This window comes from Amblyomma americanum, chromosome 6 (assembly GCF_052857255.1).
Source record: "Amblyomma americanum isolate KBUSLIRL-KWMA chromosome 6, ASM5285725v1, whole genome shotgun sequence".
Taxonomy (NCBI): Eukaryota; Metazoa; Arthropoda; class Arachnida; order Ixodida; family Ixodidae; genus Amblyomma; species Amblyomma americanum.
The window spans coordinates 55933713-56077891 of NC_135502.1; the positions used below are offsets into that span (position 1 = coordinate 55933713).

A 144179-nucleotide genomic window follows, 5' to 3' on the forward strand; every position below is an offset into this window, starting at 1 on the left:
AATGTTCGTTAAAGCAAAAGTTCATGCTGCTGTTATCGCATCATACTGTTTTAACGATGCGGGTTAACTATATTCAGAGCCTGTGTATAAAAGCTGCACATAGCCATGAAGGCAAGGCTTAATGTTAGTTCTTTCTGACACATGATGGTAGCAGGTCCGAGTTTGCTAGGAGTAGACCCTCTGCCTTAGTTCCGGGACTAACAGAGGGCTTCTGCAAAAACTTAACGAATAAGTGCTGCCACCGCTATCGAGGGAAGGTTGGATAGGGCTGTTACCTTTACCTGCGTCGTTCTTGTCCCCATTCCCAGATGTGCCAGAGTTCCTGCGAAAAAGCAAAATTGAAAATAGAGTTTCAGAGATAAATGACTGCTGAAGTAGTTTTTTTTAAGCGCTTCATTCCACTGTGTGCTGTGCGAATGCTGGCTTCGTTGAGAACAGGTTTTCCCTTTTTGTGCGTAGTGTTGATAACACTAGCGGCCGCATACCATCAGCTTTATTTATGGCCACTGCGGTCAGTATGCTGGCTGGATCACTGAGCGTTTACGCTCAGAACGCAATATATGTAATACAGAACAGTACGATCCAAACAACATTTTTTGCAAATGTAGCCTATATTTGGTGCTTCCGCCGTTTCTAGTGCATGCGCCGCTGAGGACAATTCCATTAATAATAATAATTGGTTTTTGGGGAAAGGAAATGGCGCAGTATCTGTCTCATATATCGGCGGACACCTGAACCGCGCCGCAAGGGAAGGGATAAAGGAGGGAGTGAAAGAAGAAAGGAAGAATTAGAGGTGCCGTAGTGGAGAGCTCCGGAATAATTTCGACCACCTGGGGATCTTTAACGTGCACTGACATCGCACAGAACACGGGCGCCTTAGCGTTTTTCCTCCATAAAAACGCAGCCGCCGCGGTCGGGTTCGAACCCGGGAACTCCGGATCAGTAGCCGAGCACCCTAATTACTGAGCCACCACGGCGGGTGACAATTCCATTAAACATCGTTTTCAGTGAGAGTTGTCTCTGTGATTAGAACGCGGTACCCTATCGATACAAAGCAAGTTCTATTTGTCCTCAGTGTCCTCTAAGGTCCTTACTTGGGGAATTAAAAAGATAAATCAAATTGTATATTCTTTATCTCGAGCATCACCTGAACCACAAGAAGGCACTGTCAACTGATATTGCCATTGTGCACACTGGACACTTTTACAAGCATAATCAGCCCATCAAGTTGAATAACGAAGCCTTCTGATACAGTGAAGGTCCCGTCATCGCTATTAATGCTGTTCGTCTCACATGTTTGCGTGGGAACTGACCAGTCCAGTTTTCCTCGGAGCCCCTTGTTTGCTTTTGGTGGCTCCCACGGAAAGTAGAGGGCGGAATCAAGGAACTAGCTTCCTAATATAAATGAATAAGGCACCAAGTAAAAATATTGAAATTAGTGCTTGGTTGTCAGAAACGCACACTAAGTGGAGCGCGGGCGCAGCCTGCTACCTTTTGCACTGGGCGCATTGTGAAAACGAGACACACACGAATAAAACAGTAATATAACAAGTTGACAGGAGCATGCACGCCGTTTCGTAGATGCTGTGCCCCTTGTGTGAAGAAATGCATGCCCCTGCTCCCCTCTCCCCCCTCCCCCCCCCCCCCCCCGCCCCCCCCCAAAAAATGCGGCTGCTATAGTCGTATGCAACTCAAGAATAGAGACAGATGCCCTCAAAAAAGGTCCTCCAACCAATGGCATGGACCGATTTTCAAGACGCCGCGCTTAATCCTATTAAGTCTTAGTTATACACCCTTTCTCTGCCACCCCCTGTGATTTCAACTAGCAGGTCCAAAAGCGTGGGTCAAGAAGGCGAGGGTGAGAATCGGTCAAGCGGGAGACTCCGTCGACGCCATTGGCTAGAGGGGCTCCTTTGAAGGGCATTTGCCACTCGTTCTTGGATTGTATCCGACTATAGTCGCGACAAAAATAAAACACTAATCGCAATACGCGAGTATAGTGGAATGATTATGGCGGATTACAATACCCCATGCGTTAGATGCGGCTCTCGGTAGCTGTACTAAATATTGTTGAATCGGGGAATTTGAATTAACGCTCTCGAGCAGAAATTCGCAGTGATTTGCGCTCAACTGCCAGAAGACCACATTTCTACTTCTGTATCCTCTCTATTGAAACGCGGGCCGTTAAGTTAGAAGTACAATCCCTCAGTAGTAATTCACACTCACTGGGTCAGCGGCGACAGGTCTCAAATTTTGTGTGAGGGCTGATCATATGGGTTAAAATATTTGGACACTCTCTCTCTGAAAACCTTGTATTGCATTCGGAGGCGAATTCAAACACTTGAATATAAAACATTATTTGGAAGGTAATATTGTGCGAGTGCCATGACACTCCGTATACCGTGACTGTGTGCAACGTAACTCTAAGGGATCGCCTTATTGACTAACCATCGACATAGTGTCACGGCCGTAGGCCTGTAGATAGATGCCGAAGTGACCATCAGGCTGAACATTGCTTGCCCTAGCAGCCGCTTCGTATTTTCGCAGCCTGATTACGTAAGGCGCAATTTGTGTAGACTTACCCGCTCTTGCTTTCTGCGCAGATACCAGATGAAAAACTCTTGCTGAAGAGGAGAAGCAGGAGCAGTGCTTTCATTCTGGCAATAAATCACACAAAAAAATTGACACCCGGTTACGACAGTCGGTAATGCGAAATTCGAGCGCAATTCTTTACACGCCACCTATCACCACTGACAGGTGCGTGTTGCGCTGCTGGCCACACCCCGGGATCCTCCCGAGGCAGCCACTTTACAACTGCCCATTCCTCCGGGCAGCGGCGGCGCCTGTCACCTTCCCTGTGGCGTTTAGCTCCACTACCTGGACAACCGGTTACGCCGACAACGTCGACGACGATGACGCGGAACTCAGGAACACGCTATTTATATTTCTCAAACAACAACAACAACAACAACAACAACAACAACAACAACAACAACAACAACAACAACAACAACAACAACAACAACAACAACAACAACAACAACAACAACAACAACAACAACAACAACAACAACAACAACAACAACAACAACAACAACAACAACAACAACAACAACAACAACAACAACAACAACAACAACAACAACAACAACAACAACAACAACGGGCCCCTAAGAGCTGAGCTCTAAAAATGATTTGACAAGGGATCCGCTGACTCATTAATGCCATGCTATACTCATTTAAGATTACTCTAAGATCCCTTAAAGGTAACATGAACTCTCGTCCCACGGATGCTAACATAGCCACTCTGAAGTACCTAAAACCAACCTCCCTGCTCTGTAAACCTTTTACAAAGGCTGTATTCAGCGTATTTAGTTGTGTATAGGAACGACAGACGAGTATGGTGAAGGAGCGCATCCCGCTAGGGGCGTTCAATCTGTCACTTCTTATGAGCCCGTTTGCTGCCGATGATGGGAACCGACCGAAGAATAATTCCGGCTTTTGGTGACATCAAAAAAGTGATGGAATTGAAATGTTAGGGAATCATTATGTTATCCTGGTCTTTTCTCCTCCCCCCACCCACTAAGGCTACTACTTAGAATACCACTCTATACCCATTACACTTCTCTAAGTACTCTTTTTCGTTTACGGCGAGCGCCGTTATGCTAACACCCGAGCCGTCTTGTGGATGAAGCCCGTCCAAGGTCGCCGATCGAAGCGGCCAGGGGAGAAAGATGAGATAATCAATCGAGAGGCAGCAATGGGAGATATAAGAGAAGAAGGGGGAGTAAATGGGGGGACCCTATTGCCAACACAGAGATTGAAAGACAGAAAGAAACCATCCAGAAAAAAAGGAAGCAGAGAGAGAGAAAAAAAAACAAGGTCAGCTAAGAGAGAAAGAAAAAGAAAGGTAAGAAGAGAAGAAGGGGAAGGAAACGAATGGACGCTGTTGAGGAGAGAGAAATAGAAAGACCTCAATCTCAAGCGTGCGCAGCTATGCCGCCCGCCGCTCGCTATCGGAGCCGGTCTGATCGGTTCTGTGGTTCTCTCTTCCTTCGAGCGCCTACAGCTCGGAAGCAGTGCCCTCAGTGATAGGAAGGTCAGAGAAGATTCCCTCCGTGTGCATCCATCCGGAGAAAAAAAACTGAATTGAAAAACCAGCGTCCGCGGACTGCGCAGCTCCTGCCATGCCGCACTGCTATAGGTGATGCGAAGGACGGTCATCGCGCTCACGAGGCCTACCGTCGACAAGACCCAGCGAGAAGCCAATCGGCTGCGTAGCCACACCGAGGAAAGGCGATCGACGAAGACCTCGCAGGACCGAGAGAGGCGCCGTAGACAATGCGTAGAGGGCGAACCTTCAACTTCCGGAACTGCTGTCTCGGAAAAAGTTCGTGCTAGTAGGGCCGCGCCGGAAAGAAAGCGTAGGAAGCTTCAACACGAAGCAGCCACCTCTGCCTCCACGTAGGCGCCGGCTTACGCCGATTGTTCAACTGGGCCAGTACTGCCTAGTTTAGCCAACTTTTCCCGTTTGTTTTCACGGTAAAAACAGAAGAATGGCTGGTAAACGTGTTAGGAGATTTTGTGCTGAGGGCAAGGTAAACCAAAGCCAAAAACAAAAACAAAGAAACATTTCACACGGTCCGAACCTATCTCGGCTTCACGCCGAGGCGAAGGCAGCATGATGATACACATAAGCGGCCCACATCAGCAATGTGGGACAAGGATAAGCTTTGCAGTGCGTTGCACCCAGTAGGCGCCGGTACTGCCAGCCGGCGATTATCCGCTGACGCACTGCAGAGCAAGCCCAGAAAGAATGCGAACATCTGCTGCCCCGGCCAGCACAGCGCAGCCACATCACAGCAGAGCAACAGCACACAGTGCAGAGCACACGGCACACACTCTGCAGCACACACCACAGAGCACAGTACAATATAGCACAACAGGGAAGACATAGTGGCAGAGTTCGAGCAGCATCATAATAGAATTTAATGTGTAATTGTTCCTCATTTTTTTTCTCAGCCTACTTTTTCTAGCAGTAAACGGAGGCGCTTTCATGCCTTGATGCATGAATAACAGATGTCCTGCATTCAGGAACGCAACACCAATGCTATAAACAGCGCTAGTTTTGGGGCCAACTAGTATTTGTAAGGTTAGAAGTATTCGCTCGTTCCTGAAGATAAACAAATCGACGCAAACGGGCAATTATAAAAAGAACCTACTTGCATTACATGAATCTGTGGATAACTTTTAGAAGGCATCCGAACCGGCTTGTGGGCGTCAACGTTGAAAGGGCAAAAAAGCATGGTACTAAGGGTTTCGCATGGTTAATGTGGGTTATACAGTCGCAGCAGCGATATCTTGATACAGCTGTCATAGAGTGCGCATTTTTTTTTCAGCAGTTAGTAAATTTATGAGTTGAGGGACAAAGCTATAAATTAATTGTGTGGTGTAATTTGGGAAGAAGCTCGCAAACTGCTAATACAAGCAAGCGTCAACGACAAAACGTGCGCTGTTATAGTGCTTCTTCCAAGGAAGGCTGTTGTGCATAGGTAGACACCTTTGAAGGTCTGTAATTCTAGATATCTGGTGTCTGTAAATCACATCCTTACGCCCCTCACAAATACCATTTCATCATCATCATCATCATCATCATCATCATCATCATAATCATCATCATCATCATCATCATCATAATCATCATCATCAGCCTTACTATACCCACTGCAGGTCAAGGGCCTCTCCCATGTCTCTACTATTAACCCTGTCCTTTGCCAGCTGCATCCACTCTTTGCCTGCAAACTTCTTAATCTCATCCCCCCCTGCTACGCTTACTTTCTCTTGGAATCCACTCCGTTACCCTTAAGGACCAGCGGTTATCTTGCCTTCGCATTACATGCCCTGCCCAAGCCCATTTCTTTCTCTTGATATCGACTAGGATGTCATTAACCCGCGTTTGTTCCCTCACCCACTCAGCCCGCTTCCGGTCTCTTAACTTTACACCTACCATTTTTCTTTCCATGGCTCGCTGCGTTGTTCTTAACTTAAGCTGAACTCTTTCCGTTAGCCTCCACGTTTCTGCCCCTTAGGTGAGTAGCGGTAAGATACAGCTGTTGTACACTTTTCTCTTGAGGGAAATAGGTAGACTGCCACTCATGATCTGGGAGAACCTGCCATATGCGCTCCACCCCATTCTTATCCTTCTAGTTATTTCCCTCTCATGATTCGGATCAGCTGTCACTACCTGCCCTAAGTAGACGTATTCCTGTACAACTTCCAGGCTCTCGCTGCCAATTGTGAACTGCTGTTCCCTTGCTAGACTGTTGAACATTACCTTGGTTTTATGCATGTTAATTTTTAGACCCAACGATCTGCTCTGCCTGTCTAACTCCTTGATCATGATTTGCAGTTCACCTCCTGAGTGACTCAGCAAGAAAATGTCATCAGGGAATCGCAGATTATTTAGGTATCCTCCATTTACTCTTATTCCCAGCTGTTCCCAATTCATGCCACGGAATACCTCCTGTAAACAGGCGGTGAATAGCATTGGCGAGATCGTGTCTCCTTGCCTGACGCCCTTCCTTATTGGAATTTTATTGCCGATTTTATGGAGGACTATAGTAACTGTGCAGTTGCTATATATATCTTCCAGTATTTTGACATAAGGCTCTTCTACCCCCTGATTTCGAAATTCCTGTATGACTGCTGAGGTTTTCACTGAGTCGAATGCTTTCTCGTAATCAATGAAGGCTATATATAGAGGTTGGTTATATTCTGCGCATTTCTCTATCACCTGATTGATAGTGTGAATATGATCTATTGTGGAATATCCTTTACGAAAGCCTGCCTGTTCATTTGGCTGATTAAAGTGTAAGGTTGCCCTGACTCTGTTAGCGATTACCTTAGTAAATACTTTGTAGGCAACAGATAGCAAGCTGATCGGTCTGTAATTTTTCAAGTCCTTGGCGTCTCCCTTCTTATGAATTAATATAATGTTTGCATTCTTCCAAGCTTCTGGTACGGTCGAGGTCATGAGGCATTACGTATAGAGGGTGGCTAGTTTTTCTAGCACGATGTCCACTCCATCCTTCAACAGATCTGCTGTTACCTGATCCTCCCCAGCCACTTTCCCCTTTCCATTGCTCCTAAGGCTTTCTTTACTTCCTCTTTCGTTACTGGCGGGATGACGCATTGCTTTGCAGTGCTGTCTTTCTCACTAACGCTCTTATTACATTGGCTACTGTACAGATTTGTGTATAAGTCGTCGGCTACGTTAACTATCTTATCCATATTGCTAATGACATTGCCCCTCTTGTCTCTTAACGCATACATCTGGTTTTTACCTATGCCTAGTTTCCTCTTCACCGATTTTAGGCTACCTCCATTCTTTAGAGCATGCTTGATTCTCTCCATATTAAACTTTCTTATGTCGGCTACCTTGCGCTTATTTATTAACTTCGATAGCTCTGTCAGTTCTATTCTGTCGGTTGGGTTAGACGCCATCATGCTTTGGCGTTTCTTAATGAGGTGTTTCGTCGCCTGAGATAGCTTTACGGTATCCTGTCGAACTCTCCTACCACCTAATTCTACTGCGCACTCCGTAATGGTTGCTGTCACATTATCGTGCATTGAATGAACATCAAGATCGTCTTCATCAGTTAAAGCCGAATATCTGTTTTGCAGCGCTATCCTAAACTCCTGTGCTTGCCCTCTTACGGCTAACTCGTTAATGGTCTTCCTCTTCACTAGCTTCTTCCATTCCCTCTTCAAGTCTAAGCTAATTCGAGACCTTACCATTCTGTGTTCGCTACAGCGCACCTTTCCGAGGACGGCCACATCCTGAACGATGCCAGGTTGAGCGCGTAGTATGAAGTCGATTTCATTTTTAGATTCGCCATTGGGGCTCTTCCAGGTCCACTTCCTGTTTTGTTGTTTGCGGAAGAAGGTATTCATGATCCGCAGATTATTTCTATCTGCGAATTCGACTAATAACTCTCCCCTGCTATTTCTAGAGCCTATCCCATAGTCGCCTACCGCGTGGTCGTCAGCCTGCTTCTTGCCCACCTTCGCATTGAAGTCGCCCATCATTATGTGCACTGTGATTTTACTTAATTCATTGCCGATTCCACGTCTTCATAGAAACTTTCAACGGTCTGGTCATCATGGCTGGATGTGGGTGCGTAGGCCTGCACCACTTTCAGCTTGTACGTCCTATTCAGCCTAATTGCAATAGCTGCTACCCTCTCGTTAATACTATAGAGCTCCTCTACGTTGGCAGCTATATCCTGATTAATGAAAAATTCCACATTTAGTTCTCGTCTATCCTTTAATCCGCGATAGCACAGTATGCGTCCGTCCTTTAGTGCTGCATACGCCTCCCCTGTCCTCCCAACTTCGCTAAGCCCTATTACATCCCATTTAATTCCCGCTAGTTCCTCGAACAGCACTGCTAGGCTAGCCTCACTAGATAAAGTTCTAGCGTTAAACGTTGCCAGGTTCAGATGCCAATGGCGGCCTGTCCGGAGCCAGAAATTCTTAGGTCTGACCGCCGCCGTGGTCAGTTGCTCCGCAGCCGCTGGGGACTGAGGGCCGAGGGTGAATTGATTTGTTCATCGAAGGTTTTGGCCAAGTACTGCACCAGGGTGGCCAAATCCTGTTCTGGTGAGGGAGTGCGCTCTCGGTTCTTGTCACCGAGATCAGGCCGCACCCCAGGCCTCGTTATGCAATTCCATCGTGAGGCGGTTATTATTTTTTAACCCGGTGGAGAACTGCGCGGCACCAGGATATGAACCCCGGTCCTCTTGCACGCGAGGCGGACGCTCTACCCCTACGCCATCGCTGCAGGGTAAATTTATTGACAGCCAAAAACCCATGCAATGGACTATTTGCCCACAATTACACCATTCCTTAAAAGGGCGTTTTAACGTATCGGCACCATTGAAGCAGGGTACGCCAAGTAACATGGCACTAGTTTCCATGAGTGCTTGCCACTCCCATGCATGCTATTGTCACGTTGTAATTACACTGGTACAGGAAAACTGCTCTCTCACCTTCCACGAAGTCCACCTCATCCGCGACCTTCAGCAATATATGTATAGAACACCAAGCCAGAACAACGCAGGGGATGTTACGTAACTCCGACGCACAAAGGTGCTTTGTATATCGGACGTGGAACCACGAGTGTCCAAATGCAAATACACATGCAGGTACCTAAAGCGTGGAGCATGCATGAATGTGAGCACCGGAACGGTCCGTACATATTGCACAGGGAATATAGAGACCATATATTCTACCTCGCTGTTAGCTGTGATCTGATGTGCAAAAGGTACTTCATTTAGCAATAAACCTCTCACGGTGCAAAAGATAAATGCAGCTGTGAGCTTCAGGCTGAAAATATCTTTTATCAAAATGGCAATAAGAATTCGCGCCCTATTATATGAAGCTATATGATGAGTTCCGAAGAAAACCCCAATACCGCTTGCACCCCAGCAATCTCCAGGCCGTTTGTCTGCTGGGCTGAAGTGATTGGCACTGAATCCTGGCCGCGGCGGCACATTTTGATGGAGGCGAAATGCAAAAGTGCCCGTCTGCTGTTTGATGTCAGTCGATTTAAATTAATGCCAGGATCAACGGCGGTCTGAAATTAATACGAAACCCTAGCTCTAATACAACAGCCATCTATTAGTCCATGTGCAGATTCAGAACATTAATTCCCACGTCTTCCATCTTCCCTTAACTAGGCGCATTAACTAATTCCATGTCGACTTGTATTGATGCTAGAAGTTGAGGTCCTACATACGTTTCGGTACATCTTTTGAGTCGAAAGCCTTAAATGGTCCATTAGCAACGAAACTCAGCGTAGGCGTCGACTTCCGGGAGAAGTCCAGAAAACGCCCAGTGATGTTTATTAGCAAAGAAAAAAAATTTTGCTCTGAAGGTGCGGGGAATTGAACCAAGGGCCTTCAGATTGAGAACCGAGCACGCAGTCTATGGGCCAGAAAATCGTCTCCTTGTGGCGAATAAAGGTGAACCTAGAGTATGGGTTGCCTTACGACTGTATGCTAATGAGTGGACGTGTCCTTAGAAAGAAACGAAAAATATAAATTATAAAATTATTTTCTGGCCTTCAAAGTACGTAGGAATTCTTAAGTGCCCCCCGTAATTTTTCTTAACAGTTTGATTTTGTAAAAACTGCTGATAACTGCTGAAACTAGAAACTTGGGTGGCTGGCCTCGCGTCATGCTTCAAATCGAAAATGTGCTCGGTGCGGCCCGTGAAAGCTTGATTTCCGGCAGTTGTTATTTCAGTACTGCTATGACGCACACGCTTTCCATTTCCTGCGTCCCTCGAAGGCCTTCGCTTTAATACACGTCGAGAGATTTCGTTCTAAACGCAAATGACACAAATAGGCCGCAAGAAAACCACCATTGCATGGTCCTCCGGATATTTTTTTGCTTCTGAGTTAAATTCACTGCCATTTTCTTGCTGATGTCTGACACACGCACACGCACATACACACGCACAGGCACATGCACTCACACACGCACGCTCGCACGCACACACGCACGCATAAACGCGAAAAAAGAAAGAATCGTGTCCAAAATACTGTAGAATATAACATGTACGACAGCTTTTTCTTCAGTATTGTAATATTGTCCCGCAGTACTGTACTATTTTTCTGTAGTTCTGTCTCTACGACAAGGACAAGTTTTAAAGGATCACGAGAAACTCCCAGAAGCTTGAATTCTTAAGAAGAATCTTTTCTCTTTATCTTTTTTCCCGCGCGCGTATTGAGTAAGCACGGTGAAGTCCTGAAGCTTTGTCAGCAACACTGGCTCCGCTAGCTTGCACACTCCAGTTCAGCGCCCAGTATGTATAAACCATCAGGGTTTCAAATGCGGAGCTCATGCCATAAAAATTTTGGCAGTGAATCTATTGTTCGGGCTGCTAGTGAAGCTGCCGGGGCAGTTCAGTTTGCGTCTTCGGAGCATGGCAGCATGGTTAAGGCTGCTTGGCAGTATGCTCGGTGTGTATGACGGTATCAAGGCGTAAAAGACAGCGCAACATTTAGAAAAGGACGAAGAATAGAGGAGACACTACCGCGATGGACGTCGAAGTCCCGTTACAGGGTCATGCTTTGAAAAAAGATAGCGTAAAACAGTTGCATTTGACCACAAGGCGGCCATCATCAACACCTCCGATTTTCTATACGAGTTCTCCACGGGGACATATTTGCCTTACGGACGAGTGTTCTCGCCTGCTTGCTCGTGAGCTCTGCGGCAAAGCCGACCCAAATTGGCACTCGCGAAAAAATTGTCGCTGCGCGCTCTCTTTTACAACGGCTCGTATAAGCTTCAACATTCTTAAAACGGCACAAAATCTTATTAATTATTTTATTATTGCCCCCTACGACATGAGTTCTCCAATACGCGTTTTCTAGGCGCTGAACCCCATGCGGGCCGCGGAAGAAGCGGGCGCGCGCTGGCAAGGCTGACGTATTAGGTTGGCGTGCCACCGGCCGCGTGGTACGAGTACCCCGTAATGCATATTTGGGGCACACTAACATGATACCCTCGACATAAATGTGGCAGGTAATCCCGTTGGCATTCGGCAGTTGAAACCAAGGTGGCGGACAGCTAGAAAGAGGAAACGGTTATAAGAAATTGCTAGACTTCTTCCACTTCGTTATAACAAGTTTCGACTGTAACTCGAATTCTGCCCTACACAAAGGTTTGAGTGATTTAAACTCCACAGCGAAATTCGCCTTGGCAACTTCTAAATGTCATTAAACGACGTCCTTGTGCTCCGTCAAGAGTGAGCGCAAAAATTAATAACAGGAAAGCAGTCCGCAGCCGTCCTTGTTTCCAATATCCGGCGGCGAGACGGATGTAAGGGGTCATTGTCGCAGAACAGCTGAACCTGAGCGTAGTATCCACTAAATCAGAAAGGCTGCGTGGAAGCAGACGACACGGGTTCTCCGCCGGAGCAGCAGCGCTCACGCCCGGCCATGGCCAGCCAAGCGGTGACGTAGAGTCACGTGAGAGCAGCGAGGGACCTAGGATGCTAAAACTTTCCAACATAGCTCTTCCCGCCGGTCGCTACAAAATTTTGCAGCTGTGACCAATGAGCCGGCGGGCGGGTTTTTTCTTACTGAAGAGCTCTATATTAGAGAAAAGAACGACAACTCACTCTAGTACGTGGCCCAGAGTTGTAGAAGCCGCCTGCGCTCAGCACCGCGGTTGTGTGATGAGGGAAAGCAAGGAGCGCTCGTCACGATGCTTCTTCACACTATGCGATTGTTAGCTGTCATAAATTAATATATAGTCACTGACGACCGAAGGCAGTTCTGGCGAATGGAAACTCTCCAACCGACGTTCGTTGAAGCAGGTGGCCAAAATGCGGCTGCGACAAGTGCGCTGACTGAGCGAGAGCTTTACTCGGTGGATTCGAGCAATAAAAAGAAATAATAAAAGGCGCTGGCATACACATACTCCTAGAAAATCAACGCTGGATGTTCCCTAGTTTTGTTTGCAGTGTTGCAGGCCTTGAAACGTGGAGGCCTGCGATGTGTAGTCTCTTCCCACTAGAGCGGTGTGTGCGACGCAAAATAAAGCTGTATCTTTCTCTCTCCGATGTGCATATCCGGCGACACTCATCGAGCGAAGTTGAAGGAAAGCTCAATTATCGCGTGCGCTTTCCGCGCCATATCCAACAATAGTGTATAAAAAGTTTTGAAAATTCAATAACTGTAAGATAATTGTATAAAATTAGTGAAGGTAATGGTCCATTCTTCTGATATGTGACAAAATATTCTTTTATAGTGTTTACATCGCTTGCATCGAGTAGTTAAGGCTGCTATAGTAAACCTATAGAGAAAACTTTTGACAAAATAGCAAAAAAAATGCAAGCCTGCTGACTGGACATCTGCGGATATATCGATTGTTATAGTGAAAGCTTAGAATATATGAAAAATTGCGCCCATAAACTTTTTCCAGTTCTAAAATGCTCTTGTCCGGAATGGTTGGGTATGTGCCACTAGGGTGCCTCGCGTCACGCACACAACACATAGTAAGCCGCCGTCGTGGCTCAGGGGTTATGGCGCTCGGCTGCTGACCCGAAATATGCGTGTTCGATCCAGGCCGCGGTGGTCGCATTTCGATGGAGGCGAAACGTTAAAGGTCCGTGTGCTGTGCAATGTCGGTGAAATGACTCCAGGTGGTCGAAATTATCCGGAGGCCTTCAATTCTGTGCCTCTCATAATCTGAGAAACCTGGGGTCGTTAAACTCTATAAAGTCAAATAAAACCAAACCACATATATAGTACTGGCCTTGTGGAGCCTTCCTAGTTCCGACCTTCATCAGTAAGCAGGAGTCACCTCTTGCTGCCAAACGAATTAAAACACTTCGCGCCCCACTGGAGCTTCACATACAGTCCGCCTAAAATTCGAGTGATGCATCAGGTGATCGAAATATCTCCTCAGAGAGAAGGTGAATCTTAGGGAAAATATTAGGGACCTGCGACGCGCTATGTGGCGCGCTTTTCAAGGATAGCTGAAGGAACTTTTTTGGACCCGCTTTGCTAACTGTTGTAGAATGTGCTTCGGAACCGCCTTGGTACTCTCGTGGGAACTCTTGCGGGGAGTACTTTGGTAACGGTTGCCGAGGCATTAGGTTTGGGGCACGCTTAGCTTTACGATGCTGTCGACGGTTACGAGGAATACAAGAAAAGAGTGGTAGCTGTCTCGATAAGAGCTCCACCCACCTCTCTTCCCTCGATGGTGACCGCTATGGGCGCCGTGGTTTTGCTACCGATTGTCCGACACGAAGTCGTAAGCGCAGCTCATGGAGCTTTCGTTACAGTAAAACAACATGCTGCCAAACTGCCGAAAGTAGGCGTTGCTTTGAAGTACTTGGGTAGCTCAGTGGGTAACGGATAATGAGCAGCGTCTTTAAAACTGCTTAAGGCTGGTTCCAGTAAGCTCGCGTTCTTTTTTTTTCCAAAACTTGTTTTCTTTTCTGAACGTCGGTAGTTCAGGGCATCGAACTACCGAAGATCCACCCAATTTTGTTCAAGATAGCCTAAAGTCAGAATGATATGTAATCAATCATTTGTCTTGTTTTCGCGATTTTTGACGCCCATAATCCTGAGCAGCCATTTAGTAATTTACCGCGCAAATGCTCAAGCTCACGCGCTCTCAATTATCTCAGGAGATCAAGCCTGTAGAAATTCTAGCACAGGTAGCATTTGCTTGTGGAGGGACAGGGCAAAATTTTGTAAAAAGCGTGTTCGACGGTTTCGCTTAACCAGTTGCACTTGCATGAGGTGAGCCATGGGGCTGGGAACACTTGCTCTTATAACACTGAGTTCTTAGCGTGCTGTGTCTTCAGTAAGCACAGCACTGCCTTTTGAGTCACCGTGAAGTGTTCTCTTCCCGATTCCGTGCTTCCTCCTTTCGATACAGATCTGTCGCCACCTTCCGTTCCTCAGCATAGTTTTCAGTATCCAGCTACTCTATGTCACTTGGCCTTTAACTTCCCATTGCGTGTTGCCTAGCTCCATCTGGTGCTAAGGAAGCAAACCGGATCCGCTTTCAGTTTCATTCGGTCCCACCGCTGTTGCTGGTAGAGAGACTCGAATGCGAATCAGATATAAGCCTGAAGACTGCGCGAAGTGAAGTGCGACTGAACATGGGAGGCTAAACATCCACATTGTAAAATTATAACGCAACAAATCTTGCCACTTCTTATAAATAGCAAATGATTCATTAAATTACTTTGTTATTAACCAAGGCACACGGCTTATAAGTATAATGTTTTGTTTTAGCATGTTTCAATGCGACTTGCATTTCGTGCCATCTTTAAACTTCGACTTGCTGAATTAATGTATAAATTCAACTCGCGTGTGATAAAATATGTTTACTGCGAAGATTTACTCATGCGTTCTAGTTGCTTCAGTGTCACTGCCACTTGGCAGCTTTTTTTCTTTGTGCGCTCCATTCCGGCTCGAGTTTGTTTTCTGTCGCGGTTTCCCGCTCAAAGGCGTCCCAGATAATCAGCAATTATAAAACTCCGTGAAGAAGACAGGACGAGAGGAGGCAAAAAGACGCACACACATGCGATTTGTGTGTGCATCTTTGTGCCTCTTCTCGTCCTGCATTCTTCGCGGAGTTCTACTTCTGCTGAATCTACGATTCGACTACCCAACATCATGCCTTATACCCAGCTAAGGCTGGATGCGGTTGGATCCATTCGCAAATGGTGTCGGTGCGGCCGTGCCTGCACTTATTCTGGACAAGCTGATACAGCTGAGAGAGCATTAAGGTGGCGTCCGTTGAAAGGCGAAAGTCTACGGAAGCACGCCTCGGGTTGCGAACTTGGTAGCTAACCGGAAATTATATTCCATGATCAGCACCAAATACTGCATGTGTTCGTGGCATCACTTTTTTTTCCCGATGGTTTCAGCAAAAATGTTTAGCCGTCCATCTACCAGGGGCCCCTGATAGGTCCCAATAAGCCGCCGTGTTTTAGAGGCACGGGCTTCTATGGAAGTTATGTTACCATTCCGCACATACCTTGGTTAACACTGCGGCCGCTGGGACAGGGAGCTTCGTCAGTCGCGCCGAATAGAAACGTCACACGATGTTACTCGGCACATTTACAGTAAGTAACGGTGTATTCGTTTTCGGTCTGGAACATTTTCCTTCGCCGACAGAGTGCAAGCTATAATTTACGGATTTTTTTAGAAAGGGTTAGGACTGTGCAACGTATGACCGGCTGTCAGGACCGGCTGCCATAAAGGAGAGAGGGGGACAGAGAGGTCAACTTGAGTTATGAGTCTGTGACCCGAAGGAGGAGGAGAAGGAGGAGAGGGGAAGAGAGGTATGATTGGTGACGGTGTGGACGGAAGAGGCATGTAACCATTGCTCGAGATCGCAGCCGTGAGTTTAAACTTGCGCTGCGTACAAATCGGAGGGAGACGCCAACTGCATGGATAGATTTCGAAGCTTCTGGTCAAGTGCCCACTAGGGCGGCTATCGACGATGGCTCCTTGTGAGGTTAAGTACTTGAGTTTTCGTTTACTAAGTAGCGCAGTTGCCTCCATCTAGCCGCCAGGCACGCTTAACTAAATGTATGGTTGCAAATATCTGTATGCAGTGGCTACAGGACCGTTACGGGAATCTACTGAAAACTCCAAAACATGACATGAAAACGCTTTAATGGTATAGTGTTACCGTCTGTATCTCGAGCAACGTTGAGCATTTTTATGACCCAAATTATTTATTGCGTTGTTTTCCTGCCCATGCTTTTCCGATAGAAAGAAGAGAGATAGAAGGAATTCTTCACAACACAAAACAAACTAAACAAGGGTCGGGAGGGTAGCCTCAGTCTGCTAGCTGACGTTTCGGCAAGAGGACTTGTCTTCGTCTTTTGCAATGCGTTGTTATTGACAGGGGTCAAATAGGGCCTTCTCTTCAAGGAGGAAGAGCAAGTGAACAGGGTGAGGCCGAGGAGGGGATAGGACGGCGGACGTGAACTTGAAAAGGCTCTTGTCAACGCATGAGCAGCTGCAACTGGTGGCATGGTAAATTGTAATTCGCGTTGACCTGAAAAATATGAGATAAAAAAACAGCAGCACAGCAAGGCCAAATACTGGGAGGGCAGAAAGAGAAAAATAAAGCGAAGAGAAGAGGTAACGAACGGCACAATAAATCGTGTTTCCTGTCAGTGAATACCAGAAAAACGAAAAGGTAAAAGTGTGTGTGAGCGTGTTGGGAGGGGGGGGGGGGGGGAGTGCGGAGGGGAAGGGTCACTGCTGAAAAGCGATAGCAGAAAGTACATACCTGAAGATAGAAGCAGGTAAGGCAGAGGTGATATAATGTCTGAGAAGCCAGGTGTAATGCATTTTTCTCTTGTCGTGTTTCTTTTCCTTTTAATTACGTAGCCAGGTGCAAGGCATTGTCAAAAGACCACGCCAGCGATGGAATATTCCCGAGAGATTCTACGTTTTCTTTGGAGACAATTGTCGCTGTTGATTATAATGTTTTAAATTTGTGGATTAGGAATGCCCTTCTGTATTTGCTATCTCTTGCAGAATTGCCTTTTTTAGTTGATATTGTGATTGTAGCAGAGATTATAACAGGAAGGGCTACGAAAGGTACATTAATACACACAAGGTGAGCATACAAGCTCCACAACAACTGAAGGGATCTGGTATGTTACATAAGCTGATAACGATTTTATACAAGTTGAACAAATATAGAACAAAGAGCAAATGACGAAAATAGTTACAGTTACAGAATCAATTACAGGAATCAGTTACGGGGTCACTATTGAGGTACTATGTAACATTCCAACCAAAATCAAGGTAGCGAAACATACAAAATAAAAGCAAATCCACTACAATCATTGCAGAAATTTCAATCAAGGCACAAACAAGAGAGTAAAACAACATAGTGGAACAAGAGAGAATAAGAAAAATGAGAAGAATACTTACTGTAATGCATATAGTTGATCTACAATAAAAGCATAAAACGTATGTAAGGGTGAGCTGTTACTGATACCTGCGTTTAGTCTGTTCCATTAGCGTGTCGCCCGTGGAAAGAATAAGTATTTGAAATGTCAGTATGGAACGGAAATTTGTTTATGGTGTGTGGAGATTATAGAGGGTTAATCTATTCGGGAACGTCAATATGTTTTTGCAATGGGCAGTTTTAATTGACTGTGTATTAGCTGATACATGATTTTAAGTCTTGCAAGATTGGCTCTGTTTTCCAGGGGGTTAGGAGTTCGGCGCGTTTGAGTAATTTTCTAAAGTGGAGTGTTTATTATATATGCACTTTAATGCCTTTCTATGTACCCCTTCACGTTTTGTAAGGAACGTTTTAGTGAAAGGAAACCAAGCGGTATCGGCGTACTGTATAATCGGTCTGATAAGTGTCTAATAGGCAAGTAGCTTTGTTTCAGATGGTGCTTGTTTAAGGAGCCTGTTCATGAAGAATAGCAGTTATATTGCGGCTGACGTGGTATTGTTAATTTGATAATCTTATCTGAAGTCAGACGGTAGTGGGATACCAAGTAGTACTTGTGCTCATGGAGAGACGAAAGAGGAATGATGTCGAGGATGTACTGAGGGTGTTTTTCCTGGTTATACACAAAAGTACAGACTTACATAAATTGATGTGAGTGCGAAAGTATTATTCCGAAGGGTAAACTCCGAGCAAGATCTGGCGATGTTTGTGCGTTTGTGCCAAGTGAAAGAAAGATATAAAAGTGAATCAAATAAATACCAGCGACTGAGATTTGAACCCGCGGCACTGCGAACAGATCAGCTTCGCTGCTCACTGCTCGAGCGCACTGCACGCAATCGCCGTAGCCGAACACGCCTCGTGTTATTGTTGTTGTTGTTGTTGACCACCTCCAACACACTCTCGCGCTATGCATTGCACATCGTCTTCTTCATCAACTGATACTACTATCAAAGTAATAATCACGCTTTGATCTATGTGGCGGTGGTAACAGAGAGATGTGCGCTGCATGCTTTGGTGTGGACGACGTTAGGGCAGAAACACTGCATTAGAGCAATACGCGTTGGCGTTGGCAGCATTGATCGGAAACGCAGCACTGGAGATAGGCCGCCGGCGTACATTATATAAATGTTCATTATCAACGATTTCAAATAAAAACTTCATGGAAACGAACAATGACATATTAACATTCTCAAAAAAGAAACTGCGTGTCATGTTTGTATGATAATGTAGTCTGTCTTTGTATTTTCGCTTGCTCTGTGTTCCTTTTTGTTTTATCTCTGGCGTAATGAAGCTTAGCCTACATATGTGTCGATATGTGTACCACCTTCGTCGCACGCTGTTGTGCTGCTCTGTGTGCAAGGAGGTCAGGGCTCGTCAAGCTTTTCTTACAGCATTTTTACCTGGCCTCCTCGCAACATTCTTTTGGTACGAAATAAATTTTAATTTCCATTTGAAATTGGCATTGACGAGGTAAAAATTTGAAGACGCGCATGGCTGGCACCCTGGGTCAGTGGACACCTCAACTATGCTTTCAGGTACCTGTATGTGGCGTACACGTGCAAAAAACTGCTTTCGCACAATATCTTGAGCTTATGAATGCTAAACCACTATCACTTTTTTACTATCTGCCAGTCCTGGCACCATTGCGACACTGTTGTTAAGGCGTTATTTACAGCTTTGTGGTCATCAAAGGCAGTTGATTTCCTGATAAATAACGCAGTCATATGCAAAAGTTATAATAATATGTGAAGCACAAGCTGATAGGTCGTTTATAAAAATTAAGAATAATACTGAGGCTAGGACACTTCCTTGGGGTACTTCTGATATAGCATTAGCTGTCGCAGATTTCTCGTTAATTTTAACAAAATGCGTGCGATTACTAAGATAGTCTTTGATACAGTATAGAATAGGGCCAGTTCCCAAAGTTAGTTCAAGTTCTGCAAGAAGTTTAGCGTGTGATACGCGGTCAAATGTTTTCGAGAAGTCTAAAAATATGAGTGGAACGGGTTCTTGAGTTACCTACAGGCCTCTGTTTTGTATTTTTTGATGTAAGGGTGAGTATGCTACCACCTTTATCCGCTAGCTTAACGCCTGTATCGGTTCTAGAAGCTAAGTGGTTTAGTAGTGCCTGCTCTATCGAAGAAAGCTTGCCTTGTTTTTTTCTCTGTAATTGCATTTGAAACAGATTAAATGTACAGGTATAGTTCAAGGTACTTGCCACGTCCGGAGACCACGTGCTGGAAGCTCTGCGACACGTGGTGGACAGTTTGGTGGACACGTGTTGACAACGTGTTGGAGACTGTGGGTAAACTAGGATTCGAGGAAACAAGTTTTTACCCAGGAAAATATTTTTGACAGCAAACGCAAGAAGAACATTTTAATCAACGTGGTCGTAACTTCGATGAACGTAAGCTACCAATTCGAAAATCAGGCAATCAGGCTGACACAAGCAGAACGTTTTGATCAACGTGCTCAAAACTTCGACGAACTTAACCTATCAATTTTACAATCAGGCTTCAACTCTGCAAGAGAGGAAATGGAGAGAGGCATCCCGAAAACAACAACTTCAAAACATTACAGCTAACAGGGATAAAGCATTTCCAAAGAAAACTAAGAATCACTCAGGATTATTCCGCCGCAGATGTACTCCATTAACGAAGTATTGCACCTGGCCAGTGTCAGAGTAAAGTGAATACGACAAAGAAAAACGTGCTACACATGTCTTCCCCGAATTTCATATCGCCTTTTTCTCGATTCTCTCATTTTTCAGTTTGTATTTTTATCTGCTTTTGCCTTCAGGTGTGAACCTTCTGCTATCATATTTCAGTGACCGTTCTCGTTATACATTTTTTGTTTTGCTTTTTCTTGCATTCTCTGACACGAAACACATTTTTATGTGCCGTTCTCTCCCTAAATTCTTTCTCCTTCTATTTTTTCGTAACTTAGCCGTATTTGGTTTTGCTGTGATGCTGTGTCTATTCCGTTTTTTAGGCCAACCCAACATCTTCTTTACGACGCCACCTGTCGCAGTTCCACATATCAGGACAGCAGCCTTTGTGGTTTACGCACTCTACAAACCGCCTTTCAGTGCAAAAAAGAAAAAGAAATCCCAGTGCATGAGCCAGCTTCAGTGCTTTAAAAAAACTGTTATTCGGTGGCGCCACAGTGCGCTGCTTCTGTCGCCTCATCAGAGAAAACTATTTACTTAAGCAACTAGCAGGTCAGCGGGCGTTATACATTTCTTTCAAAATCTGTTCGCTACATTCTACTGTAGTTGACGCCCTCTCTAACACGTCTTTTTATGTAGAAAAGGTTCTTTCTATCGCCAGTCAATGTGCTTTGTTTAGTTGTTATTAGATGGCGCTACATTAAGCGTCAATAAAGTTGAAAACAGCTCCAAAACGCGCACGAGGGAAAGGACGATGTCATGTTAATGTCACTTTTGGTGTTAAAGGAACTTTCTGTTCGTTTAACAGGGCCACCGATGAAGTTTTGTGCCTCTTGTGCTTAACACTTTTTCCGTCGTTCTAGCAGCTCAAGAAGTGACTTACGCAACTGATGGGTATCATTTGCAGAATACTGTGCGACAAGATTGGCGTGAGTGGCCCAATAAAGCGTCAAGGTATCCGCGCCGCAAGGCAGTGAAACGGAGTGCGGTCATTGGGTTCAATGTTGAGCTTTCCGACTCGCCCTCCTTGGCTTCAGTTTCTGCGTTGAATGTGCAAGTGCGCTCGAGGTGACTAGTTGGACATATTATGCTTCATTGTTTTTTTTACGCTGACAAAAACAATACGCATTCGAGCTGCAACACCAACTCTAATTTTCAATAAAAGTTTTTTTTTTCATCTAGGTTCGTACAGGCGGCCACAAACGCACGAGAAAGGCTGATTACGTACTATTTTACCATCTCGTGTGCAGTGCCGTTAGCTTGACTGAAATGTCTACACACGAATGCGTTTCAAATGAGCTTGGCGCTTTACGTAACCGAAAGGGCCACTCGCAACATCAGATGGCGCGCATGTAGCTCAGACTCGATTTGGCTTCTTGCAAAGCCTAAATCTACCTATCTTTAAATGCAAATCAGACTCGGTAACGTTACCGTCCAAAATACTACGCTCAGTGCCGTTTATGACATATTCGGTTCCGAGGACGTTGCTTCGTCGTCGGTGAAAGGCAAGTCGAAGATAAATCTCGTCATCATGTCCAGGCTCACTTCAGGCTGGTCGAACGGCGCGAAGTGTCCCGCGTTGCGTATCGTGACCTCCCTGAACTTTTCCACACGCCGCGTATAGCCGTACACGATGCGCTTAGACTCTGAGTCGTTGGACCCCGGCCCAAACGGCGGCCGCCAAATTTTGCGTGGCGCCGCAGCGAGGGCCTCTGCTCCGGACCAAGAGATTTTAGAGAGGAACTTCGCCGTGGCTGGGTACGGCACCACGAGGTCCAGATGTCCGGTGTATACGAGTACCTTGTAGTTCTCCATCAGCACTGACATGTAGGGCTTGGCCGATTTAAGTATGTCGTCTATCATATGGGTCACGACCTCTTCCCGGCCGTTGAAGCAGTTTCCGCCCACGTGGAGGGCTCGGCGAACCTGTGCTTGCTGTACGAAATCCTCGTACAGGGTGTTGGTTTCCGGAGGGTCCTCTATCAGGAGCACGTTGTAGTAACTTTCGTAGCCGGTAACGTTGTTGTAGTACGTCGAAGTAGGGTTATAAAATTTGTTGGGCATTTTGAAGATGAGCTCGTTGATGACGAAGAATGCCTCGGTGTAGCGGTCATCATCAATGAGGCTGAGTACAACGTCTCTCTGTTGGTTGAAGTGGGCGGCCTGCTTCTCGTCTACAAGGCCCAGCTGGAAAAAGTGGTCTCCGTAGTCGATCATGTTGGGTGGGTCGGTTACTCCGTTGCCGAACGCGATGCCTTTGAGGTTGATCTTGACTCGCAGCGAACCATACGCTTCGTGTATGGCGAAAGCTGTGGCCGGCACGAACTTCCCTGCGGAGGGCGCCGAAATGAGCGTAGTGTTAGAAAAGAAAAGCTACGCTCTCAATAGTAATGTACGGTTTTCTGCGGGAAGAAGACAAGAAAAAAAGAAGCAAGTTTGTTTAGCATCTGATGTTCACGACAACCGATTATCCACCTTTGTAGCTCTGCAGTTTCAATCTCATTTAGTGAAAAAAATATAACACGCTATAAAGCTGAATTGACAAAATGCCGCCATGAGTTCTAGCTATTTCTTTTGCAAAGATAAAAAAACGCTAAAAGAGTGTAGACACACTGCGAGCGCTGAGGCCCGTCATTACTTAGCGGTGACGCTCGCGTATTTTTGACCTCTTCTTTCGCCGCAACTATTTCCTACTTAAGATGAGGTTGTGTGCATGGACCTGTACTTGGGTTCCAATCTCAGTAGACCTGGACGTGTAGCCGCTTCCGCTATTTTACAGCGATAGCTGTTAGGTGCCCGTCCCTGACTTGCGCGTCGTTGTCGACGCCGTCGGCGTAACTTGTGGGTGCGCTATCGGGTGGATGTCATTAACACACCAACCGGTCATTAACGCTCCCACCTTATATCACGGTCAACCTGGGTCGCATAACCTTACGGGTGGCTCTGTTTAGAACAGCCGCCAATGAGTGCAGGGGTGCATCACTTGACCACTACACTAGATATCGCTGAATATCGCGTTACACAGTCGTAACCATCCTGTGAGGTTTTTTTACACACCAAGAGCAATGTTCGCTCGATGATAAATTATGCAATAATTGTATGTTTATGGTGGTCGAAAAGGTGTTTCTCTTGCAGAGGTCTCGGCTCACTTTGGAAAATAGGTAAAATTATTTACTAGTCCCAAATAAGGAACAGCGCTTTTATACATCACGGTGGGGAAAGACTCTAGAATGATGTTTCAGTTCGAATGCAGTTTGGTTGCGTTTTCACTGCATTGGTTTCAATTCACTCCAGTTGCTATGAAGGCGTTCTCGCGCCTTCGGAGAGTTCACTGTGGACCCAAACCAAACCCAGCCACGGAATACAATTTTTTAATACCATTACTGCTTTTGCGTCGCGAGTACAACGAAAGGCCGACAATACGCGCAATGTGGGACAAGGAATACACGAGAGTATTGGAGCGTAGGAAGCTAAGTACGCTTAAAAAGGCTGCCAGATAGTTCTGTACTCCGTTAAGTTTGAAGAAAGTTGCCATTTTGTGTAGTGACTGGGCACTATCTAACTCTTCTATCGTGGCTCACTTTGGAAAATAGGTAAAATTATTTACTAGTCCCAAATAAGGAACAGCGCTTTTATACATCACGGTGGGGAAAGACCCTAGAATGGTGTTTCAGTTCGAATGCAGTTTGGTTGCGTTTTCACTGCATTGGTTTCAGTTCACTCCAGTTGCTATGAAAGCGTTCTCGCGCCTTCGGAGAGTTCCCTATGGGCCGAAACCCAGCCAGGCAGCGCCTGTGGCCACCGCGCAGAAACCTTTACTTGTGGACGGAATCGAATCGTCGGGAAGCGCTGATATGTTTCGTTCCTAGTAGCATACACTTTGAGCTATTTTTTTCTGCTGCCACAAGACCTCACCCGCAGAATTGCGGCGGATCCATGGTTCCTTGGCACGGAATACAATTTTTAAATACCAATACTGGTTTTGCGTCGCGAGTACGATGAAAGGCCGACGATACGCGCGATGTGGGACAAGAAATACACGAGAGTATTGGAGAGTAGGAAGCTAAGTACGCTTAAAAAGGCTGCCAGATAGATCTGTACTCCGTTCAGTTTGAAGAAAGTTGCCATTTTGTGTAGTGACTGGGCACTATCTAACTCTTCTATCGTGGCGAAACTTGTTTCACATAACGAAAAAATTTCCGCCAGGCTATTCGAAACTCTGGGTTTAAGAAATTGACCTCAAAGCCTGCCGACCAAGTGACCAAACTAATCTCATAAAATGTTCAGAATACTTGCACATCATTTAAATTGCATATTAAGCCGATCAGTGTAAGCAGTAGCTCGCTGGTTTTGCAAACAGCTCCCGCATTGCATAACAGTAGCACTTTGTCGTCTCAAGAGATCACACAAATTTCAGAACATCCCTGTATGTCTTCCGTACAGCAAATGCCACGCGCTATTTGAGCCAAGTCAGCAGTATACTCACCGCCGAATGATTCCCCTGCCACGTAAAAGTCCCTCTCGGCGTAGTCAGCGAAGAGTGTGAAGAACTGTTGTAGGAACTCGACCATGTCCCGGCCCAACTCGGTCAGGTTGCGAACGTAACCCAAGTCGGAACGTGTGAAGCTGAAGCCGGTGCCCACCGGCTCGTCGACGTAGATCATCGAGAAACGCTGGACCCAATTCGAGGGGCGTCGAACAGCCACGGGCGGGTCGGTGTTGGTGAGGGCGTACGGACCGTTTTCGGCGAAGGCGCCCAATAGAGAAGAGGCACCCGGACCTCCCTGCAGCCACACCAGCACAGGCGCTTCGCTCTCCCGCTCCTGCGTGTGCAGCAAGATGGCGCCGAAAAGATGTGTAGCTACACTAAAAATACAGCTCTCGTTCATGTTCCGTATGCTAGGCGACCGTTTTACTTTGAAGACTCGAAATTCCACTAGAATTCCAGCGGAAAAAGCAGCTCTTTTTCGTTATCTAAACTTAAGGGTATACTACTGCAAGAGACAGACACTGAAAGGCAAATTCAATGTCCTCACGCACTGTTCTTTTCAACAGCGCAGAAGCATACTCTAATCTATTGGCGTCGGTAAATGCTGTCCTTCCCTGCACAAGAAGAAAGAAATAAGCTTCAGATTGACATGATAAATCAAGAATTTCGGCTCTCACTTCAACACCTGTTTCCGCAAGTTCGCAGTGTGGCGGACAACAAGATAGTTGGCTCTATGAATACGCTGGTTGCAAGGATTTAGGCGCACTTAGGCTCAAGCCAGTGGACAAATATATACCGGGTGATTTTTTCAAAGTTTGCACTTTTTTATTTAAAAAAGCTCTAAGAGATACGTCGGCTTAATTTGTTCAGGTGGATTATACAGCAAGGCTGACAGTATGTACGTGACGTAGCTGAATATTTAGGCAATTATTTAACTAAAATTAACCAATAAAATTTTCATTCCAGATTTTAGGAGGCAAGATTATATTGCTAAAATTCATGAACGTCAATACCGAATGCGAGCCCTGTTTTGCAATTATCTCAACCGGCAACGTTGCTTGAAATATGGAACGTCAAAATTACGGATTTGAATGCCCATTGAGTTGGCTTTCTCGTATTGCATATTTATAAAATGGCATTTTGCCGCTGCTGCTCTTGGACATATTCAATGCAGTGATGATAAACCTGTGGATAACAGCCAGAGACAATACGGGATGCCGGATATCGAATATTCATAGGCAGGAAGGCAATTTATACGCTTACGAATTTTCGCATGAATGTCCACCACATTTAGCTCAGCCAGCGCCTGGTTAAGGGGGTGGCCGGCATCCTGTCCTGTCAAGTGAAAACAATAGCTGCAGGTCTCCACTGATCGAAAAGGAGGCTTGCGAGACTCAACTATCACTAAAGGGCTTCCAGTCGGGCTGGGGCGATTCAAGCAGGAATATATGAAAAGCTAAAAGTGGATGGAAAGCAGCTTGCGAGATGTGCGTGATGCCATGAAGAGCTGGCGCCAAATAAGCTATTCCTCAATCGTTTTCAAGCATCCCTTGGTTAAAAAAGTTTCATGATGCAATAACCTCATATAGGCTTCTCATACAAATGTCACGCAATTACTCTACAAGTATCATACAAATGTCCTACAGTTTTCCAAAATCGTACATTTGTCGTGCAAATGTCACTGAATATCATACAAACTGTCCGCCATTTGTATACGACAAAGCCTGTATGAGGGTATTGCATCATACAGCTTTTTTCACTAGGGAATTCTCTTTTGTCTTTGTGGAAACAATGATCCTCAGCGTTGTTAAAACCAATGTCTTATTTTCACAACTCCCTTTGCCATCATTATTTCGGCGTGTTCTGTTAATGTAGCCGGATCTCACAAAGAATCTGGCTGCGGTATCTGCAAATACGTGCTTGTTAGTAACAAGAAAACCCGCTATGCACTTTACTGGACTCTCTCGACGAAAAGTATTTGCGCTATTCCCACGCTCATTCATTATTCCTGGATTTATACTCGATAATGTCTACGACTTCGTCTTCGTCTACGCCATTCTCGTTCTCAGGCTGGGCTTGAAGGGAAAATTCGCATAATTCTTTGCACGGTGTTTTCTGGATGTAGTAGGCGCCTTACACTTAAGGAGTTCAATCGTCTACTACTCCACGCAATCATCCTCTCACCAATGCTTCGGAATCGCATTCTATTTTATTCCAACATGACAGATGGCGCGGATGTTTCACCCACGGTTTTCTTCTTTTTTTCTCAGCCTATGAATTCGAAGGTGAATATGCTGTCAGCTATGTCAGTGGACACAATAAATGGAGCGGCGTAATACTTGACTCGAAAATGTTTCTGCAAGAAAAATTAAGCATACAAAAGCAATGAGAACGAAATAAATGAATAGAGAACACAACACTTTTAAAGTTTTCAAATCTTCGTTCGCGGACGTGTTCATCGCAATCGTGATCATCATCGCAAGCTACGCGCATCTAATTTGCGCTCCTGTAAACTGCAACCTCCAGCTTTGCGACCGCGCTACAGAACATCGCTGCGATGAAGACCGGCCCCTGAAGCTCGATCGCAAGCCTCCAAGCCACCAAAGAAGGTCCGTGTTCAGCCGAGGTGAAGCCCCTATCATCGCTGACGTGCCACGTTTTGCGCAGGTGGAACTCAGCTGCCACCACACTGCCTCTGTTTTATGCCTTCCCGGAGCACCATTGCCATGCCGTTCATCCTGTCTTTGTATTCAGCCAACGGTCCCGACGTTCGCCGATTCGTGAGGATGACCTTCATGATTGTGATTTTTGTGATAATGCTTCGCTTCTTTGACATCCACAACGAAACTGGCATGTGCCCGGCACGATGATGACTCTCACGCACGACCGTCGTACCACATACCGTCAAGCTTCGTGTCATCGCCAGCATCGGCGAAGATTCCCTTTAGTCACCTGCTGTCGATTACGCGCGCCCTCTGCGTGTTTGTTGTTATTAGGACAGTTGCTGACGTGACTTGTAAGGGAAAATAACTCGACGGAGCCTGTACTCTGTCATGATGCCTAACGTTTCTGCGAACTCGTCTCTCAATTTGTGGAACATATCGCTTGCGTTTGGGTGATCCCTTCGATTACTCTCTGAGTCACACTCGTTCTTTCGGCATGCGGGACTGTGCTCACCAGTGCGGGAAAAAACCAGAAGAAGAGGTTGCTGTCGAACGTTTTGTTGACGGTGATGTATCCCGAGTAGCTGTCCACCTGCTGCAGCGTACTTCCGCCAATGTGACCCGTCCTGCTGAGGTTTCGCGCTTCGCCCAAGCGGCCAGCTTCAATGAGGGGCGTCAGGTAGAGCGCACCACTTGGCTCGTCTCCAGCGCCGCAGCTGCCCCCATCGGCGGTCAGAGCAGTTCGACACAGTTGTGAAAGCAGCAGGCTGGGCAGAGCGTATCCAAAGAGCGCCTTCATCGTAGCTCTTTCGTTTTGCCTGCAAAAAAAAAAAAAGTCATTCCCGTCACGATGGAGCCCTGCGCGCCGGACATTGTGCATACCTCACAGATAGAGATTCGCAGTGCGCGCAACCTTAATCTATTGTGCTAATGCCACCGCTCGTGGGGCAACCCTCCGCCTAGAATTGTCTGGATACTACAGAGATAAGGCAAAACGTAGGGCACAGAACTATATGTCGTATTAGTGCCTCCGTATGTGGAGCACGTCTCAATGCAGAGTCTCAGCTGTGCTTGAAAATAGATCATTTGGAAGGCGGGAGTTTGATGCTCACCCACGCAGTACGACGGGTCATGGAAACGAAAGCGTGGCATGTGCGAGAGGTAGATTTTAGCAACAGCTGCAATTCAAACAGGAACGCTTTCACGCAGCCGCCACCCTCATTACTGTATCGCTCGACATAATTGAGCCGGAGGAATTTTTGTACCTGAAAATAACGAGTCACTTATTTTTACAGTTTACTGAAAGCTGAGCCTATGCGACCAGCTGGGAACGCATTCTTGTCAGAGGTGCTGTGTTCTTAATTTTTTACCGGAATCAGTCCTGATATGTCCAGTGGTCAACATATTCTGCGTCGTGCTTCTTTCATTTTATTTATTTATCACATATGCCTATTTCGAAACTTCTATTTATGAGGTCTTGTATATTATGTGTGCGCTAAGACCTCAGGGGCAGTAGCCAGCGACAGCGTTGCATTTTGCGCATAACCTCAACAACTAACTTTTAGCTGTTTCAAAGTTTCTTTGTTGAGCCGGTTTTAGGCTAAGAAACACGATATTTCAATTAACGTACAGATTCAAACACATGCTTTCAGGATCGCGATACTACTGAAAAATGTTGCACCTGCAAGAAATGGCCGCTGGCAATGCTAAAGGGGAGACATTTGTTCAGTTGGCGTTTATTACCAGCAACAGCTGCCATTGCCAGGTTTCGCACTGTCCTAAATGGTTTAGAACCGCTATACGGAGATCGCAAGACATAAATCTCGAGTGTCCTAGTTGCAGAAATTTCCTGCTGTAAGGTGGCAGCTGACTGCAAGTAGTGTTCTTTTTAAAACCTAGACAAGACAGTAGTACTGTGCAAGAAGAAGAATTCATTAGGCTCTAAGAAGCAAGTCTGCATGTTAATACGACCACAAGGCTGCTTTCAGGGGGACGTGTAGAAAGTTATTTTGGTCTTGCTGACCTTCAGCAATTTAATATCTCACTTCGAGTTCAAATTTATATCTCAACGTATATCTAACTGCCGTTTAACAGGTATAACTCACGCAGTTGAAACGCACGCTCGAGTGCATAAAACAACGAAACTGAGCAGGCTACGGAACAAGGCTACGCAAACATCCTAATTTGGTTAGACTACAAATAACTCCTCTTCATTACTAACGTACTATCGGGGATTCGGGGATATAAGTAACCCCCCCCCCCCCCCCCCTATCCAAGTTCTGAACCATGTCGTACTCACATGCGGGAGCCACCATGCGATGCCTGGGGTCGAGAGCGGCGCATGCACTGCGGAACTGTTCGGAACTTGGAAAGGGGCGGGGGGGCAGTTACTTTTTTTGCCGATAATAGTCAGGCCGGAATGAAGCGCGAACAGCGCCTGTGAAGAAAACAAATTATTTACCTGTATACAACTAACCTGATTCATGTTTCTCGGTGAAAAGCCCGCCGAAGAACATATTCACAAACCGACTATAACGGAACACCTCGCTGCAAATTAGAAAAGTGCGAAATGTGCATGTTCGTATTTCGGTCCGTCCTGACTGCACGTTGGTGCGGTATCTGGCAATTTAAAGTCCCCTTGAGAAGCGTGTTCCAGTTATGAGTGGTATTGCATACCATTTCGGGAAGCTCCTTATGCGCCCCGCAGCAAACATCATCGGCGGGTACCGCAGGTGGCCCTGAACTCATCAACTAAGTGGCCAATGTTTTCTACATTTCCTGCAGCCACTTGTGATCTACGTCTACTTTCCGATATAGCTTGTGATGTCACAAACTACGCTGCCAGTATTGGCGGCCATTCTGGCAGTCGGGAAAAAGCAAGGAAAAAATTTCTGCCACATTGCAAGGAGCACGAGAAAAAATTAACCGCTGATTTTTTTCGTCAAACTAAATGCTCCGTGGATGCGCGGGCAAAATATGTGTGCACCCTTAAAATAGGTTACTTATGACTGTTTTACAGAACATTGAAGCTGCAGCTGGCGCTATGCTGTTTCTGCCTTTCCACTTGGCTGCAGCTGTGGCCGCGAAACCATGGAGTTCGCCTCCTTTCCATTAGACGCTCCCGCGGTGGCTCATTGGTTATGACGCTCGGCTGCTGGCCCGTAAGAAGCGGGTTCGATCCCGAAGGCGGCGGTCGAATTTCGATGGAGGCGAAATTCCAGAGGCCCATGTACTGTGCGATGTCATTGCACGTTAAAGATCCCAAGAGGTCTAAATTATCCACAGCCCTCCACTACGGCGTGCCTCATAGCCTGAGTCGCTTTGGGACGTTAAACCCCCGTAAAACCATAAACAACAACCCTTTCCGTTTGGCTGCATCCGGCGCACTACCCTCTATTACATTTGGCCGCAATTGGCGTGCGCGTGTTTCATCCTTTCCACGTGTCTTCAGCTAATAATAATAATAATAATTGGTTTTTGGGGGAAAGGAAATGGCGCTGTATCTGTCTCATATATCCTTGGACACCTGAACCGCGCCGTAAGGAAAGGGATAAAGAAGGGAGTGAAAGCAGAAAGGAAGCAAGAGGTACCGTAGTGGAGGGCTCCGGAATAATTTCGACCACCTGGGGATCTTTAACGTGCACTGACATCGCACAGCACACGGGCGCCTTAGCGTTTTTCCTCCATAAAAACGCAGCCGCCGCGGTCGGGTTCGAACCCGGGAACTCCGGATCAGTAGTCGAGCGCCCTAACCACTGAGCCACCGCGGCGGGGTCTTCAGCTACCGCGAAACCGGTTTTCCTCATTAACGCACACGCCGCGTTGGCTAAGTGGTTAGGCTCTCGGCTACTGATCCGGAGTACCCGGGTTCGAACCCGACCGCGGCGGCTGCGTTTTTATGGAGGAAAAACGCTAAGGCGCCCGTGTGCTGTGCGATGTCAGTGCACGTTAAAGATCCACAGGTGGTCGAAATTATTCCGGAGCCCTCCACTACGGCACCTCTTCTTCCTTTCTTCTTTCACTCCCTCGTTTATCCCTTCCCTTACGGCGCGGTTCAGGTGTCCAACGGTATATGAGACAGATACTGCGCCATTTCCTTTCCCCCCCAAAAAACCAATTATTATTATTACTCAGTCGTGAGGACACCACCAGGCTTCACCACGACACATAATGGCTTTTTCTCTAGTGACCCACACAGTACTAGCGCACGAAAAGAAAAGGGGGAAAGGAAAGCCGGCGCGTCCTGGACACCCCTGTCCTCGATAGTTACGGGAACCTGCGCTGCCAAGGTGGCACCGCAATTGTTCCATTCGGTGACTAAAAACTGCTTTTGTGAGCCGCTTGGGCCGCTGAAAACGCGAGAAGACATTCTGCGCGATTAAGTACCCGCGTTAGGCTGACAGCATTCATTGCCTAGCTTCTCTCGGCGTATAGCTCAGATAGCTGACGCACGGCACGTGCCCCTTCGACAGAGCGCGGAGGCTCACGCCAATAAGCGCCTGAAGGTGGAGCGGAAAAGTAATGTGTACTACCCAAAACTGCTTGCGCTTCTCGCTAGGCAGTGTGTTATGGCGCCGCAATCGGCACCGGAAACTTCTTCAGTTCTTTATTCACTCAAGAGATGGCACGCACTAGCTTCTATCACTGGCATCTGCAATCTGTGCGATGGACGATAACAAGTAAGTACAGTGGAAGAATAGGATAGGACGTCAAATTACAGCTGCCCAGCCGCCCTGTTCCTCAACATTTTATTTGGTTTAATTTTGTTGGGGCGTCGATTGCGACGAAAACAGGAGGAGGAGGGAAAACAAGCGACCAATCACAGCCAAGGCCGGTTTTGTGCGGCGCCGCCGATTGTCAACCTTCTTGCTGCTTACGCATCCAGTCCGGTAGTGTCACAGGGTGACCATGCATCGCCCATGAGTCACACAACAACCGCAGAATTTCTTTCTCAAAGCGGAGGTAGCCCCTATAAACCCCACCAGGGCATGCCAAACATGCCATGTCCTGACAACCGCGGGTGGCGGCGCCGATACGCGAGGGAGGCACAAGCATGGGGCGCGTTTATGAAAGTGGCATCATGGGCGGTGGCTCTGTGGTTAAGGCGATCGTCTACTGAGACAGAGTACCCGGGTTCGAACCCGGCCGCTGCGGCCGCGTTTCGATGGAGGCGAAACGTAAAAGGCGCCCGTGTGCTGTGCGATGTCAATGCAGGTTACGGATCCCCCAGGTGCTCTAAATTACTCCGGAGCCGCCCACTATACGGCGCCCTCGTAGCCTGAGTGGCTTTGGGAAGTTAAACCCCCATACCCCCCCCCCCCCCCAACACACACACACGCACACACACATGCACACACACGCACACATGGGTTTTCGCTCAATGGGGCAAGTAAAGCTCACGCTTTAAAAATACTCAACCAAAAAGAGATGCCGCCACCGTCTGGAAGACGTTGAATTAACGAGTGTTAGCTGTTGGGTTTACTATAGAATTGATATGAATGAGATTAAAGTGAGGTACACCAATGGAAATACGAATTTGACATCTTGCATTTATAAGTGACGTCATCAATAAATCACAAATTGGATATATGAATGACGTCACTAATCAATCAAAAATTGGATATATCAATGACGTAACCAATCAATCACCAATTGGGCTGCTACACCGATTTACTATGGGGGTCACCATCTTGAATTCCTCGGACTTAAAAATTGAACGCCGAAGGGAGGTGGAAGCAGACTCCAAGAAATCGAGAAACATGATGAATAATAGCTAACGCTCTTAATATTTGCTGTCCATACTCCTTTAAGGTTCATTCTACAGGGGTCACCCTCTCTTTGGACGGCATGGGAACGCGGAATGCGACATAAATCGCCGGCGCTTACTGCGATGTGGTATATCGCTTAGAAACTGCGGCACACAGTTAATGCCGCAAAACTCTTAAACGTTTCCGAAACCGCCCACCGGCCACGCTCAAAATTGGTTATGCGCCTGCAGCGCTGCTTCAGCGGTCGGGCATACGGCAAAGTCTACCCAATTCTACTAAAACCTTTCTGTAGCGATATACTTTCCCGCACAGTCATGTTTTTTTTTCAGAGAAAAGAACGCGCAGTCCTAAATACGAGAACAATTTGATAATGGTTACGTACCTGATCGATCAGGAATCCGTTTCAGTCAGAGCAGCGTTGGCTTGCTAGTGATTGGTTCACTAATGCGTCGATAGTGCACCGACAGTATTTATTCTCACCGTTAATGTACTAGAGGAAATAGATAATGCACCACGTGCACCTGTGCAGTGTTGTTTGCGCGCCTGCTAAAATGAGTCATTAATTTTTTTCTTGTGTGTCTTCCGCCCAAAGCAGAGGAACATGTGGCCCTGGACGTCAGTAGTGTTTTTCTAGTAAGCTTTTGCTGTCTTTTTTTGTTTCACATTGCTCGACGAAGACCACAGAGGCACGTAGCACAAGCGTGACGTAAGAGCCATGCTTTTTATTTCCTTTGTTTTGTAAGCTATAGAGGTTTCGCACCGGATATTTGTCTTCGCGCCAAGCAACGCTTTAGAACGCCTATTCATGCTGTTATTTTTCTCACCAGCTGTGCCCTTCCACGTCGGTCGCACTCCATTTTTTAGCAACCAATACACGTGTGATTTGTAGGTTGCACTTCGAAAATCGTAGTACGATATCCGACGTGCCTGTGGCACATCGAAAATTATGGTAAGCACATTGCAGAAAAATTCAGCTAGAATTGATAGCCTCTAGCCTCGCACGGCATGAGCGGAACGACATGGCGCTGAAGAACACTTTTGTCTTGGGATTGGATTAATGTCCATGATGGGAAAGCATCCCTAAGGGAATTACTGTTCACGGCTGTTACATTTCGATCACTTGGAGTCCTCAGAGCCACCATGTGCAGAAAAAAACTTGATACCAAATACTACTCAATATTATTGAAGGCTGCGCTGCCTAAACCATTCGTTTAAAAAATTGCATCCGATGCAGCTGTGGGTCTATTACCCCGGTAAATGACACCAGGCACACACACCCCTTGCGCAGAAGTGCGCCTGTAAAAGCGAACACACATATGCCGATACAATTTTATGACGGACTCAACTGCAACCTTTAGCATGAAAGGCTTTTAGCCTCCATTCCCGCCAAAGCCTGTCCAACATCCGCCCGAAATGGCGGTGATCGAAGCTGACGCTGAAAAGAACGCGAACAACTGTCTGAAAAGTAGTCGTATACACGGAAAAAGATTCCGTAGAGGCCGAGGTGGACTCGCACCGACGACGTCGCAAACCCAGCAGATTAATTACTCGACCGGCGCCTGAGACAATTCGGTGATCAGCGCAAGAATGAGAACAGTGCTTCTAACAGGTGTATGTACACATGAACAGGACTTTCCATACTGAATAGCGTCAAATAGACTGCGACACTCGGAGGGGAGTATGTCGTCGCATTGATGAAACGTGGAGATATTTTAAGGGCGCTGGTAGTGAATGTGTGAAAGAACGGGTCATGACGAGCACGAAAGCAATGCAGAGAAGGACAGAATTCATTAACATGGTCATATGCCACCCTTCAGATCTGGTATGGTCACGTGCGCATCCATATGTCCACGTGCTCGGCGGCAGTAGTGGGGCTTAATGAACCAAGATCAATCAAGCGCATTTGAAATATTGGACCCAACAGGGGTTCGACATCGCCGTACAGAAGTTTTAGACCGACCGACAACGACCGACAACGGCGGCTTCATGCGAGCGCAAGCAGACGCGAGAAGGAAGCTTAACACGTTAAGCTTCCTTCTCGCGTCGCTAACGTAAAAACAGAAAAGTGGACGAACGCCGCCCTAAACACCGATATAACCTAACCGAGGCAGATTCAAGTTTGGGAGCATTGGTTAGCAGCATATATGGCCCATCCTAAAATCTGCTACGCGAGTACTGCAAATTCCTTCATGCTGGTACCTAAGCTCACGATGACGGGGCAGAGCACGATTGGTTTTAAATATGCTAATATTTTGCTTCCATTTACGTAACCGTTTCTTCTCTCAGTCCTCGGAATCCTTCCTCATCATCCTGTCGTCATCATCATCATCATTCTTGTAAAATTATCTTGCTTCTCCTGCCTCCCTACCTGTGTAAAGAACACCAGGCTGGGCTTAGGTGGGCACTTTTGGATTCCCAGCTGATAAATTATATTGTCGCCCCGTTAGCGGAACGCACTGTGACACATTTTATGGCAATCCCCAAACACCCCGCGCATTCTGGGTTTTTTGCGCAAAAGACACGACACAAAAGAAACGAGGTAGACAGGACAAGCGCGTCTTTTGTGTCGTTTCTTTTGTGTCGTGTCTTTTGGGCAAAAAACCCAGAATGCTTAGGCACCAACTAGCCTGCAAAAACATACCCCGCGCAGAGCGGTGAGAACTCAACTCTGGAAAGTGCGTAGTCTAATGGCTTTGGGATGAAATTCTGCCCCTGAATGACGTCATCAGAGAACGACGGAAGTACAGCAAACTTAAACTACGGAACATTAACCTCTCTGAGAGTACGCGCAGTTTAGGGCATAATGTGCTCTGCGTTGATTGTGGGAAGCGGTAGAGCAGAATTCTAGGTCGTAATTTTGTGATTTCAACGGCCGGCTGCATTCCGAAAAGTAAAATTCAGTTGTAAGCACGCTTGCTTTGTGCTTATTTGGTGTTTGCTTGCGACCTTAATCAAGGTGTAACAATGATTTCCGATATTAAGATTATTTATGACGCGTGTAATAATTAACCGAACAAATGCAGTGCGTCTTTATGACGTTTCTGCTCACTAACAGTATTGTTGTGCTGGAGCAGGGTCTTCACTTCAAAGACAGGCCCGCCGTGCTAGCGTTGATGGTCGTACGTTACTTTAGGGGTTTGACTTTTCTTTTTTAATTTCTTGAATATTGGGCCGACATTTTCTCTGTTTATTTTAGGGCACAGTTTTTGAAGGGTTTTTGCCTTTTATGATAGAAAGAGCGTTGATACATGTACAGTCTTGGTCAAAAGTCTTAAGCCCACAGCGTTCAGCTGCAGCGAAATGAATCTTCGTAGAATGCTCCGTATAGCGGATCATTCAAAATACAAGTCAAGCAGGAAGCTTCTATACCGCAAGAAGAAACCTCCTGCTAGCATTTCAAGGTCATTCGGTCTTTAATAGTGCCGTAGTGCCTCTGTTATGCGGTTGAAGCAAAAAGCCTTTGGCCTTAAGACTTTTGACCAAGACTCTACCTGTATTATTAACGCAGGAATGGTGGTGTACAAAACAACGGTTGCGATATCAGCGTTATCGCTGCAAGAAAAAGTAGCTGTGCAGACGTAAAGTTATCGAACGTTGGGGCAAAAATATATGTAGACGTTCATGTCTAAAACTTGGTTGCGCAAAAATCGAATCAATTAAAAAGAAATTGGATGGTACAGTCAAGCTTCGCCTTCAGGGTATGACGCGATACCATGCACAATGGGTCAATTCCCATATATGCAGAAGGTCACTCTCTTTGCATTCGTAGATCCTTGGGAGTCCGCATGCCACTGCCGGCGCAGTGGTGCAGCGGTTAAGCGATGCACCACTACCCTGCGATGGCAGATGCTCCCCGCGGTGGGCCTTGTGCGGCCCAGGTTGTTTTTCCTGAGCGACCAATCATTAATTGCCGCCTGCCACGGTGGGCAGTTTACTCTCTATCCGGTGGGCAGGTTGTGATGACACCGCAAGGCCACGTGACCTAGTTGGCCCACCTGCCCTCCTAGTTTGCTCTCTGGGGACCACCTGTCAGAGCCATGCCCGTGATTTTCCGCTCACAACGCAGACGCCAACAACGCCGACGCCGGACTTTCTGGGTAATGGGGACTTTAATGCTATCGCGTTAAAAGAAGCGAAAGCACAGGTAGAGCAACACGCATGCGGCCGCCTGGCTTAGACAAGTGGAAACAGGCCTTTCTGTCTAGTCGCCTTCATGTTGGAATAAGCATTTGTTGGGGGATGGCGGGGCAGGGGACGGGATAAATGCAATTTTACTCGTATTTCTTCCCTGCTGCACACTGACCCACTCATTCACACACGGAACTGTGAAAGAAGCAAACGCTTAACAAGAACAAAGAACCATACTCGAAAGAAAGAAAAAGTTACAGCAGCAGAAATCTAGCAGCAGCCAGATGACTGAGGACCACGTAGTCCGCACGAAGACGAAGACAGCAGCGATGAAAGTGCCGCCGAACCGTCGCAGAAGCCATAACTATGAGCATGACTGTTTCTGGAGACGCTTGTGCATGGTTTCGCGTCGACAGTGGCTTACACGGTTTGGAAACGTTTTCAGTGTCCTTATATACCCTGAGATACTCTTCTAAATCAAACAACGGCTCTTATAAAGTGACGACAGTTTTTGACCAAAAGGTGCTACGCTAGTATGCGAACCTGACAAGGTGGTACAGCCTCTCGGCTTGCGCCCGGCATGTGACTAAATTATCGGAGCAATGTTTCAAAACGTTTAACTGCACTGCTTAATTCAACGATCCTGTTGTGTGACCGCCCTCGTGGCTTCCACACTTTGGATGTCTTTCTCTTGTGGCGGCAACTCTTGCCCAGTAGCCATCAAGCTCTGACGCACATCTCGATAATACTGACCTGTTTTCTGTTGTATGCATGTCGGGTTTTATTTTTCGTTTTAAACAGATAACTCCGACTCCTAGTTACAGTGCAATATAACTTTATTTACAGCATTACATGATGCATGGAGCCTGTAGAAAAGCTGCCGATTGACAACCTTGACGGGGCCGCAGGCTCCCTCATTGGCCGTTTTCAAAAATGTAAGCAGCCGATGTGAGAGCCTCGTGATAAGAGAAAAAAAAAACACACACACAGTGAAGTTTATGAATAATGCCAGGCAGACTACGTGAGAAAGAACGAACGTTCAATTGAGTAAACTGCTAGATTAGACTTGTGAAACAAACGCAAACACAAGTTTCCAATTCGAACAAACAAGCAAAGAACCAAATAAGGAGGAGAAGTGCTACAATTCGAAAAGGTAGCGTAGTGTCTTGAACATGCTGTTCTCAAGCTGAACGTGGCAAGCGTGTGAAGTTCTCAGCGCCCCGAGGTGTCTATTTTGTTTCATTTGTAGACCGTGTTGCTCTAGTTGCTTTCACGTTCCATGGCTCAAATTGACGCGTCTTGTAAGATTGAACGTTATATTTTAATTAAGATATTTTCGTAATAAAACTGTTTCTGCACTTATTCTTGTTTACACAAGTTGCAAGGGTGGTAGTCACAACATTTCGTTGCTGGAATAACAAATAACTAAGACATGATCGAACAACAAATACACAAAATAAAGGAAAAATAAAAGAGGGCGCATATACCCGTGTACTGGTTCACTGCTTTTTCCTGAGGTATGCGTCAACAATGGCAGCTTTGAGATGGCTTTTTGCTCTTGATGTGGAGGTCAAGCTGCAGTCATGAGTATCGGGAATGGGCAACCACATGTTGCTCTGGCTCAGTTGTTACGACATTCGGCAACCGAAGCTGTCTGCGAGTTTGACCCTGCTTAAGCGGCGACATTTAAGAGGATGAAAAATGCAGAAGTACCCTTCAGCTCACACCTTTTGTGCGCAGTGGCAAACCTCTGGCCAGCGAAATTAATACAGAGCCCTCAACCATGATGTGGCTCACACTGTCGGTTCGGAACATGAACCAAATTAAACAAAAACGATGCTAATATTGACTAATGTAGTTAACATACTTCTCATCTAGCCTTTGTATGTACCGGACAGCACGTATACCTCCAAGGTGGCTATCTATAGCCAACCAATAATAATCAGAGGATAACAGTCTTGCTAGCCTTTCTTAAGTGCGTCTCAGCGCGAAAAAGAGTGAACATGATTGACTGCGAGCGAGGCTGCAGAAATGCTGGCAACAGCCCCGCTTATAATCGAGCTACTGTATCTGCTATTGGTTTAAATGGCATGCTCTCACCTTATAACGACAGACACGCTGAGGGGCCTTTAGGCATAGCAGCAGAAATAGTTCATATGAAGTTCTGCAAACGCACTGGTTTGTTGCCTTACGGCGAAAGATGGCTGCGACTGATCCGTAGAAATTTCCAGAATTCTCCTTATAGCGCATTTTCGCAGCGCTGGGACAGGTGCGACTCTCTGAACAGTTTGACTCTTATGCCGCCTTGTTTATACAGCTGGATCGACAGCGCAGCGATTTTGTGTTTTTCCACTAGCTTGAACAGTCCACATATCCGGTGAGATGGCAGGCTGCAATGTCAAATCTGTTGTTCTAGCGTCATATGCAAATCAGGACGAGCTAAAGAAGTAAGGTACGTAACATTTAGCAAAAACGCTAATACGAAAACATAGAGGATAACTCTTGCCCTCACTAAAATCAATCAATGAATATTTCATTCACCGCAGTTAGCCTTCGTGATTACTGGAAACTTTGAGGCCATCGTATTTCTGAGTTATTCTATTTAGCGAAATTTATACATGTAATCCAAGATTGCTCCTGCAAATTCACAACTCAGTTCGCGCATTTACGCATAAAGAAGGTAGATCATTGTTTCACGTGGCGTTTGGTGGGCTAATGGACAAAGAGTGACTCGACTGGTTTGTATACCTAAAATACATGGTCTTTTCACCTGTGTGCTGCAAAGCAACGGTGCCTTATTATTTGCAGTAGGTTCTCAGCGGAGCTTGTGCTGAATAAAGTAAAAAAAGTAATAAAGTAAGAATAGTGACGTAGAATGCCTGAAAGCAACAGTACGATAAAAAGCAATGGTTTAAATATCTATTCTAAAAGCTCTTGAGGCAAACGGACGCTTACTTCATACTGTTCCTTTCACTGAAATGAAAGAAAATCGTTCACTTTTACAAACAGGAGGGCTTCACAGTTGGAAGAGCATTACCGTCAACGCAAGATGTCGCAGTAAACAGGGATGTAGTAGAAGAAAACAAAACACCTCGCACTGCATGCATTATAAGGCAAACAGCATGTACCCTAGCTGCTGCTCATTAAGCAGGTTTGCGCATGTAGCTTAAAAGCTGAAGCCTTAGCTCTTGAAAAACGGAGTTGAAAACTTATCCTGTACAATAAAGAGGTATTGTTGATAGTAAAAAGTCACAAACGCTGTTCAAGGTAAGTCGTCATTGAACGTAAATGAAGGTCAATAAATGCACTGAAAGTACTTGGGTATAAGGGTCAGAGCGAACATTATGCCGACGCCTATCCTATATAACAACGCTGACGTTTCGGAATAACACAAGAAACGGGAACAATGCGTGCGCTTCACAAGTTCAGCACAAGTCTTCACCCCATGCCAGTTCGCACGCTCACTTCGAACATCTAATGCCAGTGTTTAACGTTTCTCCAGGTGAAATTCGTCACGAGTCTGTTGTTGGGGCCGCACTTGAAGATCCTCAGGAAATTTGGTACAGCTGGTATAGCAACATTGCAGTACGCCCTCTGAAAAAAGACAAAACAAACCAAGTAAACCAAATATGCTATCACGCTTGTGGACTACATGGTTCTTCATTCCTGTTTCACAATTAAGTAGTATTCAACCCCGAATAGGATAAGATGATAAGCGACCTAAAGTAGTTGCCGCATTCCAGCTGAACACTCCGACATCGAGCTCGAAGATAAATGGTGGAGGTCAGTGTGTAAAATAACAAAGGATATTGCATTTTTTTTCTCGATTTTTTTCATTAAATTCTAACGAAACACACGAGGAGAGTCGCCTTCAAGTCACCGTAACTATGAGTTCTGTAAAGAGATCTTAAAAACTCTCCAGGACGCTTAGCGCCTGACCAGGCAAACCCTAAGCAGTTTCGGAGAAAGGTTGACTGCAATCATGGCTTTCGCTACGTTTTCTTGGTGAACAAAACAGTCTGTCTCGCTATCCAGAGCATTAAAATCACTGGGAGCTCAATAGCGACCATACTAACGAACGTTCCGGTCACTGCAAATACAACGTGAAGCGTGAAGATAGCAGGACTTGCGGGACAAGGTCACGTTCAGAATGACGCCTTATCTTGTTGTGGATAATTTGTTAAGAGGGCCTTGTGCACCTCTCTGTCAAAGAGGAGAAGTGCCTTGGTGGCAATTTGTAGCTTATTACTGGCAAAGCCGTCTCGAGAGAATTTTCTATAAACTTGTGACAAAGTTCGGCAAATTACAGGTACGCTTTTAGCTCTCTCAGTTTTAGCTGGCATATCTCTGCTTTGCGGGCCACGATTTGTAAATACACAGATGAACACGACCTTGATGCGTATTTTATGGGCTAGCTACCAAGAACTAAGTCACTATGAGGAGTGGCATGATATAGAACTTTGCGCCTTGTTATTGGTTTGGTTCAAGGGGGTTTAACGTCCCAAAGCTACTCAGGACAAGAGGGACGCCGTGCACTGACATTTAACGTGCACTGACAACGCACAGAACACGGGCCTCTAGCATTTCGACTTCATCGAAATGCGACCGCCGCGGATGGGAATGAACCCGCGCCTTTCGGGTAAGCAGTCGAGCACCATAACCATTAACAAAACTAATGACCGGTTACTCCCACTCTGTAACGCGAGTTCATAGCTATTCGAGAGAAAGCACTGTCGTACAGCAAAAAATTGGCGGTGGTTTAGCTCCGGTTAAACATTGAGTGACGCTATAGCTACAACTGGCCGACTGGAACTTGCTCAGTTGAATTGCGAAGCCAGTCTTTCGCCGCTCCGTTTCGCTGGGCGTTCCTTCTTCATCTCCGTCCCACTTGACACGGCGCATGCGCACAGATGTGGCAACTCTGTTTCGCCGGCGCGCCGCGCTGCCGGCAGCAGCAGCTGCTCCGCACCACGTGGCTGGTCACGTGACCAACCACGTGATCAGCCACGGCACCGCACCGCCGGCAGCTGCTCTGCACCACGTGACCAACCACGTGACACTGCCACGGCGCCGCCACGCCGAAGGCTCGGAATGCTACCGTAATGTAGCTATCACTACAAAACACTACGGTAACTACGGTAACTATGACAATACGGCAGCTGCGGCTAGGCAAGCGAGGCAACGCTTTACCGTACTGACTGTACTAGCCGTACGGCTGTGCTGAACTGTGCCTGCGTTGCTGAAAGAGCCGTCTGCTGTCTAATCGCGTGGCTCCCCAAGTAAGCAGAGGTACGAACGGCGCAAGCACTACTTCACGCCGCTGCGCACAGAGGACGCCACATATTCGTAGTGCGACAGGCGGTTCCACCCTCCTCTGCTCCTTGTGTCTCCTTCAGGTTACGCCAACGACCCCTCAGAAACTGGGGAAGGAGTCCTCAACAGCCGTAGCTGTAAAACAGCAGCGTGTTTCGAATTTCATGCCTTGAGCAGCTGGGTGCGGCCGGTATCACCGCACTCCATGAAGCACGCCAGGAGGAAGAATAGCCGGCTGGCAGGTATCCCCGGAAAAGAGGGATCCTTCGGCTTCCAGGCGGCCTGCGCTAGCTGTCTCTCGAGGCGCTCAAGTGAGTGCGCGGCCGCCAGCGTTGCCAGGCTGCGATGCACCAGTTCCTGCCTCCGGCCCCATCCAAGATCGCGCGCCGCGGTCGTGGAGGCCGCGCTGCCGTTCAGGATGCCCGCGAAACTCTCCACGTCGTCTAAGAACGGCCCGAGAATAGTGCTCAGCTGCGTCCTATTGTGGGCCTGCGATGAGTTCCAAACGTTTCGCGTGCGGTGTTCTCAGCGAACTAAGCTTCCCCGTAGCATGTATGACTTAGCAGTGAGCTATACTAGTAGCAAAAAAAAAAGAGAGAAATAAGTTCGCATGATCGTCGTGACTTGTTTGTTGTGGCTTGGGAATGATGTAGGGCAGTTCGTAATGAGAGACCCAGTGTTAAGTGATTAGCAAGCATGAGGTGTCCCGTGTGTATTAATAGAACAATGACATGTGGGATTTGGCATAGAAGACGTTAGCGTTTTTGTCAGATAGGTAACTTATGAATTCTCCAGCATTAGGTGTATGTGAGGGTTTTTCTCGAGCAATCGGCGTCGTCATCAGTGCTACCGTCCCTGTGCCCAAACCGAAAACGCCCGCATCCACCTGTTGGCTAGTGGGGATGTTTTCTTGGTTTACCTGGGCCAAAAGAGCCAAGCGAAGTTCCAAGAGGTCACCCGTAGGCCTTGAAAAAGGTCATTTAGTGGCCTACGGGCACCAGCGCGCTGAGTTAATAATTACAAACGATTTTGTAGCGGCAGTTTCAGTCTCGGTCTGCGCCAGCACTGAAATGCACCTTGACGTCATGGTCGATCGGCCAACGTGGTCTACCACAATACTGGTGACGTCGGCGTCGCCTGCAAGTACTGGTTGTTCCTGAGAACAACCACTGGTTTCTGTGACGTCACAATAACTTGCGAAAGCGCACCTTGACATCACTTGATGGGGGTGGAAATGCCGAGCGGCTCCTCGGACAAAGTTAAAGTCATATTAAATTATGCTCTTCTCAATGCCTCCAAATGAAAACTGCTCGAAGGCATCACCTTATGCCTCTGAAAGAGGTCAACTCGTTTGTTTGAGTTCGTAGTTTTGTATGTACCCCTGAACGCTCTATGCGTATTTGAACAATACGCGTTTCTACCGGAAGCAGTCCGGCTTTTCTCCACAAAGACTCGCGGCGGTGCCTGATTGGCTACGGCATTCTCTGGCTAAGCGCAAATTAGAGCCATATATATCTGCTCAAGGATGTCGAATTGTGATGGTGCATAATATGAAAGTTGTGAGGTCATTTATAAGATCGTGTAATGCGGCAGCGTTGGGTAACTGCACAGTTTTTGAAGAATCGTTACGTGGTTAGTGCACTGCTGTTGCGATTGTGTTACACTGGTGAGCGTGGGACGTCCTCATCTGGAGGCTGCTCAGCTAGGATACTGTTCCGGTACTCCCCGGCGGGTTACCGAATATAAAGGTGGCAGAAGTAGTGAGTTGAGCGTTACGCATGTTGTGCCTGAGACTACTTCGCTATGTGAGAATCTCCTCGACGCAGCTCACTACACAGACGATGACCTTTCGGAGAACCATGGAGTGGAATGCAGCTGTCGACGTCATTAGTATAGGAGATGGTTTCAGGAGCGGCGACGTGACGCGGAGACGCGATGTATTGAAATGACATTCCGCCAGCGCTGCCAATAACGAGAGTAGCGTTAACAAGTGTCGCTGATTATCAGCAATCTCTCCCTGCGCCGGATGAGAGCGAGAGGGCGCGGAAATTCGCGTGGGGACGTTTATAAAGCATAAACTGCACATCATTACTTTTCGTCTCACCACGAACTGGTCGCTGTAGAAGAGCATGAAGTACAGCAGCGCGAGGATGTAGCAAGCCATCGGCAGTCCGACGACGGTGATGGGCACGGCAAGAGGGTGGCCCGGTTGCGACAGTGGCGGCACCAGGTGGGCATGCGTCACCGGAACCTCCCGGGTCACGAGCAGTCGGTAGACGGGCTCCCTCGACACGGTCGGCATGTGGTAGACGTTCTGGCGTGGAGCGCGCAGCGACTGCTTGTACACCAGCGCCGCCGCGCGGGCCGCGCGCCTGTAGCGGCCGAAGTAGCTGCCATTGATCGTTTCGACAGGCACAAAATCGTAGATTTTGTCCAGCATCGGCCACGTCGAACTCATGTTGAGCGAGTTGATCTTCAGGTGCCCCGTTAAAGCGACGGCGGCAGCGGACAGCGAGTCGCTGTACCTGGCCAGGACATCGATGAGGGAATACGTGACTGCGTGAAGAATGCCCCACGCGAAGTGAACGTCGTGAAGCATCTGTGCCTGCAACTTCCAGCTCACGAGCGGCATCACGTGGTCGACGGTCTCTAAGCAGTCGCGGGCTTTGCGCGCTAGAGATGAACCCTGACGGCCCATCTCGTCAAGCATGGCGCTGTCCAGGTGGCTGGACAAGAACGGGGAAAGAGCCCAGACCAGGTAGGCGCCGAGGAACAGCTTGAAGCGCTCCTGGTTTTTGTCGACCTTCAGGTAAGTGTCGTCGAGGGCGTCGAAGATGCCGGGCTGCAGGTCGACGATTGAGTCGTCAGCCCACAGCTGGGAGTCGTCCGGGAGGTGACCGTCGACGGCACGCCGCAGCTCGGGGTCGCTGAGGTTGACATACCGCGGCGCGTTGTAGGGACTCCAGAAAGACTGCGTGATAACGCCCACGGGTAGACGTTTCTTCACTGAGTACCGAATGTTTGTTGTCCCATGTGGGCTGATGCCGAAAGGAGAAAGTTTTGTTTCGAAATATAGGCTTACGAAGCCGCTCCGCAATTTTTGATAGTTTAAATGTTGGAGAGCAAAGCGATCACAAACATCCAAGTAATGGGAAAATCTCGCGCATCTCCACACACAAACTAGGCGGGGTAACGCCAGCTTCGTAATGCAAACCCAACATTGCAGCTTCGTAATGCAAACCCAACATTGTATGTATACAAGGCCACGTTAAGTACAACTTTCTCTCACACAAACGCACAAGCGCACGTACTGCATTATCGAGACCACCTTGATGAAATCGGCACAGTGCGAAATGAAAGTTACTTTGCGTCGAACTTTGTTTTAAGGTATGCTTGAAAAGTGTGCCCTTAATGAACGGCCAACGTTTTTCCTTTCGCTTTCCTACCGAAAACCAATTTCTGTTGCACAGCCATTTGAGAGCAGGTAGCGTATAGCGTATTCGCAGTTACGTGCGGCGCAGTGATTTTGTTGAATTTGTGTACACACAATTTGTCAGGATGAAAGCTAAAGCTAACTCTGCGTCGAATGCCACTTGGCTGGAAGGGTACACACTGAGAAAGGCTTTCGCAAAATCACAAACATGTCAACCTCAGCGACCCCGAGCTGCGGCGTGCCGTCGACGGTCACCTCCCGGGGCACCTCCAGAGCTTAGAAGTCTGTAGGAAGCGGAGGCTGGACGGCCTTCTCAAGAAACCAAAGTGCTAGCGGGGCAGAAACATACTACTGTTTTTTCTACTTCGTTCTGGGAAATGCACTTCGAGGTAGCCCGTGAAATGTCCTCGAAATAATTGGCCATGTTTACGAAGTATGAAGACACTAAACACAGCGGACACAGGGCGAGGACACCGACTGTTTTGTTAAGGTAAAATAATATCTCCTTGCAAGTTGTTTTCTGGAGTAGTTGTGATGTGTTATTAGAAACACTATACATGCATGACGAGCGCACACACAAGCGCAGTCGTCATACCATCGCTTCGTTAATTAACTACGAGTACATGCGCCAACTGGCAAATCGTGTCGTCGCGGCTTTCAGTATACGAACAGGATGCTTTGTAGCGATAGCTACATTACGGTAGCATTTCGAGCCTTCAACGTGGCGGCGCCGTGGCGGTGGCGCCGCCGCCACCCTGTGGCTGCGCCGCCACGCTGTCACCTGGTTGGTCACGTGGTGTGGAGCGGCTGCCGGCAGCGCGGCGCCGTGGCTGATCACGTGGTTCGTCAATCAATCAATGAACATTTATCAATCAATGAGCATCTATTTCACCAACAGAGCGTACAGGTGGTTAAAAAGGGCGTCACGTGGTTGGTCACGTGACCAAGTTCCACTCGGCCAGCTGTAGCTGTCGTGACCTTCCAGGTTTAGCCAAAGCTAAACAACCGCCAATTTTTTTCGCTTCGTGGACACGGGTGCGTAAGCGCTATTACTTCCAATTGTGACTTTTAAATGGATGGTTCATAAGTTATCGGAGCTTTTAAGAACTTCCTCGTAGCGGTCAAGCAGTATATTCACTCAACTTTTACCGGCTAGAATATGTTCACCGAACGAGCGCAGCAGCAGCGTGGCCACTCATTTTTCCTCGATAAATTGCACCCTGACTGCTTGAATGCTTTCAAGAACATTTGCTACATCTCCAGGTGCGCTTTCCAAAGCGTTGTAGCTGTGTATCATTCACATTCGCTACCTTATTCCCGAAAACATAGGTGTGTCTTCCGAATGGGCCACTTAACATGTTATTTTGAAGTGACACACTTACCACAACTTTGTCAGTTAATCAAAGAGGAAAGACCTTTAAAATGTGTCTCGATGTGTTCGATGTAAACGTCTTCAAAGTCCAGTTGAGCAGCTGGGAATGAACGACTGTTTCATTACGTTTCAAGAACCTCGTTGGCGTTAACATACTAAGAATGGAATAATGATTGCAAGCAAAACAAACAGTTGCCGGTATCATGATCGCACGTTTAGCATTTGCCCGAGCTGAGCCACAGAATGCAGTCGTTACTGGGGCGTCCTTGGTGAAACACGGGGCGGATATGTCCCGACTTCGTTGTCGCGAGTACTAGGTCAGGCGTTCACACATACCTGCACTATGGACCACAAGTCCACGTGAGTGGCCATCACGTCGTCGATCATGCTGCTGTAAGACCCGCCCAAGCCACCAACGACCTCGGCGCATCGGCGCAGGTAGCGGCGGAGCACTCCGCGGCTGTGCAGCCTCTCCACGTCGAGGCACCACAAGTGGTAGCGGTGGTCCAGCGACATGTACAGCGCGTTCTCCGTGGGTCGCGACAGGTGGCGGCCCACGACGAAGCTCCAAAGAGTCGGCATGCCCGCGTCCAGCGACAGCGTCACCAGCGAGTCCAGCAGCTGCCCTCGATTGGTCGCGCTCTTTTGCGGCCACGAAAGTCCCACCTGCCGGAGGAAGCTCCTGAGCACGTCACCTCCCTCGGATCCGGACTGCGTTCCAGGTAAGAACATCGGTGTCCAGAATAAGCTCGGTTATGTCTTTTCATCGGGAACACTATGAACTCAGAATAGAGAGTTTTAAGCCTGTTTCGCATGCAAGCGAACCGCTCTCGAATTCCGCCGCCGCGGCGAATACACCCTCGCAGGAAGCTCCAGCGGCTGGAGCGGCGAGGTTCGGGCAAGTTAGAAATTTTCGCGGCGGCGACGCGGCAGCACCGCATCTCAATCAATGACGGTCCGGCATTGCCACGCGTGTTTGTACGCCGCACGTACGAACTTTTGTTTAAAAAAGCAATTGTATAAAGTGCTGTTCAATGCTCGAAACGCAAGAATTATATTTATTTAAATAAACTGTGAAAAGAAATAACAAAATATTGTTTATATATTACGCTCGTTTCTGTTTACAGGCCACCAGAACCGGTTGCAAGCGCATATCTTTTGCCAGCAACATAGGTCTTCGCAGCGGTGGGAAGCGCGCAGCGGCGATGCATGTGAAACGAAAGCTCGCGAACCGCTTCGCAGCGCCAAGCCGCTGTTCGCTCTGTTCGCCAATTCGCTTGCATGTGAACCGCCCTTTGGGGCAGCGCAATGCTCGACGCGCCAAAACAGGCAACCAGCAGCGCCTACGCAGTGGCTGGTGTTCGTTCGCACCTGTTGCCTTGAATGCGAAGAAAAATCGCGAACATTGTTTCAAAGCTCTGTGAGAAACGCAGCGATAAAGAATAGTTGTAGCGTCGTCGAATGTGATTTAGGTAAATGGAAACGTTTAATCAAGAAAACTAATGCTCTTACAAACTTCAAACTTCAATAAAACTCCAGCTATCACCCAAAGACAAGACTAGCCGTTTGAGCCTGCATTCTTGCTATCGAATAAGGAAGAATATGTAGTGCTCGATCGCTCATGGAGTCAGCGTATATGAAAAGATCTCTGATCTCGCGGTGGTGAAAGAGCTCTGAACCAGGGAAATAAGAGGATTTGAGCCAATGGCATTTCGTTTTATGCTTTCCGCATTTCATTATTGGTTTTATCAACGCCAAAGCCAAATTTCTCGTTGGACGTGGACTTGCTTCTGCCAGTATAATGGAGCGCGAAAATAAAAATGATTAGATGGATTCGGAACTGAATTTTCATGTAATTCCTTGCCTAGATTACTCCAAATGGTTCTGTTATTAACTAGTATTGAAGCGCTAAGCAGACATGGCGCTAAGACCGACACTGCAAAGCGGTGCGCTGTGTGTGTCTTTATGTCGTCTCTGCTTGGAGCATTAGGAGTAGGTATGAATGACCAACTAGCCCACATTAGTATGATGGTACACTAGCAACCTCTTCACCTGGAATTTCAACTGCGTGCTCCTCCGGGCCATATAGAAGGCAGGAATAGAAGCATAGGTTTGCAGTGACAGAGAATATGAACGGGATCAATTCAAGAATTAACTATTCGTATAAAGTGCTTTACAGCAGTTATTTTGGGAAAACAGTTATGAAGAAACTACGCGAGCGTAGCTGGGCGCGACTGGTTCCTTTATCCTTCAAAATCCCTGTTATTGGAGGGCAAGCGATCATGAAAACAAGAAAGGTTTATTGATCTTGTCTGGCCGACGAGAAACCGGTCTGCTTCATATTGATTGCAACTGTCCAGTTAAGGGGACGCACCTCTTTGACGCAGTGCAGCAACATTGAGGCCGCCTTGTCGAGCGCCCTCTTGGCCCTCCGAGGAACGGTGCGCTGCAGCAGGTCCCACAGCAACAGCTTGTGAAACAACCTTTCGTACCTGGACGCAGGCGGCTCCCGCATGGCTGAGAAACGGTTGTCCCAGCGACTGCACACATGCCTGTGCAAGAAGCCCGCGATAGGTGCCGTTGGTTTTCACGAAGGCTCACACACATCGTTAGAATGTCTGACAGGAACTGTACTTTGCTTCCGCACGGTGGTGCACCTATGTGTTTTGTGTGAGGGGTTTAACGTCCTCAAGCAACATATGGGCATGAGAGCCCAGTAGTGGCTCCGCAATTATTTCAGCGATGTGGGGTTTTTTAACGTGCACAGACATCGGACTGTACACTAGTGCCTTGGGTCGAAACGACGCGACAGCTGCGGTTTTGTTTTTAATTCGGGGGAGGGAAAACAGAACAGCCAGCTCCACAGAAACACTGACACCCCCCCCCCCCCCCCCTTCCTGGTATTGAAGAGATGGTACAGGTCCGAAATAGCAAGTTAGGAAATATGGACAGGTTATTCCTCGGAAACCCTGCCAACATTTCTACGAAAATCGGAAATGAAAATCCCGAAACATTTTCGCATTCAAATCGATCTCGAAATTTGCTCGCCTCAACTTGTCTTTTATGACGTAGGTGTGTCTCCGGCTCTCTGGTGAAGCAGAGCCAGAATACCAAAATCGCGTCATGTGACGTGACGCCTTCCTCGTCTCGCGACTTCAGCAGTGTCAGCTGGTAGATTTAAATATTAATCACGGGTTGCATGTCGCAGCAAATGAAATTTAAGGTTTGACGAAATCTCGTCTGGTCGGGTAGATTCATATGTCGAAAGAAAGGAATAACTCCGACCAATAAAAGTTGTTAAACGATGTTGCAGCAAGTGTCGATGCTCCCACTTTCAGTGAGCTTCCGTGGTCAGGCGCAATCCATCGAGAATGTCGGTTTTGTCATCGATGAATTATGTCCCTTGCACATGTGCGCGTAACCAGGCTGGTATTTTAGGCAACGAAAATTCCAAAGCAAGCCCGCGGAGCGATTTGGCGAAGACCTATTTCCGCGTCAAGGGAAACCAGGGGCTCCCTCTTCTGCACTGTTTTTTTTTTCCGTCGTCGAGCATGTCTCGCCGACAGCGCGGACGTTGAGACCGACGAATTAGTGAGCCGTGCGTCTTTGGAAGATTGTTGCTGTTTTTAGCAAGTGAGATCGTACAGCGAGCGAGTGAAGTGATTTTTTGGACCTGATTTCTAATCGAGCCAAGGCACCTCAGCATTCGTGCGCGTCAGTGGTTGTTAGTCAAGGGCAGAAGTGGAGAACGTGTCTTGGTGCAGAACGTGCATCTCTAGGGCGGATGCCACTTCCATGGTCAGGCAAGTAATATTCGTGAAATAAAAGTAGGTGACAGGACGAAAAAACCACGAACTGTCGTCTTCCGTCCGTTTGCCCCAGCTCGCGTCTCACGCATTGCTTTTCAGTAATGCACGAAAACAAGCTCGAAAAGTTACGAATTTTTGAATGTTATGTATATACCCCGTTCGAGTGAATATGGCGACTCGCTTGTCGTTTCGAAAACAAGCTGAGATTATTTACAAACATACAACATGGTGCAAGAAGCATACACCTTGCTTTTTCGTTAGTCGCGGTGGTCGGGAAGTTCGTGCACTATTGCGGAATATTTAAGAACGTTTCGTTCTCCTGTGGCCGCCGGGGTGCCTCAGTGGTTATGGCGTTCGGCTGCCGACCCGAAAGGCGCGGGTGCGATCCCGGACGCGGCGGTCGAATTTCAATGGAGGCGAAATTCTAGAGGCCCGTGTACTGTGCGATGTCAGTGCACGTTAAAGAACCCCAGGTGGTCGAAATTTCCGGAGCTCTTCACTACGGCGTCCCTCATAGCCTGAGTCGCTCTGGGACGTTAAACCCCCATAAACCAACGTTTCGTTCTCCTGAAGTGTCAAACGTGAAAAAACTTCACTGCTGCTTGTATTTCGTTTGACGTGCATTCATTAGTGTTTATTATCCTGGTCAAGTTGACGGTGGCTTATCTTTGGTTACTCTTTCTTTTGATCATGCTGACTTTCTTCTAACCACTGTGCATATGAATGACTAGGCAGTGACACAAAGCTCTTCCTTTAGATGCTGCCAGGACTCCGTTGCGGTAATATTTTATCGCGACTGTCACCCTGAGCCCGTTTCTTCGGGATATCAGATTCTTCCCCCCCCCCCCCTAAAAAAAAAGCACGTTTTAATCGTGGCGTAATTCAGTATTTCTGGAGTAGTATTTCTGTAGGACGCAGTGGGTGTGTCTAAATTCCCTGAGAAGCAGTATCTTGGAACGTGCTTCCTCATCTGCAAGCAAAAAAGAAATATTCAAGCGCACTGCCAACAACACAATAAGACATGGAACCTGCCCACTGCCGTCGACATAGCACTCTACAATAAAGCAATGAAGCAGTTGGGGCCAGAAGAATAACTACATCACCAGGTGCAGTTGCAATAATCCGCGAGGGGTGCCCCCACGTGTACCTTATCTTGACGCAAATTGTGGCTCGCGCGACGCTAGGCTTGGAGTATTCAAATTTACCTTCCCTTTAAAGGACAGCAACTAGCGCTGAATCAGTATTCGCAAATGCGGTACACACGACAGCTGTCGCTTTCCGACAGTCCTTCGCTCCAGCAGGAACTGCGGCTTGGTTCTGATCTCCTTCAGATCAATTGCCGGACACGCACAGGTTGGCCTTCACTTGTCGCTAGCGTTCGCCAGATCATGCTCTGGTCATTCAATACGGCTTTTTCATCCAATAGTTTACTCTGCGTGAGAAGGAGTATACATCAATTACAAAAAAGGAAACGTCGAGTGATAGCAGCAAAGATTGCTCAAGCAGTTTGCCTTCTGCGCTGTGATACCTATTTTTACATCCATCAATATTGTTTTCAGTCTCCTGCTAGATGGTTTCAAGTACTGTCGCTGGCAACGACCGAAAGCTGTACTAACGAAAGCTTATACGGATCAAAACGTAATCACATACGAAACAGTTAAAAGGCAAACATTAAGGTTTATGCTTAACAAATACGAAATAACTGATTTACAAACTGATGCGATACATAAACTGGAAGGAGTGACCTCCACTGTAATACATAACATCGTTAGCGGCATTGCCATGTCGCATCGCTTTTTGTTACTGTCGTCATCAAGGCGTCCCAACGGAAAAATTCAAAAGTGCAGAAATAACCTAGTGCCTCTCACCCGTAGAAGTCGTCGCACGGGGGCACGCTGTTGTCGATGGACGCCAGCAGGTCTCGTTCGAGCGAGTAACAGCCCCCGATGCTCCGGCAGGGCACGACGCGAGCGATAAGGACGGCCGGTACTGCGACCAGCGTCAGCGAGGCCACGGTGGCCATGCACAGCACGAACAGGGCGTAGCGCGGCACGGACTTGGCGCCGGACGTGTCGTAGTGCAACTGCGAGCCGACGGAACGGGACAGCGCCTGTCGCAGTCGGCTGAGACGCGGAGGAGGCCGCCGGCATGGGGGAGCTCCTCCTATCTTGACCTGCTGCATCGCACGATAGGGTGTTCTTCTTCCTTTAGAGGCTAGTCATGCTCCACGAGACTTGCTCGCTCCAGAGGTGCATGTTAAAAAGGCAGAAAGTGGCGGTGTAGTTTTGTGCCGAATACAGTACAAAGCATGAATTGCGTGGATACGCGATCGAAGCGAACAAATGGCAAACGATGAGCTGGGCTCCTCTAGATAGCACTGAATTTTACGTAATAATTTCCCACGGCTCAGGTTGGATCCCCCTCACTCACACTGGAATTGGATCGACGCTCTGAAACCACTTACTACGAGCACTTATACCAACCGTAATTGAATTGCTTCAATTGAAATGTGACGCGAGAAATTAACACATGCGCTGGCCAAAGTTGAAAACTGCGCAGCGTGCGTTTTAAGAGGGCAAAAAAATATTGCAGTGCATTACAATGCATTCTAGGGCGGCTCATTGTTGGCGGTAACCGCACTAGGGTACTAGAGAGATCCTCTGGCGGCTAAACGTGTGCCCCCAGCTTCGTACCTTTCTGTTCTTTGCGCCGGGAAGCACGCTTCGTCTCCATGACTGCCTTCCCGGTTTGAAGCGTCGCTGTCATTAACCGCTTTTTTTTTTTTAACGGGACTACAGGACGGCGCGCTCTGCTTCCCTCGTCGCATTTGGTGCTTTACGTGAGTCGCATTTAGCCGCTCCTTTTTTTGTGTGCTGAGCAGGGAGCTCAATCTCTCATTCCTTGACGCGCCATATCGCCCGCCTTCTCATCTTCGGCCCTGGCGACGTGTTGGGCAGCCTTCTCCCCTTCGTGTGCACCTACATAAGGCTGCAGTCGGCGACATAGGCGAGCCTCCCCTTATAAAAATGGTCTATAGACATCACATAGGCTTGTTATAGACTCTATAGCCGTCCTTTAGACTTTTTCCTTTTGTCTATAGACAGTCTGTAGACCATATATAGACTAAAATCTATAACAGATTTAATTTCCTTTGGTTTATACACAGTCTACAGACCATATATAGACTAAAGTCTATAAGAACCTTCAGTTTCTTTGTCTATAGACGGCCCATAGACTATCCATAGACGAAAGTCTATAACAACCTTAATTTTCCTTTGTAGACAGTCTACAGACCATCTAGAGACTAAAGTATATAACCGCCCTAATTTCCTTTTGTCTAAAGGTAGTCGATGGACTTACTGTAGGTTGAGGTCGATAGAAGACCACGCCTGCACCACTAATGTACCACGTAAGTCTAGTTTCTTTTGTCTATAGACGCTCTAGAGACCATGTATAGAGTAAAGTCTATAACTGTCTTAATTTCCTTTCGTATATTGATAGTCTAAAGACTATCTATAGACAGAAGTGTATAACAGCCTTGATTTTTCTTTGCCTCTAGACTGTCTATAAAATATCTATAGACTAAAGTACCTAACCGCCTTAATTTCCTCTTCTCTGTAGACAGTCTATAGTCTACCTCTAGCATAACTATATGACCACCTTAATTTGCTTTTGCCTATAGACAGTTATAGACTATCTATAGACTAAGTCTATAAGAGCCTTAATTTCTTCTCGTCTATAGATGGTCTATAGACTATCTATGAACTAAAGTTTATAAAAGCCTTAATTTGCTTGTTTATAGACACAATGCCAAATTGTTTTTGTCCGACAATCTATGCACTGCCTTTCGAATAAGGCTATAACAATGTCAATTTCTTTTTCGACTACATGCCGAGGGGAACTGCAGCGGGTGGCCGCAACGATGGCTGGAGTGCTCGACCTACTTCACTATTTCGTGAATTAAAAAGTATTGCGTGAAGAAAATGCAACGCCCTCCTGCATATTGTTGTTAGAAACCTTGAAAAGCTTCGTTTCGTTATACCATGACGTATGCTGTAAACAAAATTCAGGAATACTTAATGCTAACAAGTGAAGCGAGAAAAGGCAGCCGTTCCTGAAGTAAGGGTGCTCGCAAACTGTACTACATCGTCGCTTGAGACCGTTCCCTTCCATCGTTCGATCGTTACTGTCCAACGCGCTGAACTCAGAAACTTTTCATCAGCGATTCCACATTTCTCTTTAAAACGTCCTGAAAACAAAGTGGGAAAGACGGGAGTGAGAATTCAAGGGTGTGTCATTGAGAGGGGTGCATTGCTGGTTTCGCGTACACGCTCGCTCGTTGCTCGTCGTGGACAGCGACGCTTCACCAAAGACGTTTTGTAACACTATGGACTGGAGCACAGTACGTTTGTCAAAGTTGTAGAGAAGCGACGCTGGAGGAATGCTTATAGTGTGTTGTTCGAATAAAAGTCGTTGCCGGCGCGAATGGCCAACGTGTATAAACACCGCGAAGAACCTACGAGCTGCATCCCGTCACCCCTTTCGTTGCACACGTATGTATTCATCCATCCCTGTTATCTGAGCCGTAGGCCGCCGCCGCCACTGGCCTGCTCGCCCTTCATTTTGAAAGCTGAGTAAAGGTCGCCTCGACGAGAGACGGCTTACATTTCGTTTCGAGAGGCTCGTTCATGAACACCGCTCACGCGTGCACAAATTTTTCCAGTAGCATTTGTGCGAGAGGCAGAGTATGCGTTCCTGATCTCAGACTGCTACATTACGAAAACTTTGGAATGTAACTTGGCGCTTATTTGCGCAAACGAATAAACTCAGCTTGCGCTGTTATTATGGCTGCGCCTGCTGATGAAGACGTTAATTTTTTCATTGACAAAGTTCCTACTTTGAGCGGGTACTTTGCTTTCGGTGATTTTTCTAGCAGCGTTAGGTTACCTGTATGCAAGAACCACCTCTTTACTACTCTACTGCTCTGTTCGGGTTGCACTTGAAGGAAAAAACTAAGTGAATTTGGTGCGGTATTTCATCGCTACAATAATGCGTATGTTGTTTCAAGCTAAAGTCAGCTTTTGAAACGGCGCAGCTGCAGCCATTATGTGCTGTTCGAGTTTTTCTGGATAATGCGTTCGGCATGGAAGCGCTGCCACCCGCTTGTTTCCAAGCGCGCGCTGATGTATGACGATACTGTTCCGTCTTTGTGCTTCAAGTTATGGGCGCAAAACTGTGATGGTCTGGTTCGCAGTCTGCCCGGTAGGTTTTGCATGGCTTGTGCCCGTTTGAGCATCGGTGTACGTACCAGGCTTCACACAGGATATTTGAAGCGCTTGTTAAATAGCTGGTGTAAGGATAAATTTTGCAATATTCTCCTGGGTTCGTGTGTTAGGAGCATTGAATGTACATTTTATCAGCTCGTGGTAAGTCAATGCTGATGTGTGGCACAATCCCCCGAAGTCTTCTGTTCCAATTAATGCACAGAAATGTCTTGCAGGGATCAGTTTTGACTGTAGGTATTCAGTGTAGAGAGAGAGAGTGCTCCAAGGATTATGGTTCTTTGTTACAATGTTTTATGAAAACCATTTAGAATTTGTCATGCGTGTTTACTGTAATCACGAAGCCGGGGTGATGGCTGAGTGGTTATCGTGTTCGTCTGGTGACCTGAAAGATGCATTTGGAGCCCGCGGCCTCGGCGGTCGCATTTTGATAGAGGCGAAGTGCTAAATGTCCGTGTAATTTGCGATGTCAGTGCACGATAAAGGACCGCAGGCGGTCGAAATTATCCGCTGTCCTTCACTACAGCGTACCTCATAGCCTGAGTCAGCTGGCTCTTTGAACCCCATCAAACCAAACCAAAAAATCAAGATTACCATTCTAAAATGGGATAGCCAAGATATGCCTGGTGTTGTAAAGTACGTGTGTAGATAGAGAGTAGACATTTTTTTCAGTTGCCCATATATTATTTATCCTTTGCGCGACACAGGTCAGCATGCCCGGATGATTGACTGCAGACAATAGACCGCAAGAATGCCTCTGAGGAAACTAGCCGGACCGTTACTTTCAACGTTTATTTGTATAATGTGGTGCATTCTTATGGTGCACATTCCCGGTCTGGATAGCTTGGAAATAAGCTAAATTTATATGTATATTGATCGCCACGTCATTTGTGAGGACCGTGTGGTGACATTTTTCAACGATTGCAGACTGCCTGTCTATAGACCGTCTATAGACAATGGCCTACTAAAGGTTCTGTAGACAGGTCTATAGACTGTCTACACAAATTTCTAGCACTGCCATGTTATAAATCTATGAAACGTCTACAGACCTCTGTCTACTGGACCAGCAGACTTTTGTTATGGATGGTCTATAGACAGTAGTCTACAGGAAATGTGTGCCCATAAATCTATAGATACTGTATAGACTGTCTGTAGACCTGTGTATTAAACTTTCAATAGACGTCTGTCTATAAACAGAAATCTACAGGAAGTGTATGGTCTATAGAGGCATGTGTCTGTTAGGCTTTCAGTAGACATTTGTCTATAGACAACTCAACTAACAGTATATGACCATAAATCTGCAGATTGTCTATAGACTATATAGGCGATACTCGCGCAGACCATTGGAAAGCGCAAAACGAATGCTTGGAAGATAGCGATAATCTAGCCGCTATAGCATGGTGCTGGGAAGCTGAATCACTAGAGCGTTACATACTCTTATGCCGTTGTTCACACTTAATTCAGATGAGAACTTATACAAGTATCTCCCTTCTCAAGTTTACGGCTCACTATGTCCTTTCTGGTGGTTTTCTCTTTCGACCCGAGAGCGAGGGGTTTTGCGCTGAATAGAGTTTGTGCCAGATAAGCGTTTCTTCCAACTGCCCTAAGAAAGCCCCGTTTTCACATGGTTGACCAGTTTCCGCGGCAGAATGATCACTTCTGCGGCAGAAGTTCACTTCATTCCAATCCTTCCTGGAATGTTCTCATAGACCACATTGCTAAGAAGCTGTCAGGAACCTTGCTACGGTATGACGCCATTTACACCGAACAAACTGTCACACAAGATATCAAGCTTACATTTAATCGATTAGACCATCCCTAGAATATTCTTATATTATACTGCATCCTCTCCAGGAAGTCCTTTCCAGCCTTCTAGAATCTGTAGAGAAAAAAAAAACAGCAAGGGTCAATTCATAATCATTCTTAAAGGGGCTGTGAAAGGGGGTCTCATCAAAGATTCGATGTGCCTAGGATGCTAAAGGGCGCCGCTTCACAAATATCCTCCAACAAAATTTTTATTTCGTAGAAGCTGAGTTATCTGTTGCTAAAATTTGAATTTCCGCGTCCTCGCGCCTTTTCCTCTCTCGCCACTTTTTGCATGCTGAAATGTCGGCGCTCCTCCGCCGGCCCCTCGCACTCGCCCCTCCGCCGGCTGCCGACGGGCGCGAACCAATGCTAGCAGTCCGCTGCTGACGTAACGAGCGCGGATACTGACGTAACGAGTGCGGATTCGGGCGAAAGCCCAGAACGGCAGGCCGCTGCTAGGCGCGGAAGCGGGAGTTTTAAAAATTGTATTGTAAATTATCGGTTCGCTTTCCAGGTCTTGTAGGCGGCATGAACGCTCGTTGGCCTGTACTGTACATAATGCGAGCACTTTATAGCCAACCTCAAACACCATTTTCAGGGACCCTTTTAGACATCAAATCGTATCATTATTTATAGAAAATCTCGCGCATTCAAGAGAAAATTAGCCCGATTATAGCTTTTTCTCAGCTTATAGCAATTTGGAATTTGCCGCTTCCCCATCTTCGTCCCGTTTCTCGCGTCTCATCTCGCCTCAGTCATGCAAACTAATTCGGCCAAATTTTCGTGGGTACAAAAATACCAAAATTAACCGCTGATATTAACGGTAACCGAATGGGATGAGTTGCCGCGTAACACTGCCATTTTGACAGAGTTACTATTGCTCCAAGTAGCACTTTTACACTTTCTGGACGTCTTTTAATTAGACTTTCCAGATTTCTTGTGCACTGTGCAGCCTTTTTTTTTCTTTTTGTCTGGCTGTATGTTTCTAATTTGATGCGATCGCAACGTTTTTCCTTTTTATTGTGTAGTTCGTGAGTTGCTGTTTTTTAATTATGCGCATTCATATTTCGTTTTCTTTCAAGTCTTTTGTTCGTTCTCTTAAGCTGTCATGCGCTACGCACTTGATTTTCGAACTATCCTTCTGACACCACTTGCTTCTGTGTTATAGCAATTCTGTGATCCAGTTCAAATAATAACGTAATAGCATCAAAAGCGTCACCAGGGAAAAAAAAATGTCGGTCGTAATATTTTTCAATTGGTGGAAGGGAAGTTACCTCACTAGGCAGGATAATTCTCATTGGTCGGTGGGAAGAGACTTCGCCAGAGCAGACTTTAGTCGAAAAAAAACGACAGAATTGTGTAAAAAATACGATAAATATTTTGTAGTCCTGTCATAACGACAGAATATTCTGTTGTTTTGTGGTAATTTTCTGCAGTACTTTTCTGTAGTCTGTAGTTCTGTAATACATTCTGTTGCAACTGCACAAAATTTTGTTGTTACTACAACTGTTTGGCCGAAAACATTACAGAAAAGTTTTTGTGGCCACAGAAATTTTTCCTGTGTGTTTTCCGACTGTGACGTGATATCACTATGCCGAAAGTCACGTTAGGTGCTCCCTCTGCAATTACCCAGAGGAGACAGCCCAGCACCTCCTGTGTGGTTGCCTTGCCATTGTGTGTGCAAGGACTATCATGGAGGCGGGCTACCGCTCCTTGGGCCTCCCCTGCACCTCAGCGGACCACCTTCGGTTTCCCGGCGGCCACCATCCTGCCAAGGCCTTCCGCACCTCCTCTCCTTCCTGGAGGCCACCGGCCTCTCTGGCCGCCTATAGGCCTCAGGGGGCAGCACATGTCACCTGACATGATCATTGCGGCTGCGCGCCTACCCTCTCCTTTCACTCTTTTTCCCCTCCCCCTCCTCCTTCTACGACACGCCGGCAGTGGGCGTGGAGGCTAGCCCTCCAGTAGACAAGCCCTTGCCTTCCCACTTTTCGTCCTTCCTACAACCACAGAAGAAGAACTTGCTGTAAAGGAATCAACAGGTTCAAACACTGTCGCACTGCCAACAGATAATGCAATTGAGTGTCCTTAATAATTTTCTTGTTTTCCTGTATTTCTAAATTTTATATTAGGTTATTTTTGTTATTTCTTTTGCCTTACCTATCGCGTAACAACATATTTTTCCTTGTTCGTTGTTTTGACTTTCTTTTGCTTTCATTTTCGCCCTCTGTGTTATGACCTGCTTCACTTTGCTTGGCAGTTCTTTTACAGCGTTTGCAGGGACATAGCTTGTAAATCAGCCTCGGTTTTTACCGTCTTGAGAACACGAAGCAACGCGAAAAACGGGGACGAAAAAGACACACATACGACAGGACGACATCGTCCTGTCGTAAAAACGGGGACGAAAAAACGGGGGCGAAAAAGACACACATACGACAGGACGAATGCAGCGAAAAAACGGGGACGAAAAAGACACACATACGACAGGACGAATGCAGCGAAAAAACGGGGACGAAAAAGACACACATACGACAGGACGACATCGTATACGACAGGACGACATCGTCCTGTCGTATGTGTGTCTTTTTCGTCCCCGTTTTTTCGTGCTGCTTCGTGTTCTCAAGATGGATCAATACCAACTGGCCCAAACTTCGGTGCTTTTGCCGCAACTTTAAAGAGAAGTTTTTTCCCACAAGGCGGGACAGCAGAAGGATTAGCTGATGACTCCTAGCAACACATCACACTAAAAAACTCACAGTCGCTCCTGGAAGCGCTGCACGACATACGAAAGTGCCCCTCGCCTACCGTCGGACGACTCCATAACGATAACAAGCTAGGAAAAGTGCTGTCTGACTCTGGACACTGCCTTTCTTTCTTTCTTTCTTTCTTTCTTTCTTTCTTTCTTTCTTTCTTTCTTTCTTTCTTTCTTTCTTTCTTTCTTTCTTTCTTTCTTTCTTTCTTTCTTTCTTTCTTTTTTTTCTTTCTTTCTTTCTTTCTTTCCTTCTTTCAGAAGCGCCGTAGGTTTTATTTTTAAGCACAAGCTCAGTCGTTCATTAGTTTTAACTCCAGCGCGTTTTCAACACCTCAGTCTGCAGCAATGGCACGAGCCATCAGCGGAAGAAAAAGAAGCTGGAACGTTCCGCTGCTTGCCGCACGCAGGCCAGCTCGCGTTCTGAACGTGCCTTCACATGAAATGGTCGGAGACGAAGCGGCGAACCCTCCCGGGCCTCGTTGTCTCTCCGCGGCGTTGATGCTTCTGGCGACGCTGTGTCTTTCTGGTCTGGCGGCGCTACTGTGGGCCCTGGTTCACGCCGCTATCGACGACGCCACGACGCTCCCCGAAGTCCCTTCGTTCTGCTGCCCCGACGCCATCGAGACGATCACCGCGCTGGCCAACCTGACCATCAATCCTTGCACCGACTTTCTCAACTACGCCTGCTACAAGAAGAATGAGCTGGACCAGAAGGCGATCGCGGTCGGTGTTCTGACGTCGACCGTGCTTCATCCGACCCTTCACGGCAAGCTGCGATCGCCAGTGGGTGACCTGCTGCGGATGCACCACAGAAGCTGCCTCGTCTCTGCCATCAATAACTTATTCAGCCCCGAGAATGCCGTTGGGGCCATCATCGACATCTTCCGCCGCTGGTCGGGAAGCACGGAATACACGATAGACCTGGTGAGGCTCGTCGGACTGCTTCACTTCAGGTACAGCATTTTCAGCGTCCTGAAATGGGATCGCGATGTACTGCGAGGAACTAATTTTACCGGTCCCGTCATCAGCTTTCTGTACGCACCACAGATACTTAGTCCCCTAGCGGCGAGTTCGATTCAGGTCGAAGACAGCATGTTTACAGCCGCTCAGAGACACATTGGCCGAAACATTCCTCGTGCAGCCATGTCAAGCCTGATTGCTAGATTCCGCGCCGCGAAAATAATTTTTGAGGAAAATATCTTCGTCGGCAAGTTGTCTTTGTTGGACAAGTCCATTCCAAACGCCAACATGTCTTCATGGAAGGATGCTCTGAGCTCTTTTGCCCTGATTGGCTTGGAAGATCCACCTAATATTGAGCGCGTCGTTCACGTATTGATCGACAAGGACATTTTGGTCCAGGAAGCAGCACTCATCTATTTCTCCGTACACGCGGCTTCGTTGCTGTTCTACGAAGAGGTCAGTAAAGAGCATCATACGCTAAGCCTAACAGCGCGGGCGTCGTTCTGCGATGACCAGATAGTGAAAATCTATCCCCTGTGGGACATGGTGTCGACGCAGCAGATGACCAGCCCCGAGAGAGATGCCGTCGTCCTGGCGCTATTCGACACCGTCGCAGCCGCTGTGCTTGCGGAGGCGGAGGCCGCCTTTTCTGTCATCGTGGACATCAACCAGATGCGGAATCTGCTGGAAGACGTTCGCATCGTGCTGGCCGCGAACTTGACCGCCCCCTACGGACGTCTGCTGCCAAGCTTGAGCGAGAACTATTTCGAGAACAAGTTTGAGCTCCGGGAGTTTCATTATCAGGTTGGTCGTGTAGTATAAGCTCGTACCAATGTACGTAAGAACCTAGTGAGCACACTCTGAATGTTGCTCGTCTTGCGTACGGTCGTTTCGAATTTTGGTAGTTCTGTGTGGTGGACAACAAAACTGTCGTCACGCCGCGTATTCTGATCTATCTGTTTCTGTCCAATTGAAATGGAAGACTACTAAAAAAGTTAAGACACTGGCCAATCACTAGTTGGCACAACCTAAGTGGATGAAGGTACTACTTTGTGAATGTATTTACAAGTTCTGTTTTTTGTTCCCGATTCTAGATTGTTCAGTGTTCCAGCCATATCTGATTGGAAGCCTTGCAAGAAATTTAAAGTGAAATGCCAGAGGAAACAAGTAGTAGCTACACTAAACTCACATATTTGCCTTCATAGATACTGTAGCATTTTTTTTTCTGTTCCAATAGATTACAGCGTTGTTGAGACAATCGTGAACGAAGTCTCCCATTTCCGTCCTGCGTTCCTACTTTAGGCAAGTGTTGGAGGTGCTAAGTCATTTTTTTTTGTCTCGTATACCTTGGAGCTTTTCGGCGAATCAGAAAAAAAGACAAAAATTAAACCACTTGGCACTGCGATAACACGGCCCTTTGTTAAAATACATAACAGAGCGCCGCACCAAGGGGTCTACACGAAACACAATTTGCCGCCCTTAATGCTACAAAGCAGTCTTATCGAGGCATTCCGGCATCAAAAGTTCGTAAACAGCCCGAATAACCGTGGAAGCTTGTGCTTGGCTTACGCTACTGAAGCTGTCGCATACGGGAGACTCGCGCAAGCCGACTGTCGGAGCTCTATTGTCGTTCCAATACGAGGCAAGAATTGGGATTAATTGCATGACGTCCAAATAGGTTCATGAAGCACCTGTTTGGTAAGAGTAGTAGTACGGGAGGGTACCCACCGTATGCAGGCCATGAACATGCACGGCGCGGCTGAATGCTGCTGGTTGAAAAATGATGAGGGTGTGTATTTCACACAAAAAATGACATAGCTGAATAGCGTTTGTTTTGTATTCTTCTCAAATGCTGTTTTAAGGGGTACTCCATGCGAAGCTAGCGAATAATCTTGGTGTTATCACTGCCTCAGTGACCATGATCATAAATAAGTGTGCACACACTGACTCTGTTCCTTCCCTTATGTACTGACTAAGTGGCTATGTGTGCGACTCAGAGGCAGTAGATGCTAATATCAGATCATCCTGTTCTGTATCCTATGAAGCTATGAAGGAATGAACGGTGCATTTCCACGCAGACTCCTGTCTCCCTGCCAACATTCCATGTTCACGTACTCTCCCTTGTAATTATACTCTCGCAGTATTGCCGCTAAACGTCTTGCAAGCGTCTCGCTCCTGCTTCTAGCGCTTGTTCGACAACCGGATGATTTTTACAGGTGAAAAGCGTCAACGATGCGAGGCGCCTGCCGGGACTGTACAGGTTCCGGTCCAACCTGTTCCAGGCGTTCGTCGACAGAGCCGGTGCGCAGATTGTCATCTCAGCCAGTGTCTACTCGCTCCTCAGCTTCAATAACGGCAGCAGCGGTGGCGGCAGCGTAGATGGCGGCGACACCAGCATCTCCATTGTCAACGCCGCTGTGCTTGGTGTCATGATAGCCGACGTGCTATGGGAGGTGCTCCTGGTGGCCACAAACTGGCCTTCCCATACGCGCCACGACCTGTTCCAGCATATGCGCTGCCTGCACAACTTCACCGGAGGCGTGTTGACCACCAGTCTGAGGTTCCCCGTGCTCTCGTTGCGTGCCACGCTTCGCGTTGTTTCGACGCCTCGCTGGCATCACCGGGCGACCACATTCGGCTTCCACAGCTTGTCGGCCAGTCAGGTCTTCTTCATGCTATTCCTGGTCCACCACTCGTGCCACTCTCTTGCCACGGGCTCCGGCAAACCGGGAATGAAGGTTTCGACGTTCTTGCGGCACTTTGAGGAGTTCTGCGAAGCTTTTGGCTGCGACCAAATTACGGGCGCCGAGAGGAGTGCCTGCAAAAACGGACGTGGCTAAATGGCGGAGCTCACGGTACACCTTGTGGGTATCCTTGGAATGATCGCTCAGAGTTAACTTGGTGATTCGGCCGGCGAGCTGCCTGCTTTTTACCACCGCGGAACACACCCGGCACTTCGCAGGCTACTCATTGAACCTTTGATTCACACATCCTCTACGCGGTGCCTCGGCAGGGGGTGTTTGTACATATAGTGTGGATATATGTCGCTGTTTTAAGTTTAATTGTGCTTATAATACTCAGGAACACTCTGTAGTTTTCAAGCTTTGTCGGATTTCTTTTGTACTTGGCTTTATTCCTGAACTGCTCTCAATCATTGTTTGTTCTTGAATTTCAGCGTCGCTTTTCTGGTTTAGGTCTGTGCAAATAGTGATACTGCTTTAGGTTCCCATTTAGTCATTCTTCTTTCTATTGGATTCTCACCTTTCTAGATAACTTTATGTTTTCTTATTTGGTCAAGATATTTGCTGTTAGGGAAGCTGTTTCCGCGAGTATGGCACGCCTAGAAGTTTACTTGATTAATTTTGTTGCGAACATAGGACTGTTCAAGGACCTGCGCCTCTTATTAGCAAACCTGAACTTTCCTTTGACGCCCTTTGCGTATTGCGGACACTGCGATACCTACCGCGCTTAGCAAAGCCTTTTTCAGTTCGAGTAGCATTTGTTTGTACTGACAGAATCTGGTCGCTCTGCATATTTTTTTTTTTTTGGGGGGGGGGGGGGTGGGGGGTGGAGGGGGGGGGGGGGGGTCTTCTGAGCTGCAAAAATGCTGTAACGCGGCGGCGGGATGAGGATTTTCGCAACTCCGATTACGGCCAGCATTATAGCGCCGTCGTCCAGTGCAGAAGTTTGTGGAATAACGTTCCGATTAACGCTGAGAAATTCTATATGTTCTACTTTGAAATGGCTGGTGTAACTGGGCGCCAGTGTTCCGGCGGCGTATCTGATTACACGACAAGTGAACGATAATCTGTATACTGAACTGTGGGGAACTCTGCACTGGGCGCGGAAAATTGGAAGCTGGGACCCGGGGTAGTGGACCGGACAGTAACCTTTCATGTATTTTCACGATTGTAGACTCCAAATATATAGTGTAAATAGAATAAAACGCTTAGCAAAACATCGAAACTTGTATAACAGAAATAGTTGGCATAATTTCATTGTTAAAACTGGTGTCAGTGCTGCCCAGTGATGGCCGCAGAACCTCGCTTTGTCCAGTGAATGTTAGTTGTACATTATTAGCGGATCTGTAAAGTAAAAGAATAACTACGCCATAAAATGTTTCGAGCATGGCTATGGATACGGATACGACTTTCAGAGTTCATGAGAGGGAGCCCGAATGGAAGTTTTCATTCAATTTTTAAGTAAAACAAATACCTGCAGTTTGCTAACAAGCCTCTAAGAATTTAACGATAATTTTTTTAGTAATACACGCTTTAGTCGGCTGGGCCTACCGGCGTCTAGTGACATAAGATCCTGCTTTGTCCTGGCATGGCATAAAACGACCAGTCCGGTTTAAATGCGGCCGACAGCCAGGCGTAATAGTGTCACTGAGGCCACATCTTGTTACACAGTGTTACCAACCAGAGTCTAGCGCGGCCCAGTGTACTCCCGGCGCAACTCCCACCTTAAAATTTCTCCCCGCTTCCTCTCAACTATCATCTAACTGGGAATGCTGGTCATAATGATGCATTGCTCATAACCACCTTCACACAATGAAAAAAAAAAACACATAATTCATGCTTGTGTTTCCTTTTCCATTTCTACTATACTCAGAGGACGCTTGAGAAGTTGCGTACAAATCATTTTAATACCGCACTCACTTAAACTTATATTAAATGCTCGTGGACACCTGGAGTTGCCTCAGCAACGCTGGTGTCTTCACGTGACGACGTTGGCATTTCTTCGGAGTCTTGTGCTCGGGGATGCGGAACTTCTGGTGTTGAAGGCTGCGAATACGAGCAAGAGCAAAAGGTTTATCCCATAAGATTAACATGATAATGGTGCCGGATTATAATTTCGATGAAAGGATTTCGCTAAAGTGTCTTAACTTATTTGTGTTCTCGGATGCAGAAATGGTGGTAATCAGGTAGGCGCAAGCACGAAACAAGCCGAACGTGGAGAGCAAAAGTGTGTAATTCTAGCGTTCAAAGTCTCTTGGTAGGATTAGTAAGTGTGGCAATTCATTTGTTTAAGTACCACTGCCAATAGCTAAACGGTGTTCTCTTAGACAAGTGGCCCTCGCAACTTCCTTAGAATGAACGATTTCTCTTTTCCAAACCCGCAATTAACAATCGTAAAATAATTACTTGAATGCTACAAGATGTACCAGTTGCAGTAACAATGCTATGGTGAAATACGTAAGGCCGCGCTCTTATCTCTGTGGAGTAGAGGCGTTCTCTTTCTGAAGAAAAGGCTAGAAACAAAAGATCGAAGCGTCTCAGAGAATGATTCCTTTCTTTGTCTATTGAAGGCTTATCTCTTCCTCCCAAACAAAGGTGCGAATATTTAATACGCATTTCTGCCATTCTTTTGGCGATAAGCATTTCGGCGGGGTATATAGGAAGGAGGAAAATGCTCGTCAAAAAAGGTGGACACGTGTTCGAGTGCAGTGGCTGTTTTTGCGTGAATTAATGCAGATAAAAAAGCGCCAGAGTTATGTGCATCCAGGAACGCACAGGTGAGTGCAAGTGTGCCTCCAGTAAACGAGTTCACAAGCGCTTAGGGAAAATGTATGAGACAATTGAATGAGGAATATTCGGAGGACCGAACACGATTAAGCAACCGTATTGGCTTGCTACCGAGCAACAAGAAACGGGTAGACATGATTGCTTTTTTTATACATAGACTGAAATCACTGAAGACCGAGTGCTATTGAATATATTTGAGAGGAACAACCGCCCACTACCCTACATGCAGATTTCCCTGTGCGGTCAGTTCATCTATTTTTGCTTTCTGCACTGTTTCATTTTATTATTATTTTGCTTTCTCCTTGCCTAAAGAACAATAATTGTCGCGATTGTTACGCACTAAGAAAGCTTTCGAAACACTAGATGAATGCGTTCTAATGGCGGCTGCATGAATGATGCAGTTCGCTAATTCTTCTCATATGCACAGGCCACAACGATAATTTGAGGCATCCAGTTTCACTTTCTTGTCCTCTTTGTGATTAGTAAAGGACTGGACGGGTTTTTTGCTAGTCTTTTTTCCTCTAGAAGCGGGACCCGGCCTCTTTGCAATGAGACTGCCCTCTTTCTTGATCTCTCTCGATTGGTCTCACGTTGATTCCCCGTTATTTCTGACACCAGCATGATAGACATTTATTCACTTCGGCGAAGACACCGGGAGCTGACAACCGCGGCTTATTAGCCGTCTCTTATCGAGAAGTATGTCATAATTGTCTATTTTATATTTTCCGATATGCCTTCCTCAAAACGATCAGTCTGCTTTTCATTCAGTTCGTTCACGAAAGAAACCACGGTATTTAGCTTAAGGCGCCATATTGATAATCATTAAACGAATACATTTGGTGAGAAGTAGCATAGCACAGCCCTTGTCAAAAATACGCAGCCCAAAAGGTTTACTTATAAGTCGTGCAGTGAGACACTTGTTGCGCTAGTGGAGTGCTAAACTTTGGAGGTGGAGGACGAGCGTTCTTGTCGCCTTCAATCGGTTTGTAAGACTGGCGATGCAAAGAGAGCCACACTGTACGGCCTAGAAGCAAACTTCTTTAGGCCGTATACTTTTAACAAAAACTGTACTTGGCCTCAAGCCTTGATTTCTGACCAAAAAAAAAAACGAAAATGTATGCATTATTTAAAAATTTTCATGTTTCTTTTTAGTCTATGACAGCGGTTATCGTCTCTTATTTGGACTAAGGAGTTCTCTCAGGAAGGCTGTTGACTTTAGTTTGAAATGATGTTCTGTCTGTATCTAAGTTGGTTGATACCAACGTCTGAAGCCGTCTTTGTTGTTTTTTCTCTTGTTTAACGCAATAAAAAAAAACTGAGCTTGCCGATAAGCATGATCTCGTTTGTTTTTGAGTGCAAGGAATTTGAGGTGGCGTGGTGATGTCTGCATCGTGCTCAAACAGTTTGCGGACACAGACACACAGACACGTGTCGTGCTCTTTGTGCTTCCACGTACGACAAAGACCTACCCTTGACTTTTGAGTTCGGAGCAGGTGGTTGAGCGGACAATAAAGACGAACGGCCATCGAGAAAAGGGAGATAGTAAAAGAAAGAAAAGTGGATGAGCGACGAGTCCCTAAGACGTTCTAACGGGAGGCTGCAACAAGAGAAGTAGCAGTGGCTGTAGGACATGTCCCGCTGGACACGGGCGCGTCTTTGCATTCACTCAGAGAAGCCCGATTTAGTCTGGGTTGGTCCATGATGAAAAGTGTGCCTTGTTTTCAAAGAGTAAAAACGTGTATCAGCAAAGCCTGTTAGTCACAGTTAGGTGTAGTGCTTCATTTCGCTAAGTGATCGCGTTTTTGTACAAAGAAAAAAGTTCAAGATTGGCGCCCTGAATAACTCTTGCTTTCCAGAGGTTCAGCTCGACACGTGCAGACTACGAAAGTAATGTGTCACTCTCGTTCGACTTCCGAACGTTTTGCAGGTGCAGTTTTCCAATGCCTGTAAAGTTCTCAGCCACTTCAATGGAAACGCTGTTATTACGAGAAAACGTAGTAACTGAAGTAGCAGTAGCCTTTAGTATCAGCACTTTAGGATTAAACATCACTGCGGACCGTTGCATGATTGGACAAGGAAAACCTGCCTCGTAAAACTCTTCAAAAATTTCACTTTCAACTGCAGTATTTATTCGAAAGGTTCGTTTTAATTAAACTAGAAATGACCACAACAATTACCATTCATCTAAAACTTGATTTAACGCATTACAATTTAAGGGGCTTGTGCGAATGGTCTAGAATTTCTCTATCGCTGCACACGGCAATGCTGCGAGATAGATATGTGATCCAGAACTTTAGCGTACCTGCCTCAAAAAGATATCAGCCTTTTTAGCTTTCAAAAGTTTTTTACAAACATTCCCTTACTAACGAACGTCTTTATCTCACTATCTCCGGGCAACTGCAAAAGCACGCTGATACAAAGGACGCAGTGCCCGCACAAGCAAATACCATAAACATTACCATTGCTACCTGTCAGTAGAGCTTAACTCGCACGCGTTTGATGACTAAAAGTTCATTTTAAATTGCGTTTATAAATCGAATACTCACCATGCTTCCTCCTGCATGGCCATTCAAGTGATCAAGCATATGCGTCACGCTCAACTGGTTCGGGTAGCTTTTCTGCAAGAAGAAGAGGAACAGAGGGCGCGCTCATTCCATATGGGACAAGAACAAAATGTGCAGCGCATAGCTGTCTTCTTATTTCCTCGGAGTCAATTTATTGCTGTGTGCTGTCTTTAACCGCCTTCATGGTTGAAGAGAAACCTATGCTTTTTTTTTTCTAGATTTGGGGATGGGATTCTCTGGAGACTGAAATCATTTTAGCAGAACGATGCCCAAAAGTAATTAGCGGAGTTACCATGCTAGAAACCAGACCCAAAGTGCGTAGTACAGCTGTATAAGTTCCAGAAATTGATGGCAGGGTGCGGTGGGTCCAATAAACGGAAATCATGGCTCGCTTATTTATCAACACCGATTTCTGCTCGCAATGTAAGCGCTAACACAAAAAAGCCGGCGTGTATGTACCGATTACCATCATCATCAGCCTGACTACGCTAACTGCAGGACAAGGGCCTCTCCTATACCTCTGCAATTAACCCTGTCCTATGCCAGCTGCGGCCACCTTATCCGCGCAAACCGCACCGATTTTACTTTCTTTTGGATTAAAAAAAAACAAACAAAAACATTGCACCTAAGCCAGCAAGGCTTACAGTCCGTACTGTGCTGTAATTTAATAAAATAAAATAAACGGTGAATCGAGCATCACGAAATTATCCCTAAATGTTTATTAATAGCAGTGATAAAATAAAAAAAAGACGCAGTAACAACCTTACTATTGATAGGCACCCCACCCGAGAGTAGGAGTAAGGCATACAGGAGGCAGAGAGGAAGAGAAACGCCACCCTCAAATCACAGTCGCCTAGGCTCCTATATTCCGTAGGCTTCACGCCAGCACCCTTCTCGCTTCAGCCCGCCTGCAGCTGTTTCGCATGCGGTCTAACTTCTCCTGCCCCAACAGCCAAAACCTTATGCCAGTCTGATGCACTGTCTCTTTCAGTGCCCAGTAGCCTTCTGAACTCCCTACTTTCCCTCGCACTTCCTCCTAACTTGAGCACATGTCTGGTTGATTTTGGTTTCATAGGGTATAACGTCCCAAAGCGACTCAGGCTATGAGGCACGCCGTAGTGAAGGGCTCCGGATAATTTCGACCGCCTGGGGTCCTTTAAAGTGCACTGACATCGCACAGTACACGGGCCTCCAGAATTTCGTCTCCATCAAAATGCAAACTCCGCGGCAGTGATCGAGCACGCGTATTTCGGGTAAGTAGCCGAACACTGTAACCACTGAGCCACCGCAGCGGCCAGTACCTGTAGGATCAACTGGACGACCAGCGCGCTCTGGTGCCCCATGCTGAGTGTGTTTTGAGCACGTAATGTGTGGCTCTTTGATACAGTGATTATCTCCCTCTCTTTCATCGTGATGAAGGGTTACGAAGTGATTTTGGCTATCTGAGGGTTCCTACCGTGCCCTAGCTGAGATCGCACAGCCGAAGGGCATTTCCGCATTTAGCCTTCCATCGCAATGCAAACATCATGGCAGGGATTCGACCCCACCACTACGTGCTCGACAATCGAACCGAAATTTCACTTAAATCGAAATATCTCTATTTGTGGCCCTATTATTTCCTGCAGCGTTTTGAAGAATTGACCACTTCGAAAAAAAAACGAGATTATCTTGATTCTGAAATATTTCTGAAATCCTATAAAGATTCCCTTCTGGGTAAATTTTGCGCCAAAAATTTTACTTAGAAACAAAATTGCCCAATTGAATGATAGATTTAAATGGCGCAAGGGCATCTGTGGCCAAAGAGTGCCATTGCACAGGTTATTTTTTCTTCTACTCAAGGTGGGATCAGAGACCCATTTTCAAGCATTTCACACCAAATAAGCCGGGCACCAGGCCAGGAAAGAGCTTGTACCCATTGTATCACCGGTGGGTAACCGGCGGCACTGGGGATCGAACCCCGCACCTCACGTATGCGAGGCGGAGGCTCAACCCCTTGGCCACCGCTGCTTTTATTTTCTTTATTGCCTGACTTTGGCATTGCACAAGAACGACTAGAACAAAATTACAGGGCACAATGAACACATGCTATTGATACAGTCATCCTGCCACGGGATGGTTTCGTCACATTAAAATTCTTTTAGGGCCATTAAAGGCTCTACCCTTGACAACCACTCGGGACTTGGCCACCGCTGCGGTATACTCGAATTGAACATAACTGTTTAGAGTGCTTTGTTCTGTACGGTCAGCTCTGTTGACTGAAGGTTCTCTCTTTCTCTCTTCTCTGATTCTATTCTATGCTTGTTGGAAATAGTTCTGTGCAGCGCGTGCAACTGTCTCTCTCTATTTAGAGAAAAGGTTCTCGACTAGGCACGCAACCACGGCTGCTTACCAACTGCTGCCAGTTGTTGTTCTCGTGCTCTGGTCTGCCACCACCGCCGAAGAGGGTGGCGTAGTCGACCGCGGCCATAGCGACAGCAGGGGCCGTCGGCTCCACAACAATGGACTCCGTGGGCGCGTACGCGTGGTGCGGGAACCGGTCGATGTAGTTATCGGAGATGACGCCGATCGTCGGGTGCTGCACAACGTCCACCTGAGGGGGAACACAACCAAACGGAGGTTGCGCGACCTCGTTGAGGGCGCCAGGTACCGCTGGAATGCCGCTTATGCTTACCAGGTTGTTGACTGCTAGGGACGGTTTTACAAAGCATTCCTGTTTTATTTAGGATCACGTTTTTTATAGCTGCCAACAATCCCAGCATTTAGCTTATGTTCTATTGAAATATCCCTTCCAGGAGATGCGGTAGAGACAAAAGTCAGTGTAGCTGAACTGCATTTATATGTCCCTTTTTTGGGTGTAACTTTCGTGGCTCTAAAAACGAAGACCTGATATATCGGGTAGTTGAGGTTCGTGCTATTGTAATGTGCCATGTAAGACTATTGTACGGACTCTTGAAGGAGACATACTCGAGTAGATTTTGCCCAAATTCAATAACTTTCTTCTTGGGACAGGTCATCTTGAAGGGGAGAGATTCTCACTGACTGGTACGATCACTGAATAAGCACTATCATCACCTTTGATCTGGACTCTAGTTTTCTGTTTCCCTCCTTTCGCGGAGCAGAAGTCTAGGTTCACGTTTTCTACAGCCGACCTTTCCACCTTTTCTGACATAAAAGTTCTATGTGTAAAGAACGATGAACCTATGGGATCCTGTCAGGTGATGGAGCGTACATCCTCTACTAAAGTGGGCACTAAGGTCACGCGTAAGACATGTGCATATATCGCCATTTTTAAGTTTTACGTGCTATGAATACTCATATTTCTTTCCTCGTCTCTTCCTAAGCCCGCCAGCACTGTGAAGAAGAGAGTCAAATTTTGGATTATTGTACTGACCTTGCAACTTTTGCGTAATAAAGCCAGCTGCTTCGTTCTAGTAAGTGGGACATTGCCGTGAAAAAATAAAAAATAAACAAATAAATTAATTCCATATTCACAGTGACAATTCATGGGCTCGTGAACTTAACGGCCTGGACTTGCAGGCAAGCTAACCATTTGACATTGAAAGAGGTGTTGTATGGGGTTTAATGTCCTTAATCAAAACATGGGCCACGTGGGACACCGTACTTGAGGGCTCCGGATTTAATCTAGACCAGCTGGTGTTCTTTGACGTGCACATGTCGACGCGCAGCGCACGGGCGTTTTTGCATTTCGCCTCCATCGAAATGCTGCCGCCGCTGACAGGGTTCGATCCAACAACCTTGTAATCATCAGCCAAATGCTGTGGCCACTGAGCCACCTGGATGGGTGAACACTTATACGAAAACCCGAGGTAAGCATAAGTGGCAGATGACAAAGGCGCTCATACCTGCGTCGTTCTCACGTGAAAAGGAAAATTCTTGTTCGCTTTGGATGGTCTCGTCAAGACCTGAATGAAGAATGAAAAATAAGCAGGCGGGAGGGGAATGCCACATTAGTGCATGTTCACAAGTATAATCATTAGTATATGTGATACTTAGTATAGATATATCATATTTATCACTCATGCGGTGACGAAAACGCGGAACAAAAGGTGTTATTGCTTCGCAAGAATAAATTCAGCTTCCTGAAAAATCTCAGGCAATATATATTATATCAAAGGAGAACTGTTGTATTACTTCAGGCGCCCTGTTTACAAAGCCGTACGTAGGTCTCGCTATGTAAGATCGGTTAGAGATCAGCAGACACATTGGGTATATAGTAAATTATGCGGTATTTAATGTTCCATAGCTGCGTATGGGGTGTTCGAGATGGATATCAGAGGTCCCGTTGGGTTCTTGAACGTTCACTGGCATTGAACAGCATGTGGGCGGTTTTGTAATTCACCTCTATTGAAATGCAACCGCCGCTGCCGGATTCGAATCCATACCCTTTGGCTCAGAAGCCGAATGCAATAGCCATATTTCCCGGTTGGCTTTAAAAATCGAAAAGTGCAAAACACACTAATGACACCCACTTTCGTTGTCATAAAGTTAGATATCAGGATAGGGTTAATTGGAGTGAATGGGAGAGGCCTTTGCACTGCAGTGGGCGTTGTCAGGCTCATGATGATCAAAGTTACATATTACGATGTTGAAGCAAAATAATACCCCTGTAACACGGACACTGTAAAGGTACTTTGAACTAATGCTCCATTAATTACTCTAAGGACGAACGCGCGCTGCCACACGGACGCGCCAAAGGACACCTAGCGCAAAGGAGCTTCGAAACAAGGCAGCTCGAGTTCGTCCTTTGAGGCTTCAAGGGAGTACTCTCTCTCCCAGCGAGCTAACAGCATAAATAAATTGAGAAAAGAAACGTTCAATTTTAATTTTATAAATTCACTTCATAAGATTAGTGGTGTTTTAAAATATAAGACCATTTGTTTTGTGGCAGTCTCACCACGCCATACTCTCGTTCCAGATTGAGCCAGTTGGGCTCAGTGTGGCCAGCACTGAGATGTTATGCTCTGTACTTGGAAAATCATGTCATTATTGCAGTCAAAATTACGTTGCTTTAACATAATACGGTTATAAAACTAATTCACTTCATAAGATTAGTGGTGTTTTAAAATATAAGACCATTTGTTTTGTGGCAGTCTCACCACGCCATACTCTCGTTCCAGATTGAGCCAGTTGGGCTCAGTGTGGCCAGCACTGAGATGTTATGCTCTGTACTTGGAAAATCATGTCATTATTGCAGTCAAAATTACGTTGCTTTAACATAATACGGTTATAAAACTAATTTACTAAAAAAATGTGACATTTCTGTATTTACATGTGCAGTGAGGTTTGCAATTTTGATAACGCTTTTCGCCGATGAGGGCGCTAACAACTTCTTGCGAAGGTCGTTCCGCGACCGTGTAGCACGGACGAACTCCCTTGAAGTAGTGCTCCTTTGGGAGCGTAAAGGAGCATTAGTTAAAAGTGCCTTTAGAGTTCCCGTGTGACAGGGGTATAATACTCATACAAACGTCTACGTGATTCTCAGCTGCAAATTTTATCTTTGACCATGCAGCGATGTGTACCGAAATGAAGTGGGTTCCATCAGCAATGCCAAATACGTTACAAGAGCTGAGGAAAGAGAGTAATGAAGATAATCGAATTCACGCGCTGAAAGCGCGCTGAAAGCATTACTAATAGCATCGGTTCCTTAAACTCATCCGAAATCTAATCACACTGTCGTTTTCGCTTTTCGCCTTTATAAAAAAAAATGAAAATCCGCAGACTTATTACCGCTGTAGCTACTGAGGCGAATGACTGACGGGAAACAGTTAATTTTGTAATGACTGTGCAAGCTGCCAGAGACTGAATGGGAAAAGTTAGCGTCAGTAGGAGCAACGTGCTGGTCTTGTCAAAATAGGCGTGGCGGGTATCGTGAGTGAGGAGTGAAAGATGCTTACGAGGAACACGATGTGGGCAAAGAGGATGACCATGAGCTCGACGACGTTGATTACCTTCTCACGCATCCATTTTGGCACCACAAATGCAGCAATCAGAATGATTACGGGTGCCGAAAGCAACCTGCACGGAATTCACGAGTGACTCAGTGCTGTGCTTTACGTCTTACCATAAGCATTCATATTTTTCAATGGGGGGTGCTCAAAATTGCTTTGCTATCTTCAATCAGAACCTGGCGCGAACTACCCGCGAAGTGTGCAGGCGAAGTTGAAGGAGAAGAAAATAGAAAGCGTAATATGGGCGTTGGTATTATCTTTCTTGAAGCAGCGCTGGCTTGGAATTGTTATCTATTGAAGTCTATCTAGAATAATATTTTTCAGCATTTTGTCACGATATACGTGCTTGAGAATCTCACGTTTGGTGTGCACATTATCTTTTCTTGTCAGAGAACCGTAGGACAAGAGTACGGTGAAAAGCTGTGGAAATTGTGCAGCTATATAGTCTATTGAGAAGACTAAATACAACGGTGGCGATGAAAACTGTTCATTAATTAAACTACAGGAGCAAACGTACACAGGTCAGCGAATTACAATTTAGGTTATTCAAGTAGGCCACTCACTTTACATTCCAATATTCCAGAAGCACAATGCTGAATATTTTATGTTTCAAAATGACCCTGGGCGGAGGGCGGAGCTGAACACCACCGCTGATAATATATGTCCTGGAAGTACAGATAAGTACCGACCAGATGGTGTAGAGGAGGAATAGGCGCGTGTAGAAGGCCGTCTTCTCCGGGTAATGAAGCAGTGTGAACACGGTGGCGTACACGAACCATCCCCAGCCGACGAGGCGCAGTGCAACGATGCCATAACCCGCTGGGCTTTCGTACAGGTAGAGTACTTCGCCGGGGTCGAAATACTGCGAGGACATCAGACAAGAAGCACAGCAGTGGGCCCTTTAAGTAGACATGTCTTAGGCACGTCCTGCAATGTAGCCAACCGGAACATTTTACTGGTTAACCTCCCTGCCTTTCCTCTACCACTTCTCTCTCTCTCTCTCTCTCACGTCTTAGGCGTCTTCAAAACAAAATTTTCTCACAGCCTAAAAACGTTGGGTCTTGGGCCTTGAACCAGGGGCAACACATGCAAACGAACAGTGTACAGTGTTATTCATGGAGGCTAGGCTCTACCGTGAAGCCGATGTGTATGCACAGGCTGGCACGTATGCTATCATGCAGGTCCCCGCACCACTACCAGTGTACGCTCGAGCTGACCAGGTTGTTGCGGGATGCTATTTAACTTGTGACTAGATTACTGTGCCGGGCAGGTCCTCAAGGTGCGCATATCAGCTTCAAATGCGTGTGTAATAAAGGGGAATGGGGTTCACTGCAGCAGGGTATAACGACGTAGGTAGCACGAGCTTTCCTGAATGCAATTCTGTGGTGAAGCACCGTTTTACCTCGCAGCGAAATAATGGATTCATTTTTTTAGCATTCTCAGGCCTTATTCTATATGTTTGTAACAAAAAACAAAAGTACGAACCGCAATTCGAGCAAAGAAAGTAGCAGTTTTTTCTCAATCGAGCACCTCACCTGTCGTTCGTAGATGAACAGTGCCGTATACACGACAACGTATAGCGTCATGAAAGTTCCAATTTTGGCCGACGTGCTTGGCTTGAGTCTTCCTCGGGTCACCGTGTAGCCTTTGGCCACCAGGATCAACAGGAGCAGAAACACTAGTGTGCTCACTGACGACAGCACTCTGCCTGGAAGGGTAAGAAGCTGCATTTGAGGGCTTCGAGTGAATGGAGAGGAAAGGAATGGCGCATTTCCGCACAGCCACATCAACAAAAAAAAAAAAAAGCCATAATTTGGTATTAATTGAAATAGGCTAGAACACATCACTTTTGAAAAACACGAGTATTTTCGCTGTCTTCTTTGGCTTATACGCGAACGTGAATTTATGCGCGAAACAGTAACTATTACGTCAAAATAGCTTAGCAAAGTGCACGATATATAAACACTTAAAAATTAGTTGTAATGCTTCGGATTCAAGTACCGTCTGAAAGTACGTACGAACAGGCTGCGTCTCCTTTTATTAGTGCCTGGATCTATTTTCACGCACTGAAAAAACTTAGGAAATTGCAAAAATATGACTTGGTTACAGATAACACCTTACATGAAAAAAGTGGTTGTTTGTAGCTTGTTGGTAAATTACGAAAGACACAAAAAGTAGTAATTAAGAGCCCGTCACTTGACGTACACAAGCTTAGTAAAAGCAGCGCAGCCGCCAAGCAGGAGTGCGAAGAATTCAAACGCTTGTTAAATACTGAACGCACTCATGCCTAATTTGCACCCGCCTTCCCATAAGACGCACCCAGAAGCTTCAGCTGTGCGATGCCGATGCCGTCATCCGCGTACATGGCGTAATAGGTGACCAAGCACAGAAGACCCAGCAGCTGGCAGAGCACGGACACCATGAACATTTTGTATGTAGTGTGCAGGTAGCTGCGTGAGAACAGCACACCTGAGGAGCAACGAGAAAAGCATTAGGAACACCAAGAAATTAATTTTGCGATGTGTGCCGGTGGGTGCGTAACGATCAGATTAGAGCGTTGAGTTTTACAGTGACAGCTGTTTCTAAGACATTTAAGCACCGGAACATGCATCGTCCCGTCCGATTTAGTCTGCTTAAAACGAGATTGCGCTTCAAGTTTGCTTAGCCACAGGTGGGACTGCCACGTTTTTTGTCCTTTAAACCCCAGATTGCGCGGCGTACCTTTAGCACCCGAGGACGCTGTAGACACTGCTAAGCCGGGAGGTGGCACTGTTAAACCATTCCACAACCAATTCTTGTTGCGCTGTGGTACCAAAAATGAATGATTGGTACCACCGATTAGCTTCCACTGAGATATGCTACATACCCTAAGTACTCGTGAATTTTTTTCAATACTGCGTAGACAGGTGACATGAAGTCCTGCTCGACAGGGCGCTTCAGTTAAAGTGTTTTGAAAAAAAAAAAGCTTATCATGCAGAAAGCCCTTGCCACAAGCGAGCATATTCGTGCATTGTTTACAGTTTGGCTTTGAAGGCTAACTTTTATTATCAATCAGTGAAGATCGAGAAACTTCCCTCAGTTTCAAATACACGAATGCCAAAACACGCAAGTGGAAACGAAAGCACTTAAATGCAAATTACAACGGCTTTATCTATAGCCTGACGATTACTTTTTGTGTATGTATCCGTTTATAACCGGTTATAATGCCTTTCCGTTAAAAAGACCATAAGAATGATTGATCAGAATTATGTGCCCTCTCCTGGCAATATAGAACTTTCTATGTCCGCCGCTGGGGACGCGGGTGGCGCTGGTGAGCAATCTCAAGGTTATGTTACACACAGCATAATTACACCTGTAAAGTCAAAGATTGGACAGCCGCCGAGCTCAGGTGGTGGAGTACCGTACGCGACAAACGAAAGTCGTGGCTTCGGATACCACTGGCGGCGTGTGCTTTTCTTTTGCTTGCTTATCAATTAATGGTGACCGATAAAATGATTATACTGTTTTTTCCCTTTTTCTCAACAGCGGAAACTTAAAAAAGCAAGAACATTCCTGTGCGTTTTGCTTGAATTTGATTTTTATTGGCTTCCCTAACACCTCCAACAATTCTGCGTATTATGCTTCATCGTTTGAGTGTAGCGGTTGTGTTGCCTGCATTTCTAGGAAGTAGGCATGTATTTAACAATGGTGCTTGATTGATCGAAACTTGCAGAGGGGGGAAGGGGAGATAGGGGGGGGGGGGGACGTCGCCAAAGTGCGCTACCGAAAAAGTTGGAAGCGGATGAAAACAAATCAAAACTTCTAAAAATGAGCTGTCATTGTGGGGGCTTTCCGAGAGCGGCTGAGCAGATCGCTCGGCATTAATTTACAGTGTGGCATAAAATATGAGATCAAAAATACTGCGCTAAACTGTGCGGCAGATTGTATTGGCTGTAGTTTAGATTTTTGTATTATCCGTGGAGCAGTAGTCGCAGTGACTATATGCTTTTGGCCGAATGCGAGTTACTTGAAGTACGGACCGATCTCCGTTTGTTATTGAATCGTGACAATACCCTTTTTCTGGATTTTACGCAGGGCGCTTCATTTTAGGTGTTTTCGCAGAACTGGATACTCTCGAGTGAACGTGTAAGTGCTACTAGTGCGAGTGATAATAAAAGCTGAAAACTGTTATTGTAGGAGAAGAAAACATGCAAGACATCTTTGCTAAACGCTTTAAAAGCTGAGACTCTCTCAGCGTGCTCGAAAGTGGGAAAAATACTTAATATGCTTACATGCGCCATAGCAGCTGGCAACGAAGAGAATTATGTAGAGGAAAAATGCAGCAATATCCGTGTGGAGGATATCTGAAACAGACATTCGTGATTTAATTTAGAGTTAGTAGTACAGGCACTATTTTCTAATATGCGTCGCATCTACGCCTGCTGCTGGCAATGCAATTCGAAAGCTCTAACGGTTAGAAAGGTTCGCTGTAACACACACACACACACACACACACACACACACACACACACACACACACACACACACACACACACACACACACACACACACACACACACACACACACACACACACACACACACACACACACACACACACACACACACACACACACACACACACACACACACACACACACACACACACACACACACACACACACACACACACACACACACACACACACACACACACACACACACACACACACACACACACACACACACACACACACACACACACACACACACACACACACACACACACACACACACACACACACACACACACACACACACACACACACACACACACACACACACACACACACACACACACACACACACACACACACACACACACACACACACACACGCACGCACGCACGCACACGCGCGCGCACGCACGCACACACACAAACACACACGCACACACACGCACGCACACGCGCACACACACACGCACGCACACACACACACACACACACACACACACACACACACACACACACACACGCACGCACGCACGCACGCACACGCACGCACGCACGCACGCACACACACACACACACATGCACGCACGCACGCACACACGCACACACACACGCGCGCGCGCACGCACAAGCACACACACACACACACACACACGCACGCACGCACGCACATACGCACGCACGCACGCACACGCAAGCACGCACACGCGCACACACACACGCACGCACGCACACACACACACACACACGCACACACACACACACACAAAAGCTTTCTTTGCAATAGATGACCATGTACATCAACTAGTGAGAGCCGTTTAGTTAAATTCGATAATACACACTTGACAACGGAAAGTAATCCAGGGTACGCAAAACAAGTGCACAAAAGCTGACAAACTTTCTACCACAACACTCGGGATCGCTTTTTTAACGAAGCGTGTGGCTTAGAACATCAGCATGGACAGAAAACGTGGTCTCGATGTACGTACAGAATTCGTCCGCTGAGAAGTGTTTGTACCAGAAGCTGCTGTTGTCATTGTAGAGCTTTAGAGTGTACTCGAGGTAGAGACCCTATACAATGAGGAAGAAAAAAGATTATGAATCAGGGAGCGTCCTCAGGTTCACATTACTGTTCCCAAAACTTCTCCCGCAGCTCGGCAGCTCATAGCTTTGCAGTTTTTTGCACATTGATGGATGCGATAAAGCATAAATTTATTGATTAAATCCATATTTAATTTATTGGGTTAAATAAAGCCGTTTTGATAACTAGCCGGGCTTGTACACGCTCCAAAATTATTGGTATTTTTCTTTAGCGCTTAAAAAGGTTAACGAGAAGTGTATCTCGGGGAATCTATTAATTCTTCTTCAGAAATTTTGCATTAAACGACAATTGCATTTAAGGCTGCGGAGTTAGATGAGGGATAAGCGTGGCCGGCAAGTTGTACCGCAGTTGCCTTAATTACAGGTGTTTAATTGATATCTTTTTGGACATTAGTTTGAAACGTATCTGCGCCCCCCCCCCCCCCCCCCCTTTATTTCTTCGTCTCATTTTCTGTCTGCAGAATTACCCTTGCAACAAACTCGCAAGCTGCTATCTTATGTTTTCCGCAGTGCAGTAATGTAAACAAGTAAGTTTTTCCAGATATTAGCAAATAATATAACACGCATAAACACAAAAAATATTAAAACACGTTCACCTTCAAGTCCCAAGCTTATATTTGGTTTATCAAGGACGTAGTACTGCAGGGCTGTGATTATTTTTACCGCTTAGAGTTGAATTTGCGTGCACCAACATCTCAGCAAGGAATCGAGTCTGCATATCGTCTCCATCGAAACGCCGACCTCCTGTCTGGGCAACAAACCTGCGACCTCGTAATCTACCGTACAACGACCAAGCGGCCGGGCCAATGCGGTAGTTTGTGCTTTAAATAGCAGGTCCCAACGTAGATACGCTGTTGCAGAGCCACGCTTGACTTAACTCGTCACAGAAACAGCCTACACAAAGAACTACACTGCGGCTGCAGTAATTGGAGTTGTGAATTATGTTGTACTAGTTTTGAAAAGAGCAATGTTCAGGTTTTCGAACACCCAACCACCCTATAATGCACGTGTAATTATTCTGTTGGTTTCGACTCAAATATTCAGTGTTCCTCAACACAAAAGAGATTGTTATACTGTTATCGGCAGTTTTTTTTTATTCCTGCAAGCACAACGGAGAATTACAAAGTAAATCGCCAGTCGCGTAAACACTGGGCACAGGAGCCTCATGTGGCTCATTCGCTTGAATTAGAAGTAGATTATATTTGCCAACGACCTTAAGGAAGAAGAATATTTCTGTTCTCAAAACGCAGAGGGCTTTATCGCTAGGAACGCCCGATCACTACACTCGCTTCACGAGAAATTGATTTCGGACTGCTCTTTGTTTAATGAAAATCACGAAGGCAGCGCAAGTTTTTTTTTTTTACTTTACGTATAGTCCTAGTCTGTAGCACTGCTACAATGGTCGCTTGTTCTTCATGAATAATTAACACCGCTCACATTCAGTCGCAGCTATGATTAAAAATTTAAAAAATTTCGGCCCGCCCGTGTTGGCTGGGAAACGACGGCTTGCAGAACGGCGCGTGTATAATGCAGTCTGGACCATAGCGAGAAGCCAAGGTCATGCATGCGTGAAGCGGCCCACATTTCCCTGCCAATCGGGTCGCTCAATACGAATCAATACCGGGCGGCCTTTCTTTTTTTAACGGATTGGCGCCGCGACTTACAGCGAGAGCCATTCGATTGTGTGTGCGTGCGCGTCTGCTTCATCTGAGCCCTCGACCAGTACTAAGAACAATTTGTGAGCATGCGATAAATAAAAAAGTGAGCGAAGGAGTTCGTCTTGGGCCAACCTTGCTGAGAAGCCTTCAAAGCCTTACTCACGCAAAAAACTCATTTATCCTCATAAGGATACACTTTTAAGATGTTTTGAGCTAAAGTTGCTTCTCTGTGTTACTTAGAGCTATTAAATGATAAGAGAACGAACACGGGTGCAGAAACGACTAGGTAAAGCAAAGGAAGAGGATTGCAGAAATGAAGACTTTTTTATTATTACTACGAGTGCTTACGTCGCAAACAGCCCGAAGTAAGAATATCCGTATTTTCATTTTGGTCTGCTTTTTTTTTTAGAAACCTGATGTTTTAGAAAACTCAGTGACAGAAAACGAAATACGTTGCCTCTCTACGCTGGTACTGTAATAATCTGACCTGGATTACAGACGCATCAAAGTTTTAAGAGTAGCGCTTGAATTTGCGTCCTCCATCCTGGGAAAGAAAAAGCAGGTTGGAAGGTACTGAATAAAATAAAATAGAATTTGCCTACATTAGTATCATACAGTTCATCGCACCTTAACGAGACTCCTCAAAAAGTAGTGGGCCTTCGCATTTGCGACGTTCCTATGAAAAAAACAAAATCGACAAAATAATGTAAAAAGCAATGGTTTACCTTTGTTTTCGGTTTGCTATGTGAAAGAGTGATGGAAGACAGGACGTTTTTGCGAGCTGTTGCCGCGCCTGTTAATTCTGGATCCTCCTTTGTAAGAAAAATATTCGACTAAAACCAGAAATTTTGATGTGCCCGGCCTTCATAGCAAGGTCACAGAAATTTGGCTATTTGAAATAAAACAGCAGCGCCTGCCAATACCCTTCTTGACAGTGAAAAAAAGGCCAAGCACGCTTATTTAATGCCTTGTCGGGTGTTTTAACTTTCTCCTCAACTAAGTTTATCTGTGCTTTGCATCCTCGGTGGCAAAGCGAAGCTTCAGATTGAGACATTGACGAAACGGAGCAAGGGCGTGGACGATAGGAGAAGCCCACAGGTATTCAGCTCCTTGCTTTACCTGCATTGTTTTCCTATCGATGCGATAGCATTAGACCTCCACATTCCTCAAATGTATCGGCGTGCCACGAAATTCGCTGATAGAAGAAGAAGAAGAAGAAGAAGAAGAAGAAGAAGAAGAAGAAGAAGAAGAAGAAGAAGAAGAAGAAGAAGAAGAAGAAGAAGAAGAAGAAGAAAGGAAGGGGGAAATTTGGTTAGACCCGGCTAAAACCGAAACCAATCGAATGCTCATGAGTTAGCAACTCTGAAACTCATAATAAATAACACATAAACACCAAGGTATCAACAATAGTGATCTCTGGTGCTATCACATTCCACTCTTAAGGTGCGTTAAGTGCCCCTCTGTTTTCTTACATGTCTTCCTATTGTTCCGTGGTGAATGTCTAGCAATTCTCCGAAGCGTCCAGTTTAGCATGTAATGAATAACTTCATGCCACAAGCTACTTCCTGTTTTAGCATTATGCTAAAGTTAACCTCCCACACCCCTCACTTTAACTCGCTAACCTGTTCTTTTCACGAGGTTTCTTCAGCCATGTTAAACTGTGGGTAATCTTGTTTGTACCCGTATAAGACGCTGACCTGTCTGTCAGGTTTCCCGCTTCTCAAGCGTGATAGCGTAGAATGCACGGCATGACACTAAGCATAGTAGAAAATTGTTAGAATTTTCTATTGAAAGCACAGGGCGCTCAGTCTAGTGCCAGTGCTACTTTCATAACGACCGTCAGTTCACCTTGGTGGCGTTGCAGTTGCTGATGGCGATGAACCACCACCGCTCCCTCGCCGACCTGAAGTGCCGCTTTGCTGTGCAACGGTAGGCTCTCTCCACGATGTCACACTCAGCCGGATCATAGCGGTCGGTCAGGTTGACGATCTGACCGTGAGCAGGGTTGAGGACCGCCTCCTTTTGGGCGCAGGTCTGCAGTCATGGGGAGGCCACGAACTTCTGATTTTGATTTTCATAATGTGACCAGTGGCCAGTAGACACAACCTCATCGGCCTTTGTATTCTGGAGGGCACTTAAAGTACATTTCATAACGACAACTGGCTTCAGTGGTACTCTGCATGCACACCACGGCTTTTTTGTGAGCATGGGTCCTCTTTAGTCCGTCCTGTAGTCTCCGCTGCCTTCACGCATGCAGGATAGCCTACCTCATAATTAAGGCTCATCAGCCTAAATCCTGTCTGTATCTCTCCCTCGTTAAAGCTTAGCTGCAGCTTATCATGAAGTTAATTTTTGCTGATGATTATAAAGATCGAACGGGAAAATTGGCTACCAAAGAGTCGAATTTATTCCATCAGCGCGATATATATATATACAGCAGTAGAAGTTAATTCGTTAAAGAAAAAGAAACTGAAGGCACTATATGTTTCAGGATTACGCCAAACGTGTGCTCCTAAGCTAAACATTGTTATTTGACTGTTACAGTCCTTTTTCGTGAAGATTGCAGTGCATTTTATTTTTCTGTTAGTTTTGGTCATTATTCAGCATAAACAATTGTGGCTAACGACAACTTTGTAAAAAAGGCAGTGCTAACCCCTCTAGACTGTTGTGAGGGAATGTGGTTCGTATTACAAAAAAAAAAAACATATACAATAGGTTTGTCTTCGAAATTAGCAAGATTGTTTTTAGAATCTGCGAGGAATAAGGAAGGTTGAGAGTAGTTTTAAATCAGAAACAACATTTTGTCATTATCAATAGTGATTAGGTCCTACCTTAGGTTTCTTGTAAACAGCCGGCCATTGGTGCTTTTCATCAAAATAAAGAAGAAGGTTCTGCGGACCATATTCCTGTAAATAAGAAAAAGTAACTTGACTTGGCTATGAAAGCCAGGCCGATATCAGCATGCAAGAGTGCGATATTCTAGGAAGACTTTTATCGAACGCTTCTGTGACACCCGGGAATCAGACTCCGCAGCTTCTGGGCTCTCTGCTGTGGGATAAGAAGCACCGTATACCGTTTCGCTGCCACCACTGAAGCGGTTAATGCCTCGGTTTATTACTTGATAAACTTGATTTAATGCTACTATTTTTACAGATGAAGCATTTTCTGAAAACAACTTCAAGTGCCCCAGTAACTTCATAAAAAACAATGTCGGCATACTTTCTGCCTTCAGAAATTCGCCTTTCATTGTGTCACAGTTTCAAACGTATATTATCCAATAATTTTAAACTGTGACTACTTTTTACTGCTCCGTTCATCAGCGTGGTGTAAAACAAGGTCGCACATGCACGTTGGACATTATGCAGACATATTTGAGCTATCTGCGTGTAGATTAAGGCTGGGAGAACCATGTATGTTTTCATTATAAAGTGCTTTATGGTGGTGTTCTGAACTGTTTTAGGGCAGGATTCACTGCCTCAACTAACTTTAGGGGAGGAGTTTGGGCACTGAAACGGATACCAGGTGTGAAAAGGGGCTCTAAGGAAATATAAAGCACTTGATTGAAAAACAAAGTTGTCTAGAACTAATATTATCCGTCTGCCTTTTGTAGCGTCAGGTACTCGTAAATAGTTGGCTGAGGGTGGCATTCGAACCAATATTCCGGTGATCTTTTTAGGAAAAGCCGATTGCTTGAAGTCCTAATGCAAATCGGACCGACTTAGATGGCGCGGCGGAGTGATATATTAGTGATATACACGTATACGTGCATACATAGCGGCCAAATGAACAAGTAAGGCGTTCTTGCCGTGACTCCTGTGCTGGATATTCGACACGTACGTTTCTCTTTCTTAATTGCTGTGGAGCCGACAGATTCAGTGTCAGACTGTGTACTCAGTGCGAACTGCAGAACGAATGAAGCTAGGCAGTTTACTAGAGAAGGCAGGCAGTTTGCTTTTGATACAACCACGAAAAGTATACGATTTTATATTTTTGTTTAACTTACCACAGGATACTCGAGCTCATAAATGAAATGACCTAGTTTTGAAAGAAAGCAGAACCTTGTCAGAAAGGCCCAATTCTGTAAAAAGAGGCGTTAGACAGATAAGTTAGTGCTGGGACATTGATTAAAAGCTAAAAGTTTGTGAACGAGCTTTAATTGTTTAACGATTTCACATTCAGCTCGAGTTTATGGACCCGTAGTTTCCCTCCTTCATACCGAACATATATGACTGAAAACGCAATACAACTCTATTTATATGCATAATGGTACAGCGAAGATGTCTAGGAAAAACTCTCGCAGGACAGTCTTCAAGAAGATGCTAGTTTCTGTCTCTTTTATCCAAATGAGACGCTATGTAAAGGCCACAGTCAACGCATTAGGTTATCTTTGGCATCACGAAGTAAAGACTACAAGGAAAAATTTCGTAGATATACACAGCTACATTTTACAACACTTATCAGGGCGTCAAGATTTTCAAAAGTTTCTGTCAAAATGAATGCCTCTATCCATACACAACTACAGAGCATGGATCAAAGTGAGAATAACGTACAAGAAGATGGGAACGTATAATTAAGCATTTAAGTACAAAATTAAGCATTTTAAAACCACTTCAGGTCTAAATGAACTTGATGTCGAGCTGGCTACTGTCCTTCTCTGATTTCCCGATCAACAGAAAAGAGACCTATGCATAGAGCACATGAGAATTATTTACATACGCATTGGCCATAAAACCTTCCGTGAAGCAGAAGCACGCTACAAAACTTTTATCGCTGAAAATCTTAAGACATGTTGTATCCGAAACAACGAGAGTTTCTGCTTCCTATCAGATGACCGTATTTCCGGCGCACTTTCTGTTGTTGTTCAAGGAAAATTTTGTTAAAGATGCAGGGCTTCTTTAGTTAGGGCTACATGCTCAAAATTCTTCATATTGAGATAAAACAAATATTTGATATGCTTGAACAAGTCCACTCACGACTTCTTCTCACCAAAGCTACAAAGCGGCGTTTGTGCATCGGTACAGTGTGCCTTATACCTGTTTTGTTCTGCGTTAAATATTTTTTCTCTCAATGGCGCCACAAGAAAAAAGAAAGTGTCCACACCAGGACAGAAAAGGTAAACATTGCAGGAAGCACTGAGAAAACGCTAAACAAGTCAGGTTCAACTCACCTCCGGGGTTTTAAGAACTCCTTGCACGATTTTGCATTGACAGGGAATCGCGAGGAACAAAAGCAGGGGGATTCCCTTTTGCACAACGCCGGCACCAACCATGGCAGACGCAATACCCGGTTGCGGGGCACATAAGCCTGCCAGGGGTCGAGCGACCGCGGCTGGGGGTTTCCGCGGACGGACAGCGCTGACCAAGTGGCAGGGTTGTTTGGCGTTCCGTCAAGTAGCCATGGCAACGGAAGTGATCGAACAGCAGTCAGAAACCAGGAGAGCTCTTACTGAGACACCGTCGCCCCGTGGCGTGCCGACGTCAGTTCGCGCTCGATGCAAATCGGTCGACGCCGGAACACATCACTCCTAATGCGAGACCGTGGCTGGCGAGGCGTTTAATGTGTAGTGGCCGTAACGTGGAACTTCGGCATGCAACCTGTTTTGTTTGCTCTGCAGGAGCTCGCCTGCATAAACTGACCAGAAAAAAGTCTGGAATGGTGGTTTTAAGCCTGTAGGAACATTTGCATGATATATGGTACAATACCTATAAAATGGAGTTCATCAGCTTCGCCCCGAAAAACCGCATGAGTGACGACTCTGACAAAAGCGAAGGCCTTCTTGCCCCATTTGAAGCTGCGTACCCCGACGAAGCTCCATAAATACATAATATAAATCTCCAGCGGAAATTCCGCAGTCAACCCAAGCATGAAAGTGAAGCCAGACCAGCTTTCGGTTCGAGATCCACACTCGCATTCCGCAGAACTCACAGACACTGCGGACATACTACACGCGTGAGAGCCACATTGTTCCAGCAAAAATGAGTGAGAAATTACTAAGTTTGCACACACTCTCGTGAACACCTTTCGCAGGCGATTAACGGTTGAGCAAATATGCACCGATCATAAATGCTGCACTGGCCATAAATGTGGCATGCAACTTTTCGCGGAGACCTGTGCATCACCAGCATTGAGGAACCCGTTGACTCTCAAAGACGGCCTCAGCACAGGCCGAGCATCGCCCAGAAATTACAGTCAGCATAAACACCCCTGCACCTTAATCTCTGCTTTTACAGCGACAGCTCTTAAGCGCTTGATCCTGGGTTTGACGTCGTCGTCGTCGTAGTAGTAGTAGAAGTAGTAGTAGTAGCATGTCGTAGTCGTTGGCGTGACCGGTGGGTGTGTTGCCATTAGAACCACTCGGAGGGTGGTCACCATGGAATGAGGAGGGTTTGCCGCGAGTGTAGGAATGCGTAACCGGAGGGTGGTTACCAGGGGGACCGTCCGGAAGGTAGTTACGCTGGGAAGAGGAGGACGTGGCAAGAGCGCAGGAATCCCGAAACGGAGGATAGTTACAGTGGAAAGAGAGTAAAGCTAGACTGGAAGAAGACGCGACCAGTGAGTGATGGAGCGCCTGGAGGGTTGTTACCCTGAAAGGAGGAGCGTGGGAAGAGGGCATCGGAAGCCGTAACTAGAACCACGGGCTGTTACCACCGGAGCCGTCCGGAAGGTGGTTAATGTTGTAGAAGAAAGATGTGGCGACAGCGGAGGAATCGCCAGCCTGACGGCGCTTACTGTGGAAGGAGAAGGGTATAGCCGGGGCATAACCGGAGGGCGGTTACGGTGGAAGGAGGAGGATATAGCCTGGTCATAACCGGAGGGTGGTTACTGTGGAAGAAGTAAGATACGCAGAGAGCTTAACGTGGACATGGGCGGTGGAAAGAGGAGGGTTAGCGTGGAAAGAGCAGGGCATGAGGAGAGCGGAAGAGTGCACAACCAGAGGATGATAGATAGATAAAGAGGAGGAGGGAAAGGCAGGGATGTTAACCAGAAAGGTGTTCCGGTTGGCTACCCTGCACTGGGGAAGAGGGATTAGGGGACTAAAAGGAGGAAGAGACAAGATAAAAAAGGCATAACACACACACACACGCACAACGCTGTTACAATTTGTCACTCAATCCAGTCACTCTCAAGTAGGCAAAGAGTGTCTTGTATGCCTTGAGGGCAGTCGACTGCTGTGGCCACGGACCGAGGATCTTTTGCTCTGTTAATGGGCGAGGATCGAGGCGGTCCAGGGCACAACACAGTGTATGTCTTGCACTCGCAAATGCAGGGCACTCGCAGAGAAGATGAGCGATGGTCTCCTCACAACCACAGCTTTCACAGGCAGGGCTGTCGGCCATCCCCATCCGGAAAGCATAGCAATTGGTAAATGCAACACCGATCCATAAACGGCATAACAGTGTTGCGTCGCGACGTTCTAAGTTACGTGGAAGACGAAGCCGCAGTTCAGGGTCCAGTGCCTTGAGGCGGAGGTTGCAAAACTCTCCTCACTGGAAGTCCGTCGTTGTGAGCAGAACGCGCAGCCGCATCGGCCTGGTGATTACCGTTAATACCACAGTGTCCTGGCAGCCATTGAAAAATGATGTCATGACCTTTGGAAACGGTGCCGTGGTACAGTAGACGGATCTCAGCAACAAGTTGCTCCTGCGACCCACGGCGTAGCGGAGCTTGCAGGGGGCTTGAAGGGCTGCTTTAGAGTCGGTGAAAACCGTCCAGTCATGTGGAGGTTCTTGACTGATGAACTCTACCGCAACCCGTAAGGCTGCGAGTTCCGCACCAGTTGAAGATGTTGGATAGGTCGTCTTCACTTTCATGAAGATGGATCTGGCCGGTATCACCACCGACCCCGCAGAACTGGTCGAGTGAACTGATCCATCGGTGTAAATATGTATGCGGTGACTGTGGTAAGAATGCAGGTGATTCAATGTCAGTTGTTTGAGAGCGGGCAGTCATACACCAGCCTTCTTTGTAATGCCAGGAATATAGAGGTGAATCCGAGGTTCATGAAGACTCCATAAGGGTGAGCACGGTCTTAACGCAGGGGTGAACTGCGATGGAAGATATGCGCGATGGGCTTCAATGACTTTGGCGAATGCAGTACGCGGACTAATTATTGGGAGTGTTGCGAGGTGATGACAGGGAACCCGTGTGAGGTGCCGAATATGTGTTCTCATGGTGTTAACAGCAATGTATGTAGTAACAGGATGTTCCCGGGCAACAAGTAACACTTGCTGCTCTTGATGCACATTTAGGCAGTTCAAGACAGATACGGAGAGCTTGCGCTTGCACACTTTGAAGAGTCTTGATATTTGTTTTTCTAATAGAACTGAATATCGGAAGACTGTACCGCATGTAGCCCAGAAATAGGGAACGGTACATTTGTAGCATCGAGCGCACTGATGCGCCCCAGGACTTTCCCCCGAGGAAGGAGAGGACGTGGACAATCGAAATTAGTCTTTTTCTCATGTCGTAGATATGTGGACTCCACGAGAGGTTCCTGTCGATGACAACACCAAGAAATCTGTGGCTTCTCTCATAGGGAATGGCTTCGCCATTGATGCGAATGGTGTAACGTGACATTATTTTGCGTGTGAACGACACAAGTGAACACTTTTCGGTCGAAATGTTCAGGCCCTGCAAGCGAAGATAAGATGTCAATATCGATGCCGCCTTTTGAAGTCTTGCACGAACTTGAGGACGGGTCACCCCTGATGCCCAAATACAGATGTCGTCTGCATATACCGAGATCTGAGCAGATTGTGGCAATACGTCGACCAGGCCGATAAGAGCAAGGTTGAAGAGAACTGGGCTCAGCACTCCACCCTGAGGGACTCCGCGAGAATTTCGGTGTAAGGACGTTGGTCCGTCCGCAGTAAGGACAAAAAACGACCTCTCTGATAAATAGCTGCGTATCCAGCTGAACGTGTGGCCTCCGATATCAGCAGCTTCCATTGCGTCCAAAATGGCCTGATGCGTTACGTTGTCGCACGCGCCCTTGATATCCAAAAACAATGCCACGGTCAATCTTTTCAAACTTTTGCTGTGGTGCACCGACGTTGCAAGGTCAACCACGTCGTCGATAGAAGAGCGGCCCCGTCGGAACCCAGACATGAAGGTTGGATAAATCTGATATCGCTCCAAGTACCATTCCACGCGTGTAAGCAGCATTCTTTCCATGACTTTGCCGACGCAGCTGGCGAATGCAGTTGGACGGTATGATGAAAGGTCGAGCGGTGATTTCTCCGGCTTAAGAAGTGGAACCAGACGACTGGTCTTCCAATCATGAGAAACTATGCCAGCAGTCCACGACTTGTTATAAGTGTCCAAAAGAGCCCGTCGAGCTTCTTGGCCAAGGTTGGCAAGTGCGGAGTACGTCCCACCATCGGGGCCTGGTGATGATGACCTTCTACAACAAGCCAGCGCAGCATCAAGTTCTTCCATGGAGAATAGTGCATTCATCCGGGAATCCCGTAAGGGTGGAACATTGTTGCAATGCAGCGTTGCGCCTGGGTTCGGAGGGCCTGTTATTCTTGCGCAGAAATCTTCGGCTACCGCAACCACACTGCGTCTTTGGTGGAGCGCTACGGATTTGAACGGGTAGCGCTGTTAAGGGTACGTGCGAAGACCCCGAATTACACTCCAAACGCGTGACAAAGGCTTCCGTGGATCAAGGGTTTGGCAAAATGTCCTCCACCGTTGTGTTTGCAGTGCCTGAATTCTGCGCTGAATCTTCTTCTGTATGCGCCTAGCATCTCTTAGGTCTAGGCGCGACTTTGTGCGTTGGTATCAGCGCTCTGCCCTGCGCCGTTGTGATCGCAGTCGCTGCAATTCGAAGTCAAAATCGGTGTAGTTAGCGACAGGGTTAAAGGGGCAGGTGGCGTGTTCCATGGCCTGCTTAATTTTTTGTTCAAGACCGGCAGAAAAGCCCTCTGCGCAAGCAGCCTCCATAAGTAATTTAAAAACTGTCCAGTCAATGCGCTGCCTACGCGTGGCTGGGGAAAATGTGGAATGGCCGGTAATAATCAGATAGGTTGAGATATGGTCGCTGCCATGGGTTTCTACATCCGAAAACCACCGGACGCTGTTGTTAAGGCACTTTGAAACGAAAGTCAAGTCCAAGCAGCTGCTATAAGTCACCCCTCGTATATTGGTTGGGCTTCCGTCATTCAGGCACTGGAGGTCATGGTCAGAGGAGAAGGACACAAGCTGTCTTCCCCTAACGTCCATCCTAACGCCTCCCCAAATGGTGTGATGAGCATTGAAGTCACCCATAATAACCCACGGAGCAGGTGTAGCTGCCATCAAACCACTCAACCTTCCGGCGTCGAAACGACTTGATGGCGCCAAGTACACCGCCAGTAGCGTAAACGTCAGGTCTCGGCTCTTCACTGTCAAGCAAACGTACTGATTGTCTTCGTTCGGAGGAACTGAATGTTGCACATATGTAAGTTCAGGTCGAATGTAGACGATGACTTTGCTGGACAGGAACCATCCAGAGGGTGGTAACCGTTGAAGTAAAAGGGACAGTATGACGAGTATGGAGGAATGTAGCGTAGCACGGTGCATGTCCGGCAGCTGCTGCGAAACGCGGTCCCGGAGGGGAGAGTCGGCGGTGGCGCCGCTCGCCTATAGCGGCGGACTGGGGAGAGCTTGTCGAAAAAGCAGTATGTATGGATAACTAAAGATTCGTTAGTTGGTGGGCAGCCTGAGAAGAAATAAAAATTGCCCTGCCCGCTCCGCATATGGCGCAACGGGTTAATCCAATTTTAAATAAACAATGAGGTACGAGGCACAAAGGATATTTTGCAAAGCGGAAAGAAAAAGAAACGGAAAAAGTGATCTATTATAGCTGTACCTGCCAATGGAGGGCCAGGCTCTGGGTCGTTTACTGAATTCCAACACTCTGAAATACATTCTCTACGCCGTGCGCTGGAACACATCGATTCACGCCCGCTAACGGAGTTCAAGATTCTTTGACACTGGCCGTGGCGATCATCGGCTGTGAGGGCCTGCCAAGCCCTACTGCGGTTCATAAAAGTGTCAGGCCTGCACGACAGGCTGTGACTTTGCCGAAGCCGTTTCGCCTTTTGCTTTTTCTTATCATCTCGTTTCTTTCTCACCTTTATATCCCCTCATCCCTTTCCCCCAGTGCAGAGTAGCAAACAGGTTTCATCTACCGGTTAACCTCCCCACCTTTCCTCCTCCTTCTCCTACACTTAGTGTGAATTAAATTAATAATCAAGATAAATGTAGAACAATGTAAGTAAACAGACCTCTAAATCTATACAGATGTGAAGTTGCTATCGCATTTTCTACCACGAAATACCGTAAAATATAAATACGTTAACAGCTGTCGCTGACTCTCGTATTACACAGTGGTAACCGACCTGTCAATTTTAATTCAAAGCAAAATCACCAAACAAGCACATATATGTGGTGTGTTCTTTTAATGCCTGCCAGCGCAACGGTTGTTTCCAAACCATCAGAGTGATGATTACAGCATTGATTTCATGCGAAGAGCTGCAACTAAATCCGTTCAGAAATATTAAAACCAACTGCATTGGCGCACCATGGACGAACCACCATGTAATTATGGTGGAAGAACACAGTTAAGTCAAAAAATGAAATTATGTTTGACAATTACTCTCGAGAGAAAAAAAATCCCAGTCTGCCTCCTAGGCCCGCAATATGCTTAAAGCACACTATAATTTATATGTGCTTTATATGTGCTCACCGCCTCGGGCGCCGCTCTACTGATCGCACCAGGCTAATCATCGTTAAATTCACGTCATCGAAAACTAAAGAAAGCATCCTTTCCTTAGGTAATAAGCTGAAAGGCACCAACTACAGTATTGGCGAAAACTTCTCTCTTCCCGTCCGTAACGCCCGCAAATATCTTGTAGCCTTTGCCAAATCGGTATCCGATAAGTTCTCTTTGCGCTTCAAAACATTACACATTGGTCCTAAACGCTACATATTCGATGAATCATCACAAACAGTCAAAGAGGTAAAATAGCAACCACCTCAGCCCCTGTCGACAGATCGTTCTAGGCATGTACACCAAGAAGCCCTTTCATTGTCAGCAATCTTTACTAACGTGCAAAGTTTCATTTCAAAGCACGACATTGTTTCCCATATAGTCACTTCATCTGCCAGTAACATAGTAGTATTGACAGAAACGTGGCTTAACAGCGATGTTTCCGATAGTGAAGTGCTTGCTGACTTGCCAAATTTCTGTGTTTTTCGCAAAGATCGCCCAGATCGAAGGGGAGGAGAGTACTGATTGCCACCGCTCGAGACCTATCATGCTCAGCCATTAACCTTTCATCAGATATAGAAATAATATGGGTTTTATGCCACGCTTCATCTAAATCAGTTGTGATCGGCGTTTGCTACAGGCCTCTTAACAGCTCAGATTTCCCGCGAAAACTTAATAACGCATTGAATGAAATTAAAGCTAAACACGCTAACACATGCACTCTCCAATTCGGAGACTTCAATTTTCCGGGTATCGACTGGAATAATCTAACCGCTACAGGTAATAAGGATGCCAATGAATTTCTAGACGTTTGCCTTAATTTTAATCTCATTCAAACTGTATCCGAGCCAACTCGTGTAACAGAAGACTGCGCAAATATTCTAGATCTATTATTAACGGATAACCCTGAATGCGTTCATTCTATCACGTATCTACCAGGCGTCAGCGATCATCACGTCATACATGCTGGCTTCACAATTAAACCATCCTTACGCGCAACAACTAAAGGAACTATCCGATTATACGATAAAGGAAACTATACAGCAATAAATAATGAACTTCGGGCATTTTTGCCAGCATTTCAATCTAACTTTAATCAAAGATCCATTCATGATAACTGGTCCTTGTTTAAGAGGAAAATCAACGATTTGGTCGACAGGTTTATTCCGAACATAAATATACGAACTAACCCTCAAAACCCATGGTTCACAAATACACTCAGACGCCTTGAAAATAAAAAGAAGCGCCTTTTAGGATCGGCCAAGTTGCTTCCTAGTCAGAACGCTTGGAACAAATATTACGAAGCCGAAAAAACGTACTTATCAAGTATTCGAGAAGCCAAGCGCACCTTTTTCAACTTCGATCTGCCTAAAATGTTGTCAACTAACCCCCGCAGGTTCTGGCAAGTCATTAACCCCCAGCACACACGAACTATTTCTCTCACCGATAGTTTGGGTGAAACTGTATGCGAAACAGAATGCGCCAATATGTTCAACGCAGCCTTTTCTTCCGTGTTTACTAATGAAACAGATCCGACATTTCCTCTAAACGCCCCAGTTATTCAAGATACTATGCCTTCTCTTACATTTTCTTCAGCAGGAATTTCGTCACTAATTGAAAACATTAAACTTTCATCCTCTGCAGGAACTGACAATATCAACGCTAAAATACTGATTAATACCAAAGATATATGTTCATCTCTGTTGTGCTTGTTATTCGCTCAGTCACTCTTCACAGGTCAACTGCCCATAGACTGGAAAATTGGGAAGGTCGTTCCAGTCTACAAATCGGGTAACAAGAACCATCTATACCCATATCATGGCATTCCTTGATTCGAACAACTTTTTTCAACCTGCTCAGCACGGGTTTCGCCGGGGTTATTCCTGCGAGACCCAACTTGCTACGTTCATTCACGATCTGCATGCTAATCTTGATTGCAATCTACAGACTGACATCGTATTTTTAGATTTTGCAAAAGCCTTTGATAAAGTACCCCATAAACGCCTCCTGATAAAACTTTCCTAATTAAATTTGCACCCCAATATTTTGAAGTGGATTGAAAAGTTTTTAACTAATCGTACGCAGTTTGTCTCCGTTCACAATAAGAACTCTAACTCACTCCTAGTAACGTCGGGCGTTCCACAGGAATCTGTGCTTGGCCCACTACTGTTTCTTGTGTACATTAATAATCTGCCTTCAAACGTAACATCTAACATACGCATGTTCGCTGACGACTGTGTACTTTATCGTGCCATTCTCTCCACTGCTGACCAATCTTCTCTTCAAAATGATCTCAGTGCTCTTCAGGAGTGGTGTAATAAGTGGCTAATGGAACTTAACCCACGTAAATGTAATCTTTTGTCCATCAGCCGCCGCGGTAATCCTCTAATTTTCTCTTACGAAATATCAGAAGTTCCCGTACAACTAGTTCAGTCATACAAGTACCTAGGCATAACAATTTCTAGCGATCTTTCTTGGAGCTTGCATGTTACTAACATAATATCGTCAGCAAACAAGAGGCTAGGTTTCCTCAAGCGCCATCTTCACCATGCTCCAAAACATGTCAAGTTGTTAGCTTACAAATCATTCGTCAGGTCCAAACTAGAATTTGCATCGCCCATTTGGAATCCTCATCAAGCTTACCTCATCAATGCCCTCGAATCTGTTCAATATCGCGCTGCTCGCTTCATTCATTCATCGTACTCTTATGACATCAGCGTTTCCTCCTTAAAAACAGCATCCGGATTATCTCCCTTATCGCCCCGCCGTCGCATTGCCAGCCTGTCTTTATTTCACAAATTCTTCCACAGCCCTATGCACGTCGCACCTTATATTCTTCCCCCAGCACGCATATCTCATCGCACCAGCCATCACCTACAAGTTGCCCGTCCACGCTCACGCACCGTCACTTTTTCTAATTCCTTCTTTCCTCGTGCAGCCGCAGACTGGAACGGCCTTCCAAACAACGTTGCCATCATCACTTGCCCAAGTCTTTTCGCTGAAAATGTAAAAACTTTCCTGTTATTGTGAATATGCGCTTTTAATTGTTGCCACCCCTTATGTAACAACCCTCTTTTGGGGCCTTTAAGGTAATAAAATGAAATTAAATGAAATATAGACATATTAGGGCTTTTCGCGCAATATATTACTGATACATTTTTTTAAAATTTTTCTTTCTTTACAGCCGCTGGCACTCGGCCTTGCCACTTAGAGTTTCATACGGGAGACGCAACCAGTATGCTCTGGAATTACCATTATCACCGGCGGCACTTTGTACACAGTTTCGACGTGTTTTAGGCATCTTATCTTGAATACTCCTCGTCATCTTTAAACCGAATGCGACCCGCAAGCAGGTCATTATTGACCCGTTGACAATCGACCATACTTGCTGCTTCCATCGCCACCCAGTTATTTACTGCCTGCAGGCACAAGTTCGTCCAAATAAACAGCGCTTGAGTTTCACGCAAGCCTGTCTGCTTTCTGTACAGCTCGCTTGCAACGACCATGTACGAACCTTTCGCACGAACGACGTTTGGCCAGCAAATGCTTGCATATACTCTGCCCACACTGTTGAACTATTTTCGCCAAAATAAAGCTAATATTGAAAATGTAAATAAGAAACTAATACATTCATTATTTCTCTCGCAAATGCAATTTTTCTGGTTGTCGTGCAGTGTGTTTCTGCTGTGTCTTTTGGATTTTTTACGGGTTTGTTGCTATGTACAATTGCTGTTATTCGGTGATCATGTTCATCATTCATATTGTGCCTTTACCTTTAACAACAAAAGACTGAACTATGCGTAGTAAGAGCTACAATGTCTGTAAATGTACTGGGATGTATTGCCTAAATTGTAAGTGCACCACATGTTATTACCGACACCTCGCTGTTTTGCCATGCAATCGGGCCCGAGCGCCGTCAAGTGAATTAACGTTCACTTTTTGTCTCGGGTCCCTCATTTCTTACTGAAATGAAAATAAGCTTCAAACTTCAAACACAACGTGATAATGTCACGACTCTCTCAATTTCTCGGACTTTACTTTATACACTTGTCGTATCAAGTAAAGTTGGAGAAGACATTAAACATTGTTTGTGTGGCACTAGCGCGTTCTCGAGTTGCTCCATAAGCACCGAGCTTCCTCTCCGGCGCCTCACATCCCGGAAGGTGTCGGTCCAAAGGGGGGAGGGAAAGGTGGAGTTTCCGCTGATCTTTACTGCACGTGGCATTCTTCCTGTGCTGCACCTCTTTGTCGTGATGTCTGCCGATTAAGTGTCGACAGGTTGGCTCGCTGCTTTCGCTCGTGGTAGTCAGCTTACTGTTTGTTAAGACGCCGAAAAGATGCGGCGCCCGATCTTTTTCAGCCGTGCGTCGCTGTGAATGTTTGCTTACGCTGAATGGAAAAAAAAAATTGCTTGTGCCAGCATAAATGTGGAAGCCTATGCGGCGGAACTTCTTTCGGCGTCGTTGTTTCATGCAGTGAAAACTGTAAGTTGATTTTCAGTTCGTCCATCCCCCGCAAATAGTTTCTGTCAATGACGCTTCATCTAAGATATTTTCCGTTAAAAGACTTTGGCGGCAAAACAGAAAATTGTAATACTTGCTGAAGTGCAACTGGTAAAAGGTGATTATACATATCGAGCTCTTTTGTTTGCTTGAGCCCCAGGTTTACTTTATCATGGTGTTACGTTTAGAAATAAAGTTCTGTTAATGAAATCTATGGAACAAGTACTTTTTAAAGGTGTATACGGGATGCAAATGGCCACTGAACGGGGGAATAATCTTATTTCTTGCTGGAAAACGAAAAAAATATATTCAAGTAAAACAGAATTAACATTTCTCATTTTATATTTTCCTTCCAATTCTCCTTTTTGCTATACAGGCACTGCCAGACGGTGAAATGGAAATCAGGCATGGAGCGAATCTTGGTCACAGCCTTCCCCTGTTTTGATGCAATGGCCCGTGTTACAGCCGTGCCGGCGTACCTGACCACATTTATCGCCGTTGTTTCGTCTTTGGAGTGGAACTGCACATCGATCATTTCAAAGAAGGCAGCAGGTGAACTGAAGACGCAGGACGAATTAGAAGGCCTTCTTCACTGCTCGCCTGAAAGTGCCGAGTGTCCGCCAGCATCCATACGCTGTGGGCCAGTTCCCCACGCGGTTACATGTTCCTGCGCCGAGAACTGCGAGCTTTATGGTGACTGTTGCTGGAAAGCAAACGTAGCAATAAGAACTGAAAACCTAGCCTCATGCGTGACGCTAAACACAAATCGGTTTTATGACTGGAGTGTCTACATGGTAACAAAGTGCCACAGTAACTGGGTTGACGAAGAGGTGAAATACAAGTGCGATAAGTCTAGAAGGTTTAAGGAAGTGTTTTACAAAATTCCGGTGACTAGCCAAAGAATGGTGACCTACGTCAACGCATTCTGTGCTCTCTGCAACTATGATCTGGACGAAACGTCGAATTTCTGGAACTCTTCGGGTTTCACTAAAGAAACGTTTCAAGTGGAGCTTCCACATTTCGTGGAAAAAAAGAGTTCTTTCTTAAGGCCGTGCTCACCAAGTACGCCGTTGATAAAAGCCTGTCCTGAGGGAACGAGCCAGGAAGTAGCTCGGAAGTGTTCAGCATACTTTTCGCCGGTGAGCTACAACGGTTCCAAGCCAGTATACAAAAACGTCTTCTGCGCATTGTGCAATGGTGTTGCCTTATCTCTGCTCAAGTGCGTAAGAACTCCAGTCATCCTGCAGAAAGGTTTCAGAGACCTGCACTTCGATTACCCCGGGCCAAACTTGCTAACTCTTCTCCGACCGATTGTAAGAAATGACTCCTGCTTCTCGTGGTATCGGGGAAAATGCTACATTCGTTCTGCTCAGTATCGTAACGGACGTGTCGCATTCCCTCCCGAAGAGTTGTTGGCGCCGAACTCAACAGACGTCAAGGTTGTAAGCCGACAACCTTACACGGTCAAAAATTACCTAACAATTGCGTGCCTGAGCCTGTCTCTGGCATGCCTCTTTCTAAAAGCGATTGTGTACGCTATCTGTAAAAATGCAAGGACTTTTTCCTCCAAGAACATCCTGTGCCTTTCAGGTACTCTCTTCTGCAGTCATGCTCTTTTTCTTGTCGCTCATAGCATCAGACTTCATAGCGCCATCTGCACTGTGCTCGCTACAGTCCTGCATTACGGCTTTCTTTCCACCTTTGTTTGGACAAGCGTGCTCTCTTACGACATCTGGAAGAACGTAGCGACCATCTGCAAGACATCCAGAAAGCAAAAAGATTTTCTGGTCTACTGCCTGGTGTCGTGGACAGCACCTCTCCTTTTCGTTGTGTTCTGTGTTATCGTGGACTATCTTGCTCCAGAGTTTAAGCTGGCGCCTCGTTACGGTCGCTACGGCTGTTGGATTGGAAGTGTTTGGGGTCAAGTTGTCTTTTTTCTCTTTCCCGTGGCGGTGATGCTCATAGTCGATGTTGGTCTTTACGCGCACATTGTAATCTACGTCCGAAGGACATCCAAGCAAGCTGGAAGCTTCGATTTTCGCAGCAGTGGTGAGGGCTCGAATATGGCGTTGTTCGTGAAACTCGCCGCCGTCATGGGTATCACATGGCTGATCGGGTTCATCGGAGCCTTTGTGAACGTGTTGGCAGTCGACATTGTCGTGATTGTGTTCGTTGGCATCCAAGGTGTGTACCTCTTTGTCGCCTTCAAGGACTACACGCACTTGTCTCGCAAGTGGTTCACTGGACGAGGGGACGATGGCGTAGTTGCCCACACCGAAAAAGGGGGAGGCCGTGCTCGATAGGATCTCAAGGACTGTTTTTTTAAAAGCACGAAAAAATTGAAATTGTCTTAGTTCTTCTTCAGCAAAAAATGCCTCGCAATTGACATTTAATCAGTCAGGTAATCAGTTAATATGAAATCGCTTAGCACTAAATTTTTGCTCTGCCTATTTGCTCAACACGCTTTCTTTTGTGTTGCAAATGACGGACCAATTCATTATGGTTGTTGCAATGGTCGTTGCATGCAACTTATCCGCAGCAAAATACACAAAACATCTCACATTACTAGACAAACGTGGTGTTTATTCCACAGTCACCGGAAAAGTCGGGATTAAAATTGAGAAAGCTCAGGTTATTATCACCAATTCTGTTACAATACGCGTAGAACTGACGTCCTATTACTAATATTCAGTGGACAGACTCGCCCGGGAGTGCACAGACTGGTGGAAGCTATTCTTCAATACGCAAAAAAAAAAATATGCGAGTGTGCGCTTCATCGGATTTGTATAATGATTTTTTAACAGTAACTTCTTGACAGGCAGCTGAAGTAAAACATTGATCGAACAAGTAGTGCCTAATTTAATCGAAGCTCTTCGTTTTTATTTCTAACAAATGAACGAGACATAGAGCTTTCAAGTCAAGCGATTTAAGTATCCATAGAGAAAATAAGATTGCCCTTGCGACATCTCTGGTATTCAGTTGGCGGCCGTGTTATTGTCGAAACACAGAAGAAAACTTTTGAATTTGAGGGCGGCGAAAGCGATGCACAAGCCGTATGCCGCTACCAATTTTACCTGGTTCAATCGAGGCAGCGAAGAAAGCCGTACTTTGTAGGCTGTCTTCACAGTTCTGAGCTCAGAGACTGCTAAGCAGTTTTCAACATGATTTGTACAAGGATTGGTCAAAGAAACCGCAGCACTGAAGTAAAAAGGAAGAATTTACGATCCCGTATAGAATGCTCTACAGCGATGGTTGCGTGCACTCATTTGGTGATTTGCTCTTGCATTGGTGTACGTGCCTTATGAGACGTCACTATGATAGTATGGCCGCTAACAGCGTCATTTCGGCGCGATCCCAAGAAGACCGACAGTATGTATTGCACAAGGGAACGGAAGTTGAGCAATAGCTCCTTGAGAGTGACAGGATTCGCTTCTGCACCAAACATTACGCTCATGCTGAACATTCTTGCGCTGCTGAACTAGAAATAAAGAAGCCACCAAACTGATTGCTGGGCTGTGTAGTCCAAATGCCACAAATGCTACCATATTTTGTACACGATGTCGAAATATCGCTCAGTACTTAACATCAGGAGCATGTTTTCGCTTTTGTGTTGCGCCTGAACAAGCACCCCAAGCTCTCTGTCTTCCTCGGCTGCTTGTTGCCTTAAATCCGGGTGCGCCCCTCCATACTGAGTGCATATTCAAATGATTTGAAGCTATAAAAGCACAGACAAGACGCACTTGCATACAGGAAGCGTCCTTGCACTGTGTACAAGTGCATCTTTCTTATCAGTGTTTTTCTCGCTTAAAAAAAATATGAATTCATGCCAATCCGTGCAATTTTCAGCATTGTTTTGTTCACACAGTTCCGGATCTTTCAGCTGTTGCCATTCGGCACGTAGTCTCCTTTCAGGTTCCCTTAAACCCTGCTTTTCTTGTTCCCTGCAGTCTTTTTGTCTTGGTCATGTGGCCCGATATGCCCCTCTTAAATACGGCTTCGCCTCTTCGAAATAAAAGTTGTCACTTCAGCGCTTCGTTCTGTCATCCTCTTTTTTTCTTCAGCCCCGTTTATTCTTGAGCTGTGTCCCTGGAAATATGTTTGTACCTTCGTGGCTTCTCCATAACAGCATGGCCGATCGCAGCGCATTCTTGGTCTCCATTTTACACTGCCCAGTCGGGCACTCTTTGCCCGTTCTCTGAACACCATCCTCCTTTCTTGGTTCGTGCCGCGACCGCTGTCATAATTGGCGGTAGACGCCCATTGCACATTCGCAAAGAGTGTAGGCCGATTTTTTTCTTCGTTGTCTCGCGGTATGATTATGATGCGGTGTGCTGTTTCCAGGTCATACTGCTGACGCTGCGTGCCCAGGAGCGTGTGCAATACAGAAAGGTTGCTGCGATAAAGGCTCCCAGTTTTGAACCCACCCTATTAAAAGTAGGAGTGTATGTAGGTCAAGATAACCGCTCGTCCTTAAAGGTACACTAAAGAGATTCGAATCTGGACTCTTCTTTTTACCGCGGGAACTCAATCAACACGCTCCGAGCATTCTTAGAAACTTCGAATTACTGTACTGTGCGGCTGATATCCCTAATTTAAATCGAATTAAAGGTCCCGGCTCCCGCCTTTCTTTTTTTTTAACTCAACGCTGAAGGCAGGAGAACTCAACCAACGCGTGGAGTGCCTTACAGCCAGTCTCATGGCGGCTTGCCGCTCTGCCATTGGCGGAGTGATACATAAATAAAAAAGTCCACGCATATATTTTTATTTCCGTGGGCCTAATTTGCGGCTATGTTGTCTGCGTCTGAAACTATTTATTCACAGAAACGTAAAAAAACAAAATAAAATCGAAAACGAAGCCGCCACGGGACTGGTTGAAAAGCTTTCCACGCGTTGGTTGACTCCTCCTACCTTCAGCGTTGGGTTCAAAAAAAGGCGAGAGCCTGGACGTTTAATTCGATTTAATTAGGAAAATCGGCCAGGACGATAGTTTGAAGTTTTTAAGAATTCTCGGAACGTGTAGATGGAGTTCCCGCTGTAAAAGACGAGTTCAGATTTTTCTATAGTGCACCTTTAAGGGTAAATGAGTGGATTCCAAGAGAAGGCAGGTGTAGCAGAGTGCGGAAGAAAGCTAGGTGGGCGGATGAGATTAAGAAGTTTGCAGGGATAGGGTGGCCGCGGCTGGTAAAGAACAGGATTAATTGGAGTGACATGGGAGAGGCCTTTGCCCTGCAGTGGGCGTAGTCAGACTGATGATGATGATGATGATGATGATGATGATGATGGTGGTGGTGGTGGTGGTGGTGGTGGTGGTGGTGGTGGTGTTGGTGGTGATGGTGATGATGATGCAAGATTTTTAAAGATGCACTTGCCGACAACGGGGAAGCGCCGAAGTGCTGAGTATTTCACAAGCTCGAAACTTGTGGCAAAGTTCCTATCATGCTCATATCTGTGACGTCGCATATTCGCCTTCGGCACCTAATTTAAGCCAATTATTTTGCCTAGTTTTTGAAAAGTAATACATTATTCTAAATTAAAAGGATCTAAAATCTGGGAATAAAAAAATAAGCATAGTTTATTGTGCCGAAACCATTGATTAAGATCAGCCATTTAAGATCTCCGCTGTAGCCACCTCCGCTTGGGCCCTAATGGCCACGTGGTCGAGTGGTAGCTCTCAAGAATGTGTTAGCTGTCGTTCATGCTGTCCAGGTTGGCCCAGGAAGGTGTGCCCATTGCATGTGCAGGGAGGCGCGTGCAGCGCACTTGCTTTCATTTCTTCAACCCGAAAAATGGTGAAAATATCGACATATTTTCATGATCCCATTGCACCCTGTTTCTTTAGTTGTACAGGCCCGGGACAAAACCACTTGAAACGCGTTAGATATTCGCACCACATGGTGTTAAATCGTTTTTATTTAATATGCAGACAAATACTTGTGTTGGTTAAACCTGGAATGATTTAAGAAGGTGTTTGTTCTTTGCAGCAGGTATTATTCTTTTTGTCATTGAACATGCCCTGCCATATTCCATCGATGAGACATTTTTGGCAACTTTCATATACTCGCTGATGGAGTGCGCAGTAAAGCTGTCAACAGAAGCTTGCGGAATAAAGAAGCCACAACAAATATTAGTTTTCTGGCAGCCTGAGGACTCAGTCGGGGACTGAAGTCTCTTTGCACGTTCAGTAAGCGCGAAAGTTAAACTTTTTCATGCCTGATGCGTTCAGAAAATTGTGTGATCGTTTGAACACTCTTTTACGAATTGTCGATATCCCTTTTCAAAGACCTACTGCTTGCTACTAAAGCCTTGCCACAAACTAATTGCAAAACCTCCCTAAAAGTTTGTACGTTGAGTGAATAGTTCGGAATACTAGGTTACTATCAATTTCTCTCTCACTGAGGACATCCAGGAATAGAATAGGTTTTAATGCGCGTTTATCTAAGAATGACTTCAAGATGTTTTTGTAAGGAGATGACGAAAATGTCTGAGTACAGTCAGATTCCTATAACGTATTTATTCATGTGCCCCGTTTTGATTTTTTGGTATTTCAGCTACTTCCGTCCTGTAAAAATAGTCCGAAATTGATTTAAGAATGCTTGTGTAATACACAAGCCCTGTTTTATAGCGATTTTTTGCGAATGATCATCCTGTTCAAGAGAGAAACAAATTTATTTAGTCGCCTGCAGAACGACACCATGACTAAATGGCGCCGCAACGCGGGCACTGACGTCTTCTCAGCGGGTGGTCTCTACTCAACTCCTGTTCAATACGACGCGTGAATAAAACGAGAACTCTTGCAAGGCGGTAAACAATGCTTCAAAATATTATATTGCGTTCTCAAATACCCTCACACCTTACTGTGCACTAAATGAGACGTATCCGTAGAGTCAATTTGTGTTCTTTAATTCATGCACTTTGTAATTTTTTTTGTGCTACTCACTTGCTAATTGCGACAGTACATGCAGTATTTATTTTGTCTATTTGCATTTTTGTATTATAAATGTCCTGTTTATACGCTTGAACTGTGTTCAGAAATGTTCGCGTTGTATGCCTTTAAATAAAAATACAAAACACAACATAACTTTTGTTTTGATGTACACCTTGACCGCATTAGAAGGTGGGCAGTATTATTTTTTCTTTCTACTTTAGCTCATCGCCACGTTGGTGTTCACTAACATGTCTGTCAGTCAACAGTGAAGAAAAGAGACAGGTGAACCATTCTGGGAATTTTTCAGTCTTGCTGTCCAGCGCTCCAAATCGAAGCCGCAGCATTTTCGTTTACACATTAGTCATGGGCATATGTGCATATGATTAGGTGTGCACCGTACATCTGCTGTTCTAATGAGAGTGCATTGCATCCTCGTCAGAGAAAAAAAAACGGCGGTGTCGGGCGTCTTCGCATGTCTCAAATTCGCTGATTTGATGGCTGGAAGTGATGTCAGGAATGACGTCACCAGACGGGAGAAATGTCATTTGCTGAAGGGTAGTGGCGTCACCATCTCCACCAGCCAACTTTGGGAGGTGTGAGCTGGTGTATAGTAGTGACAAAGAAGAAAATAACTGGGACAGCAGCAGGCTTACATGCAATATAGACAGCCCCCCGAAAGCGGATGCTTGCGGGAGCTTTTTCTCCTCATGGGTAGGGAAGAGCAATCTGTGTCTCGTAAGTTCCACTAGTCACTCCCGCTAGAGGCATCAACAGCTTCCAATGCTACCGCTCTGCCAACACATAACGTAATCAAGTGTCCATGTATTTTCCTTTATCATTTATCTCGGCGCATTTATTCTTTGAAATGCACAATGGAAGCAAAGCAAATGTAGAGAACAAATACTTGTAATTTATTCTTTTGAATGTAAAATAGAAGCAAAAGAAATGTACACAACAAATACTGAGATGTTTTTTGTTGTCTGTGTCATCTTTCATGGCACTGGCTCTTTAATACCCCTTTTGTTGCCTTTGTGGCGTAAGAGAACCAGACAGACATCATTGCCTGGTGTCCACAATTATATTTTACCAGGCCAACTCAGCCAGACGTAATCCAGACTGTGCGCAGACTGCGCAGACTGCGCAGAATCTCTTCTGCCATCGCACTGCGCGTAAGTCGGCGGGAGTCTTTTTCTTCGGCCGGACAATCGGAGCACGTGGTAGGTCTCTACACCATGATATAAGTGCTGTGTCGCATTATGTGTAATATTTTATCGCGGTTTTCAATCTATACTTGCACTATAATGGATAACGTTTGCGTTTTCATCTTGTAGGCAAATACAGCAAATTTTCAGATTCTAGTGTCGCTCACATCAAGAATAGCCTGGGAAACATTGCAAGAGATATAAAGAGCGGCTCAGTGTGAGCTGCTTGCTGGAATTCTAGGCAGATTATCCTTTCTTTTGTATTTCTATAATCTGCTGAGTGTACCCCGTTTTATGCAGCAAAAATAGTCAGCACCTTCTATCACTCTTTTCTTTTTTTAATCTGTACACACTTTTCGTTCAAGGAATGGGATTTTTTATGAAATAAAATTTTATTCTGAGATAATTAGCTAGTGCACCTTATGGTCGCATTCAAAGTTGCCTCACACGATTTCTTATCCCCTTTCCTGCTGCCGTTATATTCTTGCTACGAAAACATTAGCAGCAGTGGCGAAGACACAGATTGTGTTTGGGGAAGGAAGGGGGGGGGGGGGGGGCGCACGTTTCAACGAGGCCTCTTCCTTATAGTATTTGTCGAGGTATCAAAACCATTAACAATAACTGCATTGCCATTGCCAATGCCAATGTGTGTTAGATGCTGCAAATGAATTCCTGAGCGCTACGCACTGTCAAGACAAGTAAAATATGTCCTTTTTCATAAACGAATATATTCTTATGTTCCAAAATTGCGGCAGAAATAACTGATATGAATACTTCCATGCTTTTGTCTATTAATAAGTTAAGAAAATATCACATTAACTTTGCAAATATACCGGTTCGAAATTAGCAAAGCGATGCATGCCACCGCTATGAAAAACTTAAATGCCATGAATTGAATAAGTTAACGACAAATATTTTAACGAATCTTTGTCATTCAAGAACCTTGTTAACCATTTTGCGCATATGCAATGGCCAGGAAAAAATTTCAGTGATGCTGTCCTTCGTTCCAATGCATTGCGCTGGCGCAGCTGTAACAGGTCGGGTATTGTAAGTAATTGAACCAGAATTATAGTCGCAACAGAGAGCAGTTTTAGCAGCCCTTTTTTCAAGTTAAACATAAGAAACGTGGAAGAAAAATCATTGCCTGCCAGTGTATTGCTTTTATGCTCAAGTCAGTTTCATTATATTTTAACGGCATCCTGCATTTCCATTTCTTTATACCAATCAAGACACTTAAAAACTAAAGCGCTAATGACGCGTAATGCCTTCATAACAAAGAGATTAAAAACACATTTACGTTGAAAAACATTTAGTGAAAAGAAAACCGACGGCAACCATGTAGCGGCAACATTAAGAAAATCATTTTTGACAAACCAGAACATGTTTTTCAGCGCAATTATCGTTTTAGTTTCATTGTTACAAGGATATAGCGTCGCATTCACGCATCAATAATTAAGTGCTGTAAAAAAAACGCCTTTCAGCAAAGCGGAAAATCAATTAATTTGAATATTTCAGCAGGACAACGCCACATCAACACAATTTCAAATTTTCAGCAGTGCGGCAACAGTTCAACAAATTATTGTTCTTTCGAAGAAAGTTTTTATGAATCCTCTGGAAAAACTTAATAATGAAACACATCTCAACAAAGCTTTAACGATAAAGCATAGGACAATTTTCAAAAACTAAAAGAAGGCCCCACTCTTTCTACCATGCCAGAAGGAAATTTTATTACAATCTGTCAATGTGCACCAATATTTCATGACTATTCAACAAACCCTTTTGTATGCCTTTCTGTTGATTTAGTATTAGAAGTACGCGTGCTTTCTCCTCTCTCTTCAGTAGTAGACTCTATAAACGAGCTGTTAGTTAGATGCGGGCCAGTTTCTGATGCGCTCGTTGCTTTATGTTGGACATTTTCTATTGTCACAATGCTGGCTGTGTCGCGGTGGAGTTCACTTGACTAGCACAAGGTCCTCCGGTGCTGTTTTTCTCGCTCATCTTTTCGACTGTATCACCAGAATTGTTTGCTGCAGATTCACTAGTTACCTCACTTGAGGCCTTCTTTGTGGACATAGTCATGGGGGTGTCTGTGCTATTCGCCCCATCTTGAGAGGTAGGCCCTTCGAGTGAGCTGTTTGTTGCTGAATGGCCTGAGGGTGGCTTAGTAGAATGCGAGCCCATTGCAGGTGCTCTCGTTGATTCACTTGGGGCATTTGCTGTCGTCGCAGAGCTGATTGTCACGATTGATTTTCTAGCCTTAGAAGAAAGCCCTCCGGAGCAATTTTCTTGTCTCATCGATTCGAGTGCGTCACTAGAATGACCTTCTGGAGAAGCTGTAGAGAGTTCATTGGAGGCCTTCTGTGTCGACACAGTCATGGGTGTCCCTGTGCTATTCTTCGAATCTTGGAAAGCCGATCCTTCAAGTAATATATTTACAGCTAAGCTGTCGGAGGGTACTTTAGCCGAATATGAGCCACTTGCAGGTGTGCTGGTTGCTTTTTCTGGGCAATTTTTTATTGTCCCAGTGCTGTTTGTCACATTAGAGTTTCTTACCGTAGGCGAAGACCCTCCGGAGCGGTTTCCCTCGCTCGTCGATTCGACTGTGCCAGTAGAACAGCCTCCTGGAGATGCTTCATTTACTTTATTTGAAGTCTCATCTTTCCATGTAGCTATAGATGTCTCTGTGCTATTCCTTTTACTTTGAGAAGTAGACCCTCCAAGAGAGCTGTTTACTACTAGATCGTCGGAGGGTACGTTATTGGAATGCGAGCCTGTTGCAGGTGCGGTCGTCGCTTCACTTGGTACATTTTCTGTCGTGGCCGTGCCGCTTGTCACGGTGGAGTTTTCGTCACTAAAAGAAGGCACTTCAGAGCTGCTTTCCTTGCTCGTCGTTTCAACCGCGTCAGTCGAATTCCTTTCTGCAGTAGCGCTAGTTACTTCGTCTGATGCCTTCTGTGTGGTCGTAGTTAGTGATGTTTCTATGCTATTCGTTCCATCTTGAGAAGTTGGCCCTTCGAGTGAGCTGTTTGTTGCTGGATGGCCGGAAGGTACCCCAGTTGAATGCGAGTGCGTTGCAGGGGCGGTCGTTGCTTCACTTGGGACATTTTCTCTCGTGACATCGCCGGTTGTCACGGTGGAGGTTCCTTCACCAAAATCTGGCACTTCAGAGCTACTTTCCTTGCTCGTCGTTTCCACCGCGTCAGTCAAATTCCTTTCTGCAGTAGCGCTAGTTACTTCGTCTGATGCCTTGTGTGTGGTCGTAGTTAGTGGTGTTTCTGTGCTATTCGTTCCATCTTGAGAAGTTGGCCCTTCGAGTGAGCTGTTTGTTGCTGGATGGCCGGAAGGTACCCCAGTTGAATGCGAGTCCGTTGCAGGGGCAGTCGCTGCTTCACTTGGGACATTTTCTCTCGTGACATTGCCGGATGTCACGGTGGAGGTTCCTTCACCAAAATCTGGCACTTCAGAGCTGCTTTCCTTGCTCGTCGTTTCGACCGCGTCAGTCAAATTCCTTTCTGCAGTAGCGCTAGTTACTTCGTCTGATGCCTTGTGTGTGGTCGTAGTTAGTGGTGTTTCTGTGCTATTCGTTCCATCTTGAGAAGCTGGCCCTTCGAGTGAGCTGTTTGTTGCTGGATGGCCGGAAGGTACCCCAGTTGAATGCGAGTCCGTTGCAGGGGCGGTCGTTGCTTCACTTGGGACATTTTCTCTCGTGTCATCGCCGGTTGTCACGGTGGAGGTTCGTTCACCAAAATCTGGAACTTCAGAGCTGCTTTCCTTGCTCGTCGTTTCGACCGCGTCAGTCAAATTCCTTTCTGCAGTAGCGCTAGTTACTTCGTCTGATGCCTTGTGTGTGGTCGTAGTTAGTGGTGTTTCTGTGCTATTCGTTACATCTTGAGAAGCTGGTCCTTCGAGTGAGCTGTTTGTTGCTGGATGGCCGGAAGGTACCATAGTTGAATGCGAGTCCGTTGCAGGGGCGGTCGTTGCTTCACTTGGGACATTTTCTCTCGTGACATCGCCGGTTCTCACGGTGGAGGTTCCTTCACCAAAATCTGGCACTTCAGAGCTGCTTTCCTTGCTCGTCGTTTCGACCGCGTCAGTCGAATTCCTTTCTGCAGTAGCGCTAGTTACTTCGTCTGATGCCTTGTGTGTGGTCGTAGTTAGTGGTGTTTCTGTGCTATTCGTTCCATCTTGAGAAGTTGGCCCTTCGAATGAGCTGTTTGTTGCTGGATGGCCGGAAGGTACCATAGTTGAATGCGAGTCCGTTGCAGGGGCGGTCGTTGCTTCACTTCGGACATTTTCTGTCGTGACAGCGCCGGTTGTCACGGTGGAGGTTCCTTCACCAAAATCTGGCACTTCAGAGCTGCTTTCCTTGCTCGTCGTTCCGACCGCGTCAGTCGAATTCGAATTCCCTTCTGCAGTAGCGCTAGTTACTTCGTCTGATGCCTTGTGTGTGGTCGTAGTTAGTGGAGTTTCTGTGCTATTGGTTCCTTCTTGAGAAGTAGGCCCTTCGATTGAGCTGTTTGTTGCTGGATGGCCGGAAGGTACCATAGTTGAATGCGAGTCCGTTGCAGGGGCGGTCGTTGCTTCACTTGGGACATTTTCTCTCGTGACATCGCCGGTTGTCACGGTGGAGGTTCCTTCACCAAAATCTGGCACTTCAGAGCTGCTTTCCTTGCTCGTCGTTTCGACCGCGTCAGTCGAATTCTCTGCTGCAGTAGCTCTAGTTACTTCGTCTGATGCCTTTTGTGTGGTCGTAGTTAGTGGTGTTTCTGTGCTATTCGTTCCATCTTGAGAAGCTGGCCCTTCGAGTGAGCGGTTTGTTGCTGGATGGCCGGAAGGTACCCCAGTTGAATGCGAGTCCGTTGCAGGGGCAGTCGCTGCTTCACTTGGGACATTTTCTCTCGTGACATTGCCGGTTGTCACGGTGGAGGTTCCTTCACCAAAATCTGGCACTTCAGAGCTGCTTTCCTTGCTCGTCGTTTCGACCGCGTCAGTCAAATTCCTTTCTGCAGTAGCGCTAGTTACTTCGTCTGATGCCTTGTGTGTGGTCGTAGTTAGTGGTGTTTCTGTGCTATTCGTTCCATCTTGAGAAGCTGGCCCTTCGAGTGAGCTGTTTGTTGATGGATGGCCGGAAGGTACCCCAGTTGAATGCGAGTCCGTAGCAGGGGCGGTCGTTGCTTCACTTGGGACATTTTCTCTCGTGTCATCGCCGGTTGTCACGGTGGAGGTTCGTTCACCAAAATCTGGCACTTCAGAGCTGCTTTCCTTGCTCGTCGTTTCGACCGCGTCAGTCGAATTCTCTGCTGCAGTAGCTCTAGTTACTTCGTCTGATGCCTTGTGTGTGGTCGTAGTTAGTGGTGTTTCTGTGCTATTCGTTCCATCTTGAGAAGCTGGCCCTTCGAGTGAGCTATTTGTTGCTGGATGGCCGGAAGGTACCCCAGTTGAATGCGAGTCCGTTGCAGGGGCGGTCGTTGCTTCACTTGGGACATTTTCTCTCGTGACATCGCCAGTTGTCACAGTGGAGCTTCCTTCACCAAAATCTGGCACTTCAGAGCTGCTTTCCTTGCTCGTCGTTTCAACCGCGTCAGTCGAATTCCCTTCTGCAGTAGCGCTAGTTACTTCGTCTGATGCCTTGTGTGTGGTCGTAGTTAGTGGAGTTTCTGTGCTATTGGTTCCTTCGTGAGAAGTAGGCCCTTCGATTGAGCTGTTTGTTGCTGGATGGCCGGAAGGTACCATAGTTGAATGCGAGTCCGTTGCAGGGGCGGTCGTTGCTTCACTTCGGACATTTTCTGTCGTGACATCGCCGGTTGTCACGGTGGAGGTTCCTTCACCAAAAGCTGGCACTTCAGAGCTGCTTTCCTTGCTCGTCGTTTCGACCGCGTCAGTCGAATTATCTGCTGCAGTAGCGCTAGTTACTTCGTCTGATGCCTTGTGTGTGGTCGTAGTTAGTGGTGTTTCTGTGCTATTCGTTCCATCTTGAGAAGCTGGCCCTTCGAGTGAGCTATTTGTTGCTGGATGGCCGGAAGGTACCCCAGTTGAATGCGAGTCCGTTGCAGGGGCGGTCGTTGCTTCACTTGGGACATTTTCTGTCGCGACATCGCCGGTTGTCACGGTGGAGGTTCCTTCACCAAAAGCTGGAACTTCAGAGCTGCTTTCCTTGCTCGTCGTTTCAACCGCGTCAGTCGAATTTTTTTCTGCAGTAGCGCTAGTTACTTCGTCTGATGCCTTGTGTGTGGTCGTAGTTGGTGGTGTTTCTGTGCTATTCGTTCCTTCTTGAGAAGTAGTCCCTTCGAGTGAACTGTTTGTTGCTGGATGGCCGGAAGGTACCATAGTTGAATGCGTGTCCGTTGCAGGGGCGGTCGTTGCTTCACTTCGGACATTTTCTGTCGTGACAGCGCCGGTTGTCACGGTGGAGGTTCCTTCACCAAAATCTGGCACTTCAGAGCTGCTTTCCTTGCTCGTCGTTCCGACCGCGTCAGTCGAATTCGAATTCCCTTCTGGAGTAGCGCTAGTTACTTCGTCTGATGCCTTGTGTGTGGTCGTAGTTAGTGGAGTTTCTGTGCTATTGGTTCCTTCTTGAGAAGTAGGCCCTTCGATTGAGCTGTTTGTTGCTGGATGGCCGGAAGGTACCATAGTTGAATGCGAGTCCGTTGCAGGGGCGGTCGTTGCTTCACTTGGGACATTTTCTCTCGTGACATCGCCGGTTCTCACGGTGGAGGTTCCTTCACCAAAATCTGGCACTTCAGAGCTGCTTTCCTTGCTCGTCGTTTCGACCGCGTCAGTCGAATTCCTTTCTGCAGTAGCACTAGTTACTTCGTCTGATGCCTTGTGTGTGGTCGTAGTTAGTGGTGTTTCTGTGCTATTCGTTCCATCTTGAGAAGTTGGCCCTTCGAGTGAGCTGTTTGTTGCTGGATGTCCGGAAGGTGCCCCAGTTGAATGCGAGTCCGTTGCAGGGGCGGTCGTTGCTTCACTTGGTACATTTTCTGTCGCGACATCGCCGGTTGTCACGGTGGAGGTTCCTTCACCAAAAGCTGGCACTTCAGAGCTGCTTTCCTTGCTCGTCGTTTCGACCGCGTCAGTCGAATTCCTTTCTGCAGTAGCGCTAGTTACTTCGTCTGATGCCTTGTGTGTGGTCGTAGTTAGTGGTGTTTCTGTGCTATTCGTTCCATCTTGAGAAGTTGGCCCTTCGAGTGAGCTGTTTGTTGCTGGATGGCCGGAAGGTGCCCCAGTTGAATGCGAGTCCGTTGCAGGGGCGGTCGTTGCTTCACTTGGGACATTTTCTGTCGCGACATCGCCGGTTGTCACGGTGGAGGTTCCTTCACCAAAAGCTGGCACTTCAGAGCTGCTTTCCTTGCTCGTCGTTTCGACCGCGTCAGTCGAATTCCTTTCTGCAGTAGCGCTAGTTACTTCGTCTGATGCCTTGTGTGTGGTCGTAGTTAGTGGTGTTTCTGTGCTATTCGTTCCATCTTGAGAAGTTGGCCCTTCGAGTGAGCTGTTTGTTGCTGGATGGCCGGAAGGTGCCCCAGTTGAATGCGAGTCCGTTGCAGGGGCGGTCGTTGCTTCACTTGGGACATTTTCTGTCGCGACATCGCCGGTTGTCACGGTGGAGGTTCCTTCACCAAAAGCTGGCACTTCAGAGCTGCTTTCCTTGCTCGTCGTTTCGACCGCGTCAGTCGAATTCCTTTCTGCAGTAGCGCTAGTTACTTCGTCTGATGCCTTGTCTGTGGTCGTAGTTTGTGGTGTTTCTGTGCTATTCGTTCCATCTTGAGAAGTTGGCCCTTCGAGTGAGCTGTTTGTTGCTGGATGGCCGGAAGGTGCCCCAGTTGAATGCGAGTCCGTTGCAGGGGCGGTCGTTGCTTCACTTGGGACATTTTCTGTCGCGACATCGCCGGTTGTCACGGTGGAGGTTCCTTCACCAAAATCTGGCACTTCAGAGCTGCTTTCCTTGCTCGTCGTTTCGACCGCGTCAGTCGAATTCTCTGCTGCAGTAGCTCTAGTTACTTCGTCTGATGCCTTTTGTGTGGTCGTAGTTAGTGGTGTTTCTGTGCTATTCGTTCCATCTTGAGAAGCTGGCCCTTCGAGTGAGCGGTTTGTTGCTGGATGGCCGGAAGGTACCCCAGTTGAATGCGAGTCCGTTGCAGGGGCGGTCGTTGCTTCACTTGGGACATTTTCTGTCGCGACATCGCCGGTTGTCACGGTGGAGGTTCCTTCACCAAAATCTGGCACTTCAGAGCTGCTTTCCTTGCTCGTCGTTTCAACCGCGTCAGTCGAATTCCTTTCTGCAGTAGCGCTAGTTACTTCGTCTGATGCCTTGTCTGTGGTCGTAGTTAGTGGTGTTTCTGTGCTATTCGTTCCATCTTGAGAAGTTGGCCCTTCGAGTGAGCTGTTTGTTGCTGGATGGCCGGAAGGTGCCCCAGTTGAATGCGAGTCCGTTGCAGGGGCGGTCGTTGCTTCACTTGGGACATTTTCTGTCGCGACATCGCCGGTTGTCACGGTGGAGGTTCCTTCACCAAAATCTGGCACTTCAGAGCTGCTTTCCTTGCTCGTCGTTTCAACCGCGTCAGTCGAATTCCTTTCTGCAGTAGCGCTAGTTACTCCGTCTGATGCCTTGTGTGTGGTCGTAGTTGGTGGTGTTTCTGTGCTATTCGTTCCTTCTTGAGAAGTAGGCCCTTCGAGTGAACTGTTTGTTGCTGGATGGCCGGAAGGTACCCCAGTTGAATGCGAGTCCGTTGCAGGAGCGGTCGTTGCTTCACTTCGGACATTTTCTGTCGCGACATCGCCGGTTGTCACGGTAGAGGTTCCTTCACCAAAAGCTGGCACTTCAGAGCTGCTCTCCTTGCTCGTTGTTTCGACCACGTCAGTCGAATTATCTGCTGCAGTAGCGCTAGTTACTTCGTCTGAGGCCTTCTGTGTGGTCGTAGTTAGTGGTGTTTCTGTGCTATTCGTTCCATCTTGAGAAGTTGGCCCTTCGAGTGAGCTGTTTGTTGCTGGATGGCTGGAAGGTACCCCAGTTGAATGCGAGTCCGTTGCAGGGGCGGTCGTAGCTTCACTTGGGACATTTTCTCTCGTGACATCGCCGGTTGTCACGGTGGAGGTTCCTTCACCAAAATCTGGCACTTCAGAGCTGCTTTCCTTGCTCGTCGTTTCGACCGCGTCAGTCGAATTCTCTGCTGCAGTAGCTCTAGTTACTTCGTCTGATGCCTTGTATGTGGTCGTAGTTAGTGGTGTTTCTGTGCTATTCGTTCCATCTTGAGAAGCTGGCCCTTCGAGTGAGCTGTTTGTTGCTGGATGGCCGGAAGGTACCCCAGTTGAATGCGAGTCCGTTGCAGGGGCGGTCGTTGCTTCACTTGGGACATTTTCTCTCGTGACATCGCCGGTTGTCACAGTGGAGTTTCCTTCACCAAAATCTGGCACTTCAGAGCTGCTTTCCTTGCTCGTCGTTTCAACCGCGTCAGTCGAATTCCTTTCTGCAGTAGCGCTAGTTACTTTGTCTGATGACTTGTGTGTGGTCGTAGTTGGTGGTGTTTCTGTGCTATTCGTTCCTTTTTGAGAAGTAGGCCCTTCCAGTGAACTGTTTGTTGCTGGATGGCCGGAAGGTACCATAGTTGAATGCGAGTCCGTTGCAGGGGCGGTCGTTGCTTCACTTGGGACATTTTCTCTCGTGAAATCGCCTTTTGTCACGGTGGAGGTTCCTTCACCAAAAGCTGGCACTTCAGAGCTGCTTTCCTTGCTCGTCGTTTTGACCGCGTCAGTCGAATTCCTTTCTGCAGTAGCGCTAGTTACTTCGTCTGATGCCTTGTGTGTGGTCGTAGTTAGTGGTGTTTCTGTGCTTTTCGTTCCATCTTGAGAAGTTGGCCCTTCGAGTGAGCTGTTTGTTGCTGGATGGCCGGAAGGGGCCCCAGTTGAATGCGAGTCCGTTGCAGGGGCGGTCGTTGCTTCACTTGGGACATTTTCTGTCGCGACATCGCCGGTTGTCACGGTGGAGGTTCCTTCACCAAAATCTGGCACTTCAGAGCTGCTTTCCTTGCTCGTCGTTTCGACCGCGTCAGTCGAATTCTCTGCTGCAGTAGCTCTAGTTACTTCGTCTGATGCCTTGTATGTGGTCGTAGTTAGTGGTGTTTCTGGGCTATTCGTTCCATCTTGAGAAGCTGGCCCTTCGAGTGAGCTGTTTGTTGCTGGATGGCCGGAAGGTACCCCAGTTGAATGCGAGTCCGTGGCAGGGGCGGTCGTTGCTTCACTTGGGACATTTTCTCTCGTGACATCGCCGGTTGTCACAGTGGAGTTTCCTTCACCAAAATCTGGCACTTCAGAGCTGCTTTCCTTGCTCGTCGTTTCAACCGCGTCAGTCGAATTCCTTTCTGCAGTAGCGCTAGTTACTTTGTCTGATGCCTTGTGTGTGGTCGTAGTTGGTGGTGTTTCTGTGCTATTCGTTCCATCTTGAGAAGCTGGCCCTTCGAGTGAGCTGTTTGTTGCTGGATGGCCGGAAGGTACCCCAGTTGAATGCGAGTCCGTTGCAGGGGCGGTCGTTGCTTCACTTGGGACATTTTCTCTCGTGACATCGCCGGTTGTCACGGTGGAGGTTCCTTCACCAAAAGCTGGCACTTCAGAGCTGCTTTCCTTGCTCGTCGTTTCGACCGCGTCAGTCGAATTCTCTGCTGCAGTAGCTCTAGTTACTTCGTCTGATGCCTTGTATGTGGTCGTAGTTAGTGGTGTTTCTGTGCTATTCGTTCCATCTTGAGAAGCTGGCCCTTCGAGTGAGCTGTTTGTTGCTGGATGGCCGGAAGGTACCATAGTTGAATGCGAGTCCGTGGCAGGGGCGGTCGTTGCTTCACTTGGGACATTTTCTCTCGTGACATCGCCGGTTGTCACAGTGGAGTTTCCTTCACCAAAATCTGGCACTTCAGAGCTGCTTTCCTTGCTCGTCGTTTCAACCGCGTCAGTCGAATTCCTTTCTGCAGTAGCGCTAGTTACTTTGTCTGATGCCTTGTGTGTGGTCGTAGTTGGTGGTGTTTCTTTGCTATTCGTTCCTTCTTGAGAAGTAGGCCCTTCCAGTGAACTGTTTGTTGCTGGATGGCCGGAAGGTACCATAGTTGAATGCGAGTCCGTTGCAGGGGCGGTCGTTGCTTCACTTGGGACATTTTCTCTCGTGACATCGCCGGTTGTCCCGGTGGAGGTTCCTTCACCAAAAGCTGGCACTTCAGAGCTGCTTTCCTTGCTCGTCGTTTTGACCGCGTCAGTCGAATTTTTTTCTGCAGTAGCGCTAGTTACTTCGTCTGATGCCTTGTGTGTGGTCGTAGTTGGTGGTGTTTCTGTGCTATTCGTTCCTTCTTGAGAAGTAGGCCCTTCGAGTGAACTGTTTGTTGCTGGATGGCCGGAAGGTACCATAGTTGAATGCGAGTCCGTTGCAGGGGCGGTCGTTGCTTCACTTGGGACATTTTCTCTCGTGACATCGCCGGTTGTCCCGGTGGAGGTTCCTTCACCAAAAGCTGGCACTTCAGAGCTGCTTTCCTTGCTCGTCGTTTTGACCGCGTCAGTCGAATTTTTTTCTGCAGTAGCGCTAGTTACTTCGTCTGATGCCTTGTGTGTGGTCGTAGTTGGTGGTGTTTCTGTGCTATTCGTTCCTTCTTGAGAAGTAGGCCCTTCGAGTGAACTGTTTGTTGCTGGATGGCCGGAAGGTACCATAGTTGAATGCGAGTCCGTTGCAGGGGCGGTCGTTGCTTCACTTAGGACATTTTCTCTCGTGACATCGCCGGTTGTCACGGTGGAGTTTCCTTCACTAAAAGAAGGCACCCCAGAGCTGCTCTCCTTGCTCGTTGTTTCGACCACGTCAGTCGAATTATCTGCTGCAGTAGCGCTAGTTACTTCGTCTGAGGCCTTCTGTGTGGTGGTAGTTAGTGGCGTTTCTGTGCTATTCGTTCCTTCTGGAGAAGTTGGCCCTTCGAGTGAGCTGTTTGTTGCTGGGTGGCCGGAAGGTACCGTAGTTGAATGTGAGTCCGTTGCAGGTCTTGTCGTTGCTTCACTTCGGACATTTTCTGTCGTGACAGTGCCGGTTGTCACAGTGGAGTTTCCTTCACTAAAAGAAGGCACCCCAGAGCTGCTTTCCTTGCTCGTTGTTTCGACCGCGTCAGTCGAATTCTCTGCTGCAGTAGCGCTAATTACTTCGTCTGAGGCCTTCTGTGTGGTCGTAGTTAGTGGGGTTTCTGTTCTATTCGTTCCATCTTTAGAAGTTGGCCCTTCGAGTGAGCTGTTTGTTGCTGGATGGCCGGAAGGTACCCTAGTTGAATGCGAGTCTGTTGCAGGTGCGGTCGTTGCTTCACTTGGGACATTTTTTGTTGTCGCAGTTCTGGTTGTTACGGTGGAGTTATCTTCAGGAAGAGAAGGCTCTTTGGTGCTGTTTTCCTGGATCGTTGATTCGACCGCGTCAGTCGAATTCTCTGCTGCAGTAGCGCTAGTTACTTCGTCTGAGGCCTTCTGTGGAGTCGTAGTTAGTGCTGTTTCTGTGCTGTTCGTTCCATCTTGAGAACTGTTTTGGGTGGGAGCTGTGGTGGGGTCAACGGTGGTGTTAGTGTCCTTTGGGGAAGTTTTCTCAGAGGAGCCATTTACTTTTGTCGTGGTGTCAGCGGTATCAGTATTCTTGTGTGATGGAGATGTGTTTGTTGTTTCATGTGAGGCGTCTCCTGTGGCAGTAGTCAATGGTGTCTTTGCAAATTCCTTGTCGCTTGGGGAAGAAGGTGAGATATGAGATGCAGTGGAGGGATTTGATGCTGCGTTAGTTGTTTGAAACGAGGGCGACGTGGTGCTGGTTGGATCTGACGAAGTGTCTGCTGCCGAAGTTTTGGACGCTTCATTTGAGGTATTTATTCTTGTGCTGTTGGGCGCTGTAAAATGGGTGGTGCTTTTCCGGAATGGTGTGGCAGTTACCGTTGAAGTGCTGGCTGTAACCGTTGTGACTGGCGCCTGAGTCGAGCTTCTTAACGTGTAATTTCGCCATACTTTTATGAACTGTCCTTGTGCCCCTTCAACTGTTTTCTTTAATCCTTCTTGTATTCTTCTCATGACGTCTGGTTTGGTGTAGTACTCAAATTTTATTCCAACCTTTGACCAAGTTGATAGATCATGCGGATATTTGAGATTTAGACTCAGTGGGCTCACATCTCCAGTTATCACTACATCTTGCGTCCCTGTAGAAGAGAAAAGAATGGTAGCACAACAGTTGAATCTATTTTGTTCATGGAGCTTCCATTCTTGCTACACACTGTTCTTTGCTTCGCACTAAATGCGCGTCGTATGTAGGGGCTTATTTTGAGGCCTGCGCTTTTTCAGCCTGCTTTGCGGCCTTTACTTTCTACGCGAACTTAGCAGAAGTGGCGCTCTGCTAATTTAGATTCCTTAGAACAGTTCGCTGTCGGGTATCTGTCTAAAACTCATCCCGCAAGTACAACCATAAAATCACTTACATCAATGGTTTAAACTCTGAATAAATGTCAATACCCCTGTGATTTCACTGATACTTCTGCGCTGAAAGAAGTTTTCGTTGCATTACCTGTTCCTTCCAGGTAACCGTACAAGACCAGTAATATGTGTGGCTGCTGTTACTTTGATGTCTCCAGGTTTTTGGCATCTTTCTTAGATCTCTCTTTATATATAGGTCGCTTCTATTTTATATAGTCTTTCTATTTTCTTTTTTGTTATTGTTAGCATCAAATAAACCTGACTTCCTAAGGGAAAAGGCTCTGAAAGCTGCGCTTCAGATGGTTTGGAGGCATCTGCAAGGCCTTAACGGGACAAAACTAACGCAGTTATATAGAACCGAAGGATCATTGTCGAGGCCTTCGCTTTACATGAGTAATGAGGATACCTTTCAGTGGGTTGCCTCTGTACCTGTTTGGACTCCTAACTTGTTCATGATGCGCAGATTGCACCTAAAAGCAAAATTCTAAACAAATAGCATTTTTAGTCTTCAAAGTGGGTATAGCGTGCTATTACCGATTTCGCGATTTATTGTGTGTTTTTGAAAACGTGATACGGCCCTGTAAACATTTTTTAAGTTTTGTAATTGATGGTCTTGCTGCCGCATTTCAACATTGCGTTTAGAAATACAGCTTGGTCAACTAATTCTGCTGAAAGAGCGTTCCGGCTGGTTACGCTTCATCGCAGACCTATCAAGTCAGACAATTGGTCATAGTGTCCTTCTCTGCTGCCCCTAAGCCGCCAAAGCCCCTAGTCTTCAAGTTGTTTTTAACCTCTGTTTAAACTGCGCATACCCACGGCTGGGATTGGCCACGGTTTGGTGCAACTCAAACAAGAGATAGAATACCGGATCAGAGAGCTGGGATAATATTGTTAGGGATTACGCCGTTGCGTTGCTGCGAGACAGGTCAGTATTAACCACCTTTTTTCGCATAGATTAATCAACAGCACAGAATGCGGCTATGAAATACGTCAGAAAACAAAGACCCCATAAATGGGCTGTTTTCTGCGATTTTAAAGCTGCATTACAGTGACTAAAATCTGCCTTACACCATGGCGACCACGAGCAACTAGTTGTGCAGACAAGAGATATCTGCAACATTGGGTACTGGAACGAGGTAACTACATCATCTCCCAATGGCTGCCAGGACAGAGCGGCATTGTGAGAAACGGCTTAGCCGGCGATGCAGCTCGACCGGCCCACGCTACAATTGAATAGCGTGCGCTAACAGGACGAACACAGGAACACAGGAAACAGAGGAAACACAGGAAACACAGGAACACAGGAACACAGGAAACTAGAGGCCTACGCTAGTGCCTGAATTGTCGGGATACCACTGAGAAGAGCCGACGAAGCAAGACACCTGCAGCTACACTCCAGAAACGTGACTTCAGTGTCATGGTCTCCCCCGGAGCATCGGCTTGCCGTGTGAGCCATTTCGACCCCTTACTTCAAATGAAAAGCTTAAAAGGGCACTTAAGGCACATCTTAAGGGTATGATGCGATAGCCTCAATTGGTCCGTTCAGCAACCTGTGTATCACTTGGCAGACACGGATGCTGTTCTTTCTTTCACCATCACATAACATTTAATCTACCCTAAGTCGCGTGGTTAACCTTCCTGCCTTTCCTTTCTTCTGTCTCTCTTGAAAGTAATAGTAAAGTGTGATGAATAAGAATAAAAAAAACAATTTTGAAGGAAATTTAAACCTAACAATGCAATCATTCTGTTACATTGACACGCATGAACTAGCACTGTGGTTTCAGGGCATGTCCCTTTATGTTTGCGCAAAAGGAGCTAAGAAATGGAACAGAAAACGAGAGTCGTTATCGAGCGAGGGAAATCTTCAAATTAGTTCTGTGAGATGTAAACCGCCGGCAGGTAGGAATATAGTGATCTGGAGATCCAACCTCAACGCATCACTCGAAAAGGCTGGACGGTGTGAGCCCTTAACGGCCTAAGTACAGATTTAGAAGTGGTATTCTGCAGCGGAAGAGAATGGAGGGTACCTTGTATTGCCGCTAGTTGTACGAACTGGCACACAATGGGAATGCTGACTGCTGGTATTCCGCTGTAGCAAGCAGAGCCTTATGCATCAAGTAACGAAGATGTTGGCGCCGTTCGAAATGGGCCGATGCCAAATGAATAAGGTTTGGTATGAACGATGCAGCAGGTCCATTAAGGGCTGAATTAGCAAAGAAATCACCACCGCGCTTGAGTAAGCATCTCAGTCCTCTCGTGTCCACTTAAAAGGCACTTTTTTACATGTATCTTGAGGAAAAACGATAGGAATCGACTCAGAAGGCCATTCTTCGAGCGCAGTTAAGAGAAAGGTGCAGTCAGCAAGTATAATTAAAGTAGTGCAGGGAATATTTTGCAGAGCCGTATTAACGCCAAGAAGTTCGGCCACGGCAAGTGGCGTTTATTGGCGTGTTTTGTAGTCTATTGGCGCTTTTTTGCCATGCCGAAATGAATGAGTGTAAAGAATTCTTTGAGAAAAGTTAGGACATATTTGTTTAGAAGACCATTTAACCCTCTGACAGGCAACGTTTTTCTGTTCGGTCGAAAACTGTACTCAAAGTGAACGTCAGCGTCAGCCGACGTGGTGCCAACTAGTTGTAAGGAACTGAGCGGCTTCAACTATCTGCGACAGGAACTCCGTAAACACGTGTGAGGAAGCTTGTACTTCGTCTATTGAGTACTCAAGCACAGAGCTGGCTGGAACAAAAAAATCGTTGTGATAATGCCTGGAACTGCTTGAAATGTTTGTAAAAAAGTTCGCCCACTCATAAGCTGGAAGAGTGGGTTTAAGTCCGTTATGCGCGATTTCTAACGGAGGAGAACATTTTAAACTGATTTTGGTAATCCAATATTTATTTTGGCAAGCAAAGGTTGAATCTTTTTCTAGAATTTTTCAGGGTACTTCAGTACCTTTTTACTGGTAGTGAAGCTTGCAAAGAAATTCGAAACGGGGACAGAAACTTCCGCTAGGGGCGAAGCGGTGGTGCAGTGGGCAACGAAGCGGCCCCAATACTGCAGGACTATGACACAATATACTGGTACAAAAGACGCTTGTACGCATTTCTGACTGTTTCACAGGATTTCACTTATTGGGTATAGCTAATGAATAAATATTGCACGGCGTATTTATAAGAAAAAAAAGCCTAAAAGAGTTGGATTGGCAATAACAACATGATTTGCCAGCGGCGCTGTGTAGTGGTGGCTGAAAAGATTTCTACTGGCTTGACTGTGGCCTAATGTCGGTGAGAAAGCTTCCGACACGTACGACGTAGTGTCATCATAACACTGACCGAAATTATGTCCCAGGCGGGAGCGCAAATGCTGAAGGCGTCGATGGCACACCCAACAATTCTGGACAAAAGCAGTTTTAAACGGGAACGAGTTTATAAATGCAATTTTTTATATATTGTAAGAGTTCACTATAACAGTCAATATATCTGCAGATCTCTCCTCGACAGGCTTGAATTTTTTTGCTAATAACGGTTTTGCTGTCGTCAAAAACGTTCTCCATTGGTTTTCTATGGCAGTCTTAACTGTTCGATGCGAGTGATGGAAACACTCGAAGAGAAAGATTTTGCTACGCATCGGGATAATGGACCATTACCTTCAATATTCCCATAACAGTACCTTACAATACTTCAATATTCAACATTTTTTGTACAAGAACGTTGGACATGGAAAGTTATACCACGGCCCTTTTGCCACCGCGCTATGGCAGTCGCAGGAGTCACGCACTTTGGTAAGAACTGAGGAGGAGTTAGGCTCAGGTAGAAAGGTGCGATTAAAATTTTGTATCCAGCTTGACCATGCTGGAAACGACTGCGCACACAATCAATTACGCGGCCGCCTGGCATTACGAAGTGCGACCACAAAATGCAGTGGTCACTACTTGTCCCGCGATTTATAGCCGAAAACTATTCCTAAGAGGAAATAAGATCGAAAAAACTGGGTTGAGCCCCTGCGAGGGACGAAGAATATTAACACCGAGCTTTGAAGTCCTCCATCACATGAGCAAAGTCACCGCAGCCCTGCACGAGTGTTCGAAGGTGAAATTTGGTAGTAAATACGAGGAAAGCGATATTATATCGAATTCCAAAAAGTTGCTTATTCCCACAGCACACAGGTTTTTGAAAAATATAGACACGTTTTAAAATAATCAAGCATGCACGCACCAAATGGCGGCTAGTCATTTGTTTTCATGTCACTGCGTGGTTTGAAACCTTGCAGCGGTTTGCGTACTATCTTACCGAGTTTGTTTTCTCGCACTGTTATTCATGAGAATAACACCCCATTTGGCAGTGGCTTAGTCGCTGTTTACGCGGTAATATTTCCGTATCCCTTTCTGCAGAGCCAAGATCGACGCAGCATACAGCTACCTTATTTTTTCATGTCGCTTCTAAATCTCTAGTTGCACTCAGGTGCGCGCTTTTGCAACGAGAGAAAAAAATAAAAAAACTTTTAATCTATCCTCTGTAGATCGGGTGAATGCGTTAGCATGTTCTTTTGATATGTTTCTATTTACATTTTCACAACAACATTTGTCGCTTATTTTTACTACCTATACACTAATTGTTCTTTTGCAGTGGTGGTATATTTAGCTTCTTTACATCCAAGGTCAACGCACGAAAGTTCTTTATATCCGAGGAGGCATACTTCGCTTTGTTATATCCGACGTTCGCACCCTAAAGGTCGTTATTTTCGAGGTGGCATAGTAAAGTTCGTTGTACCCGAGGTGGCCACTTGTAAAAACCCTTGTAATGCTTAACGCGTTAATAAAAAGCGAAGCTCAAGCACATGCAGTTCACTTATCAAAGCGAAACTCTAATAATGGAATAAGCACACATTTAACGAAGCGCGCAGCTGCTGCTGCCCTGCTGTCGTTTGTATCACCTCCGTTGGGAACGCTCTTGCATGGTACGCACACAACCGGTGTGTCGTGATGAACTGACGGCTGCCGACGGCTTTCTTCTCGCTGTTCGCAAGTCAAAAGTTGAAATGTCAATTACGACTTAAGCCAGCGGGCATACTGTCGCAATAAAAAAAACAACACGACCTCCGGGCGGCCTCCGATTATCTGAAATGCCATCAAAGGTTATGCGCCCAAAAGACGACACGAAGATGAGCTCGTCCTGTCATGCCTTCTGTCTTCGTGTCGTCTTTTATGCGCTTAACCGTTGAGAGTATTTCAAGTGTCGAGCCAACTAGCCCGACAACAACTCTTGCTTAACTCCGATTACGAGCCGGAGCAGCCAAAGCAGCATCCGTCCGTGCTGTATTGTGAGCGGGAGCAACGAATTTCTCATGCTGTCGTTCTGCGACAAATCATCGTGAATGATAAAAACGTTGACTGCCACGTTTAAACGCTTTTTCTAGACACAGATTTGCGGAGATTCGAAAGAAACATCTCCTTTTCCCTTCCGTGGCGTGCACCACCATAGAACTCTGCGTCGATGGCAGTCACTCGCAAAGGCGAACGACAAATTTTCATCTGTTCTTCTGCAGCGGCCGCGGCGGCGCGGCGCACAGAAAATCATCTGCATTCTTCGTCGCAGCCCCGCGCAGCATTTCACTCGCACTACGCAGAATGAACTGCAGATACCACGTGTAAAGTTATGGCGATGCCAGCGCGTTTCTCAATGGCTCTCACGCCAGCGCTATAAAGCCGCTGCGCAGCCACCCCTGGCAGCGGACAGAGCTCTCCCATAGGATTATGCGGAAGCTTCATGACCGGTGAAAAGTATTGAAGAACTCTGCTTATGCCTTGGACAATCGGAGAAAACAGCACAACCGAAATCAAAATATCGGCCTTACGTAACCCTTAAAGAGAAACAGAAGAGTCTCATGGCGCCTACCGGTTTTTTTAATTGCTGATACTCGCCAATCACTTATGAGCGCGCTCTCTTTTCAACGAATTGATTTCGATAAGAGGCCGTCAGTCTGACTGAGGGTCTTATGAGACACGCAAGTACCTTACTCACGTGGAGTTGGGTCACAGCGATACATTAACGAGATGTAAAGAGGGGGCCGTCTGAACTACTACGAGGGCACTTCTGCTCACGTTGAGGAATAAACGTAGCGTGCCAAGCGGGACTTCCAGGCGTTTAGATACACTTGCAGCAACTGGTACAGAGTGTGAATGTCTTTAGCAGAGGCAAAAAGGCCAATGTCGTCTGCGTACGCATAGACTTCGGTATCACGGTGAACAGGAATATCTCGCATCAGTGTATTAAAGAGTAATGGTGAAAAGATCGATCCTTGATGCGTAGCCCCAGATGGGGAATAAGTGTCGGAAGCAAAGGTTCCGTCTGTACAGAAGGAATATCTGTCTTATCTGGCCATGTCTCGACATGTGATCTATTACCGGGCCTGCCAGTGAGATGAAAGGGGAATGTTGCGCAGCCATCACTGTCACTGCATCGCTGGCGCAAGGGAGAAAAATATGCTTGGTAGTTACTATGCGAAGAACATCCGGAAAACCCAATCCTTTTTTTTATATGTTTCCGTGTAACGCCATATATTGTACCGTCCTGCGGATCATAACAGCCTTAAGGGAGGATTGCACAAGCCAGTACCAGTGGTCACATAAGATCAAGTATAGATATCAGTAAGCGGAAAGAACGAGCCTTGTTCACTGAGACGAAGGCCTAATTATATAGAATTTCTTTTTGGTTTAATGAAACAAAGCTGCATGCCCAGGCTTGAAAGTGTCTAGAATTTTTTACCTACTCTCTCATTTCTCAAAAACGCCTGCGCTACGTGGCCTGCGCATCCTCGGGATTTTATTAATAATACGCTTGCGTATTGCGGGGGCATGGCAGAGAAGAAATTTTTAGCCTCTTTCTTTGTAATTTCAGCCCTCACTTTGTCCACTGTCGTAGTGTAAACTTACGCACACGTCGAACCAAACATACCAAACAATTCTGGACAAAAAGATTTTTGAACGAGAACCAGTTTATGAACGGTATTTTTTCTTCACATATTGTAAGTTTTCACTATAGCAATCAATATATCCGCAGGTCTTCCATCGGCAGGCTAGCATATTTTTTTTGCTATTAGCGTTTTTGCTATCGTCAAAACAGTTCATTGTTTTGGTTTTCTATGACAGTCTTAACTGCTCGATGCGAGCTACGGAAACAATTTAATAGAATGATTCTGCTACACATAAGAAGAATGAACTGTTACTATCAGTATTTCTATACCAGTACCTTGCAAATTTCTAATATTCCATATTTTTGTCCAAGAACATTGCACATGTGAAGCATAGTAAAAAGATTTAATTGATGACTTCAAAAAATGCAGGTAAATTGTTCCGACTGTTTTTTTTTAAATACTAGCTAGTAAGAAAGTAAGCGAGGCTAAAGGATGGGGATATTTTTTTTTCTTTTCACTTGCAACTATAAGCTGGCAAACCCTTAACAACATCTCTGCTTTCCCTGTAGATCCTGCCTCAGAGCATCGCATTTAAGAAAGTGCAACACGGCTACTAGAAATAAGCCTTTGGTGTGTTTCAAGGCAGTTGTGATCCCACTTTTTTTCTTCACAGTAAATGACGCATTACTGTGCGCTTATAGTGTTTTGCAGATACTTTTCGCAACCTGAATATACTGTTTTTACTCCATTTGTTAATGCTGTATGCTTTACTGAGGAAAAAAGTATATCAATATTCAGGCAGTACTTACCTCGGTTGATCCGTACAGTGACCTTCAGAGTGCCTTGCGTGATCGTGGCGCTGATATTGAAGGATGGTTTGTATCGGAAGTTCGTCCATCGCGTGACGTCGTAATAGGCGACGCCTCCCGAAATGTCAACGTCGCACGAGATAACAGTGTAGGTAGGTTTACGTCCATCATCTTTGGCACTGCAGCTTCCGACCTTCCCTCCACCGTTGGGCAGGTAGAACGATCCCCTTTCGAAATTAAATGTGTACCTCAGTATATACCAAAAATAAAACCTAAAGTTTCCCAAGTGAACAGAACGGTTCCGTAGCTCAGCAAGCCAGCTGCTTAGTACATCTCGTTCGTTGATGTCCTGGGACGCTTCACCTGGTAAGAGATGGAAAGAAAGCGATAATGAGTTTTCTTTATTAATCACTGCCGTTAAGCATTCAGGTAATAATTTTGTTATGCACTACTGGCAAAAGTGGTCAGAGGTTGGTGCTCAAGTTAAAAGTCATATGCAAAATCAGGTGATTTGTAACGAGAAAGAAAAAAACAAAAATAACCACTAATACGTGGTAATAAAGGTGACATCTAGAAAGAGGCATCGCTGTTCATTTATAACTACCTAAAACAACTGCAAAGCTATGCGTTCTCATCTCGCCATATTACTGGCGAAAAAGTTGTAGTTATGTGAATTTGTGCTGCGTAAAATCACTCCCGGTTATTTTTATAGAGTATGTCTAGTTTCCCCGGTGCTATGTGCTTTTTCGCACAAAGCAGCTTCAGCTTATATATGCTCCTCAAAACACTACAGCTGAACAGAAAGGGAAGCCAGCTGACTTTTGTAGAACTATGAAGAGCGAATATCATGCTACCGCATCAGCGAAGGCTGTCAGTCATGTCTCTTGTATTTATTTGCATGTCTGCGACACTGTGACTTCTTCGTACACGCTCGACCTCGCATATATTGCCTCTTACGTTGTGGGAGTTCCGTTCGGCCGCGACTTTCTACCTTGATAGAAGCGCCACATGTGCGGAGCTCAAAGCACGGCGTTATAGTGAAATAATGTGCATAATTATTGAGGCCCACATATGCGGAATCGGTCATTGTCGACTTGACGCTCATAGATCCCTGGGAGTCATCAAGTCGAGAATGACCGATTCCGCATATGTGGGCCTCAGTAAGGCACATTATTACATGACATTATTAAATGACATGACATTACATGACTTTATTAAAAACATGACAAGGGTTTACTAACATTTATACCAGGGACCAGTCTTCTTCAGGCTCTGAAGAAGACTGGTACCCAGTTGAAACGTCAGTAAACCCCTGTTATATTTTTAAACGTATGTCAGTCTACTTTATACGAAGAATACGCAGGAGACATGGAAGCAACATTGTCCTGACACTGAATCTAATACCTAAACTAAAGGTTTAGTTTATAACCTTTGACTGTTAACTGTTCAAATTCATTTGTAAAACTTCTGTTTACTTAAGTAATTACAGTTCCGACGGAAAAATTTCTGAACTAGTGAGGTAGTGCAAGTTAAAAATCGCAGGGAAATAGTTCGCGCCATCTGTTGTTAACAACTTGCCCAGTGCCAGGTGCTGCGGCACAGTACCATTCTTTAAGCTTCCCTAACTTTTGGTCTAGAGGCAGGTGGTTAGGCGAATGTTTTTTTGGGCGTGCATAGTCCTCTAACTCGCTGCGAAATTAGATAACATTGCATGAAGATACCTTCGGGTATCCTCTATAGGTCATAAGCATTGTTGTCAAAGAACAAAAAAAGACAGAAGCCCTTCTTACCGATTACGAAAACAGAGGCACAGGCACCAACAAAAAGCAAATTCACTCTCATCTGCAATGAACACGGGCACACATGTTACTTCAAAGCACTACGGTGCTCGCGTTATTCAGTGTTCATTATATAGAACAAAGCGCAAAACGCCGCGGACAAACTGACGGCTAATTTAGCCCGAGAAATTTCTGCAGGGAAACGCTCATCGTACACTGTGCAAAAGAGGTCATGCCAGGTTTTTAAGCACTTTTTTATAGCGGCAGCTGTCATGAGCGTGTCTAGCAGTTCTGCGGCGTCGGCACTGTCGGCGTAACACCGCGCCACATTATTTCCGCCTGTATATCCTCCAGCTCTATTCACGTTGCACTTTCCTGCGAACCAGTTCGCACCGGTCACACGGGAGCGCAAAAGCCATTCAGTTTTCAGCAGGGTGGGTATCCGCCGCTGCACGTCAGGACTGCATTGGGTGCTTCGCTATTCCTTTATCCATGAGCAATGCAGTTATTCGTTAAGTCTCTGGCACTTACACGCATTTCCATGTCATCGTGCACTACAGCTGCTCACCTTGGTGCCTCGGTTCGGCTGACATGTCATGCTCTCTGTCGGATACAACTCAAGAATTAAGCTGCAGATGTCCCTCATAGGAGGTCCTCCAACCATTGGCGTTGGCCGATTTTCATGACTCCGCGGTTAATTCGATTAAGCCGTGATTATTCCAATTTAATCAGCCACCCCCTGCAGCGATGTCACACTGTCAGGTTCAAGGGGATCGTTAAAGGGGTAAAGGGGAAGAATCGGCCGACGCCATTGGCTGAAATGTCCCCTCCATTTTTTTATATATATAGCCATCTGCCACTCTCCGTTCATGACGTTCTTGTGCTCTTGGTCTTGGCTATTTCTTCTTTGCTTGCCCACCACAGACGATAGGTTTGTCTTCCTTGTGTGTATGCGAGCCGTTTTTCATTAGGCGTTCAACACTTATTTCAGTGCCATTTCAGCTTCGTATACCTACTGCAGCTGCCTGCTCTACCCTGACCACACAAGGAGGCATACAGTGCACGGAACACAGCAGCCACTCGCCTCCTAACCACGTATCATGTTGCTCTCACTAGGGAATTGCAAGTTTTGGAGAATTAATCCCGTTGAAGAACCATGTATACATTTTCAGCAACAACTGTTGTTATGTTTAGGCTAATAGCGTTTCTTTAATAGCGTTTTTCAAACAGAGGGTCAATGCTGATGGGGCTCTTCGTCATGTCTGTTATCAGGAATGCACACGACTTCGTTGAGTAATGAACATGGTCCACTAAGCGCAAGCGTCTGCAAGGTTTAGTTGATTTAAGATTAGTACTGCTGAGAAACGGCTCTTTTATGAAAGCGTTATAGAACCTGAGATACGTGCTTCGGGAAAGAAAAACAAAACAAAAATAACAATTAAAACTGTACAGAAATAGAACTTGTATGATCACGGTCAGTACGGCCATGTGAAAGGCAAACAGATTAACTTGAATTGTCGGCCCCGGCTTTTGCAAGAAGCTGTGAAATTGGGCCTGCTGAGACTTCATACCTAACCAAAAGTAGCATACTTGTGCTGCGCAATCGTGTGCCCGGGCATGCCGACGAGCTAGAGAGATCTTAATGCCATTTTCCTACCAGACCAACATTTCCCGCTATAATCTTAGCATGCCGTTTTGCAAGGCTTCTACCTAGGCACTCAAGCGGATTTGCTAGTCTTCTTATCGATGTGCGGCTAACGTAGCCTGGGTTAAGTATGCCCCAATGCGCCCAGTATCATAATGTCATAGCTACTGAAGCATAGAGGCGAGTAGAGGACCTGTAGATGTGTTGGAAGATGGTAAAATCAGAATGGCGATAAGGTGCTGTTCCGCAGTCACGGCTTCCATGGAAGTGAACACCGTTTATATGCCCGGTATAAATCCTGAGCAGGAAACAGATTGGATGGAGTGCAAAAAGGCGATACCGAGGCAATTAGCGAAAGCGTTGGCGCTGATGGCATGCAGTTGCGCGAGATAAGTCGCCAATGATGGAAAGGCTTCTGAGCTATGATAGCTCTTTAAGGCGAAAACCCATTAGCAATGAAGCCCGACGTCGTTGTAGGCCTCCAGGTAACGTGGTCCACAAACCCCAGAATGACGTCATCAGCAAAGGAAAAAATTTACTCCGAAGGGGCGTAGAACTGAACCAACGACCTTCAAATTGCAAGTAAAGCACGCAACCCATAGGGCTCAAGAGCGCACTGCTTCTTGGCGTGAATATAACCTAGCGTATGTGTTGCCTTACAACAGTATGCTAATTCGTCGGTGTGTCATCAGAAGAGAAAGAAAAAATATAAATGAGAAACTATTGCTTTCGTCTTCAAAACACGTAAGTAGGCTTAATTGCCCTCCTTAATTTTGAATAAACGGCTGCAAAAATGTGGCCGCTACGAGTACGCTCTTGGTACACGCATTCTCAAAGTATATTGGCGTAAAAGTGCGCGCTTTGTATGAGGCTGTAGCCCTCGAGATACGCTGTCATTGTTTTGCTGTGAAAACTATCCTTCTACGCTGCGTGTTGGAGGGGTCCTCATTTCTTTATACAGATATTGGGCATATCATTAGCTTTTCATTTGGGCTGTTAGCAGTGACAGATGCTTCAGAAATTTATAGTGGCTTGGAGGTGGTGGGAGGACGAGGAAGACGAAGACATTGTTTGACCTACTGTCGCCTCAGCTCTGATGATTTACCTAATTTTGCCTAATTTACCTAGTTTTATTTGAATATTCGAGGACGGCTGCATCTTCAAGGCGGTACTGTCCCTATGGGAAGAGTACGGCTGCTCCGGCGACGGCAGGTCTAAAGAGACCACGCCAATCTAAGGAGGCTGGCTCGGAAGAGGCGGCCATGGCTTCCCAGGCCGTGGAGCGACCAGAACATGAAGACGACCACCCGTCCAGTGAGACCTCATCACTTAGTGGGGATGAGTCAACGATCGTGGACGGTGACGAGTCAGTGGCCGATATGGCTGACGTGGACAACAAGGGCTTCAAGTTGACGAGTCATCGCAAGCAACGAATGGTCGGGATCCCGGTAGTAGTTGTGCCCACAGAGAAAGGGGTTGATTTAAGAGAAACGAATCTAATCTTGCTTTTCGCAGCCATTCAATCACTGCTGGATCAGCTCCGATTCGTAGTTGGTTCACCATGCAAGGGGCTCTTCAGCTGGACGTCTCAACGGAAGAGCAGGTTGACAAACACCTGCAGTGCTCTTAGATTGGTGACATCAAACTTAAAATGCGGTTGCCCCATTCCTATATGAAGAACACCTGTGTTATTAAGGGTGTACCAAAGCGGTATTCAGAAAGCGACCAACTTGATTACTTGAAACCACAAGGTGTTCGGCACGTGAAACGACTCATGCGTCGTGTCGAGTCTCAAGAAAAGGAATGGGCTGCGCGAAACATACCAACTCTATCGTGCTGACATTCGCTCCCAGCTCAGAGCGCCCCGAAAAAATTGATCTGGGATTCACAAAAGACGCAGTTGCCGATTTCACTGAAGCTCCTCCACGGTGTTTTAGATGCCAACGGTTTAAACATGTGGCCAAGGTTTGCATAAAGGATCGCTGTAAGCGGTCCGGTGGCGACCACGACTTTAAAGCCTGCAAGGCTGATTTTGCTTGTGCCAATTGCGGTGACGATCACCCAGCAGGTTTCGGAGGCTGCCTTTTTCGTGTGAGCGCTCTGCACCGTCGAATATCTTTCATTGCTGGTCCCAAAACCCAACCGACTGAGAAGCCTGTGCCAGGATTTGACGAGTTCCCAGTGTAGGAGTCTGATGTTGTTGTGTTACCAAACAATGTCCGAAAGAGACCTGAGTCCAGCAAGACGCCAAGGTCCATTGCGTGCGAGCTTGTTGTTCGACCTTCAGCAAAAAGTGACCATGTTCCTGAGCGACCGGATCACAGCCAGACTCGACGCCAAGGGGGCTCTCATATGCACAAGCGACAAGAAGACCCGCTACTGCGGCCAAAAGTGTGTCCCCGTCGGCATCTCTTGTCGATGTTGTAAGTGGGTGCGTTGCGCAAAATAAGGAGCTCAAAAATCAAGGTGTGTCTGACCTTCTTCATGTTTTGTTTGGGGCCCTGCATTCACATGTTCCAGCGATGCCGCCTGGTAACCTGAAGTACTTCCTACAGCTGGTACTTTCTTTTGAGCCCATGATTACCACGTTCGCAGCGAACTTCCTTTCGACCTAATATGGATGGTGTTCAACCTCATGAATTTATTATCCACCGAAAAGTGCCGTTTATATTGCAATGAAACTGCGCTGGGATTTTAACTCGGTTAGCTGAACTAAAGCTTTTCTTGAAATAGACTTCTGTTCCAGTATTGGCCCTGTCGGAAGCTAGCCTGCCAAGCGGGAGTTGTTTGACTGGATATGTCGCCCATAAAAACTTCAGAGTCATTTCCTGCCGGAAGTGCCGCGTTTTACATAAGAAGAGAAATTCCGAATGTTTTTTTAAGCGTTACCGATCTTTGCACGGATGACTTTGAGGTAGCGGCTGTGAGAATGCAGCTCAGCTTTCGAACCCTTTCTATTGCATTCGTGTACGTGTCCCCGCAGAAAAAGGTAGCATTTGATTGGTTTCTACAGCAGCTATGCGACCGCTGCCCAGCTACTTGAATCATCTGCAGTGATTTCAATGCCCATCATGCCGTCTGCGGTGAAAAAAACACGGATTCCTGTGGACGCAAACTTATACACGTTATTGACAGTTTGGACCTGTGTGTTGCCAATGGCGGAAGCCCCACTTTCTTCCGGCCTCCAGCCTCAGCGACAGCTATAGACCTGACTCTGCATTCACCTGACGTCCGTGTTGGGTGGTCAACAGCGCCTTACCGCGCGGTAAGTGATCATTATCCGATTTTTGTGTTTGCTGCCGACTTTCATATGCGTGGTCCTAAAATCGGCAATGTAGTCAACTGGGACAAGTACAGAGAGCACTTAGAAAGTTTTTCTGGTGATGTTATTGACAAAATGATTTCTAGTAAGATGGCAGCAACTGCGGCGCTCAAGTTACCGGATCATTTTCTGACCCCGTATTTAAAACTAAGGAACCTTTGCGCAGCGAGAAGAAGGGCGGAGCGACAACTCATGCGGAAGAAGGATGACAGGGACTTGAAGGCGACGTTCAATAGGCTGAATTCTGCCATTCAACGGCACACGAACAAGCTCTGCAGGTCGCAATGGGCCTCATTCTGCGCTAGTTTGACAGTGTTCTCACCGATGACGAGAATATGGCGAGTTATTGGCAGTCTTGCTGGAGAATCTCGCCCTTGAAAGCCTTTAGAAGCTCTTGCAATACACAAGGAAAAACCTATTGCGTGCTTGACAGAGGAATTTGCAGAAGCCCTTGTACCCTTGTACGTGCTGATTATGGAATATATATATATATATATATATATATATATATATATATATATATATATATATATATATATATATATATATATATATATACACCACCTGCTTCCTCCACGTCTATCATGAATGTCCCGTTCACTCTAGGGAGCTTCAGGCTGCGCTCAGGGGCCTGCGGTGCCGGTCTGCACCAGGTCCCGATGGTATCACCAACCAAATGCGACATAATCTGCCCCTGGAACTCACGAAGGAGCTCCCAAACTTCATCAATTGAGTCTGGGAGACTGGTGATGTTCCTCCGTGATGGAAGGTGTCATATGTAGTTTCAGTACTGAAGCCTGGCAAAGAAATGACGGACCTTGCCTCGTATCGCCCTATGTCATTGACCTCCTTTGTATCTAAGTTGATGGAGAAGCTGGTAAATGAACGCTTATCGTGTTGTTTTGAGGACAGCAAGGCATTGCCAACATGTATGAGAGGATTCCGCCGAGGTCTTAGTGCCCAAGACTGCGTCTTAGACTTGGTGAGTCACATTGAACACTAGAGAGCTTTCAGCCTTTTCACCTTCGCCATTTTTCTTGACGTTGCAAAAGTTTGTGACAACGTGCTGTAGAGATCAATTCTGAACAGTTTGCAAGTCATGGGCATACAGGGCCATATGTTAAGATTCATTTACGCGTTTGTCAGGGAATGTTCGGTTCTTGTACGGTTAGGAAGTACCTTAAGCACCGAAAGGGTTCTATCACGGGGTGTGCCTCAAGGAAGTGTTCTTTCCCCCACGCTCTTTAACGTTGTAATGACTGGCCTTCCCGATTCGTTGCAAAAAAATTGCAGGCAAGTGCGTATGTCAATATATGCTGACGAAATTTGTATTTGGATTACTGGCTACCAACGCAAGTGATTAGCCCCCTGCATGATAGCTCGACAGGTTCTACATTTTGGTACAAGCTTACCTTCAAGGTTTGAAATTGTCTCTATCAGTGGAAAAATCCGCCTTTGTTCTGTTTCCAGGTGTAGGAAGACTTCAAGCGTGATTGAAGGTAGACCTTGGTCACTCTTGCATCCGCCAATTCAATCTCACGCGTTTGCTGGGTGTCTTTATTGACACCTGTCTACAGTGGCGAAAAGCTGTCGACGCGATTGTCTCATCTGTATCTTCGCGGCTCAATGTGATCCGTAGAATTGCAAGTGAGCCATGGGGAAACCACCCTTATTCAATGGTCAAAATTCATGAAGCGCTGGTGGTCAGTCGCATAATGTATCAATTACCTTTAATTTCCCCCTCGGCATCACAGCTTGAACGCCTCGAAGTTTTCCATAGAAAGGGCCTAAGAAGAGCCATTGGGGTTCCTCAGGCGGCTGCGAACAAGGCAGTACTTCACGAGTCTCTATCGAAACCTCTTAGCCTTGTCGCTTCTCAAAGACTACTAATGCATCTTGACCGCCTAGGAGAGACGGTAGCTGAGCAATCTCTTCTCCAGCGGCTCTGCAAGAGATATGAGTCGAAGGCCTACTTGGCACTCAATACTCTTAGTTCTTTAGGCCTTAATGTTCGAAGGCAAAGGAAACGTTCGAAACCCCCCAGGTCTTTTCCGACCCTCGACTGTAAGTTCACAATTCCCCATGTGAGCGCAAAGCGCAGCTCTCCTTTGGCAGCAACAAGTTCGCTCGTACTTGAACATTTGGAAAAAGAGTATGTCCACCATCTTCAAATTTTCACAGATGGTTCTGTGGACAAGGTCAAACAAGCTAGCGCAGCGGCTTTTTACATTCCTTCTTTGGACTGTAAGTGGTCCGTACGCTTTACTGCTGTCGCATCCTCCACAACGGCCGTAAGTGTTGCTATTGAGGCGGCTTTACGGAAGTTAGGGTCTTGTCCGGATCAACCTGTTGTCATCCTAACTGATTCGAAATCTGCCCTTCAGTGGTTAAAGCGCGGTTTCCCCACTGATGTCTTGTCTATAAGCTCTCTACGCTTGGCGCAGAATCTGCACAGCGGAGACTTTAGTCTATATTTCCAATCGGTGCCCTCTCACATAGGAGTCAGAGGCCATGAGGTGGCAGACAGTCTCGTCCATAAAGCTCTGTCAAGTACTTCATCAAAAAAGTACCTCAAGATGAAAAAAAGACTCTTCAGAGAAACGGTGATCGATCATTTTATACCCTGTGGAGTGCGCCCCACAAGCCATGTGTGACCAAGGGACTGAGAAGATCTCAGGCGACCCTTCTACTTCGAATTCGCACGGCCTCTGCTCGTACTCCTGCCTGGATGCATAAGACGGGCATGACATCGTCTCGGCTATGTTCTTTGTGTGGTGTGTGCAGGGATATAGAACATTATATTATGTACTGCCCAGAGTAAAACGCGGAAAGGTATGTGATGTTCGCTTCCTTCAAGAAGACAGGAGCCCTTCACAGTACAGTTCAGCACATCGTCTACCCGAGTGGAAACCAGACATGCAGAAGGGAAGCTGCACGCCTTCTTTTAACATTTCTGCAGGACACTGATCTTGTCTCCAAATGGTGACAGCAGGAACGGACTATGGTCTACTATGATTGAATGTGTGCGTAGATGGTGCCTTCTGGAGTGGACTATGTTATAGTATGAGTAAATGTGTGCATTGATGGTGGCACTGCAATGGAATATGTTGTACTGTGGCTGAATATGTGCATAGATGGTTACTTCTGGAGTGGACTATGTTCTGCTGTGAATGAATGTGTCCATAGGTAGTGACTGCTGGAGTAGAATGTGTACTCTTATAAGTGACTGTGCGCATAGCGGGGCAGATCCGACAGGTTTTAGGGGATTATTAACATATAAAGGATGCTACTACGGTGGAGCAATTGTCGGCAGAATAAGCAATGCTAATCCCACCTGTAGCATACAACTCAAGTCAAGTTATATTGGCTTAGTGATGAATACCGTATACTTCCAGCCAAGAAAATCGATAATGGAATGTAAAATAGACAGCACACGTAAGTTTCCACCTTCATTCCTTCTAAGATTTATGATAAGAAACTTTCTTATTATACAATCACTTTTTTCGGGAGCAGATTTCATCGCTTTTTCGCACAATGTCTCAGACGATATAGTTTTTAACAGTTATGAGCTTAACGAAGGCGCTTACTTTTGTGCCTTGCGAGAAAAGAAAATCAAGTGTTTCCTCACCCTAAGAGGTGTTCACTCGGACAGTAGGCTCCCACTTTGAGCCTTTGAGCTCACACAAGCTTGAGTAATGAAGGTGAAAAGGCTTATATGTTTGTCTGTGACCTTCGAAAGAGACGAAGTGGCGGCCTTGTGTTTCTCGTCTCTATTTTTTAAATTTACGTTTTACTGGGTACTGCAGGCCGTTGAACCCAGTTTTCATCAGAACGAGTGCGCAGTAGAATTTTGAAATGTTGTCAACATTTAGCTGCGGCTGTTGATTGACGTGACGCTTATGACAAGGACGAGGGCGTATCATTATAACAAACAGCAACCTTTACACCCTAAATGCCTCATGTCAGTCAGTCAAAAGGGTACTGACCGAAGAAATTCACGAGTGTGTGCAGCTTTCGTTTGGATGGTAGCATTTTTGAGCCCGCTGACCTTAAGCTCTCAACACTGTTTCAGAATTGTCGTTCGTGCTTTGCGCTTGAGCTGCGAGCGTTGAAGCGACTTTCTGCAGGCTTATCTAATGCCCCTGTCACACGGGCACCGCAAACGCCTTTGAGAATCAGGTGTTTATGTTCAAAGGCGTAAGGAGTGCAGCTACGCGGCGCAAATGTTGCGCCTTTGCCGCTAAGGGCCTTGGAGGCGGAGGCGCCCGTCCGAGACCTTTGGAGCACTAAGGCGTGACCTTCGAGAACCTGCGATCGCAGTGCCGTCCAACGTCAAAAAGTAAAAACAATAAAAAGATATAGGCAGCTAACAATGTTTGAAAACATCTGTAAAAATTACGAAAGGTTTGCCTGGTTGTGCTTTCTGGACGGGTGTTTATATTTTATGCCCAAATTTCAAGACAGTAAAAGTGTTGCAGCAACACCGAATGCCCCAGGTGGCCAAGGAAATACACAAAACCTGCTGCTGATGGTGGGAATAGCTGTTGCAATTCTATTAAGGAAGCAATAAGAATTAAAAAAATGGCTGAGCTTAACGAATGTATGTATATGCAGGCGCAGTCAGCATGCAACCGCCTTTAAGACGTGTGTTAGATGCCGAGGAGGATGTCATTCCGAAACAGAAGCCATCAGAGGCTATACTGTTAGCAGGCTAGGAAAAACCGTGAAGATGGCGGCATCGACGCGAGATAATTGCAAAGAGCGCTTTCTACCGAGAGGTTACGAGCGCGGAGCGTCAGCGTCAGCCAGAATGGAAAGAGGGCAAACAATGCTTTATAACGCTGGCACTAAAGCTACCACAGTGCACCGCACCCTCTCGTTCATTGAACACGGCGACCGTCTTAAGGAGCGTGCCGAGTTGCTCGCCGCGTGCCTCGGGAGCTTCCTGCGGTTAAGTGGCACACTGGCACCGACGTATCTCAGGGCGCTTTACTAACAGGTCGTACTTCCCACTCTCACTTATGCTCCGCTCCGCTCCAGTTTGACCTCGACATGTTGAACGCGAAGTTTCAGCTGTTCGTGCTCCTATTGGACACCACATTCGGACAAAATTCATTTCGTGCTTCGGAAGTGGTGCGGCCGTTTGACGACGCGCTCCAGCATTCGTCTGAGGTGATTTCGTTTGGGCACGCCAACAGCCGGCGAGACTCTGCGCCAATGGGGCATGCGCAGTTTGCACGGCCGGCTGCTCTTTACTCGCGTGCCCCTGGTGCGGCCCATGGTGCCGCTCCTTCTCGCCGGCTATCGGCAGCACCGCTTCGTGAAGTGCGGCGGCTACGCGCTCCCGTGTTACCTTTCCTACTGAGCGACCATGTATATCTAAACCATATTTGTGCCATGTTTATTGTTGACTGTAATGGCACGTTAAGCTACAGCAGCATGCCTTCATCACGTTAGGTGTTGCAGGTGAGGTCCACGGATGTGGTAGGCGAACACGGAGACAATTTAACATGCACTGCGGTGCACGTGGTGATCTCACAAGGCACCTTGGAGGCAGAGAAGCAATAGGGCCAGAGATGGCACACCGGCCTCTTGTCAAAGAAGACACTTTGACACTCGGTCAGTACCGCTCTCTTTATTTGTCATCTTGCTCTTTGAAGCAGCACGACGACTTGGGAGGCCATTCGGCCCGACAGGCGTGCAGGGCTTTCTTGGGTTGTGCACTCGGATATACAACAGCAAACTGAAAGCTCAGTGCGTGGCGATGCCACTGGATCCTAGACGTATACGTCTGTTATAATGTACATACAGTAGCTTTCAACATTCGTTTCATTCTACGATAAGTTTACATTTGCACTGCAGCGCCACGCTACGCATATTATCGTATTAATGAGAAATGAAGCACCTCGTGATTCTGAAGTGCTTCTGTGTTTGACGAGAATATTTCAAAATAAAAAAGCAGAATACAGAATGTAAACAGGCTTTTATCCTTGCATCATCCTCAAGCTCTGGGCTACTGCATTAAAAAAAAGGGAGGGGGAATGAGTAAATAGACGTTTATACGGTTACCTTTATTGCTGCCTTACATTTTCGTTTCGCAAAACTGTTGACCTACTTAACGCTTGTTCGTTCCAAAATGGAATATGCATGCCCAGTTTTAGCGAAGCGTCTAGGCAGAGCCGGGCACCGGTCTTTTTCTTTGTGTTTACTTTAGTCCGTCCCCAGCGGTACCTAGCCCCGGTCTCTCCCTAGAATTCTCTGCCCCTAGCAACATCTGTTTATGTTGTTTCTCATTTAAATAAAAATTTTGGATATGATTGAATACAAAGCATATGAATTTTATAAACACATTTTTATGTTCCTCTTTCTATGAGAATTGAATTTGTTGGTACGTTGGTATTGGCTGTGTTCGATCACGTGACTATTTTCATTTCGCAGGCGCAGATTTGAACCTGTCGGACCGCAGAGACACGCTGTCACTGCCGTTACACGGTCACGCTACCAACCTCAGCTACGTTAGGACAATGGGTTAGGACATCGCCGTTAATTGCGCTTGAGGGGTTCCGGGATTCCTTGGTAGCTGTTATGCTAATATGGCTTTGTGGCGAGACGCAGCACGCTTCAGTACTCTTCCATTGCAGGTGAGAATCACGTGTTCTTAGTTTTTGTTTGTGCATGCACGCATGAAGGAATATGTTAGCTTGTGTACATACGAGCAGGTTTGTCTGGAGCGCTTGCGCTGTGTTGTGCAGAGCAAAAACAAAAAAGAAATTTTATAGATTTAGCGGATTTGTAGCAAAAATGTTAGTTTAAAAAGCTCCCTGGAGAATTACAATAGCACGAAGTGCTGGGTCCCCAGAGCGCAGCCCTCTAGACGTCAGCTCACGTCTGTATACATATGAGCGCATTCAAACTTACACGCAGAGCATGAGCAAATTGTGGGCTTCAACTCGTGGTTTATTCGAAAGGCGGTATTGCCAAAGAGCAAACGGAACAGACTTGCCAAAGAGAAACAGAAGCGTGGAAGGAATCGTTCTCCGCTGAATAATCTCTCATGGCTTCCATGCTTATGCTTGTCTGCTCATTTGGAAGGCTCAGTGATAGGGCCTGCATGTATGGACCTCCTGCATGTTTGTAAACAAACGAGGTGGCGCTGCAGTCGCTAGCGAGCTCGTGGTAGGCAAAAGGTCGGGGAGTGGCGTCGCGGATATGTGTTGTGCGCGGGTTTTCAAGGCCTGTAGGCGCGTTTCCAGTTTCTGCGAATCACAGCAATGGTCGATGCTTCCAACTTAGTAATTTGTCGAAGTACACGAGCTCGCGTTGTCCACGTGCGGCCTATAAAGAGAAATAGTTTGCCACTGTGTATTGTATATATGGTTAGTAGTAAACATGTAGAAAGCGTTCCTGCCGTTTATTTATGCGCTAGGCATTGAATAAAACAAGTTTTGGCACTCTGCACTAGCCGGAATGATTTTACTTCGGGACACTAGTGAGGGGAAGTGCTGGCGTTGTTTCGTCGGAGCAGACATGCTCTCGTCGTCTGCTGACATACGTACGTGTCGCGCTGCGCGAAAAGTGGGAACAGCGTCATGTCCCCGATCTCCTGTCTCGCTTAGCGCTGTTTTTAGCGGCATGACCACGCACCAGCCAGGCCGACTTGTCCTCTTGTTAAGCTGGTCGATTTGGTGAAAATTTTTGATTTCTAGAATTATTTCCTTTCCTAGCCCTGAAGTCTAGTTTCGTGACGAAAAATTATAGCAAAATATTGAGTACAAATTTATAAATTACGCTTTTTAGAAGTGTGGTCGTCAAAAATTGTGAGGTAATTTCTTTGATTTCAGTGCCGCATTTCTCTGACCAAAGCGAAAGCGAAGATGCCATAAACGAGGGAATAAACTTTAAGGTTCGTTTTCTGACCTCTCACATTTTCTGCGACTGGATCACTCACCTTCGTAATTCGCATGAAAATCAAATGATTCCATTTGTCGCAAACTATTCCTGAGACGTTGAGGAGCGTAATAAATCTCTCGATTTTTTTCCCTACACGTGCAGTATTGTGTTAGTTATTTTTTGTAAGAAACGTTTTCATGTAACTATGCATGCATAAGTACTGATCATATAGAAAAACAACTAATCGCGTCATCATACAGAACAGGGCTTTATGCACATGCTGGCATAAAAAAAAACTGCGCACTATCTACTCAATTAGAGACCTAGCTTGGGGGGACTTGACGACGGTGTTAATTATAATTACCCAGAACTGCGCCAGGTATAGCTATAAATAAAAGGAATGACTGAAACTAGCGTAGGAATTTCATATTTGCACCAAGTTTAGTTACAACGAAAACACTTTTCATGCCGCGTCCCCTCTCAATCTCGCCACGTGTCTGTTAGTAGCACGCCTGCGGCTGCTTCTTTCCAAACAAGCTTCGCGATCATGTATTACCTCATGAAACATGACACATGCATGATGCAATGAAAAAGCATATGGCGTTTAGCACGCTTAAGGTACGCTATTCTAAGCACACCAACGCGACCGCGCAAGATTGACACAACTTACCAGACTTCTTTCTACTCGAATGAAATAATTACGTCGTCAT

The 144179-nt window shown here is 46.4% G+C and overlaps 4 protein-coding genes across 10 annotated transcripts in view; 1 reads left to right on the top strand and 3 right to left on the bottom strand.

Moving 5' to 3' along the window:
• The window catches only part of LOC144093496 (venom serine carboxypeptidase-like), a 24257-nt gene extending 11838 nt beyond the window's left edge, over positions 1-12419 (bottom strand). Inside the window, exons 1-4 of one of the 4 annotated variants that reach the window (XM_077626941.1) lie at positions 12190-12419; positions 11583-11636; positions 2583-2657; positions 282-322 (exon numbers count right to left, since the gene is read on the bottom strand). In XM_077626941.1, coding sequence (XP_077483067.1) covers positions 282-322; positions 2583-2656 — 115 coding nt within the window. In that variant the 5' untranslated portion in view covers position 2657; positions 11583-11636; positions 12190-12419. Of the gene's footprint in view, positions 1-275; positions 323-2582; positions 2658-9050; positions 9070-11582; positions 11637-12189 lie in introns of those variants that run through there. The other 3 variants (XM_077626938.1, XM_077626939.1, XM_077626940.1) reach the window with 3 other exon arrangements.
• A 7465-nt stretch (positions 12420-19884) lies between these two features.
• Positions 19885-39459, bottom strand: LOC144093501 (venom serine carboxypeptidase-like). Of its 4 annotated transcripts, none has more exons than XM_077626947.1 (4): positions 39345-39459; positions 27863-28166; positions 24683-25019; positions 19885-22526 (listed from the first exon to the last, which is right to left on the bottom strand). In XM_077626947.1, the coding sequence occupies exons 2-4, from the start codon at positions 28145-28147 to the stop codon at positions 21655-21657; spliced, it is 1494 nt and encodes a 497-aa protein (XP_077483073.1). In that variant the 5' UTR covers positions 28148-28166; positions 39345-39459; the 3' UTR covers positions 19885-21654. The 4 variants fall into 4 exon arrangements, with proteins under 4 accessions (XP_077483073.1, XP_077483074.1, XP_077483072.1 ...); XM_077626948.1 differs by lacking the exon at positions 39345-39459 and adding an exon at positions 33499-33533; XM_077626946.1 differs by lacking the exon at positions 39345-39459 and adding an exon at positions 28231-28596.
• A 27179-nt stretch (positions 39460-66638) lies between these two features.
• On the bottom strand, positions 66639-89628 carry LOC144095273 (transmembrane protein 145-like). The gene is made up of 12 exons (XM_077629051.1): positions 89494-89628; positions 85132-85317; positions 81514-81595; positions 80304-80375; positions 78352-78501; positions 77568-77740; positions 76722-76894; positions 75979-76099; positions 73927-73986; positions 72453-72653; positions 70046-70117; positions 66639-66758 (listed from the first exon to the last, which is right to left on the bottom strand). Exons 1-12 carry the CDS (start codon positions 89626-89628, stop codon positions 66639-66641), a joined length of 1545 nt encoding a protein of 514 aa, XP_077485177.1.
• A 9763-nt stretch (positions 89629-99391) lies between these two features.
• Positions 99392-101979, top strand: LOC144093502 (uncharacterized). Its single transcript, XM_077626949.1, has 2 exons — positions 99392-99522; positions 99917-101979. Exon 2 carries the CDS (start codon positions 99948-99950, stop codon positions 101841-101843), a length of 1896 nt encoding a protein of 631 aa, XP_077483075.1. The 5' UTR covers positions 99392-99522; positions 99917-99947; the 3' UTR covers positions 101844-101979.
• Positions 101980-144179: the final 42200 nt, after the last annotated feature.

Coding starts and splice junctions, on each gene's coding strand:
- LOC144093501 (XM_077626944.1), bottom strand. CDS start 28,228: ATGCACAATGTCCGGCGCGCAGGGCTCCATCGTGACGGGAATGACTTT. Junction 25,020..27,862: donor TCTGGTTTTTTCCCGCACTG/GTGAGCACAGTC, acceptor CTGCACACGCAG/GAGCGGGAGAGCGAAGCGCC. Junction 22,527..24,682: donor GGCAGGGGAATCATTCGGCG/GTGAGTATACTG, acceptor CGCCCTCCGCAG/GGAAGTTCGTGCCGGCCACA.
- LOC144095273 (XM_077629051.1), bottom strand. CDS start 89,628: ATGGCAACACACCCACCGGTCACGCCAACGACTACGACATGCTACTAC. Junction 78,502..80,303: donor TGCCAGCTGCTATGGCGCAT/GTAAGCATATTA, acceptor GTTGCTCCTCAG/GTGTGCTGTTCTCACGCAGC. Junction 76,895..77,567: donor TGTTCATCTACGAACGACAG/GTGAGGTGCTCG, acceptor ATGTCCTCGCAG/TATTTCGACCCCGGCGAAGT.
- LOC144093502 (XM_077626949.1), top strand. CDS start 99,948: ATGGAGCGAATCTTGGTCACAGCCTTCCCCTGTTTTGATGCAATGGCC.